The sequence below is a fragment of the Trachypithecus francoisi genome, unplaced genomic scaffold, assembly GCF_009764315.1.
Source record: "Trachypithecus francoisi isolate TF-2019V2 unplaced genomic scaffold, Tfra_2.0 Lachesis_group11, whole genome shotgun sequence".
NCBI classification, from domain to species: domain Eukaryota; kingdom Metazoa; phylum Chordata; class Mammalia; order Primates; family Cercopithecidae; genus Trachypithecus; species Trachypithecus francoisi.
This window is the reverse complement of record NW_022681456.1, coordinates 58,397,998-58,542,176: the sequence shown is the minus strand read 5'-3', so window position 1 is coordinate 58,542,176 and position 144,179 is coordinate 58,397,998. Positions and strand designations below refer to the sequence as shown.

The window sequence follows — 144,179 nt, the reverse complement described above, 5'->3', positions numbered from 1 at the left end:
ACTTAAAGTTAATAGTACAGGCCGGGAGCAGTGGTTCATGCCTATAATCCCAGTGCTTTGGGAGGCCGAGGTTGGTGGATCACTTGAGGCCAGGAATTCGAGACCAGCCTGGGAAACACGGCAAAACTTCGACTCTACAAAAATTACAAAAACTAGCTGGGGTGTGGTGGCATGCATCTGTATTCTCAGCTACTTGGGAGGCTGAGGCACAAGGATTGCTTGAGGCACAAGGATTGCTAGATTAAGATCTAGAATATATCAGGAAGAAGGAGACCACATGGCCTAATGGATGAGGCATCAGACTTTGGATCACAAGGTAGAATATATAAGGAATTCTTACAAATTATGAAGAAATATGAAAACCAGAGAGATAGGGAAAGGATATGAATGGGCAATCTGTAGAAGCAAACACTATAAATTATAAAGAAAAAGATCAACCACAGTAGTAATCAAAGAAGTGCAAATAAAAATCACAATGAGATACATTGCACGTATTTCATGTCTGCAAAAACTCTAATAATATCAAGTGTTGGTGCAGATGCCAAGAAATGGAAATCCTCAGGCACTACTGTTGGATGGAATCAGTGGCATTCGTTTTGGAAATAAAATCTATTATTTAATGAAATAAGGATATGTATATATCCCACAATCCAAAAAAATTCTGTAGAAGACTTTGCTCAGGTACACAAATAGACATGCATAAAAATATTCACTGAAGTACAGTAGGAGTAAAAATTTGGAAGCAATGTAGATAGAAGCCAATAGAAGACTAGAAAGTGGGCACTAAAAGGGTAAGTCCAATATATTTATCAAAAAAATTATAGTTTTATATGGAAGGAGTAAGAAAAGTAAGAAATATAATACAACTTAGGTAATTATGTATGAAATTTACACTATTCATATCTACCTTTATAAGAATGTATATATATTATAAGAAACAATGCCATATATTTTACATGAGCACACACATAAATAAATTTATGAGAGTTGGATTGGCAGAATGTAAATTAAGCACAAAAGAGAAGGGAAGTGTAAGGGAATGGGATCATGCTGGGAGCTGAAAGGCATAAAAGCAAATAAAACGTGTGTTATACATTGATAATATACTAAGGAATATACCTTAATTTAGTTGGATGCCCCAGAAATCCTCCTTTTCAAATGATCACTTTCAGTGTGGGCAAGGGCATGAGTAAAATAACCACTTACATATACTCGTGTTAGATAACACTTTACCAGGACATAAACTCCAAACTTTAATATTTTACTTATGTTTTTTGAAATGTAAGACAAACCAGTCAATTCCCAAGGCTATAATAATGTATAAGAGCAGACCTCATCACTTGGACTAGTGAGGAGACTTTAAAAAATACTGGTCTTACTCTTTATTGAGTTTCTAAGCTCTTCATTCAACAGATGTCCACTGAACTTCAGCTGCATATCACGAACTCTGAGAATGTATCTCTATCCTTTACTTATTTCCTTTCAGTATCTCTGATTGCTGCATTTTATTTTTCAGAACTTTACCCCTAAATCTGAAAATCTCCAAACTCAATCTTTTTTGTTATAAAATACTCTTCAGATTAATTCCCCATTCTCATAGATGTTCTATATTTTCAACTTCCATATCCAAATTTGTGTTTTTTTAATCTGGATAGTTATGCTTTCATATTATTCTACTGTCTCAAACTCAACATAAATCAGTTGAATCTCATTACCTTCTCCCTCCAAATAGCTCCCATTGCTAATTCCCATTTGATTCTCTGGATACATTGCTATCCCAATTGACCACATATGATTTTTTTAAATTACATATTTGTTTTACTCTTTTCTTTCCTTTATCAATCACATCAATTCCCATTAATTCACAACTGTATTAGTTTCCTATTGCTGCTGCAACAAATTAACATAAATTTAGTGGTTTAAACTGTATTAGTTTCCTATTGCTGTTGCAACAAATTAACACAAATTTAGTGGTTTAAACCAACACAAATTTATTATCCTGCAGTTCTGGAGAACAGAAGTACGAAATATGTCTTACCAGGCTAAAAGCAAGATGCCAACAGGGCTACATTCCCTTCAGAAGGTTTTAGGGAAAACTTCATTTTCTTGCATTTCCAGATTCTAGAGGCCACCCACATTTGTAGGCTTCTGGCCCCCTCCCATCTTCAAAACCTGCAATGATTAGTTGAGACTTTTTATGCTGCCATCTCTCTGGCTATTCTTTTTCTATTTAAGAACCCTTGTGGTTATATTGATCTCACCTGGATAATCAAAAAAAAAAAAAGTTCCTGGACTAATTGACGAGCAACATAATTCCATCTTCAGCCTTAATTCTCCCTTGCTATGTAACATAACATATTCATATGATATTAGGGTTTGAATATCTTTGGGGATATTCCACCTACCACAATAACCAGTTCATTTCAATTCAAATATCACCCATGTCTTATTTACTGTTTTTCTTTCTTCACAATTTAAAACGAATTCTCTGCAAAATCCTTTGACCCCCCCCCGGACACATCTGGGGTCCCCACCAGATATCTTACATGTACTCAGAACAGTCATGTTTCTTAACCTGTGCTAATATCTCTCTTTTATTCTTCAGGCCTTTCCCTTGAGTGCTGCACAAGTGTGCCCTCAGATACTGATGAAGCCTCTACAGAGCTATCTTCTCAGCCTTGCTATGCCATTTCTGCTGCTACTGCAGCAGTGACATGGGAATCCCTGAGGCATCAAATCTTGAACTGGAGGAAAGTGCTTCTTTCCATATTTTGTGTTAAGTCCTACTAAAGGATAGCAAAGCAGAGTTGTTTGCCTAGAGACTTTTAAATAAAATTTAGGTATTACTTTTAAACATAGGTTAATAAAGAAGACAAATCTAAGTGACAAAAATAATGTGTATTCAGCATCACTATTCCCCAAGGATGACAAATGTATGTTTTTTTGCTGTAATATCTCCCTGTTGACTCCATCTTCTCTTCTATTGAATTTTCAACCAGAGAGCTCCTTAGTTTCTTATTTAAATAGACTTCTGGTAGACCTAACCAGTATTACATGTGCCAGATCTATCTGAATCTAATCAAGTTTGGTTTAAATGAAATCAAGTGTGCCCACAGCCTCATACCTATTCCATTTTTACTTTTGTACAACTACAAAACTAGCCCAGAGTGGGGGAGTTCACTTAATAATTTGCTAAGTGCAATTGCCACCACCACAACTCTGATCCAGCGCCTCCCTATCCAACATGACATCATCAATTAAAGCTCCTAAATCAATGCTATTTTTTACTTAAGAAAGTATAGTGTTTTTCTGTGATCCTTCAGATAAAGACCCTCAATCAATCTACCACTCAAATATCTTTCTAATATTTACTATAGTACGGTTTCCATTGTTCTCTAACTTTAGCTCTTGCCTTTCTTCATCTCAGCCCTATATCATGAATATTCTTCCTTTTCAAATGGTCGCATTATTTCTAAGTATCCACCACAATCTCTACCTTCTCTCAGAACAGTTGTGAAATTTTAAGTTGTATTTTTGAACATTTGGTAAATCATTTGATGCTTAAATAATTGAATAAGATGGGGTTGTGTTTAATAAGTGTCACTGTGTTTTATGGTACATAGGTAAAAAATCAGTACAGCTCTGTTTATATGCTGGATTACGTTTATTGATTTGCGTATGTTGATACAGCCTTGCATCCCAGGGATGAAGCCCACTTGATCATGGTGGATAAGCTTTTTGATATGCTGCTGGATTCAGTTTGCCAGTAGTTTATTGAGGATTTTTGCATCGATGTTCATCAGGGATATTGGTCTAAAATTCTCTTTGTTTGTTGTGTCTCTGCCAGGCTTTGTATCAGGATGATGTTGGCCTCATAAAATGAGTTAGGGAGGATTCCCTCTTTTTCTATTGATTGGAATAGTTTCAGAAGGAATGGTACCAGCTCCTCCTTGTACCTCTGGTAGAATTCAGCTGTGAATCCATCTGGTCCTGGACTTTTTTTGGTTGGTAGGCTATTAATTATTTCCTCAATTTCAGAGCCTGCTATTGGTCTATTCAGGGATTCAACTTCTTCCTGGTTCATCACTGGCCATCAGAGAAATGCAAATCAAAACCACAATGAGATACCATCTCACACCAGTTAGAATGGCAATCATTAAAATGTCAGGAAACAACAGGTGCTGGAGAGGATGTGGAGAAATAGGAACACTTTTACACTGTTGGTGGGATTGTAAACTAGCTCAACCATTATGGAAAACAGTATGGCGATTCCTCAAGGATCTAGAACTAGAAGTACCATATGACCCAGCCATCCCATTACTGGGTATATACCCAAAGGATTATAAATCATGCTGCTATAAAGACAGATGTACACATATATTCATTGTGTCACTATTCACAATAGCAAAGACTTGGAATCAACCCAAATGTCCATCAGTGACAGACTGGATTAAGAAAATGTGGCACTTATACACCATGGAATACTATGCAGACATAAAAAAGAATTAGTTTGCATCCTTTATAGGGACATGGATGCACCTGGAAACCATCATTCTCAGCAAACTATCACAAGAACAGAAAACCAAACACCGCATGATCTCACTCATAGGTGGGAACTGAACAATGAGATCACTTGGACTTGGGAAGGGGAACATCACACACAGGGGCCTATTATGGGGAGGGGGGAGGGGGGAGGGATTGCATTGGGAGTTATACCTTATGTAAATGATGAGTTGATGGGTGCGGACGAGTTGATGGGTGCAGATGAGTTGATGGGTGCAGCACACCAACATGGCACAAGTATGCATATGTAACAAACCTGCACGTTATGCACATGTACCCTAGTACTTAAAGTATAATCATAAAAGAAAAACAATATGGCTTAAAGGTAAAAATCAAACAATTCATCCTAAGGTTAGCATTACAATTTTTATTATCCCCTTAGGCTAGCAAAACACTGATAACAATCCCAGGTGTCACTCTGTCCTTTCTTGTTAGACTTAAACTCATTAATTCCAGATTAAGTCTTATCCTGATATCGTCCAAAACCCAATTTGGCAATTAAATTATACCCTGCCCTTACTCAGTACTTTTAGCAAGTCTCCTTTCCTGAGGTAACTGCCTGCCTTTTTAGAAAAATTTCCCTTTGTCGATGGCCTCACACTTCCAATCTCTTTTTCAGTGTTTGCCTTCATCCTTCTAGATATGACTGCAACTCTTTCAAGCCAGATCAAAAATACAGTTCTTTAATTTTCAGAATTTCTCACAAAAGTTTTCCTTTATTTCATCCTTATAGCTTTGCTGAGTCAAATTACTGCTATATGTTCATTAATAAATCATGAAATAAGTTTATCTAAAGATAATGTGAACACTTTTTCATCAACAGGAAGAACAGGGACTATAATTCAGTATCTAATAACTTCCTTGGAGAAAGAAGCATTTCTTCACAAAGCTTTCCAGATGAAAAATGAGATATAATTTAAAAATTGCAGAATTACTTTGGCAACAAAGAAAAAGAGCTTTAAGGGTTCTGAGCTGTCTACTCTGATGCAACATTTTTAGAGCTCTCTCTTGAGAAAGAAATAGCACTTATATGGGGGGGGAGGGAACAGAGTGTTGCTGTAATTGTTTTTGTTTTTTTTTGTTTTTTTTTTTGAGACGGAGTCTCGCTCTGTGCCCAGGCTGGAGTGCAGTGGTGCGATCTCGGCTCACTGCAAGCTCTGCCTCCTGGGTTCACGCCATTCTCCTGCCTCAGCTTCCCGAGTAGCTGGGACTACAGGCGCCCGCCGCCTCGCCCGGCTAATTTTTTTTTTTTTTTTTTTGCATTTTTAGTAGAGACAGGGTTTCACCGTGTTAGCCAGGATGGTCTTGATCTCCTGACCTCGTGATCCGCCCGCCTCGGCCTCCCAAAGTGCTGGGATTACAGGCGTGAGCCACAGCGCCCGGCCTGTAATTGTTGATAAAAATAAATAATTCCAACAAAAGAACCAGGATTTAAGACATGGTGAGAAGACCAAAAGATGTGGAATTTGGAGACCTAAAGTCAAGTTTGCCAATTCACATGGTGTTATTCAGCAGTTTACATACATTTAACTGTCCTAATGAGGTTGAGGAGGTAGGCATCATGCAAAGCAAATATCCTGTTTGGGGACTCTGTATCTGACCTGGCAAGATAGGGTTACTGAGCTGAAATAAGTCATCTTATCACCATTTAAGTTAATTATAAGACATGGAGGGTTATAAGGAAGGGACTTAAACTAATGACTCAGCCGGGCACCGTGGCTCACTCCTGTAATCCAAGCACTTTGAGAGGCCATGGTGGGCAGATCACGAGGTCAGCAGTTCGAGGCCAGTCTGGCCAACATAGTGAAACCCTATCGCTACTAAAAATACAAAAAAAAATTATCCTGGCGTCGTGACATGTGCCTGTAATCCCAGCTACTTGGGAGGCTGAGGCAAGGAGAATTGTTTGAACCTGGGAGGCGGAGGTTGCAGTCAGCCGAGATCAGGCCACTGCACCCCGGCCAGGGCGACAGTGTGCAACTCCGCCTCAAAAATAAAAAATAAAAATAAAAATAAATACCCAGTGACTCATCATGACATCTAACCCTATTCCAAAGCCCTGAATATATCAGAACTCTTGAAACCCGCTGACAATTCTTCACACATAGTCCTCATCACCTCCCTGTTACAGACAAGGTACAGCACTTCCTGCACAAAAATGACTTGTGCAAAATTTAAAATAGAATATATCTGAGGAGAGTCACCTGTGAACAACTCACATTTCTACTTTTCTTAGTCACTGAAAATTTTCAACACCCCACACTCTGTTTTCTTTTTCTGGCCACCTGTACCACTATTGTTTTAGGCTTCTCATGCTGGTCCTTCTCTCTATCAACAACACAAACCCTCTACTGTGTCCACTGCCACGCAGGACCCTTTTCTGTTCATTATAGACTACCTTAAGTACTATCCTTTCTCTCAGGACTTCTTCATCTCTTTGCATTATTATCTCTACTCTGAAAGTCCAGAGGACCAGAAGGTGGTCCCATAAAAACTCCCAGTAGAGAATTTATAGTCTATAAATATACAACATTCCAAAATATTTTCTATGGCCTTGATTGATCTGATCCAGACTAGTTTGGAATCTGCAAAACCAGAATAGAACTAGGTGCCAAAATTGAATCCTATTGCTTTCTTTGCATTGTTCTTTGTGCAATAAAGAGATCACAACTGCAGTTTCCATCCTCTGTAGAAGTCCTGAAATACAATAGCTTCATTCTAAAGCTTTTTTCTGTACAACCATTTCTAACATTACTAAACTTTGCTGCATTAATATAGACTGACAATATTAATCCGTTTGCATTACTGTTAATATAAAGAAATACCTGAGACTGAGTAATTTGTAAAGAAAAGAGGTTTATTTTGGCATATGATTCTGCAGGCTGTACAGGAAGCATGATGTTGGCATCTGCATCAGGTGAGGCCTCAGGAAGCTTACAATCATGGTGGAAGGTGAGGGGGAGTCAGCATGTCACATGGTGAGAGATAAAGAGAGCAAGGCAAAAGGTCCCAGACTTTTGAACAACCAGATCTGTGAACTAACTGAGCAGGAACTCACTTATCACCAAGGGCATAGTGCTAAATAATTCATGAAGGATCCATTTCCATGATGGAATCACCTCCCACCAGGCCCTACCTACAGTGTTGGGAATCACATCTCAGTGGGAGATTTGGAGGGGACAATCATCCAAACCATATTACTGACTAAAAACCACCATTAGTTACAAACCACTGTTACTTACACACCACCATTTAGCGGTTTGGGCCATGAGCAGCAGGTCATGGTAGAGGAATGGCACAACTACTCTCTGCCATTAATTAGAAGAGACATAAACCGGGAAAACTGCCCATATTTGGAGTTGATAAACACTGAAATTGTTATGGTGCTACTTCTCTTACCCAATATGGATTTCAAAATAGGTATATAATTAAGTGATGAAATAAATTTAATAAAATTTCAATGAGATTTTAATTTTTCTTAAAGAGCCACTTTAATACATAAATTTTAGTATTTTTGATATTTTGACATTTTTTAATTTTTAAAATTTGATATTTTATTAAGAACCGTGGCATGGAACGTGTTTGGTCTACTTAGTGAATCATCCATCAGTACCCAAATTACAGAACCCACAAGTGGTCATAAACCAAAGCATGGAACCTGCCCAAAGTGCTACTAGCAAAAATTTACTACGTTCTATTGACTGCTGGCTCCTCCAATTTTGACATCTTGTTATAATTTCCCAGTATCATGTAAGAATGTCATTTGATTAAAAATATTTTGTGCTAAATGATTCCATATATTTATTTAAATATGTAATTTTTCTCTTATAAACATGAATACATAATAAGTATTCCTTTAAGGAACATATGGAAGAGGTAAATTTCTATCGAAGAAAAACAAAAGGAAGTGAAGTTAACACTAATAAATCTTGGATTTATTAGATAAAAAAATCAGATTAACAAAGTTATATTATACTAATAAAATGAGTAAAATACAAAAGTTACATACAGGTGGCTTAAGAAACCTTGAAATATTTGACATTTACATTTTTATTAACTTTTTTTTGAGACAGGATCTTGCTCTGTAACCTGGCTAGCGTGAATTACAGCTCACTGCAGCTTTGACCTCTGGGGCTCAAGCAGTCCTCCTACTTCAGCTTCCTAAGTAACTGGGACTACAGGTGTACACTACTATGCTTGGCTAATTGTATTTATGTTTTGTAGAGATAGGGTCTCACTATATTGCCCAGGCTGGTCTTGAACTCCTAAACTCAAGTCATGCTCCCACCTTGGGCTTCGAAAGTGTTGGGATTACACATATGAACCACCATGCCCATCCTATTAATTTTTATTGTAGGTGAAAATCATATAGAACCCAAAAGCTATATCAAAAAGCCACGATTTTCTGTACCACCTGTTTCTAACACTAGTCTCACTCCTCAGAGGCAGCTGCTTTCAACAACTTTCAGTGTTTTCCTAGCATTTAGCTCAGTGTTTCTAGATAATATGTTTATACTCCAATGTCTCAACTATCAACCCATCACCTACTGAATACTTCTGGTTGTTGAGGGCTTATCATCTAAATCACCATCTTCTCCAATTTTTTCTCAGCTGCACATCCTCCTAATATAGTTATAAAAGACTCTTTAGTTACATTAAAAGTGTTTACACTATAATTCCATGTAAAATTTGTTTACACTGAGCCAACTAGTCTATTAGAAGTATATTTCTTTTAGTATACCATGCTTGGCATTTTCTTAATATAATAATCTGTATCTTCCTTCTGCTATCATTCTATATTTTCATCGGTATTTTTTTCAAGAAACTAGAATAGATCTATTGCATACTTTTCATTCATTTTGCTGTGTGTAGGGGATGGCCCTTCAAACTGGGGTCATATCCATCAATTACGAGAAATTGTATTGTATTTTTTCTTTTATAATTCTGCATCTCTCCCACCCCATTTCTTCTATTTTTTTTCCTGTAACAAGATTGGGATTAATCCCGTATTGGATCTCCTATATTAAACTTTTTCTTTTTTGTTTTTATTTATAATCTTCCAAAAATTCCATTTCTTTATTTTATTTAATCATCTATTTTATGCTTTGTTCATATTTTTAAGTTATAATCTGTTGCCACTTCAAAAAGAGAAACATCTGATGTGAACCTTGGAAATACTATGCTTCGTGAAGGAAATCAGACACAAAAGGACATATTTTTAAAGCTAGACAAGTATTATATTCCATTTATATAAAATGTCCAGAATAGACAAATTCATTAAGACAAAAAGTAGATTCGTGGTTGCCACAAAATTGGGGTGAGGGACTGGGACTGATTGCTAGTGGATATAGGGTTTCTTCTTGGAATGATATTGGAAATGTTCTGGAATTAGTGGTGAGGGTTGCACAACATAAAAAAAAAAACCCTAAAAGCCACTGAATTGTACACATTACAATGGTAAATTTTGTTTTATTAATTTTATCTTGATTTTTTAAAAGCATAGAAACTCTCAAACTATATTGACTTAAAAATGGAAAATAACCAATAAATGTTGACTTACCAGTAAAAAAGCCATCAATGTATAATTTGTGATGTGGAAATATAATTATTAATGTCTATGTTTAATGACTAGACTATTGCATACATGATGTTAAAACCCTGTATTTTAAGTTCATTTGTAGGATTCATATTTTATAAACATTTTCTAAAGTTTTGTAAAAAGCACACATTTCTCTACATAAAACTTCATGTGTATAGTTTGTCACCACTCTTATGACTCTACCATCATATTTAAGAAATATGCTTAAACTATATTATAGCAAACATTTTTAAAAATTGTATTTCATCTTAGCATCCATATAATTAATTTTGAAATATCAATTTCAAAGCAAAAAAATGCCATAATGCAAACATGGTATTTAATGTGAGAAAATTAAATAAAATTAATCACTTGAACAATATTTATCATTTACAGAGTTATCTATTTCTGTTCAACTTCTTACATAGCTGTATGCATGTGCATGCAAAACTAGTGGATTGTCAGGCAAGACACAGCCACTGGGAACACAACAGTCTAACAGCATTAGCCTGTCATTTGATTGTGCCCTAGCTGAAACCTCCATTAAAACATTACAGAATAAAATTCACAGAAATGTCAATACTATAACTCCTAAGTTTATAGGCCCTGAACCAGAAAGAACACTGAGCATTAAATTAAAGGAGGGGGAATTCTTGACATTCAATAGTATATTCTCTGTTCTGAGAAATGAGATGTAGGAGGTCAGCTAAGGGGATCAAAGATAAATTATTAAAAGGATTACCGCTGTCTGTGGTACCAAAGCATTTGCACACTCTCAGTCTGTTTCAGTCTGTTTAAATAAAGATGCCTGAAGATGTTATACAAAAAGTTTCAGATAAGCTACAGTATCCATTTGATAAATTCTCTTGATAAGTAATAAATTAAATGTATTATCCCCTTTCCTATTCCCACAAGTAGCTAAAGATCATTTTTATTCAAACAGAAAAACAAAGTGCTAATATTTAAATTATTTTCAATTGTTTGAGAGTCCCTATCCTAAGATGATGGCTTAGAATATAAAAATAGACCAGATTTGGTCTGAATAATAATAGATGGTTGGTGTTCTAATGTATGATCTTTCTGCCTTCATGAGACCTGGATAAGAAAACTAACTACTTCCCCATTGACTGCTTATAAACCATACACATTCTTTAAATTTTGACATAAATACAATTAGATTTCTAAAATGGAAAGCACAGAGACTATGTCACTTTCAAGTTGAAGAAGACGTACGTCTTTGATCACTGTGATGGAGCGCTGCTGAGACTTCATTCCCCACAACTCACATCTTCAGAGTCCTCACTTTCACTTTCATCAGTACAGTTGTCCTCTAATATTGTTGACAATTTGGAAACGCCATAGTAACTCTCTTGGAGGGTCTGGGCTGTGCATCTAGAAACAATGCAAAGCAATTTCTCCCGACACTTAGAGAAGACATTCAGCTAGCCATTTAGAAACTACTTCCCTCCACTAAAAGAATTCGGTTTCATTAATCTTTGAATGCCTTATAAGAAGCAGGAAATTTTTCAATAACTCACTAAATTGCATTTCTACTTCCAGATTAAGAAGACGCAAAACTAATACAGATGGTTTTGCTTTTGAAAAGATTAGCAAAAGATTGAAAGTTTTCAGTTGAGCTTCCAGTTTATAAGTACACATTACAATGGTAAATTTTCAGTTTATAAGGCCTAATATTTCTTTCCTTTCTCAAATATAAAGAAATATGATAGTCTTACAGAAGCAAAAGAAGTTTAAGGTACAGTAGGTTCCAATTCATAGTTCTGAATTTTTTTCTGAAATTATTTTTCCATTAGTTTTCTGTCAGAAGAAGCAGTGCATTTACATTGACGGATCAAGATTACTTCATGAGTAGATAAAACATTGCATTCTTTTTCAACTATTCTGGTAACCAGCATAAACAATAGACTCCAGTGAAAGATGAATTTTAGGTTCTACCTTCAGAAAAGCCAAGGACCTGTCCAAAATATTGGCAGCCACAATAAAAGTTTCTGCAGAAGACTCAAAAAAAGTTAGTTAAATCTCTTAGATCTCAATGTTTTTTATATTCAGTACAAAATGTTATCATTCTCAAGAGTTGCTCTAGCAAGCTCAGCTCTTGTTCTCATAGTTGGAATTTCTATTCCTGTTTTAGGTAGAGTTTCACCAGTTCAGATAATGGGACCCATTCCAGACTGCCAAGACCTATGACCCCAAATTCTTCACCAGGTGCGGATGTGATGCCCGACCAAGAGATGATTGGGTGCAGAGGAATATGATAAACTCTTTCCTGTGCCAGAGACCTGCCAGCTCAGGCATCCAACCCTCCACAGCCATTGCCATCTCCTCCTCGGGTTCAAATTTCCAACTTTGTGCAATTGCCTATACCCACACTCCCACTTGCAGTACCTTCTCTTCCATACTACTGATTTTCCTGGCAGCTGTAGGCCGTGCCATTGCCAACAGGAGCTGAAGCAAATTTCTTCTTGTTCATTGTATTTTTAGTTTCCAAAAGCTCTTTCTTGTTCTCTGTCCTTTTTACATAAGACCCATTTCTGTTTTAAAGAAAGATTTTCTTCTCTTATCTCCCTGAGGATATTAACTATGGCTTTTTAGTTTGCTTCTTTTATTCCATTGACTGTCTTTGTTTTTGTCCAGGTTTTTTTTTTCTGTTTATTTTTGTCTGTCACCTAAGTGTCTTTCCTCAAATGTCTACTAATTGTCAAAGATTTGTTCATATGTGAAAATGAGAAATTGATTGGAAGATGATCATTGGTGTGTGTTGGTAAGGGGAGGGTATAAACTTTACTATCCAGGATTCTAGGAGGAAACAGGAGAAACAGTCTATTAGTCTTGTATTTAAATATGTAGATTTTTGCATAATCCTACTGTTCTTAGTCCTTGAACTCTGCCCTACTTTATGCGATGCCTCTAGTCTCTGAATCCAGAGTCTCTCTGTCTTAGTTTCACTAGGCTAAACCTGCTATTTCCTCTGATAGATGTGGATGGGGTAGCTTTCTGATTGCTCAGGGAGATCGTGGGGACTAGGAAAGTTCAACCACTTTGTATATAGATTTTCAGCCAATTATATTGTAATCACAGACCTCACCCCATGTTCCGAGCATTCAGCAAGGCAAATTAGATCAATTCTTATAGGCATCCCATCTCCAGCAGGCATTTGTTTGGATTCCTATTGCTTCCAGGCTGCTAAGTCCATAATATCTTCTTCATTAGTGTGCTCTTTTTCAACTTTTTTTTGAAATCCTTCATCCACTATTGTCTATGTTCTCTTTGTCCTTATGTGTTGTCTTTTATCCTTATTGATACTTTCATGAAGTTTTTAGAGAGAAGAGTTCATTGACAAGAACAATCAATCTGCCAAACTTCAGTGTAAGGGCTCAGTAGTTAACTGTTGATATTTTTGAAACATTGGACAACATTATAAGTTGGGATATATGGTTTGGGACAATAAATAATGCCATATATCATATATAGTATTAGAATATACTTTTAGTTCTACATTAAAAATATAATCAGAATTTGAACCAGCTAGCAGCTAGCATCCTAATCCAGTGACACCATTTGCGACAAAGCACCACCATCTATCATGTAGATTGAAACAATGTTGCAAATGACAGAAGCCAATCTGAATGTACCTTGATACCTGAAGTCTAGCCAATAGCTGACTTCAGTTCCATACTATACTTGTGGGAAGAGAGCGCCTGTCTAATGCTGTTCTGTTCAATGAGTAAATGCCTAGGAGTCATTTTAAGTAATGGACTCTCAGTTTCCCCCCAGATTTAAATCTGACCTAACAATTCATTTGCCACCTTAATATGTGCTCACCAGCCTTTTAATTCCCATTCAGGGCTACCTTCTGTGGTTGGAGTCTAGACCATTGACAACATTCCATATATAATAAGAAAAAGGGGGTGTAGAATGCAGGAGAAGAAAAGTTCCTGAACCTCTGCTGGCAGGAACTATCTTGGCTGATGTATAGAACTACATCTTGGCTTGTCTAAACATTAGTGCAGTAACCTTTTGCTGAGTAATCAGACTACTGTAGCTTATTGTGTAACTGTAGTTCTAGAATGTGAACCACATGATCCAGAGAACAGAAAACTGATCCAAATACCAAGATTAAGACCTAATCCCTTCACAGACCACAAGCACAGTTAATGCAGCTGGTAGAATATGTTCTGGGAATATGTGAAATACCACTTTGAAGACTCTCAGAAGTGAGACTAATGCTTTTTCATAGATGAGTGGTTAATAGCCCATGTGCATAGATGAAAATGTCCCCTTCCCTTATTTCTAACCCTATTTCTCTAACCACAAACAGGAGAGGCCCCTCAACAATTAGGTTATACCCATTCTCCCATCCCCACTCTTTTCTCTACATAGTCTAAAAGTTCATCCATGTGTAAGCTCCACATTGTCTTGTCCCAAGCTACCTACTACTCCATCAGCACATCCTATTTTTTATGCCTTTCCGTTTTACCTTCTTATTCTTATTATTAAACAGTACCTCCACTTTATCCTTATAAATGCTTTCTGCCTTGTGTTGTCTTGTCTGATACTAACTTAGTTACACCAGTTTTCTTTTGGTCATTTCAAAAATGGTATACATATCTTCATCTATTTCTGTGTGACTTTAATTTAGGTAAGTAGGTAATCTAACTTGGATATTTCTTGTAAGCAGCATGTGGCTGAAATTGTATTCTTTTTATTCAACTTAATAAAATTTTATATTTTATCTAATCTGGTAAAATCTTCCAGGTGAAATTAGTCCAATTGTATTTATCATGGCACTAACATTTTAGAACCTTACAACAATCTTATTTTGTGGTTTCCATTTAATTAAAGCTTTCCTTAGATTCCATCTCTATTATCCACTTGATAAACAGTTTTGTGCATCCTTTTTTCATCCATAATGACAAACTATAATTTTATACTTTTTTTGGTGGTTTCCACTAAAATTTTCACATGAATACTGCACTATAATTTTTAACAAAATTTAACAGTACTTCCACCTCCCTTCCTAACTAATCACACCACCTTTCACAATCCCTTTCTGCACCATAGTATTGTTTAGAGTTTTCGTTTTATCTTTTATTTTAAACATATTTTAAACACACTTTACAGGCTTTAATTTTTTCAATTTACTAGTCAAATTCCAGCAAAAGTTGTACTGTACAAGTGCACACTATACAAACTGCACATGTACTATACATGCACAGTATACAAACAAACACACATAGCACATACTGTGCTGTTCTTCACTTCTATGGATTTGTCCATGCTGGGCCCATCCAGAATGCTTTTCTTTCTCTTCCCACTTCTCCTATCTCCATTCTTGTTATTCACTAATGAACTCCTCACCATCCCTTAAGAAGCATTTCTAGCTTCAACTTTTATAAGCAGTTTTCTCTGATCAGATGCCACTAGCACATTGCTGGGGCTTCCACAGTTCTTTATATTCAATAATTGCATAATTAAATAGTGATTTCATACGCTGGACAAATAGTCCCATGTGGGTAGTGACTGTGTAATTTGTGTTATGTACTCTCAGGGCCTGGCACAGTGCTGACATATAGTAATTTCTCAAAATGCATTTGTTGAAAGAAAGAATACATGAAAAGAACTATGGGCTTGCTTAAGGGTAAAAAGTAATTAGGTCTAAATACTTTCAATTAAGATTAGTGGTTATCTACAGCTTCAGAATTATCCAACCATAAGGAACACAAGTGAGACTTTAATAAATAAACTAGGATTTAAGACTTTAATCGGAAAATAATACTGAAACAGAAAAAGTACAAAATAGAATGTTTGTATGGGTGTGTGGGTGTACAGACACACATAGACATGCATTTTATTTTGTTCAATTTTTTAAAAAGGTAACTTCTCACCAGGTTGTGAGGCAAAGCTGGTTCTAGAGATGCAATTGATAGGACCTAAATCAAGGATGGAAGAGGGGAGCTTGCAAGGTGACAGAGATAAATAAGAAAACATTAATGGGACTTCACTGAGAAATATCTTTTGTTTTTAAATAGATATAATGACACATAAACATTTATAAAACAAAAGAGTCAAGAAAAATATGAAAAACAGCAAAAATTTAAAGACAACATAGATATGAATATTAGACCATGACGATTGAAATCTAACCTTAAAATAGCTGCAGAAAACATCTGAATAATAGAGAAAATTGATAGTCAACATTATAATATTAAGATATCTTTAAATTATATTGTATTAAACTAAAAGTAACAAAAATGAAAAATGAAAAAAAATACATTTGGTGTCAAATGAACATATCGTGATACATTCTAATAAAAGCCTCAAATTTCAATAATACTCTGTCTGCTCAATGCCATCGTGCAGAGAAGCACCCTAATGCATAAGCTTTTTAATGCTGTAAAATATAGTAGCTGAAATTAAATGCCACTTTTTCAGTGGTGAATTAATGAACAGTCTTGTGAAATTCAAAAGCTTTTTGATGTGTAAAGCTTGATAAATGGAACTATTCTATCAATAGGCAAAAATGTAGCAACCTATCTAGATGAATAGTACATAATTTCTGCACAGGTCTCTGTTTAGTAAATACATCACTGTATACTGATCACGAGTCTTGCTCCAATCAAGTAAAACATATTTTTGGAAAAAACAAAGAGTTTCCCAAACTTCAAAAGCAAACAGATAACTATCAGCAAACCAAATTTTAGAAAGCTTCAGACTGTCAACAATAGTGGAGTGACATTTTCAGAACTCTTGAAAGCATGTGCTATTGTGAATAGTGCCACAACAAACATAACACATGCATGTGTCTTTATGAAAGAACAATTTCCATTCCTTTGGGCATATACCCAGTAATGAAATTACTGGGTCGAATGGTAGTTCTGTTTTTAAGTCTTAGAGGAATTGCCACACTGTCTTTCACAATGGTAGAACTAATTTACACTCCCACCAATAGTGTGTAAGCATTCCTTTTTCTTTGCAACCTCGCCAGCACCTATTGTTTTTTGACCTTTTAATAATAGCTATTCTGACTGGTATGAGATGCGATCTAATTGTGATTTTGATTTGCATTTCTCTAATGGTCAGTGATGTTGAGCTTTTCTGCATATGCTTGTTGGCCTTCTGAACTTAAAAGTTACAAAAAAAAACAAAAACACTTGGCCCAAGACTGCTAGAGTATACTCTCAAGTTGTCCTTACTGCATGGTGGCTGCAGGGGCCTTTCTACCATATACCAACATCCACCATCTTTTCCATCCAAATATCTTTCTTCAGAGAACAATATGGAATGGTATCTAGAATACCAATAACTGAAGGATTACAGGAAAACTCTGAATGAAATCTTTGGATGTCCTGTAAACTAATTACTCACTTTAGTGATACATAAATAATAGCAAGAAGGAGAAGATAAAATAATTGTAATTAAAAAAGGGTAAAATACGAACACCAAGAAGGAGCAGTGGTTGCTGTGGATTTTAAATAATTACAGTAATTTTTGGATCAAAGCATGCTTTGAAAAATGTCAGCTCTTCACATATAAGTCATAAAAAATGAGAAAGAATAGAGACAGAAAAGATAAAAAGCATAAAATATCTGATGTAAAAATGGTCCAAAAGTATTAGGATCGTTTAGGCTGATGCAATTTTTTTATATTAAGGTCATTCAACAAAAATCTATTGTGTATTTACATGCTAGACCTAAGGCCAGGAACAGCACTAGCCAATAGTAATATAGTGATGAACAAGGAAGAAAATCCCAACTGCTCTCTCAAGAAAGATAAAAATTAGTAGAAACAAACACAAGCAGCAAAGTAAAGCAAAAGATACCCAGAATGCAATGGAGCATGAAAGAAAGAGACTCAATATTTCTAGCATTACAGGTTAGACCTGAAGACATTTTTGTTTATATGAAATTTCAGAAACAGAATAGTTACCTCCTGAGTGATACTAAAATGTGAAAGGAAAACATAATTAGGAAAAGCATCAAAATCTTACCCTCTGTCTTCCAACCTTCATTGTCTTAGAAAATTCCTTTAAAACTTACCTCAGGCATCGTCTTACCTGTATTTTCTCTCAGCTTCACAACACATCTACAAATACACATGCCCTAGAGTAATTTCTACATAGCCACACTGCCAATCACTTATCACATTTATAGTCACTAATCTTAATCTGTAGTCTCCAGGATCCATAAGGCTTATTGAAGAAAAAAGTATGTGTTATTCTACTTCGCACCACCAGTGTCTGCACAGCCTCTAGCATATTCCAGACAATCATAAATGCTTGTTAAATAAATGGATATTTGAATGACTGAGTAGCTCTTAAAGAAGAGATTTAGAGTAGTATCCAAAGCGTAATGGCCAGCATAACTCAACCTGATATATTTCATCTGAACTCACTGACTATATTTTCTTACTCTGCCAGCTTTCTTAGCTCTAGCCACACTGGCCACCTCACTGCTTGTCAAACACACATGGCACACTCCTCCCTTAGGTCATCTGCACTAACTCTCCATTATCTTCCGGGTTTTCATAGAGTACATTTTCTCATTTTCAAGTCACTTTTTCAATGCCCAACTTGAACATTCTACTTTAGATATGCCCATCCTCCTACAGATTTCTCATATCCTGCTCTATTTTTTAAAATTTTATATTCAGTCACCTTCTAGCATACTATGTTATTTATTTACGTGTTATATTTATTATTTACACATATCTTCACACACCCCCATTAGAACGTAAGCTCCAAGAGACTTATATTTTTTCACAGGTGTGCTTATAACAATGACTGGCACATTATAAATTCTCAATAAATATTGTTTCATGAGTAAATCCAATAAGAAAGCACAACACAATTAAAACAAGATGTGTTTACAAGCCATAGATGTAGCATTAAAATTATAACATTAAAAATAAAATATGTATTTTATTTAATAAAATTAAATAAATTTAACCAAGCAGGTGAAAGATCTTTACACTGAAAACTATAAACATTGATGGAATACATTGAATAAGACACAAATGAATGGAAAGACATCCTGTGTTCACGGATTGGAAGAATTAATATTAAAATGTCCTTACAACTCAAAGTGCTTATAAATTCAATACAATCTCTATCAACATACCAATGACATTCTTCACAGAAATAGAAAAAAAATCCTAAAATTCATATGGAGCCATAGAAGACCCCGAATAGCCAAAGCGATCTTGAGCAAAAAGAACAAAGCTGTAAACATCACACTATCTGACTTCAAACTATACTACAAAGCTAAAGTAATGAAAACAACAAGAGAGCCAAATCAGGAATGAACTTCCATTCACAACTGCTTCAAAGAGAATAAAATACCTAGGAATCCAGCTTACAGGGGATGTAAAGGACCTCTTCAAGGAGAACTACAAACCACTGCTTAGTGAAATCAAAGAGGACACAAACAAATGGAAGAACATACCATGCTCATGGATAGGAAGAATCAATATCGTGAAAATGGCCATACTGCCCAAGGTTATTTATAGATTCAATGCCATCCCCATCAAGCTACCAATGACTTTCTTCACAGAATTGGAAAAAACGGCTTTAAAGTTCATATGGAACCAAAAAAGAGCCCGCATTGCCAAGACAATCCTAAGTCAAAAGGACAAAGCTGGAGGCGTCACGCTACCTGACTTCAAACTATGCTACAAGGCTACAGTAACCAAAACAGCATGGTACTGGTACCACAACAGAGATATAGACCAATGGAACAGAACAGAGTCCTCAGAAAAAATACCACACATCTACAGCCATCTGAGCTTTGACAAACCTGAGAGAAACAAGAAATGGGGAAAGGATTCCCTATTTAATAAATGGTGCTGGGAAAATTGGCTAGCCATAAGTAGAAAGCTGAAACTGGATCCTTTCCTTACTCCTTATACGAAGATTAATTCAAGATGGATTAGAGACTTAAATGTTAGACCTAATACCATAAAAACCCTAGAAGAAAATCTAGGTAGTACCATTCAGGACATAGGCATGGGCAAGGACTTCATGTCTAAAACACCAAAAGCAATGGCAGCAAAAGCCAAAATCGACAAATGGGATCTAATTAAACTAAAGAGCTTTTGCACAGCAAAAGAAACTACCATCAGAGTGAACAGGCAACCTACAGAATGGGAGAAAATTTTTGCAACCTACTCATCTGATAAAGGGCTAATATCCAGAATCTACAAAGAACTCAAACAAATATACAAGAAAAAAACAAACAACCCCATCAAAAAGTGGGGAAAGGATATGAACAGACATTTCTCAAAAGAAGACATTCATACAGCCAACAGACACATGAAAAAATGCTCATCATCACTGGCCATCAGAGAGATGCAAATCAAAACCACAATGAGATACCATCTCACACCAGTTAGAATGACAATCATTAAGAAGTCAGGAAGCAACAGGTGTTGGAGAGGATGTGGAGAAATAGGAACACTTTTACACTGTTGGTGGGATTGTAAACTAGTTCAACCATTATGGAAAACAGTATGGCAATTCCTCAAGGATCTAGAACTAGATGTACCATATGACCCAGCCATCCCACTACTGGGTATATACCCAAAGGATTATAAATTATTCTACTACAAAGACACATGCACACGTATGTTTACTGCGGCACTATTCACAATAGCAAAGACTTGGAATCAACCCAAATGTCCATCAGTGACAGACTGGATTAGAAAATGTGGCACATATACACCATGGAATACTATGCAGCCATCAAAAAGGATGAGTTTGCGTCCTTTGTAGGGACATGGATGCAGCTGGAAACCATCATTCTTAGCAAACTATCACAAGAAGAGAAAACCAAACACCGCATGTTCTCACTCATAGGTGGGAACTGAACAATGAGATCACTTGGACTCGGGAAGGGGAACATCACACACTGGGGCCTATCATGGGGAGGGGGGAGGGGGGAGGGATTGCATTGGGGAGTTATACATGATATAAATGATGAATTGATGGGTGCTAACGAGTTGATGGGTGCAGCACACCAACATGGCATAAGTATACATATGTAACAAACCTGCACGTTATGCACATGTACCCTAGAACTTAAAGTATAATAAAAAATAAATAAATAAATAAAATTACAGTAGTAGAGACCTGCCACTAAAAAAAAAAAAAAAGAAAAAGAAAACAACATGGTGCTGGCATGAAAAACAGACACATAGATCAATGGAACAAAATAGAGAACCAAGAAATAAGTCCATCCACTTATAGCCAGTTGATTTTTGATAAAGATTTCCAGAACACACAATGGGGAAAGGACAGTCTCCTCAATAACTGGTGTTGTGACAAGTGTATATACATATGCAGAAGAACATGACATTATGCCCTTATCTCACACCATATAAAAAATTAACTCAAAATGAATTGTACACTTAAATGTAACACCCAAAACTATGAAACTACTAGAAGAAAACATATGGGAAAAGCTCCTTGACATGTGTCTGGGTGATGACTTTTTAAATATAACCCCTAAAGCACAGGCAACAAAAGCATAAAATAGACAAATAAAATTATATCATGCTAAAGCTTCTGCCTAGTAAAGGAAAATATCAACAGAGTGAGGAGAGAGCCTACAGAATGGGAAAAAATATTTGCAAACTATTTATCTTATCAGGGGTTAATAGCCATAGTATGTAAGAAATTAAAGAAACTCAATAGCAAGAAAACAAATTACCTGATTAAAAAATGGGCAAAAGACTTCGATAGACTTTCTAAAAAATAAACATCCAAATGGCCAACATGTATATGAAAAAAATGCTTAACATGATTAATCATCAGATAAAATGCATATTAAAACCTCTCACCTGTTACAATGACTATTACCAAAAAGGCAAAAGATAACTGTTGGCAAGATTGTGCAGAAAAGGAAATCCTTGCACACTGTTGGTGGGAATGAAAATTAGTACAGCCCTCATGAAAAACAGAATGAAAATTTTTTAAAAAATTAAAAATACAATAACCATATGATCCAGCAATCCCACTACCAGGCATATTTGCAAAGGAAATAAAATCAGTAAGCTGAGGAGACATTTGTACTTTCATGTTTATTGCAACACTAGTGACAATAGCCAAGATATGAAATCAACCTAAGTGTCCATCAACAGGTGAATAAACAAATGTGGTACATATATATACACAGCGGAATACTATTTAGCCAAAAAAAGAAGAAAATCCTGTACTTTACAATGGCTTGGATGAACCTGGAGGATCTTATGTTAAGTGAAATAGGCCAGGCACAGAAATACAAATACTGCGTGGTCTCATTCATACATAAAATCTAAAAAAGTTGATCTACTAATATAGCGTATAGTGGTGGCTACCAGGGCCTGGGGTGGTTGGAGGGTGGGTGGGATGTTGGGGAGATGTTGATCAAGGATACAAAATTTCAGTTAAAAGGGTGAAAGAAATTCAAGAGATCCATGGTACAATATGTTGACTATAGTTAATAATATATTGTATTTTTGAAAAATCCTGAGAGTAGATGTAAAATGTTCTTACCACAAAAATAATAGCTATGTGATGTAATGCATATGTTAATTAGCTAGGGATAGTCATTTCACAATGTGTATATACTTCAAAACATCATGTTGTATTAATACATGGTAAATACACACAATTTTACCTGTCAACTTGAAACAATTTAAAATTATAATGGAATGCCAATGTTTCAACATTTTTTATCTAAAAATATAAACTCCATGAAGAATTTAGAAACTTAAAATTGTAAAGGTACAAATTTTTCAAAAAAACTTAAGCCTGGATTTCAATTCTTCCAAGACTTTTCAAGTGTAAGTTTCCCTTCCCACCTACATCAATTTTATAATGACCTGGGAACCCCATTTCTCCTCTTCTTAAAACACTGACTACAAGAATAGTATAGTATAGTATAGTATAGTATAATATAGTATAGTATAGTGTAGTGTAGTATAGTATATGGTAATGCACTCTGCTAAAATTTCTCAAGAAAATAGCTACAAAGGAAGACATGTTTACTAACAAATTATGTCGCTTACTTTTATGATTAGAATTTATTCCTAGGTCAGGTAAGTCTCAAGCAGAAGGTGAATGACAGGGAGTTGGAAATGAATTTGGGGAATAAATAAGTAAGTAGGCTTGGAGATAAGGATTCGTCAACCTTTGGATAGTCAGGTTTACACTAAAAACAAAGACTACTTTTCCCAAGCAGTAAGTTCTCTGCAGTTAGTAATAGGTACTACGGCATTGTGTGAAATGAGGAGGCAGAACAGAAACAGCAGAAAGGCAGAGGTGACTGTATTCGTTTGCTAGGGCTCCGTTAACAAACTACCACAAGCTAGTCACCTTAAACATAGGTTTATTGTCTTACAGTTCTGGAGGCTAGAAGCCTAAAATCAATACGTGGGCAGGGTTGGTTCTTTCTGAGGGCTGTGAGCGAAAGATCTGACTCAGGACTCTCATCCTGGCTTACAGATGGCCATCTTCACATTCCTGTGGTGTTTTGCCTGTACCTTTACGTAGTCTTTTCCCTGTATATATCTGTGTCCAAATTTCCCCTCTTAAGACCCCAATCATATTGAATTAGGATTCACCCTCACGACTTCAGTTTAATTTGCTTACCTCACTGAAGACTCTATCTCCAAATAAAGTTGCATTCTGAGGCACTGAGACTTAGGATGTCAAAATACAAACTTTGGGGCAGGAGGTGTCACAATTCAGCTAATAACAGTAACTAAAGCATTTTTGCACTCCTATGTTCCAAGAACTTTATAGTTTGTCTCGTTTCATTCCCTTAATTTTTAAGGATAATCACTTTTTGATAACAGAAATCTGAGGCTTATTATTGTGCCTGGCCAAGCGTTTTATTCTGCACAAAAATACACTTGACCTCCCTTGAGTATCTGTAGTAGACAAGTCACTAAAGTAGAAATAGAAGACATTCTTAATGAAATATTGGAACCATACGTTTAAAACTTTCTCACCACAAAACTTTCAATGGAAAATAAAAATTGATATTGTAACTTGAGGCACTAAATGCAAGGATTTTTTTTTAGAAATCAAATCCTGAAGCCCATAGTACATTCTTCTTATATTTGTAAAATATCCACATTGTTGTTTCTCTGAAGAAAGTGCAATCTGTTTTGAGTCCCCATCCTGTAGGCTGGCGGGCAGGGCTGGGCTGGTGTGAGTTAATAGAGGCACTTGCCCTTTGATGAAAAATTCAAGAGACACCAGAAAACTCAATAGTCAAGATAAATTTTATTTTAATGTTATATTTAAAAAAATAAAAATTGATACAAACACTTGATATTGAACAAAATATATAACATTTAAATATAGACAAGATCAGTATGACTGAGTTTTCTTTTGCTTCAGTCTCCAATATAGTTCTGTCCATCACTCTTCGTGATTCTGTCTTCATCTAGAATATTTGGTTCATTTTGGATATTTTAAAAATTAATATTAATATTTACATACTACTATTATATTTATATATTATAGATTATATATAATCTATAATATATTATAAATTATATGTATAACATATTATATATTATATATTACATATTATATAACATAATAGGTAATATTTATATGTTAATATTACATATTATATAATATATTATTATTAATATTATATATTGATTACTAAGGGTGGGGTTTTTTTGGTGCTGTTTTAAATGTTATGCATGGGTGGGTGCCTTACTTGCCTCATTGTGACCATAACCCAGCTGGCAGGACATTCAATATTAATTGGGGACTGGGCTTTCCTCTGCCAATGATTGATCCCACTGGGGCCTGGAGATCTCACACAAGTCAGAATATTTGGAGTATGTCCTCTGGTCTTCAATTCACAATGGTTACTTTAATGAAGTGCCATTATTATGAAAACATTCTTTTTTATTTGCTATGTTTAAAAAAAGGGGGACAAGGCCGGGCGCGGTGGCTCAAGCCTGTAATCCCAGCACTTTGGGAGGCCGAGACGGGCGGATCACGAGGTCAGGAGATCGAGACCATCCTGGCTAACACAGTGAAACCCCGTCTCTACTAAAAATACAAAAACTAGCCGGGCGAGGTGGCGGGCGCCTGTAGTCCCAGCTACTCGGGAGGCTGAGGCAGGAGAATGGTGTAAACCCGGGAGGCGGAGCTTGCAGTGAGCTGAGATCCGGCCACTGCACTCCAGTCCGGGCGACAGAGCGAGACTCCGCCTCAAAAAAAAAAAAAAAAAAAAAAAAAGGGGGACAAAAATCTTTCTCAATGCTACACTTACCTTTAGTTACTGCCCCATAACTGTTTCACTTTGAGGAAAAAATTTTCAAAAGGGCCATCTCACACTTACTAAAACCACATTCTCAATTTTGTTTTTTCTTTTTCTTTCTTTCTTTCTTTTTTTTTTTTTTCGGTGGGGGGGGTGGACAAGGTCTTTCTGTTGTCCAGGCTGGAGTGCAGTGGGGATAGTCATGACTAACTGTACCCTGAATCTCCCAGGCTCGAGGGATCGTCCCACCTCAGCCTCCTGAGAAGCTGGTACTACAGGCCTGTGCCACCATGCCTGACTAATTTTTTTTATCTTTTTTTTTTTTTTTTGTAATGTCAGAGTCCCACTCTGTTGCCCAGGCTGTTCTCAGACTCCTGAACTCAAGCAATCTGCCCAACTTAGCCTCCCAAAGCACTGGGATTACAGGCATGAACCACCATGCCTGGCCCTCATTTTTCATTTTCTCTTCAAACCACTCCAATTTGGTTTTTCTCCACCATTTCATGTTGTCCAATTCAGTGGCTGCTTGTTTGCCCTCATTTCATTCAACATAGTTTATCATTTCCCATACTTGATTACAGTTTGATTTCTTGGCTTCCATGTCACTATGTTCTTCTGACTTTCCATCCACATCCCTGGCCAACCTGTTTCAGCCTTTTTTGTTGGCCTCTTTACTCTTATTATACTTCTAAATGTATTCTAGGGCTCAATTCTTCACCCTCTTTTCTGTCCATATCATACCCTAAAGAGTCTTACAAAGTCTCAAGACTTCAAATGCCACTTATATACTGGTGACTCCATATCACCAACCTGGGCCTCTTTCCTGAGCTCTTTACTTATAAATCCAATTACTCATTTGACATTTCTATTTAGATATTTAATAAGATTCCCAAACTATGGACAAAGCAAGTGTTTGCTTTTTCCTCTCAAACCTGTTTTACCACTAATCTTCCCCATTCTTAGTAAATGGCACCATCACCCCCACTCACTTGTTCATTCTAGCCATCATGCTCGCTTCCTCTTTTTCTCTTACAGTACACAGTCCACCTACATGTTCTGTTGACACTACCTCTAAAATCACAAATCTAACTACATCTCACCGTCTCCAAAGCTAAAACCCTAACTAGTTCAAATTACCATAATCTCAGACTAGGACTATGAAAGTAGCCTCTTGGCAGGTCTCCTTGCCTCCGGCCCAAATCCATATCGCTGCTAGCTTTCAGAGTGATCTTTCTAAAGTACAAAATCAGATCACAGCACTTCTCTGCTTTTCATTGGGCTTTGACTATAAATCCAAACTCCTTCTTATGGACTATTAGGCTTTGTATGATCCAACACTTGACTACCTCCCCAATCTCATCTCCTAACATTCTCTTCATTCTAGGGAACCTTTTTTTCCCTTGAACACACCAAAATCATTGGCACTTCAGGGCCTTATTTACTAACTGTGTCTTCTATCTGGAATGCTCTTTCTCTTCCCCTTTGCCTCATTTAGGTCTCAAATAGAATGTCACCACCTGTAAGAACTTTCCTATTCACTTTCTGCTCGTACTGTGTATTTTTTCTTCTTTTTAAAATGATTTAACTAAATTATCTTATTTCTTTACTTGCTTACTGTCTCCTACCACTATAAATTGAACTGTATGGGGCAGGCAATTTGCGCATATTGCTCATGGACGTATCTGTTGAACTTGGAACAGTGTCTGTCTCATAAAACTACTCAATAAATATGTGTTGGATGAACAAATGGTTAAAGTGATAAGTGTATGAATTAATAAATTAATTATTCAAGCCCTTATGGTCCCTTGAAGGTGATATCTCTGAAACCTGGGAGTCATATCTGGGATTAACAGCCTGGGTGCCTAGTGTTCGCCACACAGACACTCTCCTCTGAGGGCCCAGGATCTCCCCAGCCAGTTGCTGCCAGAAAACAGGGAACATGGCTCTATGCCCTCAGAACCAGAAACACTCTTCCCTTCTCTGTCTCAGAAGACACTCTCAAAAGTTTCCTTTTCCAGTCTAGGTGGGCCTATATCTATTAGAACCTACTCAAGCAAACTCACATACACACACACACACACACACACACACACACACACACAGATAGTTAAGTGTATTAGTCAAGGTTCTCTAGAGGTACAGAACTAATAGAATAGATGGATATATGAAGGGGACTTTATTAGGAGAGTTGACTCGTGATCACAAGGTGAAGGCCGTCTGCAAGCTAAGGAGCCAAGAAGCCAGTCCAAGTCCCAAAACCTCAAACGTAGGGAAGCTGATGGTGCAACCTTCGCTCTGTGGACAAACGCCTGAGAGGCCCTGGCAAATCACTGATTAAGTCCAAGAGTCCAAAAGCTGAAGAACTTGGAGTCTGATCTTTGAAAGCAGGAAGCACCCAGCATGGGAGAAAGATGGAGGCTGGAAGATACCAGTCTAGTTCTTCCACATTCCTCTGTCTGCTTTGATCCTAGCCATGCTGGCAGCTGATTAGATGATGCCCACCCCAGTTGAGGGTGGCTCTGCCTCTCCTACTCCACTGGTTCAAATGTGAATCTCCTTTGGCAACACCCTCACAGACACACCCAGGGACAATACTTTGCATCCTTCAATCCAATCAAGTTGACACTCAATATTAACCATCACAGTATGGTTCTGATTCTGAATTTAGTTCTTCACAATTTCTGCCTCAGACTGTGAGACAACAAAGACTAAAGCTTGCCTGACTTATTGTAATTGAGCAGGAGGGAACTCTTTTATTCTATCAGATCACTTTATTCCACACAACTTAGATCATGTAGACTTATTGTATTATTTTTCTTTTAATATCTCAGAAGAATTTTGTCAACTGTGGGTCATATTAATTAACTCCTCAGTATATCTGACAAAATGTTTTCAATATTCTTGCTCTTATTCAAATTCTATGTAAGGATTTGCTCTGCTTACTACTGCAAACACACACACACACACAATTTAGCAACTGAAATCAACTATTTTACTTTGTTCACAAAACAAGGGATCAAGAATATAGAAGAGCTTGGCTGCATAGTTCTCACTTGAGATCTTTTAGATGATTGTAGTAAGGTGTTGATTAGAGGTGCAATAAACCCAAGACATTTCACTTACATGTAGAAAATTGAAGTTAGCTCTCAGCTGAGAGGTCAGCTGTAGCTGTTAACCAGAGCACATGTATGTGGTCCCTCTAGTTTGGCGGTCTCAGGTAGTGTGACCTCTTACCTGATGGCTCCTGTGTCCCAGCAAACAAGGCAGAAACTACATTGCATTTTTTTGCCTAGTCTGGAAAGTAACACATTATCACTTTAGACACAATCTAGTGCCTGCAAGAGACTAACAAGTCACCCAGATTCAAGCAGAGGGGACATAGAGTCCATCTCTTGATGCAAAGTCAAGTTCACTATGTAAGAGTATATGGGATGAGAGATACTATTGCAGTTGTGTTTGGAAAACACGTTACAGAATTCAGTATCATCAGTGGTCTTAGTGTGTACACCAAAGAAAATAGCAATGCTGCCTAAGGTCTTTAAAGACAAAATTAGCCTCACGTATGTATTATTTTCCAGTTAATTTGAATAACAACAAATTTTGTTACTAACTCCTTTTATAAGCTGCCACCTTGTTACATGCTTTGAAGGAAAAGAGTTAATAGCCCTAATACAAGGTTTTGATTATCTTTCGTGGACTCTGCTGAAGAAAGAGAATTAATAATAATGAGAGGCTTATAAAATTCAGGAGGAAGTGGTGGCATACAAATTATTCCTACCTAGTAAAAATACGTTTTTAAAAGAATATCTCTTATAATTGCCGTTCAGGATAATCAGGAAAAAAAAAAAGAGAAGCTTTTAATTAATTGAAGAAAACAGAGGAAATAGAGTATTCGGAATACATATATGTGTGTGTGTGTGCATGTGCATGTGCTAGACTGTGGTAAGTACTATACCTATATCTACATCTCTGTTATATCCATATTTATTCCATACTCACATCAACCTGCAGTTGAAGTAGAGACTCAATAGCTTCCCAAAGTCGTACAGTTAATTTGTAGAAGAGCTCAAGTCTGAAGTCAGTATTCAGTGATTTCAAAGCCTGTGCTCATTCCACATAATTTATATTAAAATACTAATATAAGTACATATTTGTTCTTAATAAAATGGTTATCTGAATGCTTCCTCAAAATAATTTTTCATTTATAACATGTTTTCTAAAAAGTTCCTCAATAAAATTCTTCAGCTACTAAATATGCAACTTTCATAAGAGAAACACAGTTTCTTTGAAACACAGTCATTTGTTTCATATCGGCTTTATCATCATTAAACATTCCCAGGAAATTCAACATGTATTTGCGAAGGTAAGAATCTTCAGACTTTATAACTAAATTCACTTAGACATGGCTTGGAAGTCCCATCCTAACTTGATAAAAGGGAAAGTTAAAAGCAACAAGAATCTTGATTTTTTTTCTCCTTGAATAAAATTTGTCCACTGGATAGGTAATTGCTTCTTCAAATCCTTCCAAATGGCTTTATTTTGCTTGGATATCCAAAAATTATACAAATCAGCTTATATAAGATTAAAGAGAGAAATCTGAAAATGTGTATTCATTAGTACATTCTCACAATTTATACAATCAAATCTCCAAAATCCTTTACCATTTCAGTATTTTATATTAAAATACTTCCCTTGCATTTCAATAATACCTTAATAAGTCATATGTTTTCAGAATAGTGAATTATTATTACTCCCCTAGGATGACATTTGCAGGTCTTAAATGCTCTGCTATACCTAGTTTGCATCCATGTTGTATCAATTATGGACTTCTAGTATTTGAATCTTTAACTTTACTACTTTAGGCACTGTATATGTCTAAATGCCATGCCATTTTTGGGTCTGTAATGCATACTACAGTGTCTGACAGAGAACGGCAGCTATGAACTGACTTAAGCCAATTAAGCCATGCACAAGTAATAGGTTCCTTTTGGTAGGTAACCATGGCCCTCTCTGCAAAAAAGTCTTTGAGGTAGGTGGAAATTAGCTACCCCATGCCTTATTTCTAGGTTGTAATGACATACATTTGAGAATAAGTTCTGCCACATAAACGTTTATTAAACAAACATTTCTTAGCAAGGAGGCCAAAAAAGTTTACACAATCTGTTCTGTAAAATCAGTACAATCCCAGCAGTTTGTCCTTTAGAGACTTCAGCCATCACTCTGCATGAAAGGTTCAAAAAGGAAGTAGCAGCAACATTCCAGGACAGGATCTGCTTACTTTATTATCAGTTGAACAACCAGAAATCTTTCTGATCCATGGGTGGACCAAGATTCCTTTAAGGCTCTAAGAGCGCACCATTTTCATGGATGGAATTAATTATGCTTAGAAGCCTAATTAGCTGATGCTGACCGAGTTCCAAGAAATGGGAGTGAATATAGTAGCCCCTAAGCAGTGAGGCTTTGTGGACAAGTGGCCAGCTAGAACATGCATTCTGTGCATTATTAGGGTAACTTACTGCCTCCATAGGTGAATTTTGCACTAAATTGCATGTTCATACTATTTATGTGAAGTCTACTAAAGTGTTTCGATGCAAAAGTGCTCCAAAACAAGAACCCTGACAGTTTCTGCTCAATAAATCACACATTTACCCAGCCAACTAATAATTGATTTAACGCCTACCCCATGTCAGACACTGCTAGACACCCACCAGGATCACAAAGCTGAATAAGATATTGTTCTTACCTTCAAGAAGTTTACAGTCTAGTGAAACACAAGCAGAGTTATGACTACAGTAGAAAGTGATGAATTCTACAGTAAAGGTATACCCAGGGTGCCAATGGGATCCCAATATATCAGATTCAAGAGTTTGTCTGATTTAACTTTTCAGAAGACATTATTCTTAAGGAGGTATTTGAAGATCAGTATGAATTAATTTAATGCACTAAGTGCAGAAAATAATTTTAGATAAAAGTAGCAGAATAGATATGAAAGTGCAGAGGTTGGAAACCTCACAATCCATTTTAAAAGCTGTTAGATAGTTCAAAATGACTGGAAGAATGTGGGGAATGAGCTGAGTATAGGGAGATGAGCTTAAGAAAACCAGATCTTTTAGCTTTTATGTGTTAAGGTCAGAGCTTGAACTTTTCTGAGAGATATGAGGTATCAGGGAAGAATTGTATTCAGGAAGTAATGTATACTGCAAAAGGGCATTCCAACATCAATGGGTTGAAACAGCATTGGGAAGGAGACAGAGTTGATCAGGGGGAGTACACATGAGAAGTGGTAAGAGTTTGAACTAAGGCATAAGCATTGAAAACAGTGAACGCGAGAAATTTAAAGAACCAATGGATAAATTCAAGAACCAATACACCTGAGACTGAGTGGATAATAGAGAGTGTGAGAAAAATCTAGAATATCTCAGAGCTTTGGCCTACAGCAAGGGTAGTGCCACTCACCCTGTACAAATGACTGACTGGCAGAATAATGATTAAGTGCACAGTGGCTCCAATATGAAGCATTTATTCTTTATTAAGTACATCCAAGAAATCAATTTTCCTCAGTAGTTTATAGAACTTTAAAATAAAAATGGAAGGATATGACAAGAGCTTCTTCTCATGATCAGAAACTAATACATCCATGTCTACTCTGCAGATTCTCTTTGCTCTTCTCTTGCTTGGCTTGTTTTATATATGCTCATTACCTTCTATTTCTTTTTTTTAAGCACTTTCTTTTTTTTAAGCACGTCATGTTTGTCTTTGCTGGTCAACCTGGTAGTGATTATAGCTTATCAAGGTACATGTTTTATATCTGCAAGCACTACAAACTATAATCTCATAAAAGCATGTTACATAATCTGCAGTAAACATAGCCTGATGTACACAATTCTCTCCTGAAATAACTGATAACAAACAACTTAAACAGGAAATCAAAAGTAATATGTAAAATAAGGTATGATCTATAGCTGTATCAAAATTATGAATTACTCTAAGTGACTTTCTCTCTGCAGAGTCAGTGATTCATTAGCACATATATTTATATACTATAAAATTTAAAACAGGGACATACATTTTTAACTATACTGTAATTGCTCCATCATTCAAATATGTATGTCCTTTCCATTAAAAGTTAGCTTAAAATTCCTATATAATATCCCTTGTCTTTTTAATAAAATGTGAGTTTTTCCTTAAAATTCCCTAAACTTTTATTTTTAAAATGTAAAAACAGAAAAATCAATATATACAATTCCATAAACAGTATGGTTACAGAAAGCAATTATATAGCATACAAGCAAGTAACTTACAAAGATATAGAGATCTATAAAATATACATAACTATAAAATTCATGTAACAACATTACAACATATAATATTTTAAAGTTTTCAAAAGGTCTTTTAGAATTACAAAGACTATTAAGCATAGGATTTCAAAAGTCAGTTGTGTTGTGGATGTTTGAAATGTCACTTCTCTTAAATGCTCTTTTATTAAGTTTAATACTAAATAACAGATTTTACTATACCAAAATCAAAGAAGAATGCAGGCAGTGAGGCAAATCCAAAAGCAGAATGATTTATTGTGTCACCAATTCTAACAAAATACACCAAAAAAAATCTCGTAAGTAGAGATATTTCCTACAAATCACCACGTGTGAATGCTTATATTAGGAAGATTAAGATGACTATTAAGAGTATGCTGTCATGTTAACATGTTACATTCCAAAAGTAGCTTCCCATTTTTTTTACAGTATAACAGACTACACATTTTCTGATTATAGAAACAGAAAAATATGACATGCCAACATTAAGAATAGGTTTCTTAAGAACTAAATAAAAATTATCAATGAAAAACACACTATATGCATATTGAGCACCTCCAGTATTAGTCATTTTTAACAAGAACAATTTGTATGGTTTAAGATTTCTATAGTTGGATAAATTTTTCCAAGAAAAAGATATGTGACAAAAATAGTGTTATAGACTTATTTCTGCCAAAATGTCTTCTAGCATATTGTTTTAATTTTAAAACCAAATTTTTTAAAAAGTCAAGAAATAAAGAATTTAGCCAGTGAAAATAGCACTAAGAGGTTTACACATATTTCCCCTCTCATATCTTAGTACTAAGTTTTAGTACTTTCTCAAATCTTGAAAAGTGTAGGCTGGGCGCGGTGGCTCAAGCCTGTAATCCCAGCACTTTGGGAGGCCGAGATGGGCGGATCACGAGGTCAGGAGATCGAGACCATCCTGGCTAACACGGTGAAACCCCGTCTCTACTAAAAATACAAAAAAAAAAAACTAGCCGGGCGAGATGGCGGGCGCCTGTAGTCCCAGCTACTGGGGAGGCTGAGGCAGGAGAATGGCGTAAACCCGGGAGGCGGAGCTTGCAGTGAGCTGAGATCCGGCCACTGCACTCCAGCCTGGGCGACAGAGCGAGACTCCGCCTCAAAAAAAAAAAAAAAAAAAAAAGAAAAGTGTAACTTTGAATTGTTGGGTTCACATGTATCACAGTTCTCACGTTGCTGCCAAGTATAGATGGATACAGTGATGTCTAAAGTCATATTCTACAAAGTAAATATTTTCATTTTTGAATCACTTATTTTTTCTAATTTATGTTACATTAACATAGAAAATTTAAAATTATGAAGTTGGAAACAACTCATAAAGTTGTCTCTTTTCTCTGTATTCCCAGGAAGAAATGACTAGCAAAGAATTTAGAAAGAATGACTACAATACATGTAACTATTAAATAACATATATTTAGAAGGAAATATTTCAATTGTTTGTTATACAAAAAGAGATGTTTAGAATATCATACATTCATTTTAGGATACAAAATATGCTTTCACATTTTAGGCAATAATTACTGAACTATTCCTTAGATTCACATTTGCAACAATACACTTTTAGGATCTTTGTTTAATAAGATAATGTATTAATCTTAATAAAGAACATTTCCCTTTCATATTGTATTGTTTCTAGCTAAATAACAATTGTATGCTGGTAAAAAGGATGCTGTTAAAAAACAGAATAAAAGAACAAATACAACTGATCATTAGAATAACTACATTGTGCTCTATTTAACCAACAACAGTACATAATTTAGAAGACAAAGATTTACAAGACAAGTCAGTATTTAAATGAGCATCATAGGGGTAAACCTCCATCATTCTAAATATTCTATATACAGAAAACATCTATAATCACACTGCTTGAAACATTTCTCTTGCATATCCTTTAATATTTTCATATGTTAAAAACACGTTGAATTATTTCACTGGCTTTAGGCCCAATTCTAATTTATCAAATTGACAATGGTGGCAAATATATTCTGAGGAAGAGATAGCTAAAAACAATGTGAAAGGACAGGAAACTTGGTTAATAAATACATGCTGCCATATTGTTTGATGCAGATATCACTTTCCTATTGAAGTTAATAAAAAATGACCTCTAAAATATATGCAAGATAAGTAATAAACCAAAAAGACATCTTTACAAATGTATGGACATGTGAGCAGGCATACACATGCACAAACACTCACATGCCCCTACATCTATCTTTCTGGATAGTTCTTTCCATACTCAACGAAAAACAAACAAACAAAAAAATAGAATAAAGGAAGTCCTAGGAAAATATATTCCAGTGTTTGATCATCCTTTACATTGAAATCATCTCTCCAATAAAATGCTTAGTGCTGATGATATATGTATTGTTAAAGACTAAATCCCCCATGGAGTACGCAAGATGGTAACAAAATCTTCATCATCTATTATTTCTATACTTAAACCTTCATAGTAATCTTCAAATTCACCATATGAAACTTCATCAGACTTGCTGCAGGCAACTTTTAATGTTTTTAGAAAGGATGATTTAATTTCTTCCTCTGTTGAATGGCCTGTAAAATAGTACTGAGTATGAAACAGTTTCCTGAAAACTTCAGTGAAATGACTGATGATGATAAAGGAATACTTAATCATCTTATGAAATACATGCAACAATTTGAAATCTTTTGTCAAACTACCAGCCAATTTATTTACACATGAACTGGAATTATTTCATCTCATTCAATTTGCCACTCCTTCCCTGCCCCCTGCTCTCCTGTACTGATTTATCTCCAGGATCCTAGCATAGAATACAATTTTTTTTATCATAAAATTTTAAAAAGAACAGAGGAATTGAAAGATGAAAGGAAGCTATAGTGACTGGTCAGATAACACTGAAAAGAGAATAAACAGAGGCCTATATACAATAGCATAAAAAGGGTCAAAACACTTCTATGTGACCCTCTAAAACGTTTTTTTGTTGTTGTTGTTTTTTATTATACTTTAAGTTCTAGGGTACATGTGCACAACGTGCAGGTTTGTTACATATGTATACATGTGCCATGTTGGTGTGTGGCACCCATTAACTCGTCATTTACATTAGGTGTATCTCCTAATGCTATCCTTCCCTTCTCCTCCCTCCTCCCTCCCCACAATAGGCCCAGGTGTGTGATGTTCCCCTTCCTGTGTCCAAGTGATCTCATTGTTCAATTCTCACCTATGAGTGAGAACATGTGGTGTTTGGTTTTCTGTTCTTGCAATAGTTTGCTGAGAATGAGGGTTTCCAGCTGCATCCATGTCCCTACAAAGGACACGGACTCATCCTTTTTTATGGCTGCATAGTATTCCATGGTGTATATGTGCCATATTTTCTTAATCCAGTCTGTCACTGATGGACATTTGGATTCATCATTCACCATCAGAGAAATGCAAATCAAAACCACAATGAGATACCATCTCACACCAGTTAGAATGACAATCATTAAAAAGTCAGAAGACAACAGGTGCTGGAGAGGATGTGGAGAAATAGGAACACTTTTACACTGCTGGTGGGACTGTAAACTAGTTCAACCATTGTCGAACACAGTGTGGCGATTCCTCAAGGATCTAGAACTAGAAACACCATTTGACCTAGCCATCTGATTACTGGGTATATACCCAAAGGATTATAAATCCTGCTGCTATAAAGACACATGCACACATATGTTTACTGCAGCACTATTCACAATAGCAAAGACTTGGAATCTAAAACGTTTTAAAGTCAGGATATGTTTTAAATAACAGGCTTAGATGGGAATACCACTCAAACAGTTTGTCTAATGGGGTGGACAAAATTAAGGTGAGAGTTAATTTTTTTCCCTCAAACCAGAGGTTCTTTAATGGACATAGACAATAATGCATTGCAAAGTGTCTGCCAAACTAAAGGAATGAAATCTACTTTGAATATTAAGAAGTTTGCTTTCTTTTAAAAACATACACAAGAAATAGAGAAAAAGTGATTATTCTATAAAATACAAGTTGAATGTAAAAAGACTGAATAATGGGCTGAGACAATGGGGTTTTCTAAATATACAATCATGTCATCTGCAAACAGGGACAATTTGACTTCTTCTTTTCCTAACTGGATATCCTTGATTTCTTTCTCTTGCCTGATTGCCCTAGCCAGAACTTCCAACACTATGTTGAATAGGAGTGGTGAGAGAGGGCATCCCTGTCTTGTGCCAGTTTTCAAAGGGAATTTTTCCAGTTTTTGCCCATTCAGTATGATATTAGCTATGACCCAGCCATCCCACTACTGGGTATATACCCAAAGGATTATAAATTACTCTACTACAAAGACACATGCACACGTATGTTTATTGTGGCACTATTCACAATAGCAAAGACTTGGAATCAACCCAAATGTCCATCTGTGACAGACTGGATTAAGAAAATGTGGCACATATACACCATGGAATACTATGCAGCCATCAAAAAGGATGAGTTTGTGTCCTTTGTAGGGACATGGATGCAGCTGGAAACCATCATTCTTAGCAAACTATCACAAGAAGAGAAAACCAAACACCGCATGTTCTCACTCATAGGTGGGAACTGAACAATGAGATCACTTGGACTGGGGAAGGGGAACATCACACACTGGGGCCTATCATGGGGAGGGGGGAGGAGGGAGGGATTGCATTGGGGAGTTATACATGATAGAAACGTCATGCACATGTACCCTAGAACTTAAAGTATAATAAAATAAAAAATAAAAAAAAAAAAAGACTGAATAATGATGCTACATAGAGATGGTAATATAAAATAATAAAATGAAGTTTTAATTGAATGTTAGTCAAGGGTAAAAATTAATCAAGATCCAATCTATATAAAAACATAAATTTTGGTAGAAATTTCCCTCTTTGTTTACCATCCATACTTTCGAACAGAGGAGTTTTAACACAGTTTTTTTCTGAGGAAATATTTTTCACTCTGATTTATATTTCAAATAGTGAAGAATTTCATACCTCCTTTATATGCCTCACCCAGGAAATATCTACCTCCTATCACCTATAACTAAATTTTTTTCAGTCCTCTCGGAGACTAGAAAATATTTACAGCAACAAATGTTGTATTTCTAAAACTATTACACAGAAATATATTTGGGATATCCCATTTATATTAAACCTTAAAATACTTTTTTCTAATATATTACTTAAGCCAATTTAAGAAGGAATATTTTCTATAGTTAAAATTAAATTGTATGTGGTATAAGAGCCTTACCTTGAAATTAATTGTAAACTGTGAACAAACTATATCCCAGAGGTGGGCATATGAATAGATCATAATTTGCAATAATAAACAATAATAGGGGTACTTTTTTTCTTCTTTGAAATACAGTGACAAGTTTTCTTCTATTTAGGAATATTTAGCTTACCTGTTGTCATTCTTAATGTGAACGCAAAGACGAATTATGGAATTTCTGAAACGAAGAAAGGCTTTCCCAACAACAACAAAAATAAAACCCTCATCAAAAATTCCATGAAACATAATAAACCTGAAGCTATTTTAGCAACCTAATTAATATTATTAGATGAGAAAAGAGAAAGAGAAAAAATACATGGTGTTAAACTATTTCGTTCTTATATTTAGTATGACTAAGAGAAAGAAACAGACAATGACATGTGTTTAAAGGAAAAAAATACACTAGCACCAATTAAATATACACTAGAAATTCTCTTAGAGTAGCTGTAATTTATTTAATGTCATGAATAAGCAAATTAAACTATTTCAACCAGAAATAGGTAATTAGAAATTTGGAATCCAGTGATGATTAGCTTTAATCTTCATAACCTAATCTCACGTTTTTCATTTCATAATTAAAAGTGACAAATTAACCATATATAAGAGTTAATGATGATAAGAAACCAAAGTAATTACAGTGTTTCTCTTTTAACAGTAAGGAATAAAATTCTAAAAATAATAGTATTCTATAGTATTTAGCAGTACAGAATTAAAGTTACAAGTTGAAAAGAAATTATTATAAAATATGGTCAATAAATATTCCTTAAAGATGGACAATCAATAAATGTACAAATACATGTTTAACCTCCCTAGTAATGAAGGAACTCCAAGTAAAATGGATTTTTTTTCACCTATCAGATTGCAAAGTGAAAGTTTTTGGCAAAGTTGTGGAGGAAAAGAACTCTTCAACAAATGGCTATATAATCTAGTATAGTCATTTTACAATGTCATTTGGAAGTATCACTTAAAATTTTAAATGCAGACATCCCAGTAATTCTAGGTATTAATATCACTCCAGGGAAGCAGCAGAAAACAGGCCTGAAGAGTCACAAATAAGCGCATTTATTGCTTCATTAGTTGTTGATCAATAATTAGAACTTAAAATCTAACAATAAAACAATGGCTAGGTAAATTATAGTATATTGATTTATAAAAAGAATAGTATACTGCAAGATAAAAAATAACAAGGCTCAATGTAGACTAACACATAAGGAACTCCAAAACATACTGGTGAGTGTAAAAAGCAAATTATATAACATTATCTTCACTGTACCTTTCATGTCAAAAAAACTTCAAAAAGTATTAAATATTTATAGTATGCACATAGCCATGAAAATTCATAGAATAAGTAAAATTCATAATGTATTAGCTGAAATATATATGCTAAATGATAATTTTGACTTCTATGGAAGGAAATGTAAAGAGGAGAGTTGTGGTCAAATGCTTTCTTTATAAAAAGGATGCACTTATAAAACAATTATGTAAAAAAGTTAGAAAAAATACAGTAGGATATGAATCTCTAGAGTTACTTTATGGAATTTACAATATCCTCAAATTTTGATAGATACATGTATGTTCTTTCTATGTATAGTTCCATCCCTAGAGAAAGACACTCCTTCATTTCGCTTAAATCCTAAGTTTGGATAACTATATAAGAAGATATAGTAGAAATAACTCTGAGAACCTGCATATGTATTTATCTATTTTCTAAAGCTATTTCATTCTTTTTAACTTAAATCCCTTACTATCTCCTAAATAGGAAATGAGTTCTGTATTGATAATAAATATCAAATAAATGAGTACAGGCAATAGACCTAAGAACTATTAAATGAAGAAAGGCAAATAGTTTTTAAGTTTCTGGTTCAAAAAAATAGTTTATTTCCCCCCCAATGCCTCAATCTAAGGTTTAAATTAATATAAAGATATTATCTTTAAGTAACATTTTCAAAGTCCAATGCATTTTAACTCCGAATAATTACCTGAAATCACTTGAGAATGCTTCTTTGCACAGTAACATTTTCTTATGTTTATAATAGGCACGCTGCCAGTTTTGTTGAAATCCAGTTTCATAAAGGCCTAATAGACAAATGTTATTATTATTAGTTTGTTAGTTGGTTGTTTTGTTTTGAGACAGAGTCTCGCTCTGTCACCCAGGCTGGAGTGTAAGATGTGATCTCAGCTCAGTGCAATCTCCTCCTCCCAGGTTCAAGCAATTCTCCTCCCTCAGCCTACCAAGTGAGTAGCTGGGACTACAGGCACCTGCCACCAGGCCCAGCTATTTTTGGTATTTTAATAGAGACAGGGTTTCGCCATGTTAGTCAGGCTGATCTCGAATTCCTAACCTCAGGTGATCCACCTGCCTCGGCCTCCCAAAGTGCTGGGATTACAGGCGCGAGCCACCATGCCCAGCCTGACAAATGTTATTTTTTAAGTAAAATTATTAGACATAGGAATCTAATTTTCTATTTTATAGTAGGTTATTTCTGAACTATAAAGACGGCATTTTAAAAGTACTATAGTGATATATGAAAGAACTGTTATAAATACAAGAGAAAAAGATAGTGAAGCAAGATATTAGGAAATCTGTACTCAATTAGAAAGTTCTACCACTTTCTAGCATCCTGACCTTGAGAAAGTAACCTGACCTCTATTTCCATGACCTCTCTCCCCTGAAAACTGAAGAGATGGGTAAAAGACCTCTCAGGTAACTTCCAGCTCTAGGATTCATATAAATGGCCAAAAGAGATTGCCAAGACGAACATTTTAACTCAAGAAGTGAATTTGCAAATATTTCCTCCCTAAAATCAATGAAAAAGTGAAATACTTTTTAAATGAGTTATGTCACTCTATTTCTTGAAATTTAATACACTTTTTAAAATGTAGTTGTGTTACTGTTCCTCTAATTCAGTGTAGCTCTGAGTATCATAAGATATCATGAAATATTTCATTGGAAGAGTATTCACTACTTAGAAAGACAAAAGCTACCCAAAGCAACATTCTACATTTGCAATGGGGTCAAAACTAGAATCAAGTCTGGTTATTCACAATATTGCATTCACAGAAATATGGAAGCTGTTGTAGACTGACTTGTGTTCCTCCAAAATTCATATGTTGAACCTAATCCCAGCAGCTCAGAATATGACTGTATTTGAAGGTAGGGCCTTTGAAGGGATAATTAAGTTAAAATGAAATCATCAGGGTGGCCCCTTATCCAATATGACTGGTGTCTCCTTATAAGAAGGCAGTAGGGCCAGGCACGGTGGCTCACGCCTGTAATCCCAGCACTTTGGGAGGCTGACGTGGGTGGATCACCTGAGGTCAGGAGTTCAAGACCAGCTTGGCCAACATGGTGAAACCCTGTCTCCACTAAAAATACAAAAAGTAGCCAAGCATGGTGGCACATGCCTGTAATCCCAGCTACTTGGGAGGCTGAGACAGGAGAATCGCTTGAACCCAGAAGGGGGAGGTTGCAGTGAACAAAGATCACACCACTGCCCTCCAGCCTGGGCAACAGAGCAAGACTCCATCTCAAAAAAATAAATAAATAAAAGACAGTAGGACACAACACAGACAAAGGGAAGACCATGTGAGGACACAGAGAACAGGCAGCCATCTGCAAGCCAAGGAGAGAGGCCTCAGAAGAAATCAAACCTGCTGACACCTTGTTTGGGAACTTCTAACCTCCAGAGCTATGAGACAATAAATTTCTGTTATTTCAGTCACCTAGTCTGCGGTATTTTGTGACGGCAGCCCAAGCAAACTAATACAGAACTGCATAACACTTCTCTTGCCCTCTGTTCCCATTACCAAGATTTATGGAAGACACAAGTCTCCAATTTCGATTCCAGATTCTCAAACCTATCACCAGGAAAGCCATGGAAAGTATGAATAAGTACACATTTATAAATATTATGTGGTGAATTTGTCTAATTTAAGGTTTTTACTGTGTCTCTTGCCCAGTAAAGACTAACTTCTGTATTTGAGATTTATATAATTATTTACATTATATTGAATAGCTTTGTTTCAATATTAAGTACATATACAAAAGAAAAAAAGCTAATTACATTGCTCAAAAGTATGCTCCAAAAAATAGCTACCAAAACTCAAGTAATACGTAGCTTCCTATTAAAGTCAGTACTCCTGTTTATAATTCCAATTTAACATGATTATTTTAATTTACAAGTTAATATTTATCATGCATATTCTAAAGACCAGAGAAACATTCTTTAGTCATCATCCTAAAACAAAACGTCTGGACTATTGACGCTGGAACAGCCACAATGCTAAGAATTGTATATGCATTATCTTATTCAATCTTTACACCAATTCTATGAGAAAGGAAACTGAGGCTTAGGAATATTTTATAGTACATATATTCACATAGCTAGTAATTTATGGAGGCAACAACTTATGGAGCTAGTAATTTGTTAACCAAAATTTGATTTCAAATTTTATTTTTCCCTCATAGTATTTATCTAAAATATATACACAAGTTATTTTGCTTCATTCTGGGTCGATTTGTATGCATATGGACTTGTTTTCTGTTTTACTCAATCCAACATATGTTACAAGTAAATAGATTTAAAACATTTTAAATGGTAATTCATTAAAGTTTTAAAATACCGAACCTAACAATCTATTAAAAATAACAATTTGAAAGATTACTTAACAAAGTTACCTTTCGAACATATGATTTTCTATATTCATTCATTTCACCAATAATACCACGTTTGAATTCTCCGTAATCAACCTTGCCATTGCCATTATCATCCAGAATTAGCCATGCAGACTCAAAATCCTAGAAATAATCAGAGATAACTGTTGCAATTTTAAGTTATATACTGTCACAACAAAATCATCTTAGTTGTGTTTTGTTACATCTTCTGTAGTCCTAGATATGATAACTCATTTAATAAGAAAATTGAGGAAGTTACATAAAAATCCAATCAAAGCCACTAAAAACATGATTTACAAGAACCTATGGTGAACGGTTCTGTAAAGTTAGGAGCCATTTAGGAGTGGCAATAGCTCACAAATTTATCTTTTTTAAGTTTTATTTTTGATGGACAAATAATTGTATATAGTTATAGGGTACAATATGATATTTCAATACATGTATTTCAATACATGTGTATATTGTAGAATACAGTCACATCTATCATCTTAAATATTTATCATTTCTTTGTGATGAGAACATTTAAAATCCTCCCTTTTAGGTATTTTGAAGTATACATTATTATAAATTGTAGTTACCATGCTGTGCAATAGATCAACCAGAACTTAATCCATTGTGTAATGAAAACTTGTACCTTTACCAATTTTCCATTTTCCTTGTATACCAACCCCCCTCCCCATGCTCTGGAAACAAATTTATCTTTTCAACTTTATTTCTATAACTATACATCTATCTACATAGAGATATATAGATATCTGTGTGTGTCTGTGTATGTGTGGTTACCATTTACTCAATTTTAAACATTTAAATATTTTTAATGTATTATATCTGTGTTAATTCAAAAGTCACATTCGGTCCTGGAGTGCTTCCAATGGCATTATAACCACTAATTATATTTCTGCTAGTCTTCATGCTTGAAAATATAAATTTGAATGACTCTAATATCATTCTATAATTTATACTGGAAGGTATAATTTTGAATAAGTCCCTTATGCCAGTTTATTCACTTTACCATTACATTACCATTTACTTCTTCAGCAAATGCACTATTTAATAGAAAGTTCTAACACAGTTTTCCTTGACAACAATGAAATTACAGCATCATTTTCTCAAATTCAAGTAAATATATTTTTTCAATGTTTTAATCAAGCTGTTAGCTTTAAATGTGAATGTAGATGAAATACCTAACAAGGTGCTTAGCAAACAATAGGTACTCAAAAAATATCATCTTCCACTCCCTCCTTTTGTTTTCAAAGAAAACTTTAACTAGAAAAACAATCTAAAGATGCCTGCCTTCCCTCAGTTCTCAACAACTCCATACATCTTTGTCTATCATAACGTACTGCACATTATGCAGACTTTAAGCGTCTGTGCATTTAAACTGAAGATGAGCTTGACCTTTAAAATCATGAGTAATATGCACAGGAGAAGACCAATTTGCTCATCCAATTCATGGATTACTAGAATTGAAAGATACTTCTTAAAGCTTAAAAGAAATAATTTTCAAGAATTGAGTAATTTAACATAATCGTCAACAAGAAATACATATTTATATTTATATATACTTAAGAGATATACATATATATATATACTCTTTCTTTCAAAGATATGGTACACAATGGAAAATAATTACACTGAAAAAAAGCTGAAGGAAATCACTGATAATATCTCTATATAAATTAGGCTTTTTAGGGTACATGTCAATTTTTTTAAATCTCAAATCAGGGAGAATGGCTTACTATGCCTTCCCACAAACATTCTCTAGTTTCAAAATTAGACCTAGGTTAGTGATTCTTAAGTTCTTCTTCTCGAGCTGTTTGTATGTGCTTATCATTGCATGATAAGTTTACAGTGATATTACAGAAAAAATATAAAATATTATTAAAATATATGAGAAAAGGAGGACGCGTGCTCATATTTTCATAATATGTTCCCTCTATGTTAGAAGTCTTATATAATTACTATAGTTTTTGTTCCTAGACCTAATCATAACAATTTAGCAAATTAATCAAAAAGGGAAGTATTGTTATGATACAGAAAAAGTACTAGATGGGAACATATTAACTGGGTTCTAGTCCTACATCCGCTATTAATTACTTGTGTGTTATTTTATAAACACATACACACACACATAAGCACATACACACACATGCAAGCACACACACACAAACACACAAATATATACATATATATTATATATATGTTTTCATCCATAGGCCCAGTTCATAATTCCCATTGCCCTTCCTTGTTCTTGTTACAATCTTTTATTATAATGTTAGGGCACTTTAGGCCTCAGAAAATGGAATCTCTCTCTCTCCCTCTCTGACCTTCTCCTGCCCTTCTTTCACCTGCTCTTTTCCCTCTTCAAGGCAGGAATCATCTCCTGCCTTTCTGTGTTGGAGCTGGCCATAAAAAATTCTCTGACCTACCTTGTCTAATTGTAGGCCATAAGACTCCCATTTCAGAAGGGGTCCTGCTCCCACCATGGAGGAAGGAATGCTGCACAGAGGCCAAGAAGAGTCTGAACAGGCATTCCTTACTGGGTTTCCTTCTTCAGTCTATCAGTATTAGGTCATACACTTTTGTCCAATCACATTTCTACACAGTTGTCCATATATCAGTCATGTCTATCCAGTGTAGTCTCCATAGAAAAGTCAAGAGGACAGGGTTCAGGGAGTTTCTGGGTAGCTAAGGTTGTGGAGCTTCCTGGAGGGTGGCACCCAGGGAGGGTATGAAAGTTCTGCACTCCTTCCCCCATACCTTGCCCTATTCATCTCTTCATCTGTATCCTTTGTAATATCCATGAGAATAAACAGGTAAATATAAGTTTTCCTGAGTTTTGTGAGCTGCTCCAGCAAATTAATTGAACCCAAGGAGTGGGTCGTAGAAACCCTAAACTTGAAATTAGTTGACCACAAGTTCCAGGGACCCAAACCTGTGACTGGTGCCCTATGCAGAGTGTGTTGGGGGCAGGGGTTGTCTTGTAGAACTGAGATCTCACCCTGTGGGATCTGAGTCTATCTCTAGGTAGATAATGTCAGAATTGAATTGAATTAGAGGCTGTCCACTGGGTTTCAACTGTTTGGTATGTGTGGAACCCCCATATGCATTTGGTTGCAGAAGCATTCTGTGTTGATTATTGCTGTGTGAAAGCAGAGGAAACATAGTTTGTGTGATTTTTCCATTCTCACTCATGTGATTGTAACAAAGACATTAAGGTTTTCTAATTTCCTATTGCTGCTTTATTATTGTTGTTGTTGTTGTTGTTGTTGTTGTTGTTGTTGTTGTTTTAATCTACAAAAGGAAGAGGGGAAGTTAGATGATCCCTAGTATGTATCACTAGGTGGGCAAAAGATTAAACATCATAAAAACCAAAAAGATGGGTATGTCAGAACAACGTTAGGAAACATGATATTAGCACAGAATTGTACAGCTGATATGGCAGATTCCCACGTAATTTTCTCATTTGAGCTTCCAAGCAACTCTAACAATAACAATTACCTTTGGATTACTCAGGCAGAGCCCCCCAATCAAAAAAGTTAAAAGACTGGTCCAAGATCATACAGTTCAAATAGTAAAGCCAGAACTTGAACCTAAGTGTCCTAAGTTCAATTTACAGTATTCTTTCTACAAAATACACATCTTGTGACAAGATCATTTGAAGCAAAAGAGAACAGTGCAAGAGATCCGTTATCTGATATCCTTGAGACAAATGTGATTCATATGCTTTTAGAATAAAATCCAGTCTTCTTAGCATGACGTGCAAGACTTTAATGTACCAGACGTTTCTCTCCATTCTTCTCTTTTCCTTCCTTCCATAAATTTATCCATTCAAACTAATGCATTATCTGCTTAACTTTCCATATGCTGGGTTCTATTTCAGATGTTAGAAAAAGAGCAGGAACACAAAAACACTCTGGTCCCCACCCTGATGAGACTTAATGATTTACTTGCAGGCAGAGCCAGAAAATACTTACAAAATGGCATGAAAAAAAATGATAATAAAACGAGAAATTGTTATAGAAAGGACCAAAGATCAAATGGGAGTGCTTTTAGACAGAAGTGTCAGGGTAATGCTCTTGACAGAGAAAGCTGTGGCCTGAATGCTAAGAAAACCCAGCAAGCAAAGATCTAGTAGATTATTCACGGTGGAGGGAACAGTATGTGTGAAGATTATTAATCATCTGCAGTGTCAGAAACAGGCCACACTCCCTTCCCCTCCAAGCTTTCACATATGTGTCTCCTTTTCTTAAAATACACATTGTCTGATTCACACTCCTCTTTCTCCCTTGTCTGGTTAATTCTTCCTCAACCTTCAAAACTCAGCTTAGTTGTATCCTCCAGGCATCCTTCCATGATCTTTGCTCTCCTTCCCCAGAACCTGTCTTGGAATCAGGTATCTATCCCATGTGTTCCAAAAACATTCTCCATTGAATACATATTTTGTTTTACGTTCATTTTCCTCCAATTATGGTGATCTCAAGAGTATAGAGTATTATCTCAGAGCTTAGCACAATGCCTGGTTATTAAGCTCTTTATAAATATAGGATGGAACAATATTTAAACTTTAAAAACCAACAGGGCTTGTCACCTGATAGCTTAACACTGACTGATAACAGGGCATAGAGAAGGAGAAAATAAATGAAAACTAAAATTTCAGTAGAACAGTGAATAATGCCACCTAAGAATAACATATTATCTGCTGCAGAGAATTTTCTGCGGCACATACCTTTTCAGACACTTCTAAGTGAAACACTTTTAGAGCTTGCTTAAAATCTGCCTTATCTAAAAGTCCATTTCCTTCCTTGTCCAACTGTTGAAAGTATTTTCCCAATCCAGTCAAAATACGAACACCTCTTTTATGTAGTTTTTCTTTTAGCACATCTGTTCAACAAGAGAGATGAAAACAAATTGTTCCTATGCATAAATGTATAAAGCCACAGTTATCTTTCATAAGAAAAATAAAGTTGATGTAACTGAAATAAGGAATTCGAGAATATTCAAACAAATCAAATGTAAGACAAAAGACTCTGGAAAATAGGATGTTTTTAATCAAGAGGATTAAATATAAAATCACATGTAAATATGCCAGAACAATAGCACCACTGTGTGGTGGAAGTGTTATATTTTTAAAACAGAAAAATACAGTTTCACTTTATCACCAACAGAATAACCTAAATATTACAAATAACATCTTAGATTTTGTTGCGTAGACAACCTCTTTAACCACCCCCATATCTTTAATCTGTTTTCCTTTTCTTAGTTTTTATCAACTGAAACAAAATTGATGACAGGTAAGTAATTCACAAATTATCAGTTCAACATTTTAAAAAAAGTTTGAAATCTTCAAATTGTAACTTGTATATAAAATAGCATCAAGGCTTTTGAATTCTATCCTACACTTACATATTTCATAAGAGGTTATTTGCTTAGATCCCTGTCATTCTCCTTGTAGCTGTTATTTCACTTAATGCGCTTTGTACCATATTTACTTAAGAATAGATTGGTAACTTTACTAAAGCAGTTATTAGATATAATACATGAGAGAAAAAAAACAAATGTCACTAAGTTCAATTGTGACAAATAGTGTATTGACTATGATATAATAGAGAAAACTGTTTACAAACTTTGGCATCAAGAACATTTGAGAGTCCAAACAAAACTTCTCAAATCTGTTTCTTGCCTTCTTACCGTGAGCGCCTTATCTTTAAAAGATAAATCAGGATTCATGAAAATTTATACATTAGGTCAAGTGTGATGGTTCATGACTATAATCCCAGCACTTTGTGAGGCTGAGATGGGAAGATCACTTGAGCCCAGAAGTTCCAGACTACCCTGGAGAACATAGCAAGACCCTGTCTCTACAAAAACAGAAAGAAAAAAAAAATTTAGCCAGGTGTGGTGGCATGCACCTGTAGTCCTGGCTACTCAGGAAGCTGAGGCAAGGAGGGTCACTTGAAACCAGGAATCTGAGGAGCAGTGAGCTGTGACTGTGCCGCTGCACTCCAGCCCAGGCAAAGGAGCAAGGCTCTCTCTCAAAAAAAAAAAAAAAAAAAAAATCATAAATTACATGTTAACTTCTGTGATTGCTTGTTTAATACCTTTCTCCATTTTGGAATATGAGATCCAACAGAGTAACTGTCTAATCGAGTCTACTATACTGCATCTTCCAAAATTTGGAAAATGTTTTAGTATCCAAAACTGAAATATATCTAATTTATCACCCACAACAACCCTGGAAATTTAATAAGAGAAGTATTATCATCCCTGTTTTAGAGATGAAGAAAGAGATGCAAGGGATTTCTCCAAAGTCATGTGTGTCTTGAACAACAGAGTCCAAACATGAATCTGGCTCCCAATCTTCCATTTTTTCTTTTACACTAGGACATCACAGACCTCTTCAGGATACTATGTAATACATAAGATAAGTATTATATTACAAAAATTACTTTTACATTTCATTCAGCTTATGAGTAAAACCCATATTATCTAGTAATTTCTAAAACACTGAGTTTTATAATTCATATAATACTAGTTGGGACCATTAAAGTAAGAAAAATCTTAAAACGTTTAGAAATCCTAAACAATGAAAGTATGTATGTATACTTTTTTAAATAAGCAAAGGGTAAATATAAATCAAGTGCCACTGAGAAATACCTGGAAAAATGTTGTTTTACTGATTATAAAAAAAAGGATCGAAAATTCAAAGTACTTGAGAGTATAGTAAGAACACATACCTTGAATTGCCTTAAAGACCAGCCTATCATTGGTTTCTTGAATGATTATATCATCCTCCTGTTCCATAGAAGCAGTTCTGCAATTGACATGTTCACAGGGATGAAATATATATATATATATATTCTATTTTACAATCTTGAGTATAAAACTCTAAGCTCTTCCCTGCTCCAGACTCAAAGAAACTCTCACACTTGGAAGAGTGCTTAGAATTTAATCAAGTCTCAACTCTGCCTTCTGCTTTGATGCCCAAGAAGATTAAATTGAGAGCTAAAATCCTTAAAATCTTACAAGGACTATTTGTAAACATTCTTGGTTTTTGCTTTGTTTGTTTTTTGAGACGCAGTTTCGCTCTGTCACCCAGGCTGGAGTGCAGTGGCGTGATCTGGGCTCACTGCAACCTCCGCCTCCCAGGTTCAAGAGATTCTCCCACCTTAGCCTTCTGAGTAGCTGGGACTACAGGCGCCTGTCACCATGCCCAGCTGATTTTTGTATTTTTTGGTAGAGACGAGGTTTCACCATATTGGCCAGGCTGATCTGCAACTCTTGACCTTGTGATCCGCCCACCTTGGCCTCCCAAAGTGCTGGGATTACAGGAGTGAGCCACTGTACCTGGCCAACATTCATTTTTGTAACAATTTTAATGTTTTAAATATTTAATTACAACTATTAAATTTAAAAGCAATTTTACCTTGCAAAGCATAAGATGAAAAAATGTTATTTTAAAAGCCCCCTCAAATGCGTTCATTTTTAGCAATATAGTAAATGATGAACACAGACTTCTTAGAGCCACTTTGTAGGATATAGCCTCTAACATACATATATAAAATCACGGGAATTATATATGTTTTTAAAATCACATGTATATATTCCTGTTACTTAAAAAAACATTTTAAAAGCAATGTTTAATGTATAGAACTAATTTTTACTATGTACTTTATCAATCAATAAATTACTGTAAGCATATGGGACCCTGAGACTTTTTTAGATACTAAAAAAGTCATCATCATAACAATGTGAAAAAAATTGTTACAATATTGTATTGATACCCTTTTTAAAAAAAAGTATTCCTTTTGGTAATATTTGGTAAAATAAAAGTGTTATAGCAAAGGCATATTAATAAGGTATCTTTAACATAAAAATGAATATTTTAAAATATTTGATTGATTATAACTGTTCCCACACATGAAGTGTATTTGAGTACAAGATAGTACATAAAATAGACACATGTAGCTGTGCTTGTTTTTTAAAAATATAAACCTTAACGAAGTTATAAATACCTTGCAGTAGAATGTCATTTTAAGATAATTTAAAAATAGTGTTTTCACCTGCTTCAAAATGCCAAATGCATATTTAACTTACTTGAGAGAATCCAAAGCTATTTGATCAATATATGTGATTCGGAGTTTAAAAAACGTGTTTTCTTTCATGCTTTCTGGAAGGCTGGCATCAGAACTCAAAAATGTCAAGGTTGCACCCTAAAGAAATGAACAGACGAATGAAGCTAGAAAGTATGTAAGAAATAAAATATAACTAACATCAATTTAAAATAATTGATTTTGATTAATGTGACATGATATACTTTAATAATGGTAAAAAAGTAAATTCGGAGAATGCTTATATGTATTTGGAGAAATTATACAGATAAAGAAACTAATATCTCTGTCAATCTCAGAACAGTCTTCTATTTAACAATCCATGTGAATAAAAAAAGCCAGCAATATAATAAACTCAGTTTTTTTAATGACAATGAGAGGAAAAAAGAAAAAATAAATTAATTGAAATTATGACATCCCTAACTAGAGCTATTGGCCCACAGAATGATATAGCACAAATTGAAGAACTGTGAAGATTTCTCATACTCTTTCAGCTGGACTTTTGATGACAGACGTTTCCTAACTATAAAATCTAATTTCAACCTAATTAGAACATCAAAACTTCAGTCACAAAATTCCTCTCAAAAAATCTTAATCTAAACCTATAAAATTATTATTTTAATTTCTAAGCTTCTCCAATAAACATAAACAGTGCAAGGACAAATACCAAATACAACTTTTTTTTTTTTTTTGAGACGGAGTCTTGCACTGTCACCCAGGCTGGAGTGCAGTGGCACGATCTCTGCTCACTGCAGCCTCCTACTCCAGGGTTCAAGCAATTCTCCTGCCTCAGCCTCCGGAGTAGCTGAGATTACAGGCACCCGCCACCACGTCCAGCTTATTTTTATTTTATTTATTTATTTATTTTGTATTTTTAGCAGAGACGGGGTTTCACCATGTTGGTCAGGCTGGTCTCAAACTCCTGACCTCATGATCCACTCACCTGGGCCTCCCAAAGTGCTGGGATTACAGGCATGAGCTACCGCACCTGGCCAACAAATACAAATTTTAAATAGGGGCTTAATTCTGCGTATTGAATAGAAGGGAAGGATGTCCTTCCCCTCCATTTTCTCAGCACATTTACTTTACAGAATTTGTAATTATAATGTCAGTACTTTCTCCTCTCTTTGAAATGTATACAAATACTTCTGAAAATTAGATAAGCCTGTTGTCAGTTTTATGACCTAGATAAGGCTTTCTCAAGGACCCGTGAGCTACTCTTTGAGTGTAAACATCAAGGGAGAGAGCACAGCTATCTCCCAGTTTCTGTGAGAGGGTGGGAGCCTAACTTCCTTAGGCACCTTGCTCTAAGTGCAAAACCACCTCCTGTCACAAAGATATGAAAAGTTTGTTTTTTTCTTCCCCTGGATAAAGCCAATTAGCTAATACAGATAGTCACTCTAATTACCAGGTCAATCTAGGATAAATTATGTGTGACAAATGGTACCGTAAAGTCTTCTTACTTGAGAACTAGTTATTGTTTATACCAAAAATATGTATGTCTAGGGGTAGGAAGGAGGTGATCCCTTTCCTCCCCATCATAATGCTCTTTGCCCATATCCCTGTAACAAAAGACAAGTTTACAAGAGAAAAGCATAACAAATTTACTAATGTGCATAAGCATAGGAGCCATACTAAAAAAAAAAAAAAAAAAAAAAAAAAGAAAGAAAAAGAAAAAGAAACAGAAAAAAAGAAAGAAAACTAAATATTCTCCTCATTGGGGAGAGGGAAATGGGGGAGGTTGTAAATGAATGGGCCTGGAAGATCAGATTGTGGTTTGTAAATGATTCCCTTTGGTTGCTGAATGGGACCAAAGGACAAACAACAGCCTGTGGACAAGTTATAAGAAGGTGAAGACCAGCCTGTATAACATAGCGAGACCGTGTCTCAATTTAGAAAGAACAACAACAACCAAAGGTAAGATGAAAACTGAAAAAAGAATTCTCAATTTTTTAGTTAAAAATTTAAACATATTTGACTACAAAACTTGGCAAAATTAACCTATACTTCAAATTTAAAGCTTTGTGGGTTTTCTTTGTTTTTTTGTTTGTTTTTTCTGTTGGGCAAATATTTCACCTCCCCAGCATTTGGCAAATAAAGCCTTTTGGGAAACCGGCTAGCAAGATGCTGCACCACCATAGCTGTCAGCATGATGGAAATTAGTGTATATCCAACATCACCCTTTTGCACTTATTTAGTCTTTCATCCAGTCTTCACTGACGAAAAATCTGGACACATATGATGTTTGCTTTGTCTTCATGTTTTTAATACAAAAATAGAGATATTAAAAATATCCCTTCAGGAATAAGAGTGGTTTAGGCACTTGCGCAAGTAGCAACTTATCACATTTAAATCCATTCATTAAATACATATGTATTCAGTGTCTACTAAGTACTTGTCACTATTCCAGTTGCTAGGAACATGGTAGTGGTCATGATAGGTAAGTCCTTACCTTCAAGGGGTTATAGCATCATGTCAGAGAAAATAATGAATAGATAAAAATATACATACATACTATATGGTCAGGACTATGAAGAAAAATTAAGCCCATTAAAAGAACAGAGGAGGGCAGGAGTGCTATATTAGATACTATGTTCAGATTTGGACTCTTTCAGTCTTTAATCTTTTAGATCTTCATAATAGAATAACACTCAGAAATTAGGAAGGCTTTAGAGAAATAAGTGATCTTCTGACAGCATGAAAAACAAAACAAAACAAAAACCTGAAAGAAATAAAGAAAAGACTACCAGAGATAGAAAAGATGTATAAAGGAAGAACCAAAGAATCTGCAATTCAGATTGGAAGATGGAGAACTATGAGTGATAAAGTGAAATATTATCCTGGATTTAGATTATAATAATCTGGGCAGAAACTTAGTAGAACATAGCAGTTTAGATTGACTTTTTAGTTGAGTGAGGGTAAGATTGAGGATGAGAAGATTCAGAGTCTCCTGTAAATAATTATTATGTTAAGCAATTAAGAATAGGTGATCTGTGTAACAGTGTTATGCATAGAAGCATATGTGTGTATACTTATATGTGTGCCTAAGGGAACAGCCTACGTCAGTGCATATATGCATGCATATGAGTGAATACATATGTGGGTACACCTTTATGCAGGCGCATCTGTGGGCACATGTGCACATTCATGTATTATCTTAAAAACTGGCACCAAAATTTCTTTTATGGAGTGTTTAGAAAAAGACTTAATGAGGCATATAGACATGAAAAGACAAGTTCCACAGCCATATTTGGAACAGAATACTCCCACCAAAAAAAAAAAAGAGGGATAGGGTTGAATATTTCCACATAAAACAATAGAAGATTGGTGGGGAGAAACAAGAGGTGGAAGAGTTAGAAAAATGGAGAAGAGTGCTTTTACCATGGGAAATATTCAAGGGATGTATTTTTAACAGTAGGGATGTCTAATAATAAATTGTAAATTGCTTACAATGCTACAATGTGAACATCTTTTGATATCCCCTTCAAAATGTCTGCTACACACACAAAGCATCATATATGTGGTTTATATATAGCTGGCTGAATTTCTTTCCTTTCTCTCTCTTTCTTTCTTTCTTTCTTTCTTTCTTTCTTTCTTTCTCTCTTTCTCTCTCTCTCTCTCTCTCTCTCTCTCTCTCTCTCTCTCTCTCTCTCTCTTTCTTTCTCTTTCTTTCTTTCTTTCTTGGAAATCATAAAAAAGAACAGAGTTCCACATCTACTTCAAAGAAATATGGAATAAGGATAGTGAGAATAAATCATAAACTACACTAAATTTTTGGAGACATAAACTCAAACTTTAAACTTGGAATATGCATTAAATATTCTTCTGCAGGTTGTGAAATGGGAGTCAGAGCTGATTTTCTCTAGATCTCAAGAGGCAGGCTTCAGTGCCATATGTATAGTGTATAGTGTATTTAAGTGTAAGATGTAAAATTTTTCCTCAACCCATACTTCTTCCTTAACTGGGTACCAAATTGTACTGGCTCTACCTATCAAATAACTTTTATTTGTCTAATTAGCTTCATAGCCAGAGTCACTTGCTTATTCAGGTTTCCATAATCCCTCTCCTTGATTAATATAATTCAATCCCATCCTGCCCTTGTGTATCTAGTCTTCAATTCCTTCCCCACATTGTAGCCAGACAGATCTTTCAAAATCACAAATCTGATCATGCCACCTTCTCCCACTCCATTCACATCTTCTCTTCCAGTGACTCTCCAATACATGTTAGACAACTCTTTAACATAGGCTGCTTTTTAATAAGCTCTGACTCATCTCTTGCCAGCCTCCACCTTGAACTCTCCTCCAACCAGACTGAACTACTTCCAGTTCTCCAAGTAAGTCATGTGCTCTCTTCCTTTTTGTTCTTAGCACAAGCTGTCTTCTCCACCTGGAAGCTTTTCCCCACCCTCACCTATCCCCTTATCCCAGCCTTGCTAACTCCTAGTCAAGGGTAGATGGCACTTTCTCTAGGGAGCCTCCTTTGATTCCACAAAACTGGGCCGTCACCCCTCCTATCTGGCCCACATTGACCCTCCTATCTGGCCCCCCATCTATCTGTGTCTCCAATTAGACTGTCAGCTCCACAAAAGCAGGGAATGAGTCTAACTTACTGCTCCATCTATAGATCTTAGGATAGAAACATATATTACCTGAATGATCACTGTGGATAGTGCTGTATTTTAATCAAGATATAAAGTGTAAATACGATTTAAAATTTTAGAGCACCACGCAAACTGTAACACTATCTATGCTCCACCCATTCTAGGGAATCCTTGTGACATACCAAATGCCAGGAATTTCCTGAAGTGGGAAAATCACAAGGAAGATAGGCTATCTGTCAGAAAAGTGATAGCTCCAGAGGCCCATACCCCTTCACATGGAGGAAACTGTCCATCCTCAGAGGATAAACCTACTTTAGGTAAAGAATATCTCCTGGTGCTATTGAGATAGCCACTTAGCCAATGACACAGCTTTGAAGAACCTTTCAAAATATGAAGATACAACTTCATCTGGAGACAACCCACATTGTGGAATGGGAAGGGGGGTGTTACAGAAAATAAATGCTATGCTTGTATTCATTCTTGTGATTTGGGGCTGGGAAGCAGAAGTTCCTGGGAAAACATCAACCATTAGCCCACATAAATGACCCTGTTCAGGACGGAGGAGAGGAAATAAATTGAAGACTAGAAGCCCTGCTCCTCTACCTCCATAGGACACCACAAAATCCACCATCTGGTATTAAATGTGTGCACACACACACACAACTTACAACATAAAAATCACCAAGTCGGTACTGTTTTCCTTTTCTTCGTCCACACTGATGACTATAAATGCTTTTTTGAATAAAAGGAAGCACAATTGTTCTAGAAAGTAAATGAAAAAAAAAATGGAAAGTTATTTAGTTTCTCTCAGAAGTGATCATCTCCAGAATTCTAACAATGTTTTATGGCATACCTATTTTTCCCAAATTGTCGATATTCATAAATTGTAAGGGATTGGTCATGAGTGAAAAAGAACCCAATCAGCTCTCTGCAAGCATCACGTCCATTACTGGAAAAAATAGAATGATATCAAATATCTTCAAATAGAATAATTTTTAGATTAATTAACTAAAAAAAGTGTGCATCTCAAGAGGGAGAGCTAACTCTCTTATGTATGTGGCAATGAGTGAAGGTTATGGGAAACTGTAGGGAAAACATAAAAACACAGCTTGCTGAAATGTCTACTAAAAGTTAGATTTGAATGCAGAAAAAAAAATTACACTGACATGAAAAGTGGATATATTTACAATGTAAATTATTAATTCAACATAGACTTTTAAGATAAAGTGAATTATCTTTTTTTTTTTTTTTTTTTTGAGACGGAGTCTTGCTCTGCCACCCAGGCTGGAGTGCAGTGGCCGGATCTCAGCTCACTGCAAGCTCCGCCTCCCGGGTTTACGCCATTCTCCTGCCTCAGCCTCCCAAGTAGCTGGGACTACAGACGCCCGCCTCGTCGCCCGGCTAGTTTTTTGTATTTTTAAGTAGAGACAGGGTTTCACCGTATTAGCCAGGATGGTCTCAATCTCCTGACCTCGTGATCCGCCCCTCTCGGCCTCCCAAAGTGCTGGGATTACAGGCGTGAGCCACCGCGCCCGGCCAAAGTGAATTATCTTTAAAAGTGTTGAGCTTGTGCCGGGCGCGGTGGCTCACGCCTGTAATCCCAGCTCTCAGGGAGGCAGAGGCGGGAGGATAGCTTGAGCCCAGGAGTTCGAGACCTGCCTGGGTAATACAGCGAGACCGCGTTCTCCACAAAAAGGAAAAAAAAAAAAAAGACAAAAAAAAAAGTGTTGAGCTTGTAAGAAGGCACACATAGATACAAATTTATTATCTTTTATTGTCATAGAAAGCTTTAAAATCACTTAAAAAAAGATAATTTAAAATACACATTTTACTAGTAATATAGAGAGAACATCAAGTAGAATTATGTATTACTGGAAGATTATAAGACTGAAATAATAGATTTAAGAATTATTTTCCTTGTCACTGCATCTATCGATAATCTGTTAAATCATTAAGATAAAATTAAATAAAGCAGCTTATAAAACATTAGTTTTCAGTTTACAATACTCTGGTAGTAATATAACTCTTAAAAATTCACTGCTAAGTTACTTGTTAAAAAACATTTAAATTCTCTTCAAAGATAACTTTTAATTAGAATGTTTTTCCTACAGATTCATATTTCCTACTTTTTATAACAGATTACTAGATATTACATTAAAATGTCTGTTCTAAATTCACATATTTTTAAATGACACAAACTTATCTAATCTCATTACTGTTATTTCTATTCAAAAGAGAATATGTTTTTGTAATCATAGGATTAAAAATTTTAATAAAATCACAATTACCGTGATATGATCCTACCATCAAATTGTAATTTATGAGAAAGCATATTTTCAGTTAATGTAGAATGAGTTCTTATCCTGTTAAGAAATACATTTTGTCAGTAACTCTTTAAGATACCTATAACTTGATGGAAATTAAAATGTACAAAAAAAGTTATATTAATATTTTGAAACCACACAGATTGGATAAAGATAAAGGTACTCTTTTTTTTTCAGATTGCTAATTGTAGCAGACACAAAAGAAATAACTCTGAAATATAGTATATAATATGTGAATGACTTTTATCTTAGAAGTTATACCATCAAAGTGCTAGAAAAGTAAATATTGAACAGAGATATAACATTTGTGACTGGCACTGTTGCAGGCTACCCAAGTGCCATTTCCAACCCTCTTCTTCTTTGCTTCCCTCCCACCATAGAATTTGCTCTTAGCATCTTGCAATTAAGGATGAGTAAGGGACCTAGTTCTGCCAATAAGCTTCCAGGAAAGATTTTCTTTTGTCCTGGTAAGAGAGTGGCATGAGAAGAGTTCCTGCCTGTGAACGTGGCAGGAATATGATGCTAGGAGCCACTATAGCCACCATGAGATCAAGCCACCACATCAGAATGACCAAAAAGATATAGGAAAGCCAGCCTAGAGCTGTAATATCACTAAGCTACTGAACCAAAATCAATAAATGTCTACCTCCAAGCAGCTAACTATATAAGAAAAATAAATTCTGACTTGTTTAAGCCACTATCAATCGTTTTTCAGTGATGTGTAACTGAAAACATTCCTTACCAGAATAACCAAAGAGTGAGGAAGAGTGCTGAATGAAGTTCGAACCTTGTCATAGATCAATAGGTTATTTAAGCATTATGGCCTTCAGACAGTACTGAATGATCTCATAAAGGCTGCCAGCCCTAAAATTCTATTTAACAATATAAAGCAAAACCAAAGCACCCTACTGCCAATAATCTCCTATATATCAAAGAGATCTGAAGACTAAATGATACATTTCTTCTTTGCTTCACAAATAATTTAATAATATTTCTCCCACAAAACTGCAGGTATAATGAAATGGCAGTAATGTAATTAGTAAGTAAGTGTGTGGGTCACTGGAATCTTGAAAGCTACACCTCTATAAAATCTGGGTATCTACAAAAAGGAAGCCAGGAACAGGAAACATGAGCCTGCAAACCAAATGAGAGTTTGTAAGCACAGAGTAGAGCCATGGGAGCTTAACCACCTCAATTCAATTTAATCCACTGGGATTAACGTGTTTATTGAATGCCCACTATGTGCCTGAAACAACAGTAACAGCTACCATTTATTGAGAATTTCCCAGACACTAGTCATTGTTAAAATCACTTTAATGTGTATTGGTTTATTTACTCCTTACAATAACTCTGAGGTAAGTGTTATTATTCCCATTTTTCAAATAAATTTTATAGAAACAGAGACAGAAGAGTAAATTGCCCAGGGCCATATGATTAGTAAATGGTAGAGCTAGAAAAAACTTTGCTCTTAACCATCACATTATATTGCTTTTCAATAGTAAACAGAACTCACTTTACCAGTGACAAATGGAAGTAGCAGCTTCAAGGGCCCTGTAGTCTTCTCGAAAAGATAAAAGTAAATATGTATTTACACTATAAAATGCAAAGTGCCATGTTGGGTTTTAGGTGCCCAATTCCTTTTAGGAATCCAAGTTCCTTACCAATACATAAAGAATAATCAGAAAGACTGAAGATTAAAGTACGAATTTTGGTATTGATAAAGCTATTAGAAACCACGGCTTAGGGTATGCAGCAACCACAAGCTAGTCCTTACCACTGTAATTAAACAGACTAACCCACTCATTTCCACTGGGGAGGGACCCTCTAAAACAATGCACAGGGCAGAATGTGTGCTTCTGCAGGCTGCTGCCTCCCAAACAAAGGGGAGAGGGAGGGCTGCACTACCCACGCCAATTCCTGCTTCTAAATTTATGAAGCAGAACTCTCTCCTCCTCTGGGAAGAATAAATGGGGGGTAAGAGGAGTGAAAGCTACAAATTCAATAATTCTAATTGATACCACAACAGGATTTCTCATAGAACTAGATTAGCTTGAAACAAGTTGCAGGTATTTACTCTAATACAACGCAATACTAATTAGGATAATATTGACGCAGGGAAACAGATAATACTGAAGAAAAAGTCTAGAAACCAACCATGCATTAGACATGCATATAACATGTCATGTCATAATTATGCATATAACTTGACATATGACACATATGGCATTACAAGTCAGAGGGAAAATGATTTAGTGGTAGGCAGAGATTATTTTTAAGGAATATACAAAGGACATAAACAATATAGGGAAAGAGGAAAACTGGCCTATGTTAAAATTAGGAACTCCTATTTCTAACTTTAGTTTTTAAGACAGATACAGTCAAGAGAATGAAAAGGTAACTACAGAGTAGGACAAGATATATGTGACAAATATAGTTGAAAAAGGATTCATTTCTAAAACATGTAAATAAGATCCACAAATACTAAAAAGACAGACAACTCAACAGGCTTGAATGGAAATTTTGTATGAGAATATCTAGATGGCCTATATACACATGGAAAAGTACTCAACTACATTAGTCTCCAGTGAAATGCAAATTAAAATCACCAATACACATCCATGAGAAGAACTCAAATAAAAAAAGGCAGACAATACCAAGCTCTGGCAAAGATATGGTGCAACAAGAACACTCATACTGCTACTGGTGGGAGTGTAAATTTCAGCAACCAGTTGGGAAAGCTATTTGGCTGCATCTTTTAAAGCTGAACATATGGATACTAAATGGTCCAACAATTCTACTTCTAAGTATATACTCAGCAGAAATGAGTACATATGTTTACCAAAAGGCATGAGCAAGGAAGTTCATAGCAGCACTATTCATAAACAGCCAAATATCTATCAACCTCTGAATAAATAGGTTGTGGCATGTGGTACAATGAAATACCATACAACGATGAGATTAAAAAAAGACAACTACAAATAACACCATGGATAAAACTAACAAACATAATGTTGGGTAAAAGAAGCCAAACACATTTCACTATGTATATCAAAATATCATGTTATACATCTTATATACAACTAAATAAATAAGTGCCATTAGAGAGAAAAAAATAAGCTGGACATAGAGTCTAGATTTCTTGTAATTTCATTTCCATAAATTTCATAACAAAGCAGTTCTAATCTATGACATTAAGATAGAGAGGTTAACCTGGTATAGCAGGGGAAATGAATAGTAACTGGGAGGCAGCATAAGGGGAGGTTCTGCGGTACTGGCAATTGTCTGTTTCTTGATCTGGGCATTTGGTATATGAGTGTTGTTCTATTTTTGATAACTCCTACGTTGTGCACCTAAAATGTGTGCACTGTGAATGTACGTTTTATTTCAATGAAAGTTTACTTTTAAAAAGGAAAGTTCAGATGTGTGGTACATAAATGACGACCTCCTCTGGCCCAACATGTCTACATCCTAATCCTTGGAACATGGGAATACATTATATGATAGAAGAGATGTGGTATATGTGATAAATTAAGAACATTAAAATGGAGAGATTATTGGGATTATCCAGGTAGATTTAATGCACTCATACATGTCCGTATTGGAGGAATGTAGAGAGAAATGCATCTATAGAAAAAGAGTGACAGAGTGATGCAGCATGAAACCAGCTATTGCAGACTTTGAAGATGGAGGAAGGGGCCGTGAGCCAGCTTCTAGAAGCTGCAAAAGGCAAGAAAACAGCTTCACCCCTAAAACCTCTAGAAGGAATGCAGCCCTATCAATCCCATGATTTTAGGCATCTGAACTCCAGAACAATTAAAGAATAAATCTGTGTTTTAGAATACTAAGCTCATGGTAATTGTTACAGCAGCAATAGGAAACTAACACATGATGCTTCTAAATATTTGAATGGATGAAAGCAAGGGCTTTCAGAAAATAAGATTGAGACAAAACAATTAAAAAATATGAAAATACTAACAATTACAGTAGTCTGAAAATATAAAAAAGTTACTGTGGGTACTGGTAGATTTTTTTATGTCTACTAAAGCTGAGGTTAGATGTCAGTGAAACTGTTGAAGAATTTAAGTGGACAGCATCAGAGGATTGTAAAAGATCATACCATTTCTAAGGTTGAAAAAGCTACAACGTAAAATGCAAAAAAAAAAAAAAAAGTGTAATCAATACCAATTTTTAACATGCCAATGAGATTTAGCCATTATATATAACACACGTAAAATATCTTGGTAACTATATGATACATTTTCACATCCATTATCTCCAAAGGTTGTGGCTTTTCTTCCCCTAAATTACAAATAAAAAATCTAGAGGGCAAAGAGAGTAAAATAAGGTATTGCCCCTGATATCATAAAGTAGCAGAATTGGGAGCTGAACTAAAAAAATTCCACTTTTCTTTATATAGAAAAAAGTGAAACAAACACAAAAGCTCCAGCTAGACACAGAAGTACATTTTAAAAATACTTTTAGAACATAGTGCATCTTCATTTTATGTAATTAAAATCTTCTTACTTTGTTTCATGTAGTGTTCTTTTTCTAAATCGAAGAGGTGTCATCTTTGAATCTGGAAGGATATGATCACTTTCTTTTCGCTCAATGGCTAAATTTTGTTCTGGATCACTGATTACAGCCCTATATAGGAAAATAAAAAGTCCTACAATTAAATATGAACATGCATTACTTTAAAATTCACATATTTTTAAGCAGTTCTAAAAGTTCATATACCAAATGAAAATTTACAACACTGTCAGAAAAATATTTTTATTAAATTTATTTAAAAATATTTTCCATTGGCTCAAGCCTGTAATCCCAGCACTTTGGGAGGCCGAGATGGGCGGATCACGAGGTCAGGAGATCGAGGCCATCCTGGCTAACACGGTGAAACCCCATCTCTACTAAAAAAATACAAAAAATTAGCCAGGCGTGGTGATGGGCGCCTGTAGTCCCTGCTACTCTGGAGGCTGAGGCAGGAGAATGGCGTAAACCCGGGAGGCGGAGGTTGCAGTGAGCCGAGATCCGGCCACTGCACTCCAGCCGGGGTGACAGAGCGAGACTCCGTCTCAAAAAAAAAAAAAAAAAAAAAAAAAAAAAAAAAAAGCTTCCACAATGTACTGGTTGACTTGAAATTAAGGCAGAATTCTCCTAATGGGAATGTAGCCTAAGAAACTTCTTGAAAAAAAAAAAAAAAAAAAAAAAATATATATATATATTCCATAAGAAAGTAAATATTCCTCTTTTTCCAGAAGTATTATCTAAAACTGAATTGAAATTTCGGAGGGAGTTAAGAGCTCCATGTTTTTATTTTACTATTCTTTAAACAAGCAGACACAGTGCTGGTTTCTGATCATGTGGGAGGTGGGTAGGAGAGAACACAGGTAAAGTAAAATAAGAATACAAAGTCATAAATGCCACAACAGAAATTCAATGAACAAACATAGAAGAGAATAACAATTCCTAGAAGACATAGAGAAGAGTTTATGAAAGGCATCCTAGAAGAGGAGATATTTGCACTGATTCTTAAACGGTGAGAGTACAAGACTTCCTCTCCAGGAGTCCACGGAGGAGGGCAGACTCAAAGTGCTCCTGGACGCAGAGGCTCTTGTCAGACACGGAGCAGACAGGTCGGAACAAAGTAAGGATCTCAGAGACCTCAACTTTGCAGCTGAGGCCTCCAGCTCCGAGGTGCATAGCAACCCTGGGGTTTTGGTAGGCGTTCCTCTGTTCGCGACCCTGGCAGAGCCGCAGAGTCCTCCTTGAGACCCGACCACTGCCCCAGACCCCGAGCGACCCGAAGGCTCTGCAGCAGGCCGCGGAGAACGGTGGCGCCCACTAGGCCCCTAGCGCGGCCCAGTCTGGCCCAGCACAGCTGCTGAAGAAGGCGCACAAGCTCGTGTGGTACGTGCGGGTCAAGGACCAGAAGAAGATCATCATTTGGTTTCCAGATATGGAAGGATGTCATCGGCAGCTACAATTAGCGATGGAGGGGCATCCTCAGGCTCACCAGCCTCATTCTCGCCCAGGTGTTCGAAATGCACCATGGAAGCTGACCAGGCTGCACCAGAGGCTGTCCAGCCTCCACACCATGGAGTCTGAGCTGGTCAAAGCGCTGGAGCCCGAGGAGCTGGACAGGGTGTCTCTGAGCAACATCATGGTCCTGACAGGCGTTCTCATGATCCTGAGCCTCATCTACTTGAAAGGCTGCAGCGCCAGAGAGATCGCCGTCTGGAATGTGCTGCGCGTCCTGGGGCTGTGGCCCTGGAAAAAGCAGTCCACCTTCCACCTTCGGGGACGTGCGGAAGCTCATCACCAAGGAGTTCGTCCAGCAGAATTATCTGAAGTACCGGCCCGGCCCGTACGTGCAGCAGCCGGTGCATGAGTTCTTCTGGGGCTCCAGGGCCGGCCACGAAATTACCAACATGCAAATCATGGGGTTCCTGGCCATGGTCTTTAAGAAAGACCTCCAAGCCTTCCGGATACTGGGAAGCTATGGAGGAGGCCAGAGCTCTGCAGGAGACTAATCCCCCTGCCTACTGCTCCTATAACAGTGTCTCCCAAGACTAGCAAGGTCTGGAGGCAGATGAATGGTTTCTGACCCTCACCAGGCCTGTGGAAGCGGTGGGGGTGGGTCACTAGAGTATTCAGGATTTACAGTGCAGTATTCATGTGTAACTTTACAGTACAGTGCTTTTATACCTTTTAGTGCAATGTTGTCATTTGGGTACTACTGTGTAGCGTTTGGGACATATGCATGTTTGTTTATAAGTAAGTTTGGTTGGCACTTTTGCTTTTGTGCTGCCTTTCTTGGATTTTTGTACCAGAGACGTGCTAAACTGATGAAATATATTGAGAAAGTTTCCATCGTATTCTTTTACATGGGACTGATGATGTGTACTGGGGTAGGCTGCTCCTGGCAAGTCTGGAAGAACTCACCAGCAAAGCTGACCTAACAAAGAGAAAAGTCAAGGCCCCTCTCTTCACGACCTTGCTGGGCACAGGAAACATCCTCACAGAGTGAACTGATTTGAATGGAGCTGGTCTCAATGTGGGCACTTGGCACACTTTACTGAACACATTTTCAACCCCACCATGAGTTAATGTTAAAGTAAACATTAAAGATTCTTGTGATATGACCAAAAAAAGTGAGTATAAGTTAGCACTCAGAGGAGAAGGAGTAAGGGTACCACAAGCAGAGGAACTATGTGTACAGCCACAGCAGACAGCTCAGTGAGGACACACCTGAGGACTGTACACAGTGTAATGGAGGAGAGTACAGACTCTGCAACTAGACTGCCTGGATTCAATCCTTGCCTACCGCAATAATTAGCCGTGTAGCCTTATCTGGTCATTTTGCTCTGGGCCAAAGTTTTCTCATTAATAAAAGAAAGAATAATGGTATCTCCCCCACAGAAGTGATGTGAAGATTAAATAAATTCGTTAACATATACATATTGTTTAGGAGAGTACCTATAATCTACTAAGTATTATAGAAGCACTCAACAGTTGAGGCTTTGCCTCCTAATTTCCCTTTTACTGCATATTTTACTGAATATGGATAAATATAGAGGCATGATAGCCCCTCAGGTGGCATTGCAATGGTCTTGAAAAGTGATAGTAAGGGTCTACACTAAGGTGGCAGTAAACACACAGTTTGATTGAGGAAAAAAGATCCAGTGTTCCACAGAACAGTAGGAAGACTATAATTACAATAATATGTAGTAAATTTTAAAGTAGCTAGAAGATAATAATTACAATGTTTCTAACATACAGAAAAGACAAATATTTAAGGTTATGGCTATCCCAAGTACACTGACTTGATCTTTACAAATTATATTGTTAAATTATCTCATGTACCCCAAAACTATAAAATATATAAATACAAGAGAACACAAACAAAAAAATAATAAAAAGTAAATAAATAGACAAAGTAGAAAGAACAAATTCAAGAAACACCAACAGAACTAGAAAACTAATTGGATTTGAGGTCATCAAGTAGAACGATATACAGTAACTGAACAATGTGAAATGAGATTCAATTAATAATATAAGGAACATAGGTGTCATTGTGTTTTTAAGGCAGGAGAATAGGGTCTGGAGGCAGGAAACCTAAGGTACAGTCACGCTGACTTCCTAGAACTAAATCAAAAGGAAAACCCCAACTTTCCACAGTCAAGTAATAAAAGGACCAGAGGCTACTTCCTTTGCAACCACCCCCCTTTTCTGTGTGGCAGATGAAAAATTGAAAATACCTCTGATTGGTCCCCTCCCACGACCAATCATGATGGTTGTGAGCCAAGTCTAAACTTGCATAGGAGTATAGCTTTGTAACTCACTTCAGCCTCTGACTGGTCACTTCCCATGACCAATCAGATGTTTGCATAGGGTATAACTTTGTAACTTCGCTTCACCTTCTGATTGGTCACTTTCCACAACCAGTTAGACTGATTGCAGGCCACTTCTTCATTTACATAGACAAAGTAGACAAAGTATGTAAATAGACAAAGTAAAAAGAACTGTATGTATGTATTTGTCATTACATACATTTACATGTATAGCAAGTAACCAACGGTAAACCTCTAGAGGGTATTTAAGCCCCAGAAAATTCTGCAATCAGGTCCTTGAGCCACTTGCTCAGGCTGCTCCCACCCTGTGGAGTATACTTTGATTTTCAACAAATCTCTGCTTTTGTTGCATCATTCTTTCCTTGCTTTGCTTTTGTGTTTTGTCCAATTCTTTGTTCAAAGTGCAAAGAAACTGGACACCCACCACTGGTAATAGTTTTGATTTGTTATTGTTGTTATTAATATTATTTTAAGGGTAAGAATAATAGGTTATCCTCATATCCTTATGAGACAGGAAAACAGGGGAAATGATGCAGGAAAATAGCAAAAGGAATTAAAAGTTGGATAAAGAACAGAATGAGTAAAAGCATGAGAGCAGAAAGAAGGTGAAGAGGTGACTGAGCAAGAAGCGAGATAAGAAGCAGAGCTTCAGCAACCAAAACAAAAGTGAGATAAAAAAGTGAGTAAGGAGCTTGCAGTGAGCTGAGATCGCACCACTGCACTCAAGCCTGGGTGACAGAGCAAGACTCAGTCTCAAAAAAAAAAAAAAAAAATAGGGAGTAAGGAGCCCCCATGGCCAGCTAGGTTCGGACCAAACCTGTCAGGGGCAGCTCCCCAGAGAGGGGCATGCTCGTTAAAAAGAAGTATCCTTAAAATGACCCAATATGGTAATTAGCTACTTAAGTTTCATGCATATGGACTGCATATCATACATGTACTTAAAATTATGGGATGGAGATGACACACAAGCACACAAGGGCCACATTAACTCAGCAACATCTATTAATCAAAAGGCAGATACTGGCTAGAGATTAGGCATCCTTGGGAAGAGAAGAAAACAAAAAAACACATAAAAGGACCCAAAGTACCAAACTCAGGTTGATTTATCTCACAGAACTCAGTCCATTCCCCCACTCCAAGAGTGTAATACTGCGCTTAATACACTTCTGCTGCTTTGCTTCGCTATCTCTGTGTGTCTCGTCTAGTTCTTTGTTCGGGACACCAAGAGCCTGGAACTACATGGCACCATTCAGTAACACTTTCCTCCTTAGCAGGTTGGGTTCCATGATTCATCAAAAGAGAATCCTGTACCCACCTTTTAACAATCTTGCCCTCTCTGGTTTTTTCTACTTGCCTGGAAAAACCCTAAGTCTGAATAAATTTGATGATTAACTGGATAAAAGAATAAATGAGTAGACATTTTTTAAAGGGTATCATGAACCTTCAAAACTATGAAAATGAAACAGCAATTCAAAGATAGAACTTATGAATTTATTGAGTTATTTCCATCGCTGGAACATTCAGGAAAAGCTTTAGTCATCTCTACCATATACTGTAGATTCTGTTCATTTGTGTGCCAAGTCAGGAACTAAATCCTCTTTTTAAATTGAGCATTAAGATATTTTTTAAATTTCCCAAATGAAAAAGGCTGGCATTTATAAAAAAGTGGCACCTATTCTATTCTCACACTTTATTTATCAGTTCTGTGTTAAATATACATACACAGAATGTTAGAGTTATAAGAAATCTTAATGTTAATTTGGCAGAAGCAAAAATCAAGACATACAGAAGGAAAATATGAAAGCTCAAACAGCGAATTAGTCACATAGCTAAACCTAAAACCAAATTCTGCTGACTCTATTTAAGTCCTCTTTTCCAGTTCATTCATTCATTTGCCTATTCAACAAGTTTTACTATACAGCTACTAGACTAGCCAATGGGAGTGTAATAGTGAGCAAAACTTCCAAAGTGCTCTGCCCTCATGAAGCTCACATTCTGAAGAGGCCGAAAGATAATTAACATGATAAACAGAGAAAATATAACATGAATTACATGTCCCTATGGAGGAAAAAATGAAATGGTAAGAAGATGCGAAATTTTGAGCAAGGGATCATAAATTTATTTATGGTCAATTTATTTATTTAAATTTATTTATGGTTTATTTAGTAAGGCCAAGGTAGGCCTCACCAAGGTGACTTCTAAGATATGAGCTAAAATGAGTAAGCAGACATACAAATTTCTGGGGAAAAGGCATTCCAAGAAGAGGGGAAAATAAATGCAAAGTACCTAACACAGGAATGGAACCTGGTATGTTCCAGAACAGGGAGAAGTCAAATGGCTAGAGGAGAGTAGGTAAGAGGGAGAGAAGTCCAAGGTCCAAGGTCCAAGGTCCAATGGTGGGCTTGGATAGACTGTGTTATTGGCCCAAATTTTTTAGTAATCCTGATCCATATCCTTGCTATGGCCTCATTATAGGTGGTGTGTACTTTCTCACCCCTTGACCTTGAGCTTTTGACTTGCTTTGGTCAGTTACACACAGCTATATGACTCTGCTAATCTCAACTGAACTAACTCATACAAATGCGGGTTGGTTGGAAATCTGTTTATCTAGGATGGTCTCAGCTAAGTAGCTCAGTGGCATTTCTAGAAGGACCTTTTTCTTGAGACTACCAGACTAGTCAAGCAATGTTCCTCTCTCAAAGGTGGCAGAAGCACTAAAGGGCAAATGGAAATACATGAGATCATTTAAGGCCTAAGATCAAACCTAAGACCATTGCTTTTGCTCATATACAACTGGGCAAAACAAAAAGTAAGGGCCTTCCAGCCAAGCCTAGCCTTGATAGATAACCTAAAGACACATGAGCAAAAATTACTGTTCTTTTAAGCTACTGATTTTTGTTGTGACACACAATTAATACGTGAGCCTTGTAGCTTTCACTGTGATTGAAATGAGAAATTCCTAGAGGGTTTTATCCGGCTTGCCTTTTAATAGATTAACTATGGGGTACTGGGTTGAAAATAAACCAGTAAGCGGCAAATGCAGAAACAATGAGGCCAGTTAAGTAGTCCCTGAAATAATCCAGGAGACACCAAATAAGTTTGAATAGGATGGTGGCAGCACAGGGAATAAATCTATGTTGATGGTAGGACTAAGAGTGTTTGTTGACAAGCTAGATATAGTATTTGAGAGAAAGAGAGGGATCAAAGGCATCACTAGGATTTTAGGTCTTACTAACAAGAACAATTGACTTGCCATGGAGGAAAATTAAAGATTTGGTCATGGTGGAAGAGAGGGCAGTAAAGTTTCAGACACCCAGACTGGAGAAAGTTAAATTGAAATCTTAGAGAAGCATCAGAATAGAGGTGGTTTTTAAAGGCATGCTACTGGATGAGATCACTTAAAAAGCAAATACAAAAGAGGTCCAAGAACTGAGCTCTTGGGCACACCCACGTTTAAAGACTGGGAAGATGAAAAAGAACCACAAGAGATTCTGAGAAGGGGAGAAAGGTAGGAGAACAGTCAAGTGTCGTGTGCAGGAAGCCACACAGAGAAAAAAAAATAAACCTGCCTCAAAGAAAATAAAGTTTCAAATGAGACAGCTGCTGCAGATGGGTCAAGTAAATGAGAACTGAGAAATCATTAGTCTAGCAATATGGATGTCACTACTTCTGGAAAAAAGTTGTTGGAGGCATGGTGGAGGTAAAAACACTAAGTTCATGAGACAGTGGAAGGAGGGACAAGGGAGACTCTAGGTATAACTATTTCAAAGAATTCACTGAAAAACGTGCATGTAGAAACATGCATCATTCTTTCTGTCATTCATTCCTTCTGCCACGTAACTAAACAGTTTTTTCAAAGCTAAGTCTTACTTTTTCCTTGAAGTAGATAATTCCAACCTCTTCCGAAATTCTAGCATACTTCCATATTATCATGCAATTCAGCAATGCACATGTTAAAATTTTAGTTTTCTAATGGGTTTTAAAATTCTTAACAGTCTCACCGTTCTCGAATTGCACCAAGGAACCCTGAGATAACACAGTGAACTCACAGGGGTACTATGGAATATTTTTAATTTTTGAGGGAAACTCAGTGATACTTGACATCACTTGCACACCAGGTAAACTACTAGTTCAGCCTCAGGGTAGTTCACAGCTTCAACAAGACAGCACACTATACTCCTTCAATAATGTTACATCTTTGCAGAGCTGAGTTTTCTATAGTTGCTATGATAAAAAGCAAATATCAGGTGAAAATCAATATGGAATATAAAGTGAAAGTGGCAGCATTGTAAATGATTCTAGGATTTGAGAGACTGTGCAGTGCCCATAAGATGCATACAGATCCTTGGTAAGAATAAAGTAAGGATATCTTCTTTCAATTTATGTGTATTATTTCTTAAATGGTCATTAGTTGTTAGCAAATAAATACTTATTAAGTTGTTTAGAGGAAAATACTTAACAAATAGAACTGTTAGGTATTTCTATTGGTCTAAGAGTGCTGTGAAAAAATTACTAAAACACTAACAGTGCAGTGAACAGAGAAAGTTTGGGAACCTCTGAGTTAGCTAACCTTTAATTGACCAAGGATATGAGCGTCATGCATGAAAAGAAATTTAATGAAAACTTTCTGAATTGATTTCTATTGTCAGTTGCTAATTCTCACCTAGATAAGTGGTCTATCATGACTTGCTCTGCAACAATCTGTTTCTTCTTCTCTGCAGCCACAATTTCCTGGGAAGATTAAATAAAGACAATTTCACCGTCGATAAAGTACAACCATACAGTATTTAACACAAAAGTTCTAAAACATAAATTAAATATCTCTGATTTCCATCTTACATATAGATGGAAATAGATTACTATTATAGGTTATAGATTACTTTCTATCATTACTAAATTTAGATTTCAGTCATTTAATCTACAAATATCATTTATTTTCTAAGAAATAATGCACTTACATTTCAGCAAAAATTATCAGAATTTTCATGAGCTGCCTTTGCATTTTACGGGGCAGACTAAAGGAGAAAGAGACTATGGCATCCTTCCACTCTATTCCTCCCCTCAAGAGATGTCCTGCAAAAGGCATGTTAACCCACTCCAAGAAGACTACCAACACCGACACAAAATAAGCTTAGTTTAACTCTATTCACAGCAAAAGAAGGCAAAACTGAGTTTGAATTGTTTGACATTTCATCAAAAATCTAAAACAAGGAAAAACAAAAAAAACCTCTCCTCATTGAAAGTACAATATTTTCTCTGCATATAATGCATCAATAATATTTAATAAACTTTTCTCAATTACTAGTTTGATTAAGCTTTTTTCATACTATTTTCTTTCACTTTTTTAAAATTATACTTTAAGTTCTAGGGTACCTGTGCACAATGTGCAGGTTTATTACATATGTATACACGGGCCATGTTGGTGTGCTGCACCCATTAACTCGTCATCTACATTAGGTATATCTCCTAATGCTACCCCCCCCTCCCCTCTACCCCCTCCTCTCTCCCCACAATAGGCCCTGGTGCGTGACGTTCCCCTTCCTGTGTCCAAGTGATCTCACTGTTCAATTCCCACCTATGAGTGAGAACATGTGGTGTTTGGTTTTCTGTTCTTGTGATAGTTTCCTGAGAATGATGATTTCCACCTGCATCCATGTCCCTACAAAGGACACAAACTCATCCTTTTTTATGGCTGCATAGTATTCCATGGTGTATATGTGCCACGTTTTCTTAATCCAGTCTCTCACTGATGGACATTTGGGTTGATTCCAAGTCTTTGCTATTGTGAATAGTGCCAAAATAAACATAGGTGTGCACGTCTCTTTATAGCAGCATTATTTATAATCCTTTGGGAATATACCCAGTAATGGGATGGATGGGTCAAATGGTATTTCTAGTTCTAGATCCTTGAGGAATTGCCACACTGTTTTTCACAATGGTTGAACTAGTTTACAGTCCCACCAACAGTGTAAAAGTGTTCCTATTTCTCCACATCCTCTTCAACACCTGTTGTTTCCTGACTTTTTAATGATTGCCATTCTAACTGGTGTGAGATGGTATCTTATTGTGGTTTTGATTTGCATTTATCTGATGGTGAGTGATAATGAGCATTTTGTCATGTGTCTGTTGGCTGTATAAATGTCTTCTTTTGAGAAATGTCTGTTCATATCCTTTGCCCACTTTTTGATGGGATTGTCTTTTTCTTGTAAATTTGTTTGAGTTTTTTGTAGGTTCTGGATATTAGCCCTTTGTCAGATGAGTAGATTGCAAAAATTTTCTCCCATTCTGTAGGTTGTCTGTTCACTCTGATGGTAGTTTCTTTTGCTGTGCAGAAGCTCTTTAGTTTAATTAGATACTGTTTGTCAATTGTGGCTTTTGTTGCCGCTGCTTTTGGTGTTTTAGACATGAAGTCCTTGCCCATGCCTAGGTCCTGAATGATATTACCTAGGTTTTCTTCTACAGTTTTTATGGTTTTAGGTCTAACATTTAAGTCTCTAATCCATCTTGAATTAATTTTCGTATAAGGAGTAAGGAAACGATCCAGTTTCAGCTTTCTACTTAGGGCTAGCCAATTTTCCCAGCACCATTTATTAAATAGGGAATCCTTTCCTCACTTCTTGTTTTTCTCAGGTTTGTCAAAGATCAGATGGCTGTAGATATGTGGTATTATTTCTGAGGGCTCTGTTCCGTTCCATTGGTCTATATCTCTGTTTTGGTACCAGTACCATGCTGTTTTGGTTACTGTAGCCTTGTAGTATAGTTTGAAGTCAGGTAGCGTGATGCCTCCAGCTTTGTTCTTTTGGCTTAGCATTGTCTTGGCAATGCGGGCTCTTTTTTGGTTCCATATGAACTTTAAAGCAATCTTTTCCAGTTCTGTGAAGAAAGTCATTGGTAGTTTAATGGGGATGGTATTGAATCTATAAATTATCTTGGGCAGTATGCCCATTTTCATGATATTGATTCTTCCTATCCATGAGCATGGTATGTTCTTCCATTTGTTTGTGTCCTCTTTTATTTCACTGAGCAGTGGTTTGTAGTTCTCCTTGAAGAGGTCCTTCACATCCCTTGTAAGTTGGATTCCTAGGTATTTTATTCTCTTTGAAGCAATTGTGAATGGGAGTTCACTCATGATTTGGCTGTTTGTCTGTTACTTGTGTATAAGAATGCTTGTGATTTTTGCATATTGATTTTGTATCCTGAGACTTTGCTGAAGTTGCTTATCAGCTTAAGGAGATCTTGGGCTGAGACAATGGGGTTTTCTAAATATACAGCCATGTCGTCTGCAAACAGGGACAATTTGACTTCTTCTTTTCCTAATTGAATACCCTTTATTTCTTTCTCTTGCCTGATTACCCTAGCCAGAACTTCCAACACTATGTGGAATAGGAGGGGTGAAGAGGGCATGCCTGTCTTGTGCCAGTTTTCAAAGAGAATGCTTCCAGTTTTTGCCCATTCAGTATGTTATTGGCTGCGGGTTTGCCATAAATAGTTCTTATTATTTTCAGATACGTTCCATCAATACCAAATTTATTGAGAGTTTCTAGCATGAAGGGCAGTTGAATTTTGTCAAAGGCGTTTTCTGCATCTATTGAGATAATCATGTGGTTTTTGTCTTTGGTTCTGTTTATATGCTGGATTATGTTTATTGATTTGCATATGTTGAACCAGCCTTGCATCCCAGGGATGGTTTTTGATGTGCTGCTGGATTTGGTTTGCCAGTATTTTATTGAGGATTTTTGCATCGATGTTCATCAGGGATATTGGTCTAAAATTCTCTTTTTTTGTTGTGTCTCTGCCAGGCTTTGGTATCAGGATGATGTTGGCCTCATAAAATGAGTTAGGGAGGATTCCCTCTTTTTCTATTGATTGGAATCGTTTCAGAAGGAATGGTACCAGCTCCTCCTTGTACCTCTGGTAGAATTCAGCTGTGAATCCATCTGGTCCTGGACTTTTTTTTGGTTGGTAGACTATTAATTATTGCCTCAATTTCACAGCTTGCTATTGGTCTATTCAGGGATTCAACTTCTTCCTGGTTTAGTCTTCGAAGAGTGTATGTTTCCAGGAATTTATCCATTTCTTCTAGGTTTTCTAGTTTATTTGCATAGAGGTGTTTATAGTATTCTCTGATGGTAGTTTGTATTTCTGTGGGGTCAGTGGTGATAACCCCTTTATCATTTTTTATTGTGTCTATTTGATTCTTCTCTCTTTTCTTCTTTATTAGTCTTGCTAGCAGTCTATCAATTTTGTTGATCTTTTCAAAAAACCAGCTCCTGGATTCATTGATTTTTTTGAGGGTTTTTTTGTGTCTCTATCTCCTTCAGTTCTGCTCTGATCTTAGTTATTTCTTGCCTTCTGCTAGCTTTTGAATGCGTTTGCTCTTGCTTCTCTAGTTCTTTTAATTGTGACGTTAGGGTGTCAATTTTACATCTTTCCTGCTTTCTCTTGTGGGTATTTAGTGCTATAAATTTCCCCCTACACACTGCTTTAAATGTGTCCCAGAGATTCTGGTATGTTGTATCTTTGTTCACATTGGTTTCAAAGAACATCTTTATTTCTGCCTTCATTTCATTATGTACCCAGTAGTCATTCAGAAGCAGGTTGTTCAGTTTCCATGTAGTTGAGCAGTTTTGATTGAGTTTCTTAGTCCTGAGTTCTAGTTTGATTGCACTGTGGTCTGAGAGACAGTTTGTTATAATTTCTGTTCTCGTACATTTGCTGAGGAGTGCTTTACTTCCAACTATGTGGTCAGTTTTGGAATAAGTGCGATGTGGTGCTGAGAAGAATGTATATTCTGTTGCTTTGGGGTGGAGAGTTCTGTAGATGTCTATTAGATCTGCTTGGTGCAGAGGTGAGTTCAATTCCTGGATATCCTTGTTAAGTTTCTGTCTTGTTGATCTGTCTAATGTTGACAATGGGGTGTTAAAGTCTCCCATTAATATTGTATGGGAGTCTAAGTCTCTTTGTAAAAGAGTCTCTCTTAGAGTCTAAGTCTCTAAGGACTTGCTTTATGAATCTAGGTGCTCCTGTATTGGGTGCATATATATTTAGGATAGTTAGTTCTTCTTGTTTAATTGATCCCTTCACCATTATGTAATGGCCTTCTTTGCCTCTTTTGATCTTTCCTGGTTTAAAGTCTGTTTTATCAGAGACTAGGATTGCAACCCCTGCCTTTTTTTGGTTTTCCATTTGCTTGGTAGATCTTCCTCCATCCCTTTATTTTGAGCCTATGTGTGTCTCTGCATGTGAGATGGGTCTCCTGAATACAGCAGACTGATGGGTCTTGACTCTTTATCCAATTTGCCAGTCTGTGTCTTTTAATTGGACCATTTAGTCCATTTACATTTAAGGTTAATATTGTTATGTGTGAACTTGATCCTGTCATTATGATGTTAGGTTGAATTTAGCCTAAATTATTATTAAACATTATTACTTAACATTATTTAAATGTTATTTAGCCTATACTAAATTTAGTATTTTTGTTTGGTAGAAATTCAAAATGTGTAGTTTACACATTTAATATGTCCCACATAAAGCTTACATTATTTAATACATCTTGTGTCACTCTCTAAGCTCATGATGCTTTATAAGATTTTTTTTAGTAATAAATTTAAAGAGTAATTAAAATGTTTAAAAATTAGCACAACCTAAAAGTAAAGCAAGATATATTTTTTAATATCTAAGAGTGATTCATAAAGTGGACACTGACTAAAACATTAAAACTATACACATTAAAGATCCACATCGGCCAAACACAGATGTAAAACTCAGATAGAAGCCAAAGAGGAGAGATTAATTAACACCATAGAGCCCATGCAGAAAGCCCACCTTGAGTGCTGAAGCTTATGGTGGCTTATATTTTGTAGGAAAGGTTAGAACCCATAGGCACACTGATTTAGAGATCTGTATAAAGATAAAGCAGATTAGAAGCAGAAGTGACACTGATGCAAGGATCTATCAACACCAAAAACTGAAAAAGGAGCTGGATGAGGTGGACACAAAAAACGTAGTTTCACTGCTTCTATTTTCACTTAAGAGGTGTAAAATTAAATAAAGAAGTTTTCACCTACATTTTAAAACAAATTGGTGCTAATTTCAGATGCCTTGAAAGCTTACTCATGTAAACGTTTCCTCAGAGGAAGGAGGAGACAGTTAAATGCATACTACCAAAATAAAATAAAACTTGATAATGAATATAGATACATTGTTCCTAACAATGCAGTTGTAAGGAAAAGAAATCCATTAACATCCAGATTGCTTTGAATTACATCAAGAACAATACCCAATGAGTCTTAATTATTGTAACACCCATTTCAAATATAACTTCAGGGATATATCAAAATAAGCCTTATTTGAAACACTATTTTTCCCTAAAAAGTAGCATTTTTTAATTTTTAGGATAATCCTGATAATATTCTATTAAACATAAATACCCAAAAAATAATAGGCACCAAAAAAAAAAAAAAAATTGTTCATGTGGTTTAAGTAAAAGAACTCACAAATTTGCAACTTAGGACATCCACAGAAAATCAGTTCACATACTCCAGAGATTGCTTATATATTGCTATTAATTCAGACATAATTGATTCTGGATGACTGTGACCCAAATAAAACATATGTTGAATCTCCACTCAATGATAATAGTAATGTAACTAACTAAATCCATATTGCTTTGTTACTATTTATGCTATCAAAACCAGACTTTTCTCAACTTGTGAGCCACTACACTGGCATTCCAACAATCTGTTATAAGTATGCCTAAGACATTAATCACTTGGTTTTCTGGGGTGGTCAGTGACCTCCAGTTCCAAGCAGCTTGGTACCCTTACTCCAGAACATTACAGAAATGTTTTAATTATCTATTTGTGCCAGAACTGGGCTAAACCATACTTGCCAACCTAATTGATTCTGTAAAAGACATAATTGAAAGTTAATACTGAGCATCTGGAGTTTTGTTTCACTTTTCCTAAAAAAGAAAAATAACTTATTTCTGGAATTTCCTTAACTAGCCTGAATTTATCTAATGTTAGTAGCTCACTACTAAAAAAAAAAAAAACCAGGCTGCTTTCTGGGGGCGAGGAGGTGACAGCAAATAAACTCACTAACATAAATAGCAGCCAACTCACATTTCGAACAGTATAAAATAAATGTTTCAAAAACCTAAAGATTCAAGACAATTTTCTACAGAATATATACCAAACACAATTCAATTGTTTATAAAAATGAGGACTCAATTTTCCATTAATGAATATTCACCCGAGTCCAAATTCAATTGTTGCAATTATTTATTCCATTCAGTCTTTAAAATCTAAGAAAGCAGATTAGATTAATGGCTCACCAAATAAGTAAAAATGCTGACAACTTACTGCATCCAATTTTCTTGCCCTCTGTTGTTTATCGCAAGGGTTGTCTGCATAACCTTGCTGTAAGAGGGCTTTCCTATCCAGAGCTGTAAGGTCATCTGTGTTGGCTTCTTTATGTTGCACACACTATGCATGAAAGAAATAAATGAAGCATCATACACATATTTAGAATGTTTGTTTTTAACAAAATATGGGAATAGATAACCACGGAATATCTCAGTAACTATTTGTACAGCAGTTAACAGTACAGGCTCTGAAAATCAGATTGCTTATATTTGAATCCAGCTCTTCCAGTTGCCAGCTAGATGATCTCTCTGTGTCTCAGTTTACTCATAGATAAAATGTGAATTAATAATAGAAACTACTTCACCAGAAACAAAAAGGATTAAGAGATAGTACATGCCCAACACTTTATAAAAATTACTTGACACAGTAGGCATTACATAAAAGTTAGCAACCATTATAATTATTATTGTCCAATTTGAATCTTTGAAAAATTAATAAATGTGGGCATGTCTACTCCATTATAAAATTTAATTCAGAAATAAAATACTAAAAGATGAATGTAACCTTCCAGGTAAAAGATTATTTGGGATGCTAAAGAGATAAACATCAAATTGTTCTTTGACAATAAGATGTGTTTATGCTACCTCAGCAAAACAAAAAAAAGGTTCCAATAAGATAACAACTTGTCAAAACCTTTACAGATTTCAAGATTTCTTCCTCCCAGGGCTTATTCTTACTTTAGAACTTCCTTGAAAAGTCATACTCTATCTTAATACTCCTCTCTGTCTTTATGACCTTTGATTGCTGTATAAAATTTTGTTATATATTTGTTTAGGCTTTATTGCTTGCCTCTCCTAATGTAAGTTCCATGAAAGCAGGAACCTTGTCTGTCATTTTTATTGCCATATCCCTGGTTGCAGAACAGGATAATACAACGTGAGTACTCGATAAATATTTATTCAATAAACGAATAATGAACCTAGCTTAGGTATTTACTATTTAAAACTCAATTTATGAGGATACTTTATCATTTTATTTGTTTACCCACTAATATACTTCTTTCTAAATAGTGATTTATTTAAATAGGCACCAAAAAATGCTTAGCGTTATATAGGTAAATTAAGCAGATTAATTTAATGCATATATTCAAATATAAGCAAAGCACTGTATTTTGTTCAGGTTGAAAACACTTTCGAAATTATTTTATTTTGTGTCAGCTTGTTTTCAACCTTTTACAAAACGAAAACTGATATTTCCACTTAATATTTCAAATTCAACCTCCCAAAAGCAGATTTCTTTACAGTCTTCCCCTACCTCCAGTTAATGGTAACCCTCTTAGGCCAAAAGCCTTAGATTCATTCTTTTTTTATTTTAAAATATTTAATTGACAATAAAAATTGTAAATATGCAGTGTGTACAATATGATGATTTGATATACAGATAGATTATGTAATGATTATCACAATCAAATTAATTAATATATCCATCACCACACATAGTTACCATTTGTACTTGTCTGCGTATATGTGTGTGTGTCGTTAAGACACTCAAAATCTGCTTTCTTATCAAATTTCTAGGAAAAAAATACAGTATGATTAACTGTAATCACCACAAATACAGTAGTTCCTCAGAACTTACTTATCGTATAACTGAAACTTCATATCCGTTGACCAAGTCCCCATTTTCCCAACCCCTCCCCCCGAGTCCCTGGCAACCAATATTCTACTCTCTGCTTCTGTGGGTTCAACTTTTTTAGAGTCCACATATAAGTGAAAACATAGAGTTTTTGTCTTTCTGTGCCTGGTTTAATGTCCTGAAATTAATCCTTGTAGAGTCATTCTTGGTCTTCCCTTTCTCTCAAGTCTACAACTAATCCATTCAAAAATCTTCTTAGCCCTACGTTCAGAATCTATCAACAATATGACTTTGTGAGACACTACAAGGGTCCAAGTCTGAAGCTACCATCACCTAGGTCCAAGCCATCATCATCAAATTTTGCCTCGATTATTGTGACAGCCTCCTCAAAGGTCTTCCTGCTTTCATCTTTGTCCTATTCTCAATAAAGACCATCCTCAAAAGAACAAAGTAGCTTTCTGCCTCACAGAAAAAGACAAAGTCCTTACATGGCTTGTGTGACCTCCCTGAGCTGCCTCCCAAACTCCCTTTAACTCTCTGACCAACCTCCTTCCATCTCTCCCTTGCTCTCTCTCCTCTGACCACACTGTCCTCCTCAATATTTCTTAAACACTCCTGCTTCATGACACAGAATTTCTCCTGACTAGCTTGCTCCTCAGATGTGTGCTAAAATGCTATCTTATCTAAAGGTCTCCCCTGTGATCCTATACAAATTGCTATCCCATACCCAAAGCCCTGACTTTCCTAGATCCCTTCTATACACCACACTTTTCACATGTGTCATACTAGCTGGGCTGACTGATTAATCATTCCATTGATTGATTTTTTTTCTCCTTGCCATTTTCTTCCATTAGGATATAAGCTCTTTAGAGGCAGAAATTTTTGTCTGTTTTATTCACTGACTTACCCCCAGTGCCTGGACAGGGGTATTGCATAAAGTTAAGCACTCAGCAATTATTTGTTGAAAGAATAAATAATAAATGAATAAATTGTATTGATCATTTATACAATTAAAAAGGTTTCTTTAGAGTGAAAAAAGATGTATTTGAAATGAATAATAAGTACGATTAGGAAATTAAGATTATTTTCAACAGAATTGAAGTTTACTGATTTTCATGTTTAATTTCAAGATGTTTCATTATTTTAAAAATAGATATGTACATATAAATTTGCATTTTAGGTAACAAAACAATCTGACAACAAGAGATTCATCAGCTTTTATAGTAAGTGGAAGGAAAACTCAACAAAGGAAATTTACCATTAGAATTGCCATGGTTTGGACGTTTGTCCCCTCTAAACCTCATGTTGAAATTTCATCCCCAATGGTGGAATGGTGTTTGGGTCATGGAGGTTGATCTCTCATGATCAGTGTTGTCCCTTGGAGGTGAGTGAGTTTTCATTCTATTATTTCCCAAGAGTGCTGGTTGTTCAAAAGAGCCTGGCACCTCCACGTGCTCTCTTGTCTCCTATCTTGCTAGGTGATCTCTGCACATGCTGGCTTCCCTTCACCTTCCGCCACGAGTAGAAGCAATCTGAAGCCCTTAACAGGTGCCTAATCTTCAGCTTTCTAGCCAACAGACTCATGAAGCCAAATAAACCCTTCTTTCTGCATAAATTACCCAGCCTCAGGTATTTCTTAACAGCAACACAAAATGAACTAAGACAAGAATCAAGCAAAGTCAAACTTCTGTTTTACAGTTCAACTGATTATCAGTTGACTCATGTATCAGACTAATTAGTTAGCAACTATAGCCTTTAGTTCTTGCCCTGGATCCTAAATATTTCTAATCTTAGCTTTGCTTTACCAGTAAAGAGAATCAATGTACATGTTGATCCCTGCTTTAAAGAGGGGCTTATATTTCTGATATCAGGGATGTCTTCTATGTCCAGAGATTACTAGTGTTAATTCATGTAATTGTAACAGAATTTACTAATAGGCCTACTAAAAATAGAATTTACTTATATAGCAGTTTTGATTCTCATAATGGTATAATTTAAAAAGACATCAAAAAAGTTCCTCAAACCCCTTAAACACAAAATTATTATATAGAATCTACAGAAATGCTTTTTAACTAGAAGTTCTTCTAAAGGAACCACTAAAAACATATTAAACTTAATAATTTCACACCTTTAATATAGATTCTAAAAATCAAAGTGGCAAAACAGCATATTTTCCAGAAGAATTTAGGTGCATATTGGCTTCTATAAAACTCTTTATTCTTACTATATAAATACTTACCAATTTTATGGAAAATCTGCAAATAAAATTTGTTTTTCTCTTAAACCAAAAATAAAGGAAGTCCTCATTTGAATTTGCACTCAAGAAAATAAAAGTTTTACTTAAAAAATATTTTGAACCATTTTCCTGCCACTCAGTAAAGCATGTGCTTACAGAAACCTTCATTCTGTTTTCCCAATATCTATACAGTGATCTAAATATCACTTTGTATATCCTGCAAACAATTCATGGTGAGATGCTAAAAGGTTATGAAATTATCTTGCCTAGTATTATAGACACCAGATTATCATATTTCTGTGTTTATATTTGGGTCTACAAAAATGTTTTTAAAATAAGAAAGACCATATAATCCCATTAATTTTGTTACTCTTTCAGCTGAACACTATGTAATTTATTTAATTATAGATAGTTTCTACAGGGTTAAAAAATAGTTGACATGTCATACCTACTTATAAATTTATTTTTTAGCTACAGAAAAATGCTAAGCAAATACAACATTAAAACCATCCTGAAAACACATTATTCTTACAAAAAGTTAACTGAATTAAAAATTCTATCTATATATTCTCTTCTTTATGGCCACTAGTATCCTATTTTTCAAATTATTCCTTCCAAAAATCAAGACTGACTTTTTCTGTATGATTATGAAAGCCATTACAATTATTATGTTTAATTATTATATTCATTAATAATGAATTTATACTCAATTAATATTACATAAAAACATAACAATTTCAGCAATTCATGATGTTAAAAAACCATTTCCCATAATGTGACAAAAGATAGTAATGAAGTGATGGTAGTTTTTGCACAAAACAGGATTACTATAAAGTCTCAAACTACTTATCAATTTTAAAATATAGTTTGTCAGACCAACTGAGTTCAAGACAGCTGCGTCAACAAAATACATAATACTGTCTTATTTCTAATCCCAAGGTACATGAAAAACTTCTATCAGAGAAAAAGTGACTAAACTATATGGCTATAACTTTTTTGTCAGAAAATGATGACAATAACCCGTTAAATTTGTTGTGAAGAACAAACTAGCTAATGTAACTAAAGTATTTACAACAGTCCTTGATAAACAGAAATAAATGTTAGCTATTATACTTATTATGACTAATAGCAAGACATGTCACCCAAAAAGAGATTTCTATAATGTGTGCAGTTTTCTTTAAATTTCATTAGAATTTTTTAAAGCCTCATACATTACCTTTTCATCTATCTTGTTTCTTGGAGACTGTTGATGTGTAACATTTGATTTTGTATTTTCTGCATCTATCTGACTATACTGCTTATAGCCCTCTTTCATTTCCATTTTATATTGCTGATATTTTAGTTTATATTTGTCTGTTGGTATTGGCAAATTTTCAGGTATCATGTTCTGATCCTATAGGTAAAAAGAAAAAAGAATGCTGTCAGAAAAAAATTACTAATTTTCCTTATTGGAATTAACAGGTTTATCATTTATCTTAGCATTTATTCCTAAAAAATGACCATTATAGTCAATGTTCTAAGCAGAGATAGTATTTAAGACATTCAGCTGGTACAGACAGCATCACTGACCAATCAGAGTAGACAGAACTGCTAAGAATGGGCACTTAATTTAAATGCTAGTAAGCTTGTACCTTGTTTCCTAGCTGAAGATCCATTCTGGTTCCAATAGCATTTAAGAGGAGAAAAATTGATTTATCTTTCTTCTTAGGATTTTTAGATAAGCTTTTCTTCTGCCTCAGAAGAACTCTACTGTTAATCTTTCTTTTCATAATAGACATAGCAATTGAAGATCACTAATACTGAGAAGCATTGGTTGTCATTTCTAGAATATCAAGATATTCCATCTATTTGCAAACATGGAAATATTTGCAAATAAAATTTGTTTTTCTCTTAAACCAAAAGTAAACAAATGTCCTCATTTGAATTTGCATTCAAGGAAATAAAAGTTTTACTTAAAAAATATTTTGAACCATTTTGCTGCCACTCAGTAAAGTATGTGCTTACAGAAAACTTCATTCTATTTTCCCAATAGAAAACAGTGACCTAAATATTAGTTGGTTCCCTACCATATTTCCATGCGAGTGAGAGACAATGGAGTCAGCGGATAAGAGAAATCTAAAAGAAGTGCTATACAAATACAAGGGCATACTGTATTGACCCAGTGATGGACAGACACTCCAAAAGGAACTTTTTTATACAGCCAGTTCAATCCTTGAAAAGTGTTGAGGATATCCATGTCTAACCCAGAGAAGGATGAAGCAAAGCTTCAGGATATTATTCATGCAGTTTTCCAAAATGAAACTAAAAACATGAATAGAGTCAGCTATATGAAAAGACTAACAAAAACAGAAAAGCCCTACTCTTATACTAGTCAGGATTTATATTCACATTGTGAACAAAACACTAGATATGTTTGAAGCATAAACATGTCCCAAGGAGACAACTTGGAATGAGCATAGCTACTTACTCCACAGTATACCAGTAGCCTAAAGTATGAATGAGTTTCCAAGAGACCAGTCTTACATTGCTAAACTAGCAATATCTGATCTAAGAGTTTGCCATATTTTTAAAAATGCCTCAATTCCATATTAGGATATACCTGTACTTTACTGATTTCATTTAAAAATTTTAAAATACCAATTTCAATATGTGACAAGATATAAAAGAAGTAAAAATCATTTCACTAACATTATGGTTTAGTATTCTAACACATAAAATGTTTAAACTTGGCAAAACATGGATTGAACATAATGAAATGTTTTAATTTTATTGAGATTAAATCCAGTGCTAATAATGCGTACTATAATTCTGAAAATTGATAAGCAAATAAATACTAACCAATTTATTTAGATGATGCTGAGTATATGGAGTTTGACATGGTGTGACCCAACCAAGAGAAGAAGATGAATTTGGCGGGTTTGCTGTACTAAGTGGAATATATGAAAAATTGTCCTAAAAAATAAAATTAATGATACTTCTTACATTCTATGTGTAATATTGTGTTTTAATGTTTATTATATTAAATACTAAATAAAAATTACCTCATCATCAGAGTCAACAAGGCTTCCCAAATCAAGTCGTGGGACCCTGAAAGAAATAATCTATGTATCTCGTAACTTTTTAACATGAAATTTTAACAACTGCAAATCTTATGTGTTACATCTTTTATAAATAGGTACACTGAAACCAATGGTGCCATGGCTTCTACTGGCTTGTGATAGGCTTTTGCTAAATGCTCAGTAATTTTTCAAGCTGGTTGTTAAACCCATCCATCATTAAAAATACACATAAATTTACAATTAAGTTATATTAAAAATAAATACTCAAAATTCATCACTTCCCGATGATTTCACTGTACTTCGTTATTATCTGTGCTCTAGAGATTATCTATGTCTATCCTATCTCTATGGTAGTTTAATAATGTGCACCTCTTTCCAATTCTGTGCTCAGTGATGTCATATAGGCACACTGAAATCAGCCTTGGTGGGATTATTTACACTGAAATTGGCAAATGCTATGAATAGGACTTGGTTTAATATTTAGTTGATTTCTGAAACTGTAACAAGTGGTGGAGAAAAATGTTAACAGTGCAGATTCAACCTAAAATTATATCATGTCTATACCTGTCACACAGTGAAGAGCCTCAAAACACACTGAAGAAATGTGGTTTTATATTCAAAAGTATTATTTGACTCAGCAATCACGCATGTCACTTTTTAAAGTAAATAAAAATATTAACCAATATCATGCTGGAACTACACAGGTTCATCAATTGCAACCATAGGTTAGCTAGAGATACAGAGTTCAGCAAAAAAACAGAGAGACAATTATGTGAAAATCTACTGGCTATATGGAATCTACAAGAGAGACTATATATTTGATTAATATTTGTAAATTGATTGCTACATGTCCTTTATATCAGTAAAAGCTATAATCAACTTAATATATGCTTATATTTCTTTATAATAAACAAGTAAACTTTACAATAAACTTATAATACACTTTCAGAAAACCAGTCCTTAAACTTTTCTCTGCACACAACCAACACAGCCATTGTTACATACTCAATATCTTGGATCTAGTGCTTGCACCTAACTCTATTCTTTATGTCAAGATGAGCATACAGGTAATCTGTCACACAGAACCACGTAAATGCTGATGTTTATTCATTTTGATCTTCAGAAATGTCAATACTCTCTGGTTTAGCCTAGTAAATTACTAAGTTTTTTCATTTCTATTTTTAAAGAGCCTCTATACTCTAAAATACTTGAAAGAATAGAAAAATCATATTATTTCAAATTTTAAAAGTCAAAATAACATATAACATAAAACATAAAATATATTCTAAACCAAAAATAAAATAATTTTCAGATTGATAAAATTGTCATATTCCTCAAAATTAAAACACAGACATAATTATCCTTAAATTCATGTCAATATATGAATTATACAAGGATAAAAATTTACATATCTCTTTAATAAATGCATATAGCTGAATTTTCCAAATAAAATTATATTTTCACTTTTTCAGGAAAACATAAAACATATTAAGGAAAATATTAAGAATTAACATATTAAGAAAAACCAAAGAAGTATTACCTATAATTCTACCATCTTATCACAAAAGCTATTTTAATTTTAGTATAGTAATTTTCAGGCTATCCATATGCGTATAGATTTTTCTGTGGTTCACAATCATAGCTACATATATAATTTTGCTTTCTTTTTTAACTAGTCAATGTATGATAAATATGTGCCCATTAAACAGTCCAAATGTGAAGAAACGTAACTTACACTGGTGGGCAAGAATTCTGGTTTGTCCATGATTCAGAAGTCCACCTTCGCTTTAATCAAAAAAAATTTTTTTGAATTGGTATGAACATTAATATACCCTTTACACTTTAAGAGATATACAATGAGTCAATGCAATAAAGCTAATTATATTTTTTCTCAGTAAACGCCATATAATAAATGCGTATTAAGCCCCTTCCTACTGTGCTTGAGACACAGATAAAACGGCAAGCAAGACAGATAATCCCCACCCACATAGCACTCTGCTGGAGACGTTCTCTCAAATAAACAGTAATGGGAAAAATCAGTCTGTAACAGAGTAAGTACATAGCAGTATGCCCAACCTACTCTAGGGAATTTGGGAAGCTTATTTTTGTTTGTTTGTTTTGTTTTGTTTTTTTCTTAAGGCAACCTTTAACAGGAGTTCTGAAAGACAAGGAGGAGTTAGCCAGATGAAAAGAGAAGAAAGAAAATTGATTCAGCTAGGAAACAACTTGTGCTGCACAGGCCTCCAGATAAGAGTCAGCATTTGGAAAGGGGTAAAATCCAGAGTGTGAGGGGGGTAGGGCCAAGTTGTTACATTATAGTACAAGTTAGGGAACTTGGACCTTGTTTTTAAGGTAATGGGAAGACAGTGAAGGGTTTGAGAAAGAAAGTAACAAACATATGCATGTGTTTGTAAACATTCCATCTTGTTGCCAAAAACATTGTGCAAGGCATGAAAATTACAACAAGCTTAGCCACCATGAAATAGAAGATATATATGAGTCTTAGGAGAACTTCAAGTTAAAAAAAAAAAAGAAAATAATTCACCCATAATCACTTACACCCTATTTCTGAAATGTTACCTGACTTGTGCTTTTTTTGTGATATTGGTAGCAACCGTAAAAATTACATTCTACTTTTTGTCTTTTTTTATATTTTCCTTAAACAGATATTCTTAAATAACAATAATTATACAATAAGTTTAATTTTAAGAAATAAAACTAATTCAAGCAGTGGCAAATTTTCAAGTAATTATTATCTTCAATTTTGGTGGTTCCATTCTTCAAATCTAGGAAATGCTGATCCTAAATATCTGTGAATATAAGTAATCACAAAACATGAAGAAAAGGTCAAAAAATTATTTAATAAGTCATCCTGAAAGAAGAAAATTATCTAGTTCACATACTTGTAGTGGCTTCTTTCTTCCAAATAATGGCTGAATTTGGCTCCTAGAAGTGGCAGCAACTCCTTTAACCTCTAAATCCATTCAAGTTCCTGTATTTATCATGCAGTATACTTTGAAAAAAGTAGAGTAAATGTTAAATGATAATTCTTACTCTAATTTTAAATAAGTCATACAAATTACCTAACAGGTTTACCTGGAAAGAAATCATATGGTTAATCACTTTTGGTGCTTTTACCAATAACAACTTTTTGCAGGGCAATCACATTATGCCCTGTGTTAGTATGAATAATGGGCCCCCAAAGAAGGCCATGTCTTAATGCTCAGACCCTGTAAATATAACACCTTACATGACAAAAAGGACTTCAGATGTGTTTGAATTAAGAATTTTAAGATGGGGAGATTATCCTGGATTCTCTGGTGGGCTCAGTGTAATCACCAGAATCCTTATAAGAGGGAAGCAGAAAGAACAGAGTGAAACAGAGAAGATGTAAAGATGAAGCATATGACAGAGAGGGGTGAAGATGTCAGGCATTCTGGTTCTGAAGATGGAGGAAGAGGTGATGAGCAGCCTCCAGAAGGCAGAAGAGGCAAGGAATGGATTTTCCTCTGGCACTTCCTGAAAGAACCTGCCCTGTTGACAGCCTGATTTTAGCCCCTTAAGACTAATGTTGTACTTCTGACCTCCAACTATAAAATAAATTTATGTTGTTTTAAACCACTAAGTTTAATTTTTTTTACAGCAAAAATAGAAAACCAATGCATCTCCCTCTTCTGTACTACCACCATGAGATATACCTTTATATCTCATATTTCCTTTACTCATTTCCCAAATCTTTATGAGTTTTGGTTTTGCCAGAGTAGCCTGATGAAAATATTTTCAACAAGCAGTATTCTTCATCTAGAACAAAGAATAAAATGGAGTAAATGGTCCAACTACTAATAATGTGGTGATTGGTAAAAATGCTTACAAAAGGATATTGAAAGTAATCAACTTGCAAATATGTACAAAATAAAAATCAAATGAATACATTTCATTGAAATTTTGTATATTTTATACTTCACCTTTATATTACCAAGGATACTTTCACATTTAGATATTTATTCATACTTTCTTTTTCTATAGTCTTGGATTTATTTTAATAGTAAATTATTTGTTTTATTTTTTAAAGGAAAGATAGCATGGCATCCTGCCAGCTTGGAATTAGACAGACATACATTGTAATCCTGATTTTTGCCACTTTCACATAATTTAAGTTTGAGTAAAAACTTAATCTTTATGAACCAATGTTTCTACATAATATGTAAAATGAATTTAATGTTAGTACTTTTCCTGTTGAAATAATGTAACATTCAATAAATGGTAGCCATCATTATTATTAAAATATATTTTTATTTCATGGCCAATGAAATCTTACCTGAAAGATATCCCAATTCCTTACTAACTTATCTATATGGTTCTCTTCACCCCATCCCTAGAGCCTCTTCCTCTAAAAATTCCTTGCCATAAGCCTGGAATTCCACTCTAAGTCAGGAGACTTACCAACCAATAGTAAACATATTCTGGAAAAAAAATACAAATCATTAGACTCAAAAATTCTCCTATAGCACTACAGATGGCTTTCTTTCCAGAGCTATTATTCACAAAGAGGCAACTTTTAAAAGTTGCTATTGTTTTGTTTTGGAGGCCAGGGTTAGGTTGGTTGTTTAATCACACAAATTACTGTATTTGCAATGATGATTACTTGCTAACCAACCCAAGTTGAGATAAAGATGCTGAACAATCAGCAAAGTGATTTTCTCCACACGAGTCTCTCAATTATTTATATCCTAGTAACAGTTATAGCTATTTCAAATCACTATAGGTCATTTCAAATCAGTATAATTTATTTGCAAATTTAAAAAGCAGCAACATTTAAATCCTGAAATGTCCAGGATCTCCCAGTTCCTGTACTTCCCCAATCAGGACAGTCTTCACTCTTCACTGTCATTAGATTTTCATTTCCCTAATAAACTGTCAAGACCATGAAAGCTGGTGTCTCCTGCCCTTAATAAAGCATAGGTAGTAAATATTTAGTCAATAGTAAATTAATGCATAGCAAAATACATTTATACATTTTACACATATTCTTAGATTCCTTTCATTTCTCTGCATCTAACTGTAACATAATCACAATGTCAACATATAAATTCTATCTTCAATTAGATAAGATGTTTAAAGCATTGCATTATAACTATTAGTCCTTAATGCTAGACTGTAAGCCTCATATTTGTTCACCCTATGTCTCAGGATTTAGAAAGCCCACAATGTAGTAGGAACTTAACAAATGTTTGTTAAATAAGTAAAGTCAGTTAATTCAGAATGGCATAACACAAAAGTGGTTAACTTAGATATAGTAAGAGTATTCAAAGGGCAATGCCGTCATATATGGAACACTTCCGGATCTATCGAATTAGAGCAGTCAGGCAACTGACACCCTATGTAGATGATTTTAAGATTTTGACAGGGCTTCAAAGACAAAAACAGCTCAACTTTCTGATTTTCAAACCGAGCCAGCTGAGACCCAGAAAAGTGAACTGTAATTTGCTAAATGGTTTGCCAGTTATTGCAGACCCGAATTCACTACGTGGGTTTCAGATCTCTTTTCAGTACTACATCCTCACTGGTACAGGTAATAGAAGAATCCGAGGGGAATTAGCTGTATGGACTAAAGAATTAGAAATCTAAACTTGGTGGCACACGAATCGGCAAACAACTGGCTGTGAGCGAATCTTTGAAACCTATGCCAAGGGTTGTCTTTGTCATTAAGCACTGAATATCCAGCTGGGCTATGTTGGAGCTAGGGAGTAGCAAAAGGAAGGGATGGTGTTTGGACGTACGGAGGCAAGATGTCGCACTTCCGGGTTCTTCATCATCAACTTTTCCCGCACGCGCGAAAATACAGCTGGCGCCCGGGAAGGTGCAGACCACCCAGGCATACGCCAGGTGATGTTAACCCGAAAAGACCAAGATTCACCTGGTCGCACCTACGGAACGCCCCCTCCCCCCACCGACACGTCCGTGCCCCGCCTATTGCCCTTCTACTCCTAGAAAAGCCGCTCCCTGCGAGCGCCCCCCGCGGGCTTCCCTATTTTTGTCCGGACTGTATCAGGAACTCCGCCGAGGGCTTTGCTGGGCGACTCTCTTGGTCTCCTTTGCCGGAGGCCGACAGACTTCACCCCCACATCTTCTTTCCTGAAGCTAGATGACCAAAGAATAAATCTGCAGTTTTGTTTCTAGCCTTGCCTACTCGCTGGTTCTTTTGTGCCCGCTCTGTTGGTCTTTAGAAAAACAAATCAGATAGCACTTCTAAATGGCTTCTGTCCCCAAATAGCTGCACGTCATGGGGTGATATTGCTAGCATACAATAAATACTGTTGGCTAATGTCTTTAGCGCTACCAAAAAATAACGGAACACACTTCCCATTTCCCTCATTTTTTTTTTTGTTTTAAGGATGACTATTTCCACTTCCAATTATTATCCCTTCTCTCTTGGTAGTATTACTGGCTATTATGTTACTTATACCAAATCAGAAAAAAAATGAAAAGAAAAAAATAAACTGATTTAATTCAGCTCATAAATAAGGAAAAAAGAAAGAGCTGTAAATACAATTAGTATTTAAGCTACATGAAGGTAGGGACCAAGTCTATGTTGGATCCCACACGACTACAGACCCAGATATCTGAATTGAAACTTAGGTCATTCCTAATTTCAAACAAAACAGAGTAATACCTCTTTCACCCACATCACTACCCCGGCTCCCAAATTATATTATACTTCAGAGCACCTGCAGTGTAGCAGAAGGAATTCCCCATCCCCTACCTATATGGGATTCCTGCACAGGACAGGCGAGGGGCACAAGAGACAGCTAGCCTGATTTCACCTAACAAGCTCAGTAAGAAGAGGTCCAGAGTTAGAAGGGCTAGAAAATGTATAACCAGCGCGATTCCTCCAAAAACCGCCTTCAGAAAGCTTCAGACAGGAGAGTCTGGTTAGTCCAGGCCCGAGTCTGCAGGTTGCCCGGCAACTGGCGCCGCAGCGCGGGGCTTCTGATTACACTCTCACCTCCAGGGACGAAAAAGTCGCCGGCCCAAGTCCCTTGTACGTTCTACGCCACTTCCAGCCCCCGCCAATCTGCCTCCTCAGTTCCGCGTCTGGCTGACCGGAACTGAGCGTGTGGCCGAAGACCCCGCCACGCTCTGAGAAGTACTTGCTGGCTGGAAAACCCAAAGGGGTAAAATCTCCGCTACAGCCTCCAGAGCTTCCCAGGGAAGTGGCTCCGCGGCGCCCCTAAACCCCGGCGAGGAGCCGGAGCGGACTCGCTCACCTGCGCTTCTCCTGAGCAGGGAAAGGACCAAAGCCCGGCCGGGATCCACGGCGATTGTTGTGTAATTCTTTGTCTAATTGAATTTTATTTAGCATATTTCATAACGCACCTGTCTGTGCGCAGGGCCCAGAATGATGTTTTGAGGGGAAGAAATTTAAGCATATGCGGTAATATCTGTCTCAAGGAGCTTGCACTATTTTTTTAAAAAGACTGCAATATATTATACAGAGATTATAGATATTAGACTGGATATTACTTTAAATTTGTGTGACCATGTACATATAGATAATTACATGAATAATTGCATATACATGTATATTTGTGTGTGTATATATAATTAAAAATTAAAATGATGTATGGAAAGGGCAAAGGCCTAGAAATCAAGAAATCAAGACACCTACATTTTATTCTTTGCCAATTTTTTTTTTTTTTTGAGATGGAGTCTGGCTCTGTCGCCCAGGCTGGAGCGCGGTGGCGCGATCTTGGCTCACTGCAACCTCCACCTCCCGGCTTTAAGCGATTCTCCGGCCTCAGCCTCCCAAGTGGTTGGGATTACATGCGCCCGCCACCACACCCAGTTAATTTTTTGTATTTTTAGTATAGACAGGGTTTCACCATGTTGGCCAGGCTGGTCTTGAACTCCTGACCTCAGCCTCCCAAAGTGCTGTAATTACAGGGATGAGCCACCACGCCTGGCCCAAATATTTTTATGTATGCTCTGTACACAGTGTCTTGGCATCTACTCCTCATCTATAAAGGGAAAAAGCTGGTTTGAGATAATTCCAAGGTTCCACTCCACTCTAGCATGCACTAACTTTCCTAAATTACACAGCCAAGAGTCAGATATTCAAATTAGAATTAAGAGTTTATGAAGGTTAATCCAGTTCTTTCATAATCCTGTTTTTCTAATCTGCAGTAACTTTTAAAAATTAGCTCCCCTCAAAATGTATATATCAAAACATGAATATTTCCAGTATTTCCTGGAGCCAGTTTGGGAGTAAAAATACAAATAAATTTTTAAAGTATAAAAGTAGTGAAGTAAATGAGGTATAATGTAATCACTCTGTATTTTTCTGCTGCACTCCATAAAATTAATCCACCCATTACCCCCACATAGAAAGAAAAGCAAAAATAAATAGCAGAAAACACACATAAATATAAAACAGAAAACTAGATTTAACTTTTAAAAAGTTATAAAAGACCTTAAAAATGCTGGTGCCCCAACTAAACTTGTCCATTCCACAAATAGATGTTCAAGAAAATAACATTAGGACGTACACAAAGTCTAATCCTGGCAATTAGACTTTTTACACCTAAATTGTTTTAGTATTTCTGAATATAGCTGTCTAAGCCATTGGGAACATGGTCTAAAAAACATAATGTATACAATTCAGACATTTTGTTATAAATGTCTATTAGAAGAGCAATAATCTTGGATTATGTTTTGACTATATATACTCTACTTTTGCCAATCTTTAAATCCATTACTTTATGAAATTTCTGTTGTTGTTATAGGCAGTTAATTTCTCTATACACTAAATGAAACTAAACTAGCTGTTAACCTTTATCCTTATTAACCTTATCCCTATCAACCTTTCCTGTTTTGCAGTTCCAAAATAGTTTGCATTTGAAGCTCAACTTTAAATTTTCATTTATGTGATCATTCATTAATGCATTCAACATTCACTGAGTACCTGCTACTTGAAAATATTTTACTTTATATTTGTATTTATTTGTTCATTCAGCCACTTATGTATTTGACAAACATCCACTGAACACCTTCTATCTTCACATAAACCCAATGTTAGAAAAAGTGAAATGTATAAGCCTACCCAGTATTTCCTTTTATACGATTAAGTCAAAAATATTTATTGAGCCCCTCATATGTATATATACATATATGTAACAATTAAAATATAGTTTCTGCTCTCAAGAAGCTTACAGTTGTATACCACATTATTAGAAAGGTAAAGAGAACTAATTTGTTTATTCAACCAATTTTTATTGAGGGTCTAAAGGTTCAGTTCCTGTTCAAGGTGCTAGAGATATAGCAATGAAGAAAACAAAGCCACTGTTGTGGTGAAGGTTACCACCTGATAGAGAAGGCAGATGTTAAAAAAATAAATAACATAAATTCAGGAGGTAATTAATGCAATGAAGAAGACTAAAACAGGTTGAGTGGATAGACAGTGACAGATAGGAGATGTAGAATGATCAGGGAAGACTTCACTTGAAGGGAACTCTATAAAGAGCATTGCAGGCAAAAGTAACAGCACGTGCAAAGGAGCTGAGGTGAGGGCATCCTTATCAAGCTGATGGATGTGGCCCATGCAGAATAAGCCAGGAGAAAGTGCAGGAAAGAGGCCAGATAACTAGCCATGGTCAGATTATGCAGTGTCTTTTGGGCCATACCTAGGACTTCAGATTTTTTATTGTGGCCCCCCATAGTAACGTAAGCCAAGTCCTTAAACGTTCTCTCTCTCTGTATACACACATACGTATATGTACATGTGCCTATAGACATCTGTCTCTGTGTAGATGTATATATGTCTATAGGCATACACACATACACATATGTGTACACACACAGATTTATATAGAGAACTTTACATATATAAATGTATGTTTATATATACACACACATTGTGTATATGTATATGAGTATATGCCTATAGACATCTGTATATCCAGGAAGAGACCTATATGTATAGACACATGTAGATTTACATATCTGTATCGATTTATCTATCTGTATACCTACACGCACACATATACACACACACATGCATATGTTCATGTCTTTGGGTGTGGGATATCAGAAGCTCAGTTTGGACTATGTATGTGATAAGAAAGTAGTATATACAGCAATTCTCCATTAGCTGGTAGTAGAGTAGAAATATATTTTCTATTGCCCAGTAGAATTTCCATTGGGATCCTTGCATTTTTCATTTTTTATATTCCAATTTTCTTTTTATTTTTAAAAAGATAACAGCCGCATCAAAGTAGTTTGTTTTGTTTTTTGTGTCAAGGTTGACTATGGCAGAACATTCAGCAGATGTAAATATATGTTCACCTGAATTAAATGACATTGTAAACAACCTCGAATCACTAAGTAAAGATATTTATTTGAAACAGAAATACTAAAAAAATTAATGTCCTGGGGAAAAATGCTGGTTTATTACTGAATATCAATATAAGTGACGTAATGAATTTAAAACATTAAAATGAAGTTGATTTATATTGCATTGCAGGTAAAATAGACAATCAAATGTACTCTGTCCATCCCAGTCTCAGCATATCAATTAAAGCAACTCTTGAAGTCTACCAGTCACCAAACAGTGGCTCTGTTCCAAACTGTCAAAAAGGGAAGATTTTTGTCAAGAGAAACTACTTGGCTACGTTTCCCAGGCATCTATTTTTATCTATCTAAGCAGTCGGTCTCTTCAGACGGAAAAAAGAAGGAAATTATCAATTGTTTCACAAGTTGATACTTTAAGATCACGGTATTGTCACTATATAAGAATTGCCTATTCTTACTCTATTCCCAGTCTCTGAGGGAGGTGTCAATATGATTCTAGATTATTTAGAACAATAAAAATCTATACACGGAAGCTGCGTCTAAGAAACTAATACATAGTGCTTTGCACTCCACTGGCCCATTGTCAGCATCCCGCACTTGTTCTTTACCTAATTTGTGTGGCTTGCATATTGCAATCTGCATTACAATCCAGGCGCGCTCTGCAGTTTACAGATTGGATCCACAGAAAGCAGTTTGGATGGTTGAAACTCCCTCCACCAGAGGGCGACTCAGAGCTTTCCCCTGTAGCTCAGAGCTTTGTGGAAGGCGAACCCTGCTACCTGTTCCTCCCCACAGCGACACTGACAAGCAGATCCAGCCTGCTGGGCATCCCCGCGCTGGGCTCGAGCCTGTGCGGAGGATGGAGCCAAGGGAGATCGTGGGACGGGGTGGGGCGGGGTGGGGCGGGAGCGGGGGCGGGGGTGGGGGGTGGCGGGGAAATCGGGTTGCCCCGGCCGTTACTGGTCCGCGCTGTCAGGGCATCCTCCACATCCTTCCATGGCTCTGAAGAAGAAATTCAGTTGTTTATGGACCTTGGGTCTGTGTTTGGTGGCCAGTACATCTTCCAAAATCCCATCCATCACTGACCCACACTTTATAAACAACTGCCTCGAAGGCCACAACGAATGGCGTGGCAAAGTCAACCCTCCCGCGGCCGACATGAAATACATGGTGAGAAAGAACCAGGGCTGGGCTCTTAAATCCCTGACTCATCCTGAGGCATCTGGGTGGTAAATTTCACGGACTTAACTTGTGCTAATTCAGTGCGGACTTTATATATAGGCAGTGAAAAAGGGAAAAAAAATATATATATATATCGCACCTTGGCTGGGCTGTCTCCTCCAGAGTCATAGGAGTGAACAAGAAAGGAAAACTTGAAGCTGTTCCTTGTCTCTTGCGGGGAAGGTGGGGATGCTGGAGGGGTGTTTGGAAGTTGCTTTGTTGCACCACTAAGTTTATAAGTACTTAACACAGGATTATTTTGTTTCCTTTCCTCCATTTTTTGGCTAGCACTTTGCATCCCCCACAACCAAGATACAAGATATCAAAGAAATAGCCCAGGAATGGAGATTATCTTGTTTTCTTACTTATTTTTATATCATATGAATCCAAGATCAAAACAAAACTTTATGTGTAGTATTATTTGAAAAAATATTACAAGGATGAGAATATTGAAATCAGCAATTGAATTACATCAGATGATCGTTTTCATGAAAAATAATAAATGCATGAAGTTTAATTCCAAAAACATTAAACTGTGTCCTTTCAGACCTCCATCATATAGAAAATAAGGCAAAAGACAGTACTCTATTGAAGAATAAGCATAAAAAGCATTGGATTATTAAAATAATCCATAGAATTTACAAAATGTTAAATACTTGACTATGAATTGTGTGACTGGAAATTTCCCTTGCATTATAACTTTTTCTTGTTTATAAATGCATCATTATGAGCATAAACATTGATAGTATTAGTCTATTTTATGTACTATGCAGATATAGATACAGTGTAATTCATGTCTATTCCAGCTTTCTTCTCTTCTATCCAGTGGAAAACAAAATAAAAGTAATTATAAAATCACAACTCAGGCATTAAAATAAGTTCAAAACTGTACTAATCTACTGTATAAGAAAATTGTATTTTGAAGGAGGAGAAAGATTCAAATAGCTATCAGAAATGAAACAAGAATAAACTAATCTCTTTAATGCAGAATTGTTAAGATATTTTAATATATGCCGGGCGCGGTGGCTCACGCCTGTAATCCCAGCTCTCAGGGAGGCAGAGGCGGGAGGATAGCTTGAGCCCAGGAGTTGGAGACCTGCCTGGGTAGTACTGCGAGACCCCGTTCTCCACAAAAAGGAAAAAAAAAAAAAAGACAAAAAAAGATATTTTAATATATAATGTTTACCAGCTTGAGGTTGTCCAAGGCATAAATTAACTAGAAATAAATCTTCAACTGAATTCAGAAATACTAATATTAGTAGTAATATGGGTAATGCCTTTAGAGTTTTATTGTATATTGTATGATAAAAAAAAGAGTAAATGTGGGGTTAAATATAATAAATGCTCTTTATATTTCTTTTGTACTCATTGACTATTTAAAGCAAGATGTGATAACAATGAATTGTGGGGTTTATAATAATGTAGAAAAGAAACACATTATAACTGATGCATTAAAAATGAAGTGAAGTGTCAATAGAATTATTCTGCTGAAAGTTCCTTATATTGTTAAGAATCACAATAATATTTCCGGATGGACTGTGAGAAGTTAAGAATGCATGTTTTTATATCTAGAATAACCACTAAAAATATACAAAGAAGTAGACCTAAAAATCCAGTAAATAGAATACTAAAGTCCTTGATTAATTTTTGGAAAACAGGAACAAGGAACAAAAGAACAAAGAGGGAATCAATTAAAAATAGCAAATGGTAGACTAAAACTTAACCATGTTAAAATTATATTAAATGCAAATGACTACTACCTACTTTAATTAAAAATAAAGATTATCAGATTGGAATAATGCTTTTGTAAGAGAAACATATCATGAATAGATTAAAGTAAAAAGATGGAAAAAAATACATTATACAAACTCTAAAATTAAGATAGAATAGCTATATTTATAGCTACCAAAGTAGATTTTAAGACAAGGAGAACTACCAGAAATAAAAGGGGACATTAAGGAATAATAAAAGGGCCAGTTCAACAAGAGACACAGCAATCTTCAATGCAAATAAATGTAATAATGTATTTTAATACACAAAAATTGGCAAAAGTAAAGGGAGAAAGAGACAAAACAGTCATAGAGATTTTAATCTTAGTGAATAAGAGAACAAGTAGGTAAAAATCAGTAAAAATAAAAAAGATTTGAACATCAAACAATTTTACCTAATTGACATTAAACAATTTATACCACACTACAAAATACAAATTCTTATCAAGTATGCACTACATTCATCAATATAAACAATATGCCGAACCACAAAACAGGTCTCAATAAATTAAAAGTATTTGAAATTTTGTTCTATGTTTTCTGAAAAAAAAAGACTTAAACTAGAAATAAAGTGCAAAATCTCCCAAAATGTGAAATCAAGCAGAACATATCTAAATAGTCCATAAGTTAAAGAAGAAATAACAATAGAGATTACTATAATTTAGATTTGAATGTTAATGGAAACACAACATATCAAAACTTGTGAGATATAGCAAAAGAAGTGTTTGGAAGCATATGTATAGATTTAAATGAATATTTTAGGAAGGAAGAATAGTTAAAAATCAAGACCTATTCTTTCAATTCAAGAAGGTAGGAAACAAGCGTAAATTAAGCACAAGAAAATTAAAAAAAAAACTAAAGATAATCATAATTTGAGGAAACTGAAAGTAAAAGTATGATGGACAAAAATCAATAACATGAGAAGTTGGTTTTAAAACTATATATTGGGCCGGGCGCGGTGGCTCAAGCCTGTAATCCCAGCACTTTGGGAGGCCGAGACGGGCGGATCACGAGGTCAGGAGATCGAGACCATCCTGGCGAACACGGTAGAAACCCCGTCTCTACTAAAAATACAAAAAAAAAATTAGCTGGGCGAGGTGGCGGGCGCCTGTGGTCCCAGCTACTCGGGAGGCTGAGGCAGGAGAATGGTGTGAACCCGGGAGGCGGAGGTTGCAGTGAGCTGAGATCCGGCCACTGCACTCCAGCCTGGGCGACAGAGCAAGACTCCATCTCAAAAAAAAAAAAAAAAAAAAAACCTATATATTAATAAAATTGATAAACCAGTAGCAAAAAAAAAAAAAAGATTAATGAAGAAAGACACAACTCAAAAATAAATTTCAGGAATGGAAAATCACTTTTAAAAAACCCCAAACATTAAATGGATAGATAGAGAATATTTTGAACAACTTTATACTAATACATTTGACAACATAAAGAAAATGGACAAATGTATTGAAAATCAACATTTTATAAAATTGACACAATATTTTGATATGTTGTTTATTGAAGGATTACTAGTGAATAAATGCATAAAATGCACTAGTTTTAATGTACAATTTTTTTTACGTATGTATATGTCAGTGAAACTACCTACATCAAGATTGGAATTTTTATTTCATATATGGATGCCATGTTATTTAACACATAAAGTCTCACAAATATTACATTCTGTTCTATATGTTTTATATAGTAACATTAAATCCTTGAACTTTGCCTAATAAAAGTATTGCTCATTATTTTTATTTCTTTGATTTCTATTATTATTTTTTGACTATTGTATTCTTTGTCTTGTATAAATGAAAGAATCCTGGGTTAGAGACTGATTTTGAACCCAACATAAATCTTTTAACAGGGATATTTAACCAATTTATGAATGAGATCATTCGTCTGCATCTTCATCAATCTAAATAGTCTTAACTCTATTACATAAATTAATTATGTAATGTAAAATATTCTTAACAGAAAATGCAGGTGAATTCTAAGAAAAAAGCAATACCAATCTTATACAAATCTTTTTGTGAAACTGAAAGAGAAAACCTTTTGGAACTTTATGAGCCAAGTTTTACCCTGACACCAAACGAGACAAAACATTACAGGTTAGAAAATTATAGCTCAGCCGGGCGCGGTGGCTCAAGCCTGTAATCCCAGCACTTTGGGAGGCCGAGACGGGCGGATCACGAGGTCAGGAGATCGAGACCACCCTGGCTAACACTGTGAAACCCCGTCTCTACTAAAAAATACAAAAAAAAAAAAAACTAGCCGGGCGAGGTGGCGGGCGCCTGTAGTCCCAGCTACTCAGGAGGCTGAGGCAGGAGAATGGCGTGAACCCGGGAGGCGGAGCTTGCAGTGAGCTGAGATCCGGCCACTGCACTCCAGCCTGGGCGACAGAGCGAGACTCCGTCTCAAAAAAAAAGAAAATTATAGCTCAATGTAGATGCAAAAAATCTTCAACAAAATTATAATCAATTGAATCCAGCAACACATATAAAGAATATTATATCATGGGATTTATCTCAGGAATAAAAAGTTGGATTAGGACTTGAAAATTAATCAACATAATCAGGATCAAAACTAGAAATACCATTAACAGAAAACTCCCCAGAAAATGAAAAATCTGTGAGAAATCCAACTTGGATTGGGGGAATTTAATTGCTATTTACAATTTGCCACTCTTAATAGATTAAATGAGAAAAATTATATGATCATCTGAATAGAGTCAGGAAAACCATTTGGCAAAACGCTACATCAATTCATTTTATTTCATTTTTTTTCCATTTTATCCGTAGGTTTTTAAATAATAGTTTTGGGGAAACAGGTGGTATTTGGTTGCATGGAAAAGTTCTTTTTTTTCAATTTTTAAGTTCTAGGGTACATGTGCAGGATGTGCAGGTTACACAGGTGAACATATGCCATGGTGGTTTGCTGCACAGATCAACCAGTTACCCACATATTAAGCCCAGCATCTATTAGCTATTCTTCCCGAAGCTCTCTTTCCTCCCACCCCCATCTGCCTACAGGCCCCAATGTGTGCTGATTCCCCCCATGTGTCCATGTGTTCTCATAGTTCAGCTCGGACTTAAAAGTGAGAACATGTGGTGTTTGGTTTTCTGTTCCTGCATTAGTTTGCTGAGGATAATAGCTTCCAGCTCCATCCATGTCCCTGCAAAGGACTTGATCTCATTCCTTTTTATGGCTGCGTAGTATTCAATGGTGTATATGTAGCACATATTTTCTTTATCCATTCTATCACTGATGGGCATTTGGGTTGATTCCGTGTCTTTGCTATTGTGAATAGTGTGCAGTGAATATACATGTGCATGTGTTTATAATAGAATGATCTATATTCCTTTGGGTACATACCCAGTAATGGCATTGCTGAGTCAAATGGTATTTCTGACTCTAGATTTTTGAGGAATTGCCACACTGTCCTCCACAATGGGTAAACTAATTTACACTCCCATCAACAATGTAAAAATGTTCCTTTTTTTCCTGCAACATTGCCCGCACCTGTTGTTTCTGGACTTTTTAATAATCGCCTTTCTGACTGGCATAAGATGGTATCCAATTGTGGTTTTGATGGCATTTTTCTAATGATCAGTGATGTTGAGCTTTTTTTCATTTGTTTTTTGGCCACATGTATGTCTTCTTTTGAGAAGTGTCTGTTCATGTCCTTTGCCTACTTTTTAATGCAGTTGTTTAGTTCTTTAAATTTATTTAATCTCCTTATAGACTCTGGATATTAGACCTTGGTCAGATGGAGAGATTGCTAAAATTTTCTACCATTCTGTAGGTTGTCAGTTCACTCTGATGATACTTTCTTTTGCGGTACAGAAGTTCTTTAGTTTAATTAGATCCCATTCGTCCATTTTTGCTTTTGTTGCAATTGCTTTTGATGTTTTCATCATGAAATATTTGCGCGTGCCTATGTCCTGGATGGTATTGCCTAGATTTTCTTCTAGGGTTTTTATAATTTGGGGTTTTACATTTAAGTCTTTAATCCATCTTGAGCTAATTTTTGAATAAGGTGTAAGGAAAGGGCCCAGTTTCAATTTTCTGCATATGGCTAGCCAGTTGTCCCAGCGGAAAAGTTATTTGCTAGTGATTTATGAGATTTTGGTGCACCCATCGCCCAAGCAGTGTACACTGTACCCAATGTGCATTCTTTTATCCCTTACCCCACTCCCACTCTCCCCAGTGAGTCCCCAAAGTCCATCATTCTTATGCCTTTGGATCCTCATAGCTTAGCTCCCACTTATAAGTGAAAACATACAATGTTTCATTTTCCATTCCTGAGTTACTTCAATTCAAATACGGTCTCCAACTCCATCCAGGTTGCTGCAAATGCCATTATTTTGTCTCTTTTTACGACTGAGTCGTATTCCAATATATATATATATAATGTGTATATTTTATATATGTGTGTAAATATATATATACATTAATCACATTTTCTTTATTAACTTATTGGTTGATGGGCATTTAGACTGTTTCCATATTTTTAGAATTGCAACTTATACTGCTATAAACGTGTGTGCAAGTATCTTTTTCATAAAATGACTTCCTTTCCTCTGCCTACATTTTTTACAAAGGTGCAAAAGTAATTCAGTAGAGCAAGGATAGTCTATTCAAGAAATGGTGTTGAAACACCATTTAATACCTATAAGAAAAAAAAAAAACTTTGACCTGAAGAGCAAAAATTAACACAAAATGAATCATAAATTTAAATGCAAAGCATAAAATTATTAGAAGAAAAACAGGAGAAAATCTTCAGGACAGAGCTAGATGAAACTTCCTAACATAATGAATTATTTTGATTTTTTTCAAAACCGAAAACTATTTTTAAAAAGTCAACAAATTTGACCCCATCAAAGTAAAAAACTTCTACTTTATAAAGTACCCTGTTAGGAACATGAGAGGACAAACTACAAACTAGGAGAAAATATATTCAAACTATATATTTAAGAAAGAACTCCTATCTAGAGAAAGAACTCTCAAAACTCAACAGTAAAAAAAAAAAAAAAAAAAAATTAATTAGAAAACAAACAGAAGACTAACGTTTCACCACAGAGATATACAGATGGAAAATAAGCACATGAAAACATGTTAAACATCATTAGCCATTAGTGAAATGCACATTAAAACCACAAGGACATATCACTACACACCAATTAGGAAAGCAAAAATAAAAAATAATGACAATAGCAAGATATGGTGAAGATATGGAGAAAATTGATCAGTCATACTTTTCTGGTGGGAATGCAAAATGGTATAGCCACTCTAGGAAATAGTTTGACAGTTTCTTACAAAGAAAAAACTAAACATACACTTACATATGACTTAGACTTGCAATTGCACTGCTGGGCACTTTTTCCTTTTCCTTTTTTCCTAGAAAAAGGAAAATTTATTGCTACATAAAAATCTGCTCAGAAACATTTATGGATACTCCCGATTCAATGCTCTTGAGAAACAGGAGTTTAGTGACTCTATACATGTTTGTAATAGCTCAAACTTGTAAACATCTAAATTTCCATCAATAGATGAAAGTTAAACTGTGGTACATCTACACTATGGAATATGACCTGGTCATAAAATGGAATAAACTATCAACACATGGAACATCTCCATGGCTCTCAAAGGCATTATGCTGAGTGAAGAGAAGCCAATCTCAAAATGGATACATACCATAGGATTCTATTTATATAACATTCTTTTTTCTTTTTTTTTTTCTTTTTTTTTGGAGACAGAGTCTCACTCTGTCACCCAGGCTGGAGTGCAGTGTCACGGTCTTGGCTCACTGCAACCTCTGCCTCCTAGGTTCAAGCAATTCTACTGCCTCAGCCTCCTGAGTAGTTGGGATTAGAAGCACCAGCCACCACACTTGGCTAATTTTTGTATTTTTAGTAGAGATGGGTTTTCACCATGTTGGCCAGCTGGTCTTGAACTCTTGACCTCAGGTGATCCACCCACCTTGGCCTCCCAAAGTGCTGGGATTACAGGCGTGAGCCACCAGGCCTTGACATCTATTTATATAACATTCTTGAAATAACAAAATTACAGAACTGAAGAACATATTGATGATCACCAGGGATTAAAGATAGTGTGGATAGTGAGTGGTTGTGACTTAACGGGATAGCATGAAGGATCCTTGTGGCGTTGAAACAGTTCTGTATCTAGATATTGTGGGATTGATTACTTCAATTTATACATGTGATAAAATCACATAAACCTACACATAATCAAAAATAAATGCAAGTAAAACTGTTGAAATCGTTAAAAGGTCTGTGGATAACACCAATGTCAATTTATTATTTTGATATTATACTATTGTTACAAAAAAAAGTTATCATTGGGAAAACTAGGTGAAGTCTACACAGGACCCCTGTGTACTATTTTTGTAACTTCTTGTGAATTTATAATCAGTTAAAAATAAAGATGTTTAAAAATAACCTTGGCAATTATACCTACATTAAGCCTGTTGCTTTTGTCATGAGTTGTTTCTGGACTCTGTTCTGTTCCATTGGGCTATTTGTCTACCCTTGTGTCAATATGACAATATCTTAATGTAGCTTTATGATAAATATTGATATATGGGAGAGAAATTTTCCAGTTTTATTCTACATTGAAAACATTGGCTTAGCTTTACTTGGAACATCGCATTTCCACATACATTTTGTAATCAATTTCCACCCCAAAAAAGCTACTTGGAATTTGATTAGAAATAAAATTATATGTCATAATCAATATTCTTTTGCAATACAGAATATTCTGGTCCATGAACATTTTATATCTCTCCATTTATTTAAGTCTTTTAAAATTTATTTCAGTTACGTTTTTGCAGTTTTCAGCATAGAGGTCTTGTATATCACTTATTAAATTTATTAATACATATTGGATGTTTTGGAGTTACTCATTTGTAGAATATACATAGAGATATAATAGATTTTTGCATACTTTCATTGTATCTTTCAACTTTGATAATTTCATTTATTTTTATACTATTGTTTATGTATTAATTTAAATTTTTATGCATCCAGTCATGTAATCTGTGAATAATGATAGATCCAATTCCAATACATTTGACGTGTTTTGTCTTACGTATTTACAACTCATGCATTTCATTATACTTCCTAACTTCTTGTAAAATAATGAATAGAAATAACGAGGGCAGATGTCTTGTTTTATTCCTAATCTTGAGGGAAAGTTATAATATTTCACCATTTGATAAGATTTTTGTCTGTTTGTAGATTATCTTGATCAAATTAAGGGCATATTTTCTTTCTATTCCTAGTTTTTTGCCCTTTTTAATTATCAATGTGTATTCATCTTTTAATTGCAATAAATTAACATGAACTTCTGAATTACTAGACTTTGAATTCTGGATTATTTTAATCACATTCCGATTTATTTCTTTAGTGACTCTAATGTATCAGGCCATCTGCTAAGTACTGGTAATATAACAATGAACTGTCATAGAGTGAATATAAATAAGTATTTCTGAAGTAGAACTAAAGAGAAATGACTAACTGTGAACACAATAAATACCAAAGAAAAACTACATCTTATTAAAATAATAAATGTAAGCAAAAATTAATTGATTACAATTAGAACAATTTAATGCAAATACTTATGCACAATTCAATTTAAATTATTTTTATCTTTCAGATTTGGGATAAAGGTTTAGCAAAGATGGCTAAAGCATGGGCAAATGAGTGCAAATTTGAACATAACAACTGTTTGGATAAATCATATAAATGCTATGCAGCTTTTGAATATGTTGGAGAAAATATCTGGTTAGGTGGAATAAAGTCATTCACACCAAGACTTGCCATTACGGCTTGGTATAATGAAACCCAATTTTATGATTTTGATAGTCTATCATGTTCCAGAGTCTGTGGCCATTATACACAGGTAAATATTTGACATCTTTATTGATTAGTTCTTATTTGTGTATATTTTAATTGCCAGAATTTATTTCTCTGTACGTAAAGTGCCTTTATTTTTCTGGCTGCCTTTAAATTTTTTCCCTTATCATAGGTCTTGAGCAATTTAATAATAATATACCAAAGTTTTCTGTATGTTTCTTGTGCTGCAGTTCACTGGCCTTTCTGAAGTCATAAGTCAATAGCTTAAATCAAATTTAGAAAAATGTTGGCCACTGTTTGTGAAAATACTTCCTTCTCTCACTCTCTCTCTTCCCTCGAAGTGGGAAGTTCTCTTCTCTTCAAGTTACTCATGTAGAAAGTCACTTGAAGTTTTCCCACATAAATTGATGCTCTTGTCTCTTTTTTCTTGTTTTTTTCTCTCTGTGATTAATTTCAAGTAATTTTATCGCTGCATCTTTAAGTTTGTTGATCTATTCTTCTGTAATGTTTAGTCTCCTGTTAATCTCATTCAGTTTGTTTTCAATCTTGCACCTTAAAGTTCGTATCTCTACAAATTTAATATTTTACATCTTCAATGACTATACCTAATATGTTTGCTCTTTCATCTAGCTTTTTAAGCATATGAGATAGAGTTGTAATAATTAATATTTTCCCTGCTAGCTCTAGTATCTGTGCTAACTCTGTGTTAGTTTCAATGGATTGATTTTTCTCTTCATTATGCATCAAATTTTCTTCCCTCATATCATGTTGGGTAAATTTTATTATATTTCCAATATTGTACATTTTGCCTTGTTGGGTGCTGGATTCATCTGTATACTATAAATATTCTTGAGCTGTCTTTTTGGGTACAGCTAAGTTACCTGCGACATATTCGATCCTCTTTGTTCCTGCTTTTAAAATATGTTAGGTAGAATAAAAGTAGTGTTTAGTCCAGAACTGATAATGATCTCTCACTACCCAGGCAAGATTCTTCTGCATACTCTACCTAACACACTGAGAATTATGAAGTTGTCCAATTCAGAAAGTGGGAATAGGTCCAATTTCTGACTTTGTGTAAACCTTGGTATTATTTCCTCTAGTTCTTGTAAATGGGTTAGACTAGTTTCTTCACATGCATGTTTTTTGATTAGTACTTTGCTGAATAGATGATGAGGACCCTCTGCACATTGTCCTAGTGTGTCACTGTACAATTCTCACCTCTTCAGAACTATGCCATCTAAACTTCTGCGTCCTTGGTCTCCCCAAGACTCTCAATCAGACTCTCTCAACTATGAGAGTCTATCAAACTTCTTCTGAGCCATAATGTAGAAACTGTCTCCAGGCAATATACCAGGACAATTATAGAGTTTCCATCTTTTTCTCCCCAAATCTCAGGGGTATTACATTGTGTTGCCTAATGTCTTGAAAACCATTACTTCCTATCATTTTCCCAATTTTTAAAATTATTTCAGGTAGAAGTGTAAATGTGTCTAAAATTCACCTTTTGGCCAAACTTTAATGCTAGGCATGGTACTGAGCCCCTAGAAAAGCCTGTTTAAGCAATATAAATAGCTCACCTTCTTCTCTAGACTTACCCATTTGTATAAGTTTAATTAATACATAGGGTCTTAAAGCAAGTCGTTCTTATCAGAGGTGCAGTGAACAAATAATAGCAACTTCCATGTTCCCTTTATGTTCATTCTTCGTTCAACAACAGGATGTTCTAAGTCTAGACACTCTCCAGGACATCAGGAAAGATGTTGGTAAAGAATATGGTTTGGCTACTACTGGGAAAATTGAGAGAATGAATCAAGTGTCAGACGTCCTGACAACAAAAAGATGCAATATCCCTAATAATATGGCATCAAGGCTGAGTCATAGCTTTTATATATCCTTTGTCTTCTCTTTTGCTGTAAAGCAAAAAAAGAAAAGCAGGTTCTCAAATGCCCCTTCTCCCTTCGTATTGCTAGATCAGAAAGGGGAGCTTACTCTTTATTGACTAGTTTACACTTAAGGTTAAATAATTAGGAATGGTTATATTCTTATAAAATCAACAACTATATCTTGCTTAATGTTCCAAACAAAATAAGAGAAAATTTTATTGCATTTACCACCTAGTGATATTCACATTGGAGTGATATTCACATACATCCAATATTCATATTAATATTACATCTAATTTCTTTAATGAAACCAATACATCATAAACCTACATAGTGAATATTTATTCTCACCATTTCAAAAGCCCCAAAAAGTCACAATTTAGATAGAATTTAATGGTGTAGTTAGTTATTCATGAGCCAAATTGTTAAACATGATTTTTTGGAAATATATATATTTTAGTTGTATTTTTTATTAATTGTTTAAAACATTCAAAAGGAAAAATGATCTTTTAATCATCTCACTTTATCTCATTTCATTAAGTGGGAAACTACCTCAGAATTGATCTGTCACTTACTCACCAAAACCACAAAGATGGCTGAAAGCAAAATTCTTTTTTTTTTTGAGATGGAGTCTCGCCCTGTCACCCAGGCAGGAGCACAGTGGTGTGATATCAGCTCACTGCAAGCTCCACCTCCTAGGTTCAAGCGATTCTCCTGCCTCAACCTCCTAAGTAGCTAGGATTACAGGCACATGCCACCACGCTCGGCTAATTTTTGTATTTTTAGTAGAGACGGGGTTTCGCCATGTTGGCCAGGCTGGCCTCAAACTCCTGACCTCGTGATCCACCCGGCTCGATCTCCCAAAACTCATTTTTAAATTCTCAGTTCACTGTGATTTTTCTTGCACTTTTGCTGCCTCTCAAGCAAACAAAAAGCCAGTAAAATATATTTTGCAAAATTATTGATTCTGGCTAGAACAAGCCGATGAAAAAAATTGATACATGAATTTACAAAATAGGTTAGTACGTTTTGCTAATAAAGTTGTAAAATAAATGGGATCCGAAATTTGTGTTGTCAAAATTTATTCTGTGTCTAAATTCCTTGGATTATTTTTCAAATGGAGTAAATCAGTATTTTCTTCCCTTTTTTGTTTATTTGGAAAACGAAAAAAATTTATTCTCTCATTGTCACAAAAAACTAGTAATGTTCCTCACCTCTTTATCTATCTACTGTAACTAGTTTTCCATAGAAGTCTTCTTCCTTTTAAATAACTTTGCTATTCTTTGCAACTACATAAAAATAAAGATTCACTATCCTTATGGCAGGCATCTTTGAAAATCAACTCAATATGTTTTTAATTCTTACCTATGTCTTGTGACTTGACAAAGGTAAGAATATGGTTAAGATTGCAAAATTTAAAATGTAATTAGTAAAATTTTTCTGAGAAAAACAAATAAATGTAAGTTATTGTTTTCATTTATAGTCTGATTTTAATATTGTTTGTATGATATTCCCATGGATAGAATAAAAATGTATTTCATAAATAATCTAGAAGAAATTATTTTGGCTGTATATTATATTATGAGTTTGGTTATATATTATATTTTCCTTTTGATTTATGAGAATTACCAGTGTGGAAAAACTAGCTTGGTAGCTCTCATAAAATCAGCCATAACAATATAAGAATTTTAAACTAAATATAAAAATTAGAAAAAATATGTAACTAATAAGTATTTATGTACAATATTTTCTGTAGCATGACAAAGATTATACTAATTATCTAAATGCATTGTTTGCATAGAACAGAATTGTTTTCCATATGTTATCTTGACATTCCTTATCTTTATAGTTAGTCTGGGCCAATTCATTTTATGTCGGTTGTGCAGTTGCAATGTGTCCTGACCTTGGGGGAGCTTCAACTGCAATATTTGTATGCAACTATGGACCTGCGTGAGTTATTTTCTCTTAAAAATATTTTAATTGAAATTAATGTTGATGATGGTTGCCAAATAAGAGGATCTTATACTAGAGACAAGTGTATTTTTGATAAGTAACGACTCCCTTTACAGTGCTAATCAAATGAGATAGGTGAAAATAGAAGATGGTGGCAGAATATTGCCTTATTTAAAGAAAAACTATACCTGTCATAAAATATTTAAACTTGAGAGAGAAAATGATGGAGACTGTTAGGTTTAAAAAAAGAGATAATATAAAATACATTGCCACAGCAATATATAAATACTGAAACACAAAAAGGCTGGCAGATGCTTCACTAAAATATAAAATAAGTGGAATAAGAAAATGATTGAGAATGATTGTAAAAGCACATACTTTTAAGAAAAGAGCCACATAACTTTAATTGTCTTGCTGATAATTGCATATCTAAATGAAAATATAGCATAAGCTTAAAGGGAAACTCCGAAAATGAAATTCTAGAACTCTAATCTCAGTTAATCTATACTAGGAAGAATATAAAAACAGTTAATAACCCAGCTGTTCAACAAATATCAATTTAAAGGCCGGGCGCGGTGGCTCAAGCCTGTAATCCCAGCACTTTGGGAGGCCGAGACGGGTGGATCACGAGGTCAGGAGATCGAGACCATCCTGGCTAACACGGTGAAACTCCATCTCTACTAAAAAAAAATAAAATACAAAAAACTAGCCGGCGAGGTGGCGGGCGCCTGTAGTCCCAGCTACTTGGGAGGCTGAGGCAGGAGAATGGCATAAACCTGGGAGGCAGAGCTTGCAGTGAGCTGAGATCCAGCCACTGCACTCCAGCCTGGGCGACAGAGCGAGACTCCATCTCAAAAATATATATATATATATCAATTTAAAAATAAGCAGTAGAAAAGATAAAAACAAAGACAGTGAATAAATACGCAAAATTGACAAAAAGGAGCTGAGATATACCAAAATTACTAGAGAGAGGCAGAAATGTGTATATATCTCTCTGTATTTTCTTCCATGACCTTACACTTGGAAGCAAAAACAAGAATGATAAATACAAATTTTTATAGCTTGGGAAAAGTAGAGTTGTTATAGATTCAGAGAAATTATAAAACTACTGACACATTTATTATCTTTTCTCTTAAGGAGACTAATCACAAGATTTGAAATGGAAAGAGAATAATAATAGAGCATGAAGGCTCAAGATTTGATGAAAAAGCAGTTAAGCATCATATTGCTTTGAATAAGTCAGGTTTGGGGGTCCAAACAAACTATGTACGTAACAGATTGCTTATGGGTCTTGTGAAAGCATATGAGGATATTGCTATGTCACCCCTGGCCAAGTGGTAGGGAGCAACATACCCTGTCACTTGAAACAAAAGCCAAAAAAAGCAAAATAGACGAAGCACATGAAGCAATGGCTTTAAAGACACTGGTTATAATACAACAAAGGGCTGTCATCTCTGAAAACAAACAAAAAGAAAGTTAGACCTATAATTCCCCCAGCTTTCTGTCTCAATGAGAGTTTTCAGGTCATGGCACATGAAATTACTAAGACAGAGGTTGACCGACTGACTCCCTGAGTTGAAGAAATGGAGCTAAAAGTATAAGAATACCAATACATCTAGAGTTCATGGAAAAGAGTACCAGAGAAAAGAGAACTACACAGAGAGAACCCTAGAGATCTACAAAAGGTATTCCTTGAGTATTGATTAGCACGTGCATGTGAGCAGGCCAGATTAAGAAGCATCTGAAACAGTAAGAGGACACAGTTCTTGGCACTCACACAGTGAGCATAACTAAACTGCTCCAGACCCACCTAACAATTCATAATGTAAAACCTGAAAGGATCAAAATGTTCCCGTGTAATCTGACTGTATCCCACATAATAAATGATTGAGAATGATTATAAAAGCACATACTTTTAAGAAAAGAACAACATAACTTTAACAACAACAACAAAAAAACTCAAGGAAGTTTACAGAAATACATAATACCCAGCACCTAACGCAATGTCTGGGATCTAATGAAATACTGCCAGCCATATACAGAAGGAAAAAAATAAGACATAATAAGAAGCTGAATCAATAAGTTGAAATGAATTCAGAACTTACACAGATGTTATAATTAAAAGAGACATTAAAATGGTTGTAACTGCTTTCCATATTTTTAAATGTTAAACAAAGATGAAAAATATTCAAAACAGAGGACTACAATGTCTGAGACTTTTTAGAAGTTAAAATTAATGGAATATTAGACATTCCAGAAAAGAAAGATGAATGAATTCAAAATCATAACATTAGAAATTATCCAAGACAGTGATTCAGGAGTTCACGGCTGCAGTGAGCCATGATTGCCCTGGGAAACAGAGCAAGACCCTATCTCTTTATAAAAAGAAAAGAAGGCCGGGCGCGGTGGCTCAAGCCTGTAATCCCAGCACTTTGGGAGGCCGAGACGGGCGGATCACGAGGTCAGGAGATCGAGACCATCCTGGCTAATGCGGTGAAACCCCGTCTCTACTAAAAATACGAAGAAAAACTAGCCGGGCGAGGTGGCGGGCGCCTGTAGTCCCAGCTACACGGGAGGCTGAGGCAGGAGAATGGCGTAAACCCGGGAGGCGGAGCTGGCAGTGAGCTGAGATCCGGTCACTGCACTCCAGCCTGGGCGACAGAGCAAGACTCCGTCTCAAAAAAAAAAAAAAGAAAAGAAAAGAAAAATATTATCCAAGATAGAATCCATAGGGGAAAAAATATCCAAAAAGATAAAATTTGTATCAGTTAGTTGTGATACAACTTTAGTGTAAATTGATTTCCTTAAATTGGACTCCCTCCTGGCCAGAGGGACAGGCTGGAGACTGCCTAAGAAGACCGGGTCCCAGGAGGCAGGGGTACCCACCACCACTGTGGCTCCAGTTGGCCATTTTCCCCTGCTGCTGGTGCCAGCAAGACTGAGTGATTTGGACCAGGAGAAATTCCCCACAGCGCAGCACAGGTACTGTGACAGTTTGTGGCCAGACTGCTTCTTTAAGCAAGACCCTGACACATTCCTTCTTGCCAGGCAGGGCCTCTCCCCGAGGGATTTTCAGCACCCCCAGCCAGGGGTTTATGGACAGATCTCTGATTTCCATGAGAGGAGCCCTTAGGAGGACGGACAGCCACGGTATCATGGACCGCAATCTTATCCTTTTCTGCAGGCAAACGCTGAGGAGTCCAGGTAGTCTGGATAAGGGAAATTCTTGCTTATTTAAGTGGGTCCCTGATCCTATTTCTCCTGACTGGGTGAGATCTCCCAACAGGGGTCTCCAGGCACTGCATACAGGAGCATTCTGGTAGGCATCAGGTCAATGCCCCTCTGGGGCAGAGTGCCCAGTGAAAGGAGCAGGCTGCCATCTTTGGTGTTCTGCCACCTCCACTGGTAATACCTCCAGGGGTCAGAGGGACCGAGGTGAACAGGGTCTGGAGTAGGCCCCCAGCAAACCACAGCAGCCCTAGGGAAGAGAGGCCTTACTGCTAAAAGAAGAACAAACAGAAAGCAACAACAGCATCAATTAGACCACAAAAACTCCATCCAAAGCTCAGCAGACTCAAAGATCAAAGGTAGATAAACGCTTGAAGATCAGAAAGAATCAACTCAAAACTGCTGAAAACTCAAAAAGCCACAGTGTCTCTTCAACTACAAATGATCACAACACATCTCCAGCAAGGGCACAGAACTGGGATGAGGCTGAGATGGATGAATTGACAGAAATCGGGTTCAGAAGATGTATAATAATGAACTTGGTTGAGCTAAAGGAGTATGTCCTAACACAGTGCAAAGAAGCTAAGAACCATGATAAAATATTACAGGAGCTGTTAACCTGAATAACTAGTTTAGAGAGGAACCTAAATGAACTGATCAAGCTGTAAAACACAACATAAGAACTTCACAATGCAATCACAAGTGTCAATATCCAAACAGACCAAGTGGCAGAAAGGATATCAGAGCTTGAAGACTATCTTGCTGAAATAAGGCAGGCAGACAAGATTAGAGAAAAAAGGAACAAACAAAACCTGTGAGAACTATGGGATTATGTAAAAAGATTGAACCTATGACTGATTGGGGTACCTGAAATAAATGGGGAGAACAAACCAAGCTGGAAAACACACTTCAGGATATCATCCAGGAAAACTTCCCCAACCTAGCAAGAAAGGTCAACATTCAAACTAAGGAAATCCAGAGAACCCCAGTAAGATACTCCATGAGAAGATCAACCCCAAAACACGTAAGCATTAGATTCTCCAAGGTCAAACTGTAGGAGACAATGTTAAGGGCAGCCAGAGAGAAAGGCCAGGCTGCCTACAAAGGGAAGCCCATCAGACTAACAGTAGACCTCTCAGCAGAAACCCTAAAATCCAGAAGAGATTGGGAACAATATTTAACATTCTGGTTTGAGATGGAGTCCCACTCTGTCACCCAAGGTAGAGTGCACTGGTACAATCTTGACTCATTGCAACCTCCGCCTCCCAGGTTCAAGTGATTCTCCTGCCTCAGCCTCCTGAGTGGCTGGGATTAGAGGTGCCCGCCACCACACCCAGCTAATTTTTGTATTTTTAGTAGAGACAAGGTTTTGCCATGCTAGCCAGCCTGGTCTCGAACTCCTGACCTCAGGTGATCCACCCTCCTTGGCCTCCCAAAGCGCTGGGATTACAGGCTTGAGCCACCATGCCTGGCCCAATATTTAGTACTCTCAAAAAAAAAATTCAGCCTAGAATTTCATATGCAGCCAAACTAAGCTTCATAAGCAAAGGAGAAATGAGATTTTTTTTCAGATAAGCAAATGCTGAGGGAATTCATCACCACAAGGCCTGCCTTGCAAAAGCTCCTGAAGGAAGCACTAATATGGAAAGGAAAAATGGTTACCAGTCACTACAAAAAACACACTGAAGTACACAAACCAACAACACTATGAAGCAACTATACAAACAAGTCTGCAAAATAACCAGATAGCATCATGATGACAGGATCAAATTCACATATAACAATACCAACATTAAATGTAAATGGCCTAAAGGCTCCATATAAAAGACACAGAATGGTAAGCCGTACAAAGAGCCAACATCCATCAGTGAGCTGCATTCAAAAGACCCCATCTCACATGCAAAGACATACATAGATTCAAAGGGATAGAGGAAAATTTACCAAGCAAATAGAAAACAGAAAAAAGCAGAGGTTGAAATCCTAGTTTCTGATGAAACAAACGTTAAACCAACAAAGATCAAAAAAGACAAAGAAGGGCATTACATAATGGTAAAGGAATCAATTCAACAAGAAGAGCTAACTATCCTAAATATATATGCGCCCAATACAGGAGCACCTAGATTCACAAAACAAATTCTTAGAGACCTACAAAGAGACTTAGACTCCCACACAGTAACAGTGGGAGATTTTAACACCCCACTGTCAATATTAGACAGATCATAGAGACAGAATATTAACAAAGATATCCTGAAGTTGAACTCAGCTCTGGATCAAGTGGACCTGATAGATATCTGCAGAACTCTCCATCCCAAACAACAGAATATGCATTATTCTCAGTGCCACAAGGCACTTACTCTAAACTGCACACAATTGTAAGTAAATCACTCCTCAGCAAATGCAAAAGAACTGAAATCATAACAGTCTCTCAGAATAAAAGACAGTCAAATTAGAACTGAAGATTAAGAAACACTCAAAACCACACAACTACATGGAAATTAAACAACCTGCTCTTGCATGACTCCTGGGTAAATAATGAAATTAAGGCAGAAATCAAGACGTTCTTAGAAACTAATGAGAACAATGAGATAACATACTAGAATCTCTGGAATGCAGCTAAAGCAGTGTTAAGAGGGAAATTTATAGTGCTAAACGCCCACATCAAAAAGCTAGAAAGATCCCAAATTGACATCCTAACATCATAACTAAAGGAACTAGAGAACCAAGAGCAAACAAACCCCAAAGCTAGCAGAAGACAAGAAATAGCCAAGATCAGAGTGAAACAAGGTGATACAAACATGAAAAACCCTTCAAAAAAATCAATGAATCCAGGATCTGGCTTTTTGAAAAGATTAATAAAACAAATAGACTGCTAACTAGCTATAATCATAAATAAGTAAAGAGAGAAGAATCAAATAGACACAATAAAAAATGATAAAGGGGATATCACCACTGACCCCACAGAAATACAAACAAACATCAGAGAATACTATAAACACTTCTGTGCAAATTACCTGGAAAATCTAGAAGAAATGGATAAATTCCTGTAAACATATGCCCTCCCAGGACTGAACCAGGAAGAAGTTGAATCCCTGAATAGATGAATAACAACTTCTGAAATTGAGGCAGTAATGAACAGCCTATCAACAAAAAAAAGCACAGCACCAGATGGATTTATAGCTGAATTCTACCAGAATAACAAAGAGGAGCTGATACCCTTTCTTCTGAAAAAATTCCAAACAATTGAAAAGGAGGTACTCCTCCTAACTCATTGTATGAGGCCAATATCATCCTGATACCAAAACCTGGCAAAGAAACAACAAAAAGCATCAGGCCAATATCCCTGATGAACATTGATGCAAAAATTCTCAATAAAATACTGGCAAACCAAATCCAGCAGCACATCAAAAAGCTTATCCACCACAATCAAGTTGCCTTCATCCCCAGGATGCAAGTCTGATTCAGTATATGCAAATCAATAAGTGCAATTCATTATATCATCAGAACTAAAGACAAAAACCACATAATTATCTCAATAGATGACAAAAAGACCTTCAATAAAATTCAGCATTCCTTTATGTTAAAAACTCCTCTCAATAAAACAGGAATTGAAGGAGCATACCTCAAAAAAATAAGAGCCATTTATGAGAAACCCATGGCCGATATCATACTAAATGGGCAAAAGCTGGAAGCATTCCCCTTGAAAACCAGTACAAGACAAAAATGTCCTCTCTCATCACTTCTATTCAACACAGTATTGGAAGTTCTGGCCAGAGCAATCAGGGAAGAGAAAAAAAAAGGGGGGTGGTATTCAAATAGGAAGAAAGGAAGTCAAATTGTCTTTGTCTTTGTTTGCATAGATGATATAATCCTATATCTTGAAAACCCCATTATCTCATCCCAAAATCTTTTTAAGCTGATAAGCAACTTTAGCAGTCTCAGGATACAAAATCAATACTCAAAAGTCACAAGCATTCCTGTACACCAACAACAGACAAGCAGAAAGTGAAATCATGAATAAATTCCCATTCACAATTGCTAGAAAGAGAATAAAATACCTAGGAATACAGCTAACAAAAAAAGTGAAGGATCTCTTCAAGAAGAACTACAAACCACTGCTTAAGGAAATTGGAGAAGACACAAACAAATGAAAAAAACATTCATGTTCATGGATAGTAAGAATCAATATCGTGAATATGACCACACTGCCCAAAGTAATTTATAGATTCAATGCTATTCCCATTAAACTCATTGACATTCTTCACAGAACTAGAAAAACTATTTTAAAATTCATATGGAACCAAATAAAAGTCTGTGTAGCCAAGACATCCTAAGCAGAAAAGAACAAAGCTGGAGGCATCACACTACCTGACTTCAAACTATACTACAAGGCTGCAGTAACCAAAACAGCATAGGGGTACAAAAACAGACACACAGACCAATGGAACAGAATAGAGAACTCAGAAATAAGACCTCACATCTATTATCATCTAATCTTCGACAAACCTGACAAAAACAAGCAATGAGGAAAGGACTCCCTATTTAATACATGGTGCTGGGAGAATAGGCTAGCCATATGCAGAGAATTGAAACTGGACAACTTCCTTACAACTTATACAAAAATTAGCTCAAGATGGATTAAAGGCTTAAATGTAAAACCCAAAACTATAAAAACCCTAGAAGAAAATCTAGGCAATACTATTCAGGACATAGGCATGGGCAAACATTTCATGACAAAAACATCAAAAGCAATTGCAAAAAGCAAAATGGACAACTAGGATCAATTAAACTAAAGAGCTTCTACACAGCAAAAGAAACTATCATCAGAGTAAACAAGCAACCTACAGAGTGGGAGAAAATTTTAGCAATCAATCCGTCTGACAAAGTTCTAATATCCAGAATCTACAAAGAATTTAAGTAAATTTACAAAGCAAAAAATCATTCAAAAATGGGCAAAAGACATGAACAGACACTTCTCAAAATAAGACATTTATGCATCCAACAAACTACAAAAAAATAGCTTAACATCACTGGTCAGTAGAGAAATGCAAATCAAAATCATAATTTGATACCATCTCATGCCAGTCAGAATGGCAATTATTAAAAAGTCCAGAAACAACAGATGCTGGTGAGACTGTGGAGAAACAGGAATGTTTTTACACTGTTGGTAGGAATATAAACTCCACAATAGTCAAACCATTGTGGAAGACAGTGTGGTAATTCCTCAAAGATCTAGAACCAGAAATACCATTTGACCCAGCAATCCCATTGCTAAGTATATACCCCCCAAAATATAAATTATTCTATTACAAAGATACATGCACATGTATGTTCAGTGCAGTACTATTTACAATAGCAAAGACATGGAATCAACCTAAATGTCCATCAATGATAGACTGGATAAAGAAAATGTGGTACATATACACCATGAAATACTATGCAGCCATAAAAAGAAATGAGTTCATGTCCTTGGCATATATATGTAAAATATATAATGTTTATTACATACATTATATATAATATACATTATATATCATATAATATATATTTTATATATGGTTTTATACATGTTTTTTAAACCATATATTCAATTATCTCATTATACTAACCATATATAACATATATTATATTTATATATATGGTTAAAAATATGGTTTATAATATATATTTTATATATATGTGTGTGTATATGTGAATATATATATATATTAGCTTACAGCTGCATAAAACAGATAAAATATAAAATACAGAAAGACCACAGGACAGATTTGGCCTCTGGGCCATACTGTGCTGATTGCTACTCTATAGAAAATCCACTGGAATCTACCAAAACTCATCTAAAACTAATAAGTTTAGCTTTTAGGATACAAAATAAGTATACAAAAATTAATTACATGTCTGCATACTAACAATTAACGAACAGAAATTGAGTGAAAATATCATTTAAAATAGCATCAAACATATAAATTATCTAAAGAAAGAGACATGTACTGAGAACTGCATAATATCATGAGAGAAACTAACAGAGACACAAATAATTAGAGAGATAGACGTTGTTCATGAGTTAGAAGACTCAGTATTTTTAAGATGTCTTTTTTTTTTTTTTTTTCTGAATTGATCTATGGATTCAAGACAATCCCAGCTTTTATTGTATAAATTGACAAGTTGATCAAAAAATTCATGTGGAGGCACAAAAATTTTGAATAACCAAAACAACCTGAAATAGAATAAATTTAAAGGGCTAATACTATTGCTTTCAAGTGCTAATAACATGGTTTTCAAAAGTTATTAAAACTGTAAAATAGGCCGGGCACGGTGGCTCAAGCCTGTAATCCCAGCACTTTGGGAGGCCGAGATGGGTGGATCACGAGGTCAGGAGATCGAGACCATCCTGGCTAATATGGTGAAACCCCGTCTCTACTAAAAAATACAAAAAACTAGCCGGGCAAGGTGGCGGGCACCTGTAGTCCCAGCTACTCGGGAGGCTGAGGCGGGAGAATGGCGTAAACCCGGGAGGTGGAGCTTGCAGTGAGCTGTGATCCGGCCACTGCACTCCAGCCTGGGCGACAGAGCAAGACTCTGTCTCAAAAAAAAAAAAAAAACTGTAAAATAATCCCAACATTGTGGTATTTGCAAAAAATTAGACAAATAGATTAGTGGAATAGAATACAGAGATCAGAAATAGACCCACACATGGCTGACCGCATATTTTCAACTAATTTTTCAGAAATGCACAAAGGTATTTCAGTGAAAAAAAATTAATAAATCATACTGGAACAATTAGTTATCCATAAAGTAACTTGGATCTATACAATGACAACAATTAACTCAGAATGAATTGTAGATGTATTTGTTCATTTCATACTACTATAAAGAAATATTCAAGACTGGGTAATTTATAAAGGAAACAGGTTTAATTGACTACATGGCCTCAGGAAACTTACAATCATGGCATAAGGCAAAAGGGAAACAAGCACCTTCTTCACAGTGCAGCAAGACAGAGAAGAGAAAAGGAGGAACTTCCAAACAGTTTTAAAACCATCAGATCTCATGGGCACTCACAATCATGAGAACAGCATGGGGGAAACCCCCTATGGTCCAATCACCACCCTCTCTCAACACATGGAGATTATAGTTCCCTCCATCAACACATAAGAATTACAATTAGAGATAAGGTTTGGGTGAGGACACAGAGCCAAACCCTATCACTTTGCCCCAGCCACTCCCAAATCTCATGTCTTGCCGGGCGCGGTGGCTCACGCCTGTAATCCCAGCTCTCAGGGAGGCAGAGGCGGGAGAATAGCTTGAGCCCAGGAGTTCGAGACCTGCCTGGGTAATACAGCGAGACCCCGTTCTCCACAAAAAGAAAAAAAAAAAAAAAAAAAAGCCAAATCTCATGTCTTTTAACATTTCCAAACCAATCATGCCTTCCCAACAGTTCCCCAAAGTCTTAACCGATTTCCGCATTAACTCAAAAGTCCATAGTCCAAAGTCTTATCTGAGAAAAGGCAAGTCCCTTCTGCCTATAAGCCTGTAAAATCAAAAACAAGTTAGTTCCTTCCTAGATACAATGGGGATATAGGCATTGGGTAAATGCTCCCATTCCAAATGAGAGAAATTGGCCAAAACAAGGGGGATACAGGCCCTGCACAAGTCCAAAATTCAGTGGGGCAGTCATTAAATCTTAAATCTCTGAAATAATCTCCTTTGGCTCCATGTCTCATATCGGGAGCATGCTGATGCGAGAGGTGGGCTCCCACGGCCTTGGGCAGTTCCTTCACGGGTTGCTACTTAAAGTTTGTGGCTTTTCCTGGTGCATGGTGCAAGTTGCCATTGGATCTACCATTCTGAGGTCTGGAGGATGGTGGCCCTGTTCTCACAGCTCCACTAGGCAGTGCCCCAGTGGGGACTCTGTGTGGAGTCTCTAATCCCACCTTTCCTTTCCACACTGCCCTAGTAGAGGTTCTCCATGAGGGCTCTGCCCCTGCAGCAGACTTCTGCCTAGATATCCAGGCATTTCCATATGTCCTCTGAAATCTAGGTGGAGGTTTCCAATCTTCAGTTCTTAACTTCTGTGCACCCACAGGCCCAACACATTGCAGTCTTTCTGCACTTTAGCTCAGATAGGTCTGAGTTCTTGTCTCACAACCAGGAAGAATTAGGTGTGCAGCTACTGGACAGTGAGTGGAGTAGAATTTATTAAGCAAAAGAGAAACTCTCAACAAAGAGAAATGTGGCAGGAAGGGAATGGTTCCCCTACCCAAAGGCTGGAAAGTACCCCCTTGTGGCTGGTTATGGACTTAGAATGAAGAGTATGTGCTGATTGGTCTATGAATATGCCAAAAAAAAAAAAAGTGAAGACACCACTCAAAGATGGCCACAACAGTGTAGAAAACTAATTAGGAAAGGGTTGGTATATGTAAAATAGGTGAAGGGTGGGTATCAATCAGAGGAAAGTGCACCAAACAAGAAAACAAGTTCTCAATCCAGTCCAAATATTTAACTTGTAGCTTGGCTTTCAGGTTATAAACTGTCTTTGGCTTGAAGGTGGGGTTTCACCAGGGACCCAACCCTATCTGCCTAGGCATTTGGTTGCCTTCTGCTACTCTCAACATCACATTGAAGTCACCAAGGCTTGGGGCTTGCACCCTCTGAAGCAACAGCTGAAGTTGTACCTCAGCCCGTTTTAGCTGAGGAAAGAGATGTAATTGACTCATGGTTCCACGTGAGTGAGGAGGCCTCAGGAAACTTACAATCATGACAGAAGGTGAAGGGGGAGCCAGCACCTTCCTTACAGTGCAGCAGGAGAGAGAAGAGTAAAGGAGGAATTTTGAAACACTTTTAAAACCGTCAGATCTCATGAGAACTCACTATCATAAGAACAGCATGAGGGAAACCACTCCCATAATCCAATCACCTCCCTCCTTAAACGTGGGGATTACAGTTTCCTCCCTCAACACATGGGAATTACAATTCAATATGAGATTTGGGTGGGGACACAGAGCCAAACTATATCAACAGACCTAAATGTAAAATCTAAAACTACAGAAATTTTAGAAGAAAAGATGAACAAAAATCTTTATGACCTTCAGATAGCCAAAGATTTTCAAACTACCACACTAAAACTATGATATATAAATTTAATGTCATTAAAATTAAAAATAACTACTATTCAAAGACACTGTTAAGAGAATGAAAAGACAAGCCACCTGGAAGAAAGTCTGTAAACAGCAACAATAACAGCAACATACATCAAATAAAGGATGTACCCTGGAATATAGGAAGAACTCTCACAACTCAACATAAAGAAAACTTACAACTCAATCTTAATTTTTTTAATACAAAGAAGATATGTAGGTAACAAATATACACATAAAAATGCTCAACATCATTAGTCATTTAAAAAATACAAATTAAGGTCACAATAAATACCACCACACCACTATTAGAATGGCTAGAGGGTGGCCATGCCAAATGCTGGGGACAAAGTGAAGGCTATGGTATTCTCACGCACTGTTAGATCTGTGTCCCTGTAATGATGTATGTATGAATGCTTTGAACATTCATAGCAACCCTGTTGGTAGTGACCAAAAACTTGACCAACCCAAATGCCCATAAATGGAAGAATATATAACTAAATTGTGGCATATTCTTTAACAGAATACTACTCATGTTGTTATGTTTTTATGTGTGTACTCTAAGTAACACATTTTTTAAGTCTTTCACAGATAGAAGATAAAGAGCCTTTGAAAAATTTGACTTATACTATTAAAAATCAGGCATAATAAGGCCGGGCATGGTGGCTCAAGCCTGTAATCCCAGCACTTTGGGAGGCCGAGATGGGCAGATCACAAGATCAGGAGATGGAGACCATCCTGGCTAACCTGGTGAAACCCCGTCTCTACTAAAAAATACAAAAAACTAGCCGGGCGTGGTGGCGGGCGCCTGCAGTCCCAGCTACTTGGGAGGCTGAGACAGGAGAATGGCATAAACCCAGGAGGTGGAGCTTGCAGTGAGCTGAGATCCGGCCACTGCACTCCAGCCTGGGTGACAGACCTAGACTCAGTCTCAAAAAAAAAAAAAAAAATCAGGCATAATAGCTGTCAAGTCATACATCATCAAATAGAACTAGATAAGGACTATGATATTATAATTTAAAATTAAAACATGAAACACATGTTTAGTTTGTAATTTAAATATTACTTATTTCATGTACCAAATGAAGAAATAGTCATACTATCTATGACAAAAACTTTGCAACCATCATACGCATAATTACACTGGGTCCAGATCTCATTATTGTTCTATAGAATATTCAAGAATAGAACTTCCATGTGGTTCATCCTGTAAGGAATTGTTTTAATAGTTTATTTTAACAAAAGAAATGAAAATAAAATTGAGACATATTATTTTTCGTTTTCAACGTTTATGACTTAATGAATGACTAAAACAACTTGCATACATGCATGAAAAAAATTGGAGAAATGAACCGCCACTTGACTAATCAATGTTTCTCTTTTTTACAGAGGAAATTTTGCAAATATGCCTCCTTACACTAAAGGAGAATCTTGCTCTCTCTGCTCGAAAGAAGAGAGATGTGTAAAGAACCTCTGCAGTAAGCAAAAAATAATAATAATATTATATTTAGAGAGTAAAATTTCCATATATTTATTATGTTTTAAAATTTGGCTTCTCAAGTTTACAAATTAGGGACAAGATTTGATTGTTTTTATCTGATTATATAAATAATTTGTCATAAATTTTAATACTTAAACTCAGATGATTCTTGCTTTCTTCACTGATTACTCTCCCTCTGAAGCTAAAGAGCATAAAGGAAGGAGGTACAACCATGATTCAATTTGCTGCTGCATGGAAAATAACTATGGGTTGAAATGCTTCTTATTTTTACTTGCTTTCATTGACCTCCTTTTATTAGTTATTAGAATAGTGATCCATTCTGAAGTAATTTGTTAGTCAATGTTCAAAGTAATTATGATTTAAAACTAACATGTTTCTCTTTCATGATCAACTTTTTCATTCTCAAAACAAATATGCTTTTAAAGGCTAAAAGTATAAATTTTGGGCAGTGAGACCAGAGGAAAAAAAATGGAGCCATGCGTCAACAAAATGTCAATCTCTGCAAAATATTGGAAGAGATGTATTCTGAGCAAATATGAGTGGCCAAGGACCTGTGAGACAGCCCTCAGGAGACCCTGAGAACATGTGTCCAAGGTGGTCAGGCTACAACTTGTTTTTCACATTTTAAGGAGACATAAGACATCAATCAATACATGCAAGATATACATTAGTTCTGTCCAGAAAGGCAAGACAACTGGAAGTGGGGCTTGCAAATCAAAAGTCAAAGGTAGATTCAAAGATGTTCTGATTGTCAATTGGTTAAGTAATTGTCTAAAGGCTTACAATCAACAGAAAGGAATAGCTGGGTTAAGATAAGGGGTTGTGGAGACCAAGGGTTTATTAAGTAGATGAAACCTCAAGGTATCAGGCTTCTGAGAGACTAGATTGCAAATGTTTCTTATCAGATTGAAAGAGTCTCTTCTATTAGACTTAAGATCTGTATTGGTGTTAATGCTAGAAAGCTTTTTCTGAATTCCAAAAAGGGAGGAAGGTATAACGGGACATGTCTGACCTCCCCTTTCCTATCATGGCCTGAACTAGTTTTTCAGGTTAACTTTGGAATGCCCTTCGCCAAAAGTAGGGGTCCATTCAGATGGTTGGGGGACTTAAAATTTTAGTTCTGGTTTACATTATCCTCCTTCTGGCCAACATTTGCCAGAGGCAAAATCAACGGCCAGTAAACATTTACTTTATCCCATAGTGTTGCCAGGGTGGCATGGCTGCCTGCCCCAGGTTCATCCTGTCCCTCAGCGGAATCCCTATTTCCAAAGGACCTAGATCCAAAAACTTATAGCCAATTTAAATGTTACAGCCCAGATGGGAATGGACATGGACAGGCATTTACTAACTGTTAAATTTTTTAAAGTAATATACAAGCTAACCAACAAAAACACAAAGGTGAAGATACAAAATTGACTTACCTTTACCTTCTATACATTGAGCTGCTATAATCTTGGTTTTAGTTACAGACTTAACAGCAATTAGCTACACAAAACATAAGCATTATTAAAACTTTTTAAGCTAAGGAATTTAGAGATTTTTGTTGTGCCACATTTCTTTTTGTTGTCTTTAGTAAGGTGTCTGATAAAAATTTTTTATATATAATTATCTGCATAAATCTCACAACTGGTAGTATTATACCCAGGAGGCTTTGTCATGGGTATCTTTATATTCTTTCAGTAATAATTTGTTGTTAATTCTACAGGAAGCAGCAAATTACTTATGGTTAGAATGGATTAAAAGGTGCCACATAACAGCTCAGAAGGCAAAGTCCCTGTTTTACCAGCTGTTTAGGCATCTGTGTACCCATCCTTGATTGAGAAGAACTGAACTAATTATATCCCTCAAAACCAGCCCTTGTAATCTCATGCAACCACCTCTTGCACAATAGTCCCTGGGCCTAGAGGGAGGGTGTTTGTATTGTTTTAGCAACAGAGCATATGCAATGAAAAGCAGATCAGGCTGAATGGGATTCCAAATGAGGAAGATTTGCAGGTTTTGTCAAATCATCTGTAGTCCTCAGAATGCCATGATTCTGGTTTTCCTGGAAGAAGTAAAACCATGAGCGATAAATCACATTAATAATTTGACAATTAAAAAAGAATGTGTGTGTTAGAACAGAAAAAGGAAACTATTCCACTAGAGCACTAACTAAAAACATAAAAAATTATAACCTGGTACTCTGTAGAGGATCACTGTAGCCAAGAGATAATTCATAATTCAATTTGCACTCAACAACAAAAGTCAGCACCGGAATCAAGTAACAAGTTTTACAGTTTTCCTTTGAAACAATTTACCTTTTTCTCTAATCCTCCTTTACTACTAAAGAGAAATTGTAGTAAAACCAATTTGTGTGCAAAGTTAAGTTTTAGGTTTATTATTGGCCTGATCATTCGCATAAAGTGCAACAAGAATTGATTGGCCATATAGACTTTTTTCAAATTGGCTTTGCTGTAATTTTACCTAAACATACGTTATTCTAGTTAAAGCCTTGGTAAAATAACCAGTGTCTTCTATTGTGCTTTTTGAAAAGAGAAAACTCTTAGTAGATTTATGCAAATAACTATATTGTCATAAAATCAGAATACTCAGGAACTGTTTTTGAATTTTGGAGAACTCAGGTAGAGAGAAAGGTAAATTTTCTCACAAAAGTGTACTTTACCCAACTACTTAAACCATAAATCACTCAAAAGAAAAAGATTTCCTTGCCTCTTCTTTAACCAGAGAAGCAGCCCTCCAAATAAGATGCTGTTTGTTCACCTTGGAACTTCTATTCACAAGCCAAGAAGCTCTTGTCAGATGAGAGCTGTTTATCAGGAACTGTAGAATCTAGCAGCTCCTCACATAGAGTGAGACCTAGGGGCAAAAGAGGCCTCCTGGTCATGACCTCCTCCTTGTATCCCCAGGTAGCAAGATCCTATATAAACCATTTTTAATTTATCATAACATTTTGGGGGCACCATTATTTATATTAACACAAGGGTAGCTTCAGTTAACACCCCATAGCAAGGCAGTAAAAGCCCCATAAGTGGAAATTCTCTAGTCCACAGTCCTCGTAGTTGTCATTAAGAAATGCTCACAGATTTTTGTCATAGGCCCCAATAAATGCTCCATAAGGAGTTATCAAGTGGAGGATTTGTCCTGAGCACCACTCAGCTTCTACCCTATATTCCGTGGGCTCGGGCAGCCTTACTAGTTCTTTTAGCATATCCAATTAACATTTCACAAAGGGCAGATTTTCATGCCTTCAGATTTATAGTATTACATAGGGGAAACATCCCCAGTGAGATCTAATACCCAGTTTCATAAGACATGTAGGTAAAGGAGGTCACAACTACCTTACATAAAGCCTGTTTAAACATTTCAAATCTCATAATACTATCAAGCTTTACATTTTTACGTTCTGGTCCTAGGAATTTTTCTTCTCTACCACTAGACCATTTTACCTTTACTGATGAGTATGTATTTAGGTTCCCAGCAGGGAATTAGGCCAAGGAACTCAGTCTCTTTTGTCAATCTTCATCTAAATTTGCCTCAACAGTGCCCCAGGCAATGTCAGCTTTCTCATTATAATGTCTGTCCTTTGATTTTTCTTAAATTTCCCCAATCTGGGGGCAAATGCAGAACACTGGTGTGGTGCTATTTAATGTTGGAGGATCGGCAGTGATTGCCTTTGGTCCACCCAGTCTTTGATAGTGTTGTAAAGACCTTGAACTCTACGAATTTTCATTTTTATTTATTTCATTTATTAATAACCATTTAAAGATTTCCACTCTTCTGAGATGAGTCCTTTGACTCCCTTTTACCTTTCTCTTTTTTGTTGTTAATTACCTTAATGTTTTATTAGCATCTCTGAGACCCATGAGGGAAAGCAAATTTGATAAGTTTTCTCAAACAGTTGTTCAGTTCTATAGGAGTAATGTCATCTGGGGTGCCCTGTAAAAAGAGCTCCCTTAAGCACAGCATTTACCATGACCTTGGTAATAGGCATATTTGGTGGGTGAATATCCTCATCATCATAAAGCCAGTTCCACATGGCTTGCATATGAAGCATTTCAGCTGCCTCATCTGGGATCCTCCACTTGGCATTTTACAGGAAGAGTTGGGCAGTCTCCTTCTCAGGGTAAACAGAACTTACAGTAGCATTTATCCAATCCACTAGACTGGTCATTGTCTCAGGAATAACCTGTGCATCCATATCACATATATACTCATCAATTGTTTAATAGTGAGATACGGGTCCTACATTGACCCAAACATGCTCTTTCATTGGGTAGCATTTAAAATTAAAGATACTGTCCTTAAAGTAGTTATTTTTACAATCCATTATACTAAAGGTTTCTCAGGAAACTGATGATATGAATCTACAAAATGGAAGAATTTTTTTTACTTTATACCCTCTGGTTTTAATAGTTGCTTGCTTTTGCCCCCACCAACATTGACTATTTTCTTAGTAACCGCAGGTCTTAGAGGTAATTTTTACTGGCCTTGGTTAATTTTTCCCTTTGTGGGTAGCTTTGAGGTTAGTGGCCTGAACTAACTTACATCTGAATTTGGTCCAGCCTTCAGGCCAAACACAGCACTCTTTTACTTTCATTACACCTATTACAAATAACAATAACTAAGGGATTGAATATTTTGCCTTTTTCTTTTCTTTTTTTTTTTTTTGAGGCGGAGTCTGCTCTGTTGCCCAGGCTGGAGTGCAGTGGCCGGATCTCAGCTCACTGCAAGCTCTGGCTCCCGGATTTACGCCATTCTCCTGCCTCAGCCTCCCGAGTAGCTGGGACTACAGGCGCCCGCCACCTCGCCCGGCTAGTTTTTTTTGTATTTTTTTAGTAGAGACGAGGTTTCACCGTGTCAGCCAGGATGGTCTTGATCTCCTGACCTCGTGATCTGCCCGTCTCGGCCTCCCAAAGTGCTGGGATTACAGGCTTGAGCCACCGCGCCCGGCCATTATGCCTTTTTCTTAGTAGTCTGCATTTTCTTACACATTCAGTGAACTAACTCTCTGGGAGTATGACTATGATTCATCTCTAAATTGCACTGGCAACTTTACCTTTAGTAACTGAGTGCAGTCCAGCTGCAGCTCCTTAACATGGGTGACCACATGGCCACCCAATAGTCAAAGGTTTCTTATTCCCCACCCTTTTATTTTTCTCTTCATCCATTTGGTATTATCTGCGTATTTGTTTCCTTTATTTTAAAGATACTCAAATAGCCTCTAAACTAACAAAAATATTATATTCTCTTTAGCAAAAATCACATCCTTATGTTTCTATAAACTTCACCAAAAAAAAAAAACTTTTTACTCTCCTGCTATTTTAGCTTTTAACATCCCAAATTCCCAGTGAGGAAAAACACACAAAAATTACTTAATTTAACATAACATGACTTTGAGATTTTAAACTACTGGAGATAATTTTGAGATTAAATTTACCAAATTAATCTGAATGAATATTACTAAAGTCATGTGAACTAAAAGGTATCAGAGTTAGCTTCTATTAGTTTCATATGCACTTACTTCTCTTTAAGCCAATTAATTAGAGCTCTTGCATATTTTGGTAGTGAAATATCACTTTTATATGACACATATAAACATATAGATAAAACAGACATACAAACAAAAGCAGATCCTATAAGATTTTTTACTTGCCTGTTTTCATATATTCTTTCCCTTACTTTAGACTATTAATTTTAAAAAGTTACAGGAGCCAACTAAAATTGAAGGAAAGAGTTACCATCCCAGGACTTCTCAAAAGTTAGAAGGAGCTAAAGCAGCAAGGTACAGCGTACGTTGAACTTCTGTGACATCAATCTAAAGAATTTTAAAATTAAAATTAAAACAGGTTATAGAATTTAAAAATTAATTGATAGGTGCAGCAAACCACTAGGGCACATGTATACTTATGTAACAAACCTGCACATTCAGCACATGTATCCCAGAATTTAAAATGCAAAAAATAAAAATTAAAAATGTCTTGCATTAAAAGTCAACATTTTAATAAAAGCTTGTGCTAACCAATTTTTTAGTCTTGTATCAGTGTATTTTAATATCAAACTCCAATTTCTAGAAAGACTATTAAAATTTCCTTTTAATTATAGCCAACTTAATTGTAACTTAAAAAAAAATTTTTTTTTTTTTGGCTAATCTTATTATGACTTACACAGACCATTCGTGAAAAGTTTGAACTTTCAGGTTTGTCTTAAACATCCCCCTTTCTTAAACAACTAGATATTTTATTTTAGGACAAAAATTTACCACACAAGATTATTTCTCATACAAAAATATTTTTTAACCTTTCTTACCAAAAATACCTCTTAATATGTATAACTTCCTTTAAGTCTCTCTTATTTCCTGGTTTCTTTTACCTTCTTTTGCATATAACTTTTAAATAACCTTTGAATTAAACAAACATTATTTACCTTTCAATAAGAACACATTTTTAAAAAAATATTTTCCTATCATTTTTCAAACTGGACATTGCCCAGAGAGTTAATGAATATCCAATGTTAAATATAACTTTAGATTCAAACAAACTTTAGACAAGTGTGTTTACAAACATTTATTCTATTACATTTACTTCATTAATTTATTTAACAGTTCACCTAGTGTATTTATAAAGACTGATATCATTTAAAATTATTTCTCTGTTAATCATTTTTACAGCCTATGAATTGTGGGTGTTTACTCAAGAAATAAACTTAAGGCTGACTATATGAGTATTTTACCAATAATTCAGTACGTAGCTGTTTTCATTAAACCAACAATACCAAATGTCTTATTCAGCAAAAATTACACAAGCAAAAATTATTCTGTTTTGGGCTGGCTTTATAGTTTTACAACCCTTATGCAAAATTTTGACACCTTATAATATTTGCCAGGGATAAATACGAACTCACTTGATCAATAAACAGAAAGAAAAATGCTACAGTTCTAATTCTAATGTTACTTTACCAAAAATTTTAAAGCCAGTTTATTTATTAAAGATTTTACGGCTGGGCGCGGTGGCTCAAGCCTGTAATCCCAGCACTTTGGGAGGCCGAGACGGGCGGATCACGAGGTCAGGAGATCGAGACCATCCTGGCTAACACGGTGAAACCCCGTCTCTACTAAAAATACAAAAACTAGCCGGGCGAGGTGGCGGGCGCCTGTAGTCCCAGCTACTCGGGAGGCTGAGGCAGGAGAATGGCGTAAACCCGGGAGGCAGAGCTTGCAGTGAGCTGAGATCTGGCCACTGCACTCCAGTCCGGGCGACAGAGCGAGACTCCGCCTCAAAAAAAAAAAAAAAAAAAAGATTTTACTTAAGTCATTGTCATATGCGTCCCTGTGAAGAGACTACCAAACAGGCTTTGTGTGAGCAATAAAGCTTTCCAGTCACCTGGGTGCGGGCAGGCTGAGTCCGAAAAGAGAGTCAGTGAAGGGAGATAAGGGTGGGGCCGTTTTATAGCATTTCTGTAGGTAAAGGAAAATTCCAGTAAAAGGGGGGTTGTTCTCTGTCAGGCAGGAGTGGGAGTCACAAGGTGCTCAGTGGGGGAGCTTTTTGAGCCAGGATGAGCCAGGAAAAGGAATTTCACAAGGTAATGTCATCACTTAAGGCAAGGACTGGCCATTTTCACTTCTTTTGTGGTGGAATGTTATCAGTTAAGGCCGGGCAGGGCATTTTCACTTCTTTTGTGATTCTTCAGTTACTTCAGGCCATCTGGGCATATATGTGCAAGTCACAGGGGTTGCGGATGTGCAAGTCACAGGGGATGTGATGGCTTGGCTTGGGCTCAGAGACCTGACATTCATGTGAATTTGAAAAGCATGTGGGCTTATTATTTACTTAATTTATGATTATTCTTAACTTTAAGCCAATTTGGTACCTTGTGGCCACAATCCATAACAAAATACATAAACACATACACACACATCATAGAAAGATCCTATTTTTTATTTCAGAAATCTAGCCATAAGATATTAATACAAACTCACTGGTTTACAAAAAGGAAGAAGATTGGATCTAAACAGTGGGTTTTGTCTCAGTAGAAAAGTAACAGCAGATTTAAAGCAGGCAGAAAAGAAAATAGAGAAGTAGAGAACTTAGGAACTCTTGAGTTGCAGATTGACCTTTGGGCTATGAATTTTTCTTTGATGTAATTTGCCCATCAGCTTAAAATGTGCAAAACAGACCATATTATGTAACTAGTTTGAGTACTAGTAATCCTGGCATGCCCTCAAACTTTTTCATTTTGCACAAACACTCGCAGAGAGGCACCCTAAAACTAACAGGGCACCCCAAAGTGGATCATTCTCTTTGTCTTTCCTCATTTTCAGATTGTTGCCCACTTTTTTTTTCTTAAAAGGAGGAATGGAGCTGTGGCCTAGGGTTTTTTTGTGTGGTAGATCAATGTGTGCTGATTTTGGATGAGACTGCAGTGTTTTACAAATGAGTCATTTCCACCCGCTTATGTATCTCAGTTTCTCTCTCCAGAGGCCTATCACCTCTGAGAAGGCTAAAAATGCCAAGTGAACAGCTCCATATGCATTTCTTGAATGAGTCTTTTAAAACTAATTTTGTTGAGGGTTCCCTGTAGGGCCACTGCATGGCAAAAGGGGTAAACCACCCAGACGATTCCCACTCAGCCCTCAGTCACCCAAGGGGCAGCTTGCAGCTGGGAGTAACAAAATGTCCTTTCTCTTCAGAGCTGAGGAGGTCTCTCATTTATCTATAAAAATGAAAGTTTAAGCTTCTCACAAAAATGCACAGACAAGCCAATTGAGATTAATTTTGGGAGAAAAATTAAGGGAGAAGACACTTTAGAATACACCTCCAAAGCGGAAACCAAATAGGTTACCCAAAAGACAGGGGTTCTCCTTGGCTTTAGAAAAAGGCAATGGACAAGATCCTTTAGAACGCACCTCTAAACTAGAATTAGGATTCTAAACAACAACTTCCTAGGAGGAAAAAAAAAAAAAAGAACTTTTTGACTCTTTTGTAGTAAAAAACACAAGCATATTGTATAGCTATATCAAAGTATTTTATTTCTTTATGTCCTTATTCTATAAGCTTTTTTCCACTTACAATTTTTATTTTACTGTTTAAACTTTTTGTTAAAAACTGAAATACAAATACATTAGCCTAGGCCTACACAGGGTCAGAGTCATCAATATAACCATCTTCCATCTCCACATCGTGTACCACAGGACGGTCTTGCACATCAAATTATATTCTTCTTTGTAATGTATTTGTTGTTGTTATAAATATTTTAGAATTTTATTTTATAATTGATTTTATTGGCTTAAAAAATGTAAATGCTTTTGTATATTAGTCTATTAACAGTTTTACCAAACTGTCTTATTATTTCTGACAGTTTATTGATTTTCTTGGATTTTATATGACAAATCATTTTTCTGTTAAAAATAATGCAAGTTTTGTTCTTTCCTTCTAATCTTTATATTCATTATTTATTTCACAAATATTAACAGACAGTTCATTCATTTCTCCAGTGCAATGTTGAGCATAAGCTGTAACAGTAGACACACCCTTCTATTATTCTTAAATTCAGAGACAATGTTTCACCATTGTGTATGTTTTTCATTGGTCTTCATTGCCAGGTTATAAAAGTTTTCTCAGGCCGGGCACCGTGGCTCAAGCCTGTAATCCCAACACTTTGGGAGGCCGAGACGGGCGGATCACAAGGTCAGGAGATCGAAACCATCCTGGCTAACACGGTGAAACCCCGTCTCTACTAAAAAAATACAAAAAATTAGCCGGGCGAGGTGGCGGGCGCCTGTAGTCCCAGCTACTCGGGAGGCTGAGGCGGGAGAATGGCGAGAACCCGGGAGGCGGAGCTTGCAGTGAGCTGAGATCCGGCCACTGCACTCCAGCCTGGGCGACAGAGCAAGACTCCGTCTCAAAAAAAAAAAAAAAAAAAGTTTTCTCTTTTCCTTATTTTGCTGAGTTTTTAATTTGAATACATGTTAACTTTAACAATTTTTTCCTCCATCTCTTGAAATGCTATTTCTTTCCTTTTAATGTCTTAAAGTTGTAAACTGTATCAAAGGGTTTCTAATATAACACAGCTACACTGTAAAATTTCAAAAGATACCAGGAGTTAAGCGATGCCCCAGTAATACAATATCATGTTATTCTTTCATTCTTGTGATAAATCCAATTTGGTCATGAGGTTTCCTTAAGAGATGGCTAGATCCTTGTTAACTTTTTATTTACAATTTTTTGCATTTATTTTTGGAATTGTGCTTGGCCATATAATTTTCCTCCTGCATTTTTCCTTGATTTTGACTTCAAGGTTGTATTAGCCTCATTTTAAAAAGCTGGCATTTGGAAATAATTTTTCCTTTAGTATTTTGGTTACAGTTTGTATAAGATTCTGATTATTTAATTTTTGAATGTTTAGGAGACATTCTCTGTAAAGCTATTTTGTTCTGATGCAAGTGTGTTCTGTGTAAATTTTAATTACTGATTAATCTTTTTAATCATTATGGGATATTTGGGTTTGTGGAAGACTGTGGCAAATTTTCTGTTTTATCCACATTTCAATGAAATACTCTTATATTTTTATATGTACTTCATGTGTAGTTATATTTCATTTATGTCCTATTACTTTTGACTTGTACTTTTTCTCTTTTTTGTTGATCAGTCTTTATTAGAAAACATATTTTATCTTGGTTTGCTTCTTATTTGAGATAGGAAATATAGCATAACAGTGATATATATAGACCTTGGAATCAGATGGTTTAACTCAAGAGGTGATTAAGAGAATTACATTTGATTAAACACACAAAATTATTTGAGCCTCCCAAAAAGTAATTTTTCAATACATTTTAGCTATTACTATAATTAAGTTCCAAATTTTCTATCATTTAACCCAGTTTATATTTTGTAGCATTCATTGCTCTCTGACATTATCATTTTTACTCATCTTATTTAATTTTAAAATTGAGTATAGATTTTTCTGTCCTCATTTTTCCACAATAAAAGGGATTTTATTTTTTCCTGGTAACCATTATGTCCAAAGCTAGAATCATGCTGAATATGTAGCAGAAAGTCAAAAAATTAATTAAGTATTTTTTTAAGTAGATTATTTCCTAATGAAGTGCTAGATGCTATTAGAATGGTAAACTGGGGAGGAAAGTTTGATGTAGAAAAGACATTGAGAAATATTTGGAGTAAGGAACATTACAGAAATGAATGAGATTGTTGATGAATAGTTCTGCATACAAAAAATTCAACATGAACAAATTACCTTTCTTCAGGGACTTGAATTGGGAATGAAAGAGTGGGAAAAATAAAGTTAACTACTTTATAGCTTTGTCTGTTTTTGACTTTTGTGCCTTCAATACAAGAGGTGTTTTAGAAATATTTGTTGATGGCCGGGTGCGGTGGCTCACGCCTGTAATAGCAGCACTTTGGGAGGCCGAGGCGGGCAGATCATGAGGTCAGGAGATCGAGACCATCCTGGCTAACCCGGTGAAATCCCGTCTCTACTAAAAAATACGAAAAAAAAAACTAGCCGGGCGAGGTGGCGGGCGCCTGTAGTCCCACCTACTCCGGAGGCTGAGGCAGGAGAATGGCGTGAACCCGGGAGGCAGAGCTTGCAGTGAGCTGAGATCCGGCCACTGCACTCCAGCTTGGGCGACACAGCGAGACTCCATCTCAAAAAAAAAAAAAAAAGAAATATTTGTTGACATAACACTGTTGGTAGGAAGCATCGTAAAGAGTTTTAAGTACTGTAGGATTGAGTAGGAAGGTTTCATTTTCTTGTTAAAAAGTCGAACTAATTTTCATTAGTTGATTGTCTTATTCTAAAAGCCACAAAAGCAAAGAAATATCTTTTCTTGTTTTATAACATTTTATAATATTAACTTTTATTTTTACTTTAGGGACTCCACAACTTATTATACCTAATCGTATGTATCAAAATGTTTTAGTATTAATCAGATTATTCCCTCCCATTGAAAATGAATTGAACTCTTAACTATTCTGGTTTTGTTTTCAATTTTGACAGAAAATCCATTTCTGAAGCCAATGGGGAGAACACCTCAGCAGATAGCCTTTAATCCATTCAGCCTAGGTTTTCTTCTTCTGAGAATCTTTTAATGTCATTTATATACAAAAGAAATTATCAAATGTTAAAATAAAGGAATAGTTTATTGCTTAATATAACTTATCATCAGTTTGATTCTTTATTGAATCCTCTACACTCTTTCCTGATACCTAAATTTAATGTTTGTTTTTAACTCAGAAAATGTATTGTAGTATGGAAAATGGATAGCAGTAGAATAAAGTCTTAAGATTATTAATTACAAATCCATATGTATAACAAATGTGTTCCACTCTTTAATTTCCTAATGAGAATGGATTTCCATTTTAGTTATAGTACATTTAGAGAACCAAAGTCATTTCAGATATTAGATAGTTTCCTTATATACCAGCAGTTTCCTTTATGAATACCATCAACATCATTCAGAAACAAAATGTTACTGAGGAAAGTTTTTTCAGATAGCATATAATGTTATACATTATGGACATAATCAGTGGTTGGGGGAATAAATCAATGAATTAAATTCAAAAGGAAAATTAACTAAATTTTCAACCTTTAAAAAGTAAATATATGTTCTGCAAATTAAAGTCGCACTCTTCTGGAGATTTATTTTTAAATATGCCCCATAGAAAATAACAGGATGCTAACAGCATATCTTTTAAAAGCCATACAAAATTAGTATAGGCAACAACATCTCTACAAACCAGAGAATTATTCAACTGTGGCATTTCTTTTTTCTGAAGGAAAAAAATATTTAATAAATTCAGTTTTCAAAAATCATCACTGCTGAATTGTTGACTCCTGTGGAGTAAATTATCTGTTTTTCTTCTCAACTAAGGCAAGCTCCAGCTTCCTTCAGCTATTGTATTAGGGCTCTCTAAAGAGACAGAACTACTAGGTTACATGTATGTATAAAAGAGAATTTATGAAGGAGAACTGACTCACACGATCGAAAGGTGAAGTCCCATCTGTAAGCTGAGGAGCAAGGAAGCCAGCAGTAGCTCAGTCCAAGTTTCAAAATCTCAAAAGTCGGGAAGCCGACAATTCAGCCTTCAGTGTGTGGCTGAAGGCCTGAGAGCCCCTGGTAAACCACTGATGTAAATACAAGAGTACAAAAGACGAAGAGCCTGGAGTCTGATGTTTGAGGGCAGGAAGTGTCCAGCACAAGAGAAAGATGAAGGCTGGAAGATTCAGCAAGTCTGCTCTTCCATCTTCTCTTGCCTGGTTTATTCTAGCCACGCTGGCAGCTGATTGGATGTTGCCCACCCACATTGAGGTGGGTCTGCTTTTCCCAGTTCACTGACTCAAATGTTAATCTCCTTTGGCAATACTCTCACAACACACCCAGGAACAATAATTTGCATCCTTCAATAAAGTTGACTTAACCATTACAAGTCTACCCCTTGTCTACTTGAAAAATACACATCTCCTGAAATCATATATAATCTCCAAATAAAGACAATAATAAGGCTATAATTATGTCTAATTTACAGCTATCCTTTGTTCAACTGGAAGTGCTCTAATCGTTAACCTAAATGTTATTACATAAAGTTAACAACACTTAAATGTCTAAATGAAGTCAATAAACCTTATGTCACATGATAAAGGAAAAATAAAGGGAATAAAATGAAGATGCTTTCTTAGTACAAGCGTACACATGTACAAACATATTCTTAACAAAATAAGGAGAAAATACTTATGACAATGACATTCCTCGTTTCTGCAACTGGTCACGTGATAGTATTCAAGACTACCTTCTACTACTCATTCTGTACTCTCTTTGCCTTCTGCAACCACCTCAGTGGGTCATGAACTTTTTTTCCTGGTCAAGTGACCTAAACCTCCATTCCTGAAGAGTCTGAGCCATTTGTAGTCCCGCCTGAATTGGGTTGTTAGTTTCCCATTGACCTTAATCACAGGGCATGGCAAAACTAAGAAATGCTCCATGGAGTCTCCTGTATTCCATACATACTCTTCCTTATCTCCATTATGGAGTAGTAGGCTGATTTCATGTTTTTTGTTTTGTTTTTGTTTTTTGAGACGGAGTCTCTGTCACCCAGGCTGGACTGCAGTGGCACAATCTTGGCTCACTGCAACCTCCGCCTGCTGGGTTCAAGTAATTCTCCTGCCTCAGCCTTCCAAGTAGCTGGGATTACAGGTGCCCATCACTGCACCCAGCTAATTTTTGTATGTTTAGTAGATGGGGTTTCACCATGTTGGCCAGGCTGGTCTTAAACTCCTGACCTCAGGTGATCTACTTGCCTCAGCTTCCCAAAGTGCTGGAATTACAGATGTGAGCCACCATGCCCAGCCTGATTTCATCTTGATAGTTTAAGTCAATCACCCCAGCCAACACTGTAACTCTTGTTAGCTTGTTGACTTAGAGGTAGGAGGAGCCCAAAGTGACCAGGTGGCAATCCTAACCTCCAGTTTAACAGAATACTTCTTGTGTCTCCTGATGGCAGCATTTCTCCCTCTGGAACTAAGATCTGTAGACCAGCAGAATGTAATGTCATGGGAACAGGAAGCAAAAATTTTGCTAGTGGATCACTAGGGGTGATGGTGAGTGGTGCCACTTTGATGTCTGAACTTGTGAATCCTGGCTATGAGAGAAACTGAACCATATATTGGATGCTGATTCAGAGCATACATAGCTTCTGAAGAACTTTGCCCCAGCCCTATAAAGTATTGTCAACTAGTTGATATTGTAGTTATGACTTCAAAAGGCAATCCCACCATTCTATCAATCCAGCTGCTTCAGGATGATGGGGAACATGGTAAGATCAGTGAATTCCACGAGCATGAGCCCACTGTTGCACTTCTTTAGCCATAAAGTGAGTGCCTTGGTTAGAGGCAATGTTGTGTAAAATACCATTATGGTGGATAAGACATTCTGCGATTCCACGGATGGTAGTCTTGGCAGAGGCATTTTGTATGCAGGATAAGCAAACCCAGATCCAGAGTATGTGTCTATTCCAATGAGGGTAAATCACTGCCCTTTCTGTGATGGAGGCGGTCCAATGCAATCAACCTGCCACAAATAGCTGTCTAATCACCCCAAGGAGTGGTGCCATATCAAGGGCTCAGTGTTGGTCTCTGCTGCTACCACACTGGGCACTCAGCAGTGGCTGTAGCCAGGTCAGCCTTGGTGAGTGGAAGTCCATGTTGCTGAGCCCATGTGTAACCTTCATCCCTGCCACCATGGCAACTTTGTTCATGAGCCCATTGGGTGATGACAGGGGTGGCCGGGGAAGAAGGTTGAGTGGTGTTCACAGAATGAGTCATCCTTTTCACTTACTATTAAAATCCTCCTCTGCTGAGGTCACCCTTTGGTGAGCATTCACATGAGATACATATATCTTCACAGTTTTTGACCAATCAGAGAGGTCCATCCACATACCTCTTCTCCAAATTTCTTTGTCATCAATTTTCCAATCATGCTTCTTCCAAGTCCCTGACCATCCACCCAAACCATTGGTTACAGCCCATGAATCACTATATTATCATACATCTGGCCATTTCTCCTTCCAAGCAAAGTGTACAGCCAGGTGCACTGCTTGAAGTTCTGCACACTGGGAGATTTCCCTTCACAAGCATCCTTCAGCGATACCAAGAAAGGGGTTATGGTGCTGCAGCTATCCATTTTGAGGTGGTGTCTGCATATCATGCAGAACTATCTGTAAACCAGGCCCTAGTCTTCTTTTCCTCTGTCAACTGATCACAGGGAACTTCTCATGAGGCCATCGATGCAGGCTGGGGGAGAGCACGCAGGATGGCAGGAGTGGGGACCATGGGCATTTGAGTCACTTCCTCATGTAACTTACTTGTGCCTTCAGGATCTGCTTGTACCCCATCATGTATATACTGCTTCCATTTGATGATGAAATGCTTCTGTGCATGCCCAACTTTATGGCTGGATGGGTCAGAAAGCACCTAGTTCATCACAGGCATTTCAGGTTGCCTGGTAACTTGATGATCCATAGTCAAACGTTCAGTTTCTACTAAAGCCCACTTACAGGCCAAGAGCTTTCTCTCAAAATGAAAGTAATTATCTGAGGAAGATGGCAGGGCTTTGCTCCAAAATCCTAGAGGTCTCCACTGTGATTCACTTATGGGGGCCTGCCAAAGGCTCCTAACAGCATCTTATCTGCCACTGACACCTTAAGCACAATTGGATCTGCTGGGTCATATGGCCCAAGTGGCAGAGAAGCTTGCACAGCAGCCTAGACCTGTTGCAGAGCCTTCTCCTATTTTAGACCCACACTCAAAACTGGCAGCCTTTCAAGTTACTCAATAAATGGGCCAGAGTAACACACCCAAATGAGGAATGTGTTGTCTGCAAAATCCAAATAGGCACTCTAAGCATTGTGCCTTTTTCTTGGTTGTAGGAGGGGCCAAATGCAATAACTTATCTTTCACCTTAGAAGGAATATCTCCATAGGCCCCACAGCACTGGACCTCTAGGAATTTCACTGAGGTAGAAGGTCCCTGAATTTTAATGGGGTTTATTTCCCATCCCCTTGCATGCCAATGTCTCACCAGTGAGTCCAGTGTGTTTGCTTTTTCTTACTCACTGGGTCCAATCAGCATTATGTTATCAATGTAATGGGCCAGTGTGATATCTTGTGAAAGGGAAAAGTGATCAATATTTCTGCAAACAAGATTAGGACACAAAGCTGGAGAGCTGATATACCCCAAGGCAGGACAGTGAAGGTATATTGCTTGCTTTGGGTCTAATCAGATTAAGCATCCAACTCCAGAAATCCCAAAACCAACTAAAGAAATCCATCCTTAAAATTCTGTTCCTCTAGAACCACTCCTTGTACCAAAATCTGTATTTGGCAGGGTTCCCTAAAGGGACAGAACTACTAGGATATGTGCATATATGAAAGGGGTTTATTAAGGAGAATTGACTCACTCAATCACAAGGTGAAGTCCCACGATAGGCCATCTGTAAGTTGAGAAGCAAGGAAGCCAGCAGTGGCTCAGCCCAAGTCTCCAAACCTCAAAAGTCAGGAAGCCTACAACGCAGCCATCAGTCTGTGGTCAAAGGCCCGAGAGCCCCTGGTAAACCACTGGTGTAAATCCAAGAGTCCAAAAGTCAAAAAGCCGGAGTCTGATGTTTGAGGGCAGGAAGCATCCAGTACAGAAGAAAGATGAAGGCTGAAAGACTCAGTAAGTTAGCTCATTGCACCTTCTCCTGCCTGTTTTATTCTAGCCACAGTGGCAGCCAATTGGATGGTGCCTACCCACATTGAGGGTGGGTCTGCCTTTCCCAGTCCACTGACTCAAATGTTAATCTCCTTTGGCAACACTCTCACAGACACACCCAGGAACAATACTTTGCATCTTCCAATCCAATCAAATTGACACTTAATATTAACCATCACAGACATATTTGTGTGTGTGTATGTGTGTATGTATATATATGTACTATTTTTAATCATTTTTAAATGTATTTTTAATAGAACTTATCATTGTTTTGTATATACTGTCAGATATCTAGGAATTTCCACATAGCTGGGTGATTGATACTTTTTTTTCTTTTTGAGACAGGGTCTCACTCTGTCACCTAGGCTGGAGTGCAGTGGTACAATTTTGGCTCACTGCAACCTCCACCTACCTACCAGGCTCAAGCAATTCTCCCACTTCAGCCTCCCGAGTAGCTGGGACCACTGGTGCGTGCCACCACGCCTGGCTAATTTTTGCATTTTTTTGTAGAGATGGGGTTTTGCCATGTTGCCCAGGCTGGTCTTGAACTCCTAAGGTCAAAGCAATCCACCTGCCTCAGCCTCCCAAGTGCTGGGATTATAGGCATGAGCCACTGCGCCTGGCCAATTGGTGCTATTTTTTATAAAGAAGCCAAGTAGTTTTATATTTAAGTCTTCTTATATCTGTCAGGGTTCTCCAGAGAAACACAACCAATAGGGGAGAGAGACGTGGAGAGGGAGAAGGAGAGAAAGGAGAAGAGGTAGAGTGGGATGGGGAGAGGCAGAGAGAGATTTTTAGTAATTGGCTCACAGGATCCTGTGGGCTAACAAATGCAAATTTTTAGGGTAAGCTGTCAGGATGGAGATTTAAGTGACAGTTGCTGTTGCAGTGTCTAGTCCAAATGTTGGAAACTCAGGCAAAATGTTTTATGTTGCAGTTTGGAGGCAGGATTTCTTTTTAGAAAAACTCATCTTTGTTCTTAAGGCCTTCAACTGGTTGAGTGAGATCCACTCACATCAAAAAGGATAATCTGATTTACTTAAAGTCAACTGATTATAAATTTTAATCACATCTACAAAAAAAAAATCTTTAAAGCAACATCTAGACTAGTATGACCAAACAACTGGTCACTGTAGATTAGCCACATTGACACACAAAATTAACCATCACATTGCTATTTGACATCATGCATATAGAGTCTTATCTTTTTAGTAATGTAAGCTTTTGCTATTTGTTTAACTATCGCATTGTTAAAATTCTCAGTCATAATTACTTGTTTTTTAACTTGTGGTATGAAATAACCTAAAGGCAAATTCACATGTATGTAGAGTTTTCTACCTATTACATTGTTTATCATTTTGTTATCTTCATGGATTTTTAATTAAACATTTTCATTAGTAATTAAAACATCCTCTGATTTTTAATATAATTACTCATTTATCCCCTTATACTTCTTATTCATTCAAGAGCATATGATTTTCTTTAAGTCAGATTAAAATTTAAAATTTTTTTACAGAAGCATATTCCCTGATGAAGAAGTACTTGTCAAAGACTGTTAAATTAGCACTGCTATAGGAACCTTCAAGTCATGATAGTTCTTAGAAAATGGAGTCTATTCACAGGACTTTGGTCCATGCTAAAGCTATGAGCAGAGGCTAGAAAGGCAGAGTGTCTCCATCTTATTAGTGGGTTTTCCTCTTACTGTCAAGAAGAGAAAATTCTGGGCCAAGGATATGTCTTTTTTATTTCTTATGATCTTAACAACAGCCTCTTGACAGGACATCTTGGGAAGCCTGTCATTGCTTGAGGTTCCTTTACTCTGAGTAGACTGTTAATAGTGACTTTAAGTAACCCTCCTATTTCAGTTAGTTTGGAATTGCTAGACAAACTGCTCTAGGCTTAGTAGCTTTTTCAAACTACCAAGAATAGTTAACTCAAGATTTAAGTAGTGCATTTTTCTGGAGATTCTCTTGTCTTGCTAGGACAAGTTTGGGTTGTCAAACTCAAATAAGTGTGTGTTCCCAGAATTTGCTGAATCACTTCAAAATATGAGACAAAGAAATCAGACTTGTCAATGATATTTGGGCCAGTTTTCTACCTCTTGGGAGAAATGGTGAAGAGATAGTTTAAACAGTATTCTCTGTAGTTTATGATGATGATGATGATGATGATGATGATGATGATACATCCCGCTCAGTAAAAAAAAAAATTGTAGAGTGACCAAAAATCCTAGTTTGCCTGAGACTGAGAGGTTTCCTAGAACATAAGAAAACATACCCAGAATAGGACATTATCTAACAAATGTAGAAGTAGTAACCCTTAGATTAAATCAAAAGGTACTATATGTACATTGACCTAAATGTACTATGTATATTTTTATAATAAAGTAACATATTACAAAATACATAACGACTGAACCTAAAAAGGATGAGGTAGAAATAAATTTAAAAATAAGTGTTAAAGAGATGTTTATGCCAGGAATATAAGAAGAAACACTTCTGACAGTTTTATATTATTTGCTTGCATTTGTATCTTGACAACTATATTGAATCGGCAATTTCCTCTCAGCAATTTTTCCAGGATATGTGATCATTTTGAGATGGTTGGCTTAGTTAAAACTAGGTAATTTAAACTGTAATTAAATTTACTTGTGATCACTAACTGTAGCAGGGGAAATAAATAAATTCCATTATCATTACTTTTAGTGGAACTCCCATTTTCTCTCAGGAAAACAACATATCACTTGCCAATGTCCTCCAGACTAAAACTACCAGCAACTCACCTGTAGTTATATTCACTGGGTTTGCTTCTTGCAGCTAGGGAAACCACATTGATTATTACAAGAATAACTCAATAAATATTTATTAAGCATGCTCTCATGAAACCTAATATAAAAAAATTTATTAAGCATGCATAATATCTGGCACCATGCTAAGTGTTAATAATTACTTTTAGTCCTTGTGAATTCAATGAGTGAAAATAAGAGAATTTAAACTTAATAATAGTAATACCTAACAGTAATGTTTGCACTATGCCAAGCCCTAAGTGCCTTACAAATAATAACTTATGTAATTCCCTCAATAATTCTCAGTAAGGTAGATGCTATTAATTTTTATTCCTTGAACTACTAGTAAAGCTAAACATATTTTCATAAACTACATTCAAATTTACCAATATATTGTTTGAGAGTTATTAAGAAACGCTAGGGAATATTATTTTCACCTTTGATGAAAAGATTACAGGAAGTTATTTCAAACATATGACCATACTTCATATTGACTTAATGAATACAGAACTAATGTGCATTCAGGAGTCAAATTTTAATATAAATAATCTCAGATTTATACTCAATTTTATGGCTTGGTCTTTTAGAGACTGATATGGTTTGGCTGTGTCACTGCACAAAACTCGAATTGTATCTCCCAGAATTCCCACATGTTGTAGGAGGGACCCAGGGGGAGGTAATTGAATCATAGGGGCCCGTCTTTCCTGTGCTATTCTCATGATAGTGAATAAGTCTCATGAGATCTGATGGATTTATCAAGGGTTTCTGCTTTTGCTTCTTCCTCATTCTCTCTTGCTGCCACCATGTAAGAATTGCCTTTAGCCCTCCGCCATGATTGTGAGACCTTCCCTAGCC

General features: G+C 36.1%; 2 protein-coding genes and 1 pseudogene across 4 annotated transcripts; 2 read left to right on the top strand and 1 right to left on the bottom strand.

Moving 5' to 3' along the window:
- Positions 1-34,318: 34,318 nt before the first annotated feature.
- Positions 34,319-91,602, bottom strand: CAPS2 (calcyphosine 2). Of its 2 annotated transcripts, XM_033221239.1 has the most exons (18): positions 91,386-91,602; positions 87,283-87,392; positions 86,115-86,164; positions 84,362-84,407; positions 84,159-84,272; positions 82,537-82,713; positions 77,447-77,569; positions 70,747-70,814; positions 62,257-62,376; positions 57,697-57,771; positions 56,262-56,357; positions 56,077-56,170; positions 50,792-50,907; positions 49,432-49,508; positions 47,424-47,578; positions 42,698-42,817; positions 39,999-40,095; positions 34,319-35,312 (listed from the first exon to the last, which is right to left on the bottom strand). In XM_033221239.1, the coding sequence occupies exons 2-18, from the start codon at positions 87,361-87,363 to the stop codon at positions 35,137-35,139; spliced, it is 1,785 nt and encodes a 594-aa protein (XP_033077130.1). In that variant the 5' UTR covers positions 87,364-87,392; positions 91,386-91,602; the 3' UTR covers positions 34,319-35,136. The 2 variants fall into 2 exon arrangements, with proteins under 2 accessions (XP_033077130.1, XP_033077131.1); XM_033221240.1 differs by lacking the exon at positions 84,159-84,272 and having other exon boundaries at positions 86,115-86,159; positions 91,386-91,434.
- LOC117090755 lies at positions 63,091-64,305 on the top strand (annotated as a pseudogene).
- A 4,046-nt stretch (positions 91,603-95,648) lies between the features above and the next one.
- Positions 95,649-135,594, top strand: GLIPR1L1 (GLIPR1 like 1). Of its 2 annotated transcripts, XM_033221236.1 has the most exons (6): positions 95,649-95,896; positions 105,379-105,624; positions 109,311-109,411; positions 123,169-123,257; positions 135,168-135,194; positions 135,293-135,454. In XM_033221236.1, the coding sequence occupies exons 1-6, from the start codon at positions 95,723-95,725 to the stop codon at positions 135,382-135,384; spliced, it is 729 nt and encodes a 242-aa protein (XP_033077127.1). In that variant the 5' UTR covers positions 95,649-95,722; the 3' UTR covers positions 135,385-135,454. The 2 variants fall into 2 exon arrangements, with proteins under 2 accessions (XP_033077127.1, XP_033077129.1); XM_033221238.1 differs by lacking the exon at positions 135,168-135,194 and having other exon boundaries at positions 135,293-135,594.
- Positions 135,595-144,179: the final 8,585 nt, after the last annotated feature.

Bases quoted from the DNA above. Each gene is read 5' to 3' on its own strand.
- CAPS2 (XM_033221239.1), bottom strand. From the start codon at position 87,363: ATGGATTTAGAGGTTAAAGGAGTTGCTGCCACTTCTAGGAGCCAAATT. The intron at 62,377-70,746 runs GTGAGAATTAGC...TTTCCTATATAG, and splicing joins ATGATAGACCACTTATCTAG to GGCTGTAATCAGTGATCCAG. The intron at 56,171-56,261 runs GTATGCCATAAA...TTTACTTTCTAG, and splicing joins CGACAATTTGGGAAAAATAG to AACAATTGTGCTTCCTTTTA.
- GLIPR1L1 (XM_033221236.1), top strand. From the start codon at position 95,723: ATGGCTCTGAAGAAGAAATTCAGTTGTTTATGGACCTTGGGTCTGTGT. The intron at 123,258-135,167 runs GTAAGCAAAAAA...TTTTTACTTTAG, and splicing joins ATGTGTAAAGAACCTCTGCA to GGACTCCACAACTTATTATA. The intron at 135,195-135,292 runs GTATGTATCAAA...CAATTTTGACAG, and splicing joins ACAACTTATTATACCTAATC to AAAATCCATTTCTGAAGCCA.